Source organism: Myxine glutinosa, chromosome 4 (assembly GCF_964187855.1).
Source record: "Myxine glutinosa chromosome 4, kmMyxGlut1.1, whole genome shotgun sequence".
In the NCBI taxonomy this organism is placed as follows: Eukaryota; Metazoa; Chordata; class Myxini; order Myxiniformes; family Myxinidae; genus Myxine; species Myxine glutinosa.
In genome coordinates this window covers 206892234-207026536 of record NC_136264.1, presented here as the reverse complement: position 1 = coordinate 207026536, position 134303 = coordinate 206892234, and the positions used below count along the sequence as shown (strand labels likewise).

The 134303-nt window shown below is 45.3% G+C and overlaps 2 protein-coding genes across 3 annotated transcripts; both read left to right on the top strand.

Moving 5' to 3' along the window:
* Nucleotides 1-3494: 3494 nt before the first annotated feature.
* On the top strand, nt 3495-33485 carry GPN3 (GPN-loop GTPase 3). The gene is made up of 8 exons (XM_068114311.2): nt 3495-3941; nt 5400-5508; nt 9297-9464; nt 11750-11874; nt 13621-13736; nt 13820-13916; nt 25752-25880; nt 33110-33485. Exons 1-8 carry the CDS (start codon nt 3894-3896, stop codon nt 33161-33163), a joined length of 846 nt encoding a protein of 281 aa, XP_067970412.1. The 5' UTR covers nt 3495-3893; the 3' UTR covers nt 33164-33485.
* A 12509-nt stretch (nt 33486-45994) lies between these two features.
* Nucleotides 45995-127064, top strand: LOC137425665 (scavenger receptor class F member 2). Of its 2 annotated transcripts, none has more exons than XM_068114309.2 (12): nt 45995-46395; nt 53723-53781; nt 62497-62598; nt 72357-72689; nt 77806-78004; nt 78688-78906; nt 117694-117822; nt 117918-118021; nt 118131-118242; nt 118807-119006; nt 124926-125015; nt 125244-127064. In XM_068114309.2, the coding sequence occupies exons 1-12, from the start codon at nt 46223-46225 to the stop codon at nt 125942-125944; spliced, it is 2421 nt and encodes an 806-aa protein (XP_067970410.2). In that variant the 5' UTR covers nt 45995-46222; the 3' UTR covers nt 125945-127064. The 2 variants fall into 2 exon arrangements, with proteins under 2 accessions (XP_067970410.2, XP_067970411.2); XM_068114310.2 differs by having other exon boundaries at nt 46242-46395; nt 53723-53815.
* Nucleotides 127065-134303: the final 7239 nt, after the last annotated feature.

Sequence of the window (134303 nt, the reverse complement as noted above, 5' to 3'; positions counted from 1 at the left end):
TCTCCCTCTTCCAAATCCTGGTGGCGTCTGGTCAAATCTGTTTCTGGTGTTTGTTCCCCCTCCATCCCCTCCCTCACATCAAATGGCCACACGGCTGACTCCGCACCTGAAAAAGCTGAATGCCTCAACTCTGTGTTTGCCTCTAAATCTTGTGTCCCAAACCCATCCCTCTCTGTACCCACCGTACCCAGTCGTACCCAGCTGCTCCTGGACTCTGTGTCCTTTCCTCCTGACAAGGTGGAAAAGTTTCTGTCAACCCTCGACTCTGATTCTGCAACTGGACCTGACGGCATCAGCCCACGGGTCCTAAAATCATGTTCTTCCGCTCTTTCACTCCCTCTTTCTGTTCTCTTCACCCTCTCTTTTGCTCAAGGTCATCTTCCATCTGCTTGGAAATCTGCCAACATCACCGCTTTGCACAAAAAAGGTGAAAAAACAGATCCCAGCAACTACAGACCAATCAGCCTTCTCCCAATTATCAGCAAAGTCATGGAATCCAGCATTGCTTCAGATATGAAATCTTTCCTCTTCTCCAAAGGCTCGATCTCTGATCATCAATTTGGTTTCAGACCTGGACACTTCACTCTGGACATGCTGCTTCTGCTTTCTCAACAATGGATGGAGGTCCTCAATGCCAAACAGGAAATTAGAGCAGTCTCCCTTGACATATCACGTGCCTTCGATACGGTCTGGCACCCCGCTCTGCTCACCAAACTCTCCTCTTTTGGTATCCATGGAAATCTCCACGCATGGCTGGCGGACTTCCTCTCTAGTCGTAGTCAACGTGTGGCCCTGAATGGGTTTCTCTCATCTCCTCTTCCTGTTCAGGCTGGAGTTCCCCAAGGCAGTGTTCTGGGCCCTGTGCTTTTTCTGGTCTTCATCAATGATCTCTCTGACTCTCTTGAAAATCCTCTCTATCTCTTTGCTGACGACTCTACTCTCTGTCGCTCCATTCTTCATCCCTCAGATTGGCAGTCTGCAGCCTCCTCACTCTCTGCAGACCTTGACAAAATCATAGACTGGGCAAACAAGTGGAACATGTCTTTCAATCCTGACAAATCTCACACTCTTACGATGTCTCTCCGAAAAGACCGACTGGACAACCCTCCAATCAACTTTCTGAATAATCCTCTCCAAGAAGTTCTGTCACTCAAGCTTTTGGATCTCACTATCTGCCATGATCTTTCCTGGGAAAACCACATTTCAAATCTGGCCTCCAAAGCCAGTCGCCGACTGGGCATCCTCCGTCGTGCGAAGTCCTTCCTTGGCACACCTGAGCTCCTCACAACATACAAGGCTTTCATCCGCAGCTCAATGGAATACTGCTCTCCCCTCTGGGCTGGTGCTCCTGCCTCACACCTAGCTCGCCTTCACGCTGTTGAACCAAAGCATTCAGAATCATTGGAATCTCCCGCGATGAAGCTAACTCCAAGGGCCTCTCACTCACTCACCGCAGGCAGGTTGGTGGTCTTTCCGTCTTCTACCGACTCCTCTCTGGCCTTGCCCCCCCAGCTCTCTCTGGGCTCTGCCCCGCAAATATTCCTACAGGTCGCACAAGATCTGCCTGCAACCCTCTTATGGTTAAACTGCCAAAATCAAGACTCTCTGCTCACCTTCACTCCTTCATTCCTCTTTTCTCCCGCCTCTGGAACAAACTCCCTCACTCTCTTCAATCCCACTCCACCCTCCAGGTCTTTAAAACAGCTGTTCACCACCATCTCTTATCTTCCCCCATCCAAAACCTTGATCTTTTCTACCCCCGCTAATTTCACCCCAATTCCACTTTTTTGAAATACCAACTTCTGTCCAGGAAGTCCTTGGTGTCCTTGTGTTTTATACTTCTCCCTCCCTCCCCCCCCCCCCCTTCCCATGCCTCCTCCCCCCGGGCCCTCTCCCTTCCACACAAAATCCCTGCTCTCGGATGTTGTGTTTGTGTGCTTCCCCTTCTCTCCCCATCTTGTCTTCCGCTCCCTCTTTTTGGGTATTTTGTTTGTCTGGTTGATTTGTTTGTGAAGTAAATGTTAGCTCTTTCACGAGCCTCGATTCAGTATACAAAAAAAAAAAAAAAAAAAAAAACTCCTCTCCTATAGTTATAGTATGTATAGATTTACTAAAAATCAAACTTTCAACCCTCTACATTGAACCACCATCCGAAGTATCATAAAATTGACGATTCAAGTATTAATTATCGATCTACATCATGATCTACAACATGGCCGCTGATTGGAAACTGCAAAGTTGCTTCAAACGGAATGATTCACTTCAGACAACAACAAACTCATATTTAAAAACTGCTGTTGAACTGGTCTCGATAACACGTTAGCTGCCAGCTGCTGCTGAGCTGCCATTCTTTTAAACTTCTGAAACTAACAATGGCTTGGCCCACCCCGGACCCACATCGGGCCCAGTTCAAAGCCCACTCAAAGTCCAGTTCAGCCCACCTTACCAACGAAATCCCATGTGGGCCCCAGCCAGCTTTGTAAGGTGGAATATGATGTCAAAGAGTGTCGTTCTAGTTGTAGAATGACATCGGCAGCCCAGATGAGACCCATGTGGAACCAAGTTAAAAAACCCACCCAGAACCCAAGCCCACCTTAACCCATCCAAACCACCTATTTCCCAGCTGTACATGCCGGCTGGGTTATTTTCTATTGTTTGGCATTTTCTATGCGCCATGGAATGTCCGTTAGCCTTATTACCCTCGCCTGAGGAGAGGGTATTGCATTTGAGTCCGTTTGTTTGTCTGTTTGTTTGTTTGTTTGTCTGTCTGTCTATTTGTTTGTCCGCACAGAATAAATATGATTTTCTCTGCAACCGTTGGTCCTATTGACAGGAAATTTTCACCATAGGTGCAACTCCACCTGTATAATGTTTTAATGATTATGACGTCATGGGTTACGTGGTAGGGGCGCCATCTTGGAAAAACTTTGCACCTTTACATCTCCGAGAGCGCTGCATCGAAAAAAATTGAGACATGGCTCATTGTAAAGAATTCTCCATGGGGAATAAAATATGTTAATGATGATGGCATAGGTGCCTCCATTATGACGTCATAATCCGACAAGTACAAAACTTCATCTGATCAAGATGAAATTTCTTGAGCATAATTGAGGGATAAATTGGTGGAGAAAAAATTGATGACGTCATCGGTCACGTGGTTCGGCCGCCATATTTGTTTTAACACAAAATTCTTAAAAACCACTGAAAACACGTCCTGGCGAGGGTCTGCAATCTCTGATTGCTCTTTCTTGTTTTCTATAGTTTGCCATATGGCAATACCATACATAAAGGGGCCTTTTCTATGCCCCTGGCATTTTCTAAGAATAAAACGTAAATCTAATTTTATACGGTGTAAACGGTGATCATTTCCCTAGGCGGTGTATTCTTACAAACTCTCAGCGACCGACTTCTCGGTTTATTTATTTATTATTATTCCCGCATGACAATAACATTTAAAATAAACTTGTCATGTAAGCGTTTAGAGAAAAAAATGTAAGTGAAAGTAAAATGTTGGTAATAGGAGGTTTTCCGCTGTCACGTGTGATGTGGATGTGTTCGGCATTTGGAATGTGGTGTAAACGGCGGTGTTGGTGGAACTTCATGAGTAGCTGAGCACCCACGTGACACTGAGACGCGTCACGCGTCCCGATAACGATATCGGACTTTAGAGAAGAGCGGATCTGAATCTGCTCGTTACAGGAAACGGTCTGGTTTGTGCTGTCGCCGTGAAATTTGAACAGAGACGCCGAACTTGTCCTGGGAGTGGGACTTCACCTCGTACTGAGGTCGGGGGTGTGACTTGGTCCCGACTGCGCTGTCCGACTGACTACTGTACTCGTGTGTAACGTCTAACGGAGACATCGAGGAGTTTGTCCTGACGTCGTGGACTTGCGATGCCTCGATACGCACAGTTGGTCATCGGACCAGCGGGGAGTGGGAAGGTTGTTCTGAACACAAGACCTCGCACACATATCGTGCCTCTGTAGTCTGTAGTCCACGAGTGCACGATACTACTCGCCACACTGAAACTTACCACACCCTCCCCCTCCCCCCCTCCCCCACTCCTCGCACTCCCCACTCCTCGCACTCCTCACTCCTGTACTCCCCACTCCTGCACTCTTACACTCCTGCACTCTTACACTCCCCACTCTTACACTCCCCACTCTTACACTCCTCAACTCCCCACCCCTGCACTCCCCACTCCTGCACTCCCCACTCCTGCACTCCCCACTCCTCACACTCCCCACTCCTCACACTCCCCACTCCTCACACTCCCCACTCCTGTACTCCCCACTCCTGTACTCCCCACTCCTGCACTCCCCACTCCTGCACTCAGCACTCCTCGCACTCACCAATCCCTCCACACCCCTCCCCCCCCCACTCCTCGCATTCCCCACTCCTCACATTCCCCACTCCTTGCACTTCACTCCTCACACTCCTCACACCTCGCACTCCCAACTCCTTGCACTCCCCACTACTCCCTCCACCCCCACCACGAGCTCACCCCTCCCTCCCACCCTGAAGCTCACCCCCCCACCCCCACCCTGAAGCTCACCCCCCCACCCCCACCCTGAAGCTCACCCCCCCACCCCCACCCTGAAGCTCACTTCTCCTTCCCTCCCTCCCACCCTGATGCTCACCCCTCCTTCCCACCCTGATGCTCACCCCTCCTTCCCTCCCTCCCACCTTGATGCTCACCCCTCCTTCCCTCCCTCCCACCCTGATGCTCACCCCTCCTTCCCTCCCTCCCACCCTGATGCTCACCCCTCCCTCCCACCCTGATGCTCACCCCTCCCTCCAACCCTGAAGCTCACCCCTCTCTCCCACCCTGAAGCTCACCCCTCCCACCCACCCACAAGCTCACCCCTCCCACCCACCCACAAGCTCACCCCTCTCTCCCACCCAGAAGCTCACCCCTCTCTCCCACCCAGAAGCTCACCCCTCTCTCCCACCCAGAAGCTCACCCATCTCTCCCACCCAGAAGCTCACCCCTCTCTCCCACCCAGAAGCTCACCCCTCTCTCCCACCCAGAAGCTCACCCCTCTCTCCCACCCAGAAGCTCACCCCTCTCTCCCACCCAGAAGCTCACCCCTCTCTCCCACCCAGAAGCTCAACCCTCTCTCCCACCCACAAGCTCACCCCTCTCTCCCACCCACAAGCTCACCCCTCTCTCCCACCCACAAGCTCACCCCTCTCTCCCACACTGAAGTTCACCCCTCCCTCCCCAAAGATCATCCCCCACACTCCACACCCCCCCCCACCCATTCCACCGAGCACATTCACTGCCATTTATATGCATACAACGCACCTATGTACTGTACACATGTCAGATGTCCTGCCTTATGCCTTAAATATTTAGCATGTAACGTTCAACATGCGTGTGCTGATTGGATGTGCAGAGCAGCTATTGCACCACCATGGTGGAACACTTTTCGACCTTGCGCCGTGTGGTTCGTGTGGTGAACCTGGACCCTGCTGCAGAGCGTTTCGAGTATCCCGTTCTGGCCGGTAAGGAAAATGTGGGTTGGATTGGATGCCATATTAATTCTTTTGGAATTTTGTGCGAGGCTTGAGCATTGGGAGTGAATTGGGAGTGAAGGGAGAAGGTGCAGTGGAGTGGAAGGAGGGAGGCCTACTAATAGGGTGAGGGGAAACCCATTAATTTTTTATTTAATCTTCCAAATGGTTAGAACCTAATTCCACTACGAAAGCAAACGAGTAACACCGTGACATAGTTATAAACAGATTTTTATTGAAGATGTACAATAATAGATACAAAATGACACATAATAATTAATAATACTCACCAACGACAAGGCCCTGGGTGAGCAGCGGAGTCAAAGGAAAAGGGGGAAGAAATAAAATTGAATGGGGGTGGATAATGGAGATATCCAAAGCGAGATGAGTCGAGCTTGGTGGAATTTTGCTGAGTGCAGTCGGACACGGGGAGCAATAGCCAATCGGAGTGGAGATTACTTTCAACCATGGCTCCATGCACAGCTGACGAGGTGATTGATGGTCCTTTGATGCAGGTCAGGTGCCCTGGAGGCATTCACAGCACGCAGAGTGGTGAACGGAGCTCGGGCAAAAAAGGCCCTCAAGGTCTTCGAGACGCGGAATGACGCGGTGGTGGTACGATGTCGTCGAAACGCTGAAGAAGTCTTGAGAGAGTGCCAAAGTCGTCGAACGTGAGATGAGAGAGCCTGGGGATCATGAGACGGTGCAGTTGAACCTGTGCAGGTACTGTCTCTGCGGCTGCTGGATTAACAGGACATCAAGATCCGAACAGGACTCCTCTCCATACGACTCTCTCATGTCTCTCTCAAAAGTACTCCTGTGACTCCCTCAGTGCACAATCGTCTCCGGGTCTCCCAATATTTATTTAATTCAACTGCCACTTTACCCATATCTCTCCAACTCTGGCTGCCCCTCTCACCATGTCCCTCAAGCTCTGACTCTCACTCAATAACTGCCGGCTGTCACCGACCCGTCCTTTAAATGGTCTTTTCCTGTGCTCCTCCCGCGGTTTCTGTTCAAACCCACAAACCAAATGGCAACTTCAAGTGTTTGTCCCACCCTCCAGCTGACAGTTGACATAGTAGATGTTTAGGGAGAAAATTTCATAATAAATAATAAAACGAACGACAAAAGGCAATACCACCTGCTTCGCTGTCTAACATTGGCCCTGTGTCACCCAATAATGTCGTATTTACATTATTAATGGCGATATCATCACCAAATGACCTGATAGTGATGGCAAGGTACTGATGAAAAGCCAAGCAGGTGGTATTTGGCATGGTACTGATGAAAAGCCAAGCAGGTGGTATTTGGCATGGTAATGATGAAAACCCAGGCAGGTAGTATTTGGCAAGGTACTGATGAAAAGCCAAGCAGGTGGTATTTGGCTTGGCACTGATGAAAAGCCAAGCAGGTGGTATTTGGCTTGGCACTGATGAAAAGCCAAGCAGGTGGTATTTGGCATGGTACTGATGAAAAGCCAGGCAGGTGGTATTTGGCATGGTATTGATGAAAAGCCAAGCAGGTGGTATTTGGCATGGTACTGATGAAAAGCCAAGCAGGTGGTATTTGGCATGGTACTGATGAAAAGCCAAGCAGGTGGTATTTGGCATGGTACTGATGAAAAGCCAAGTAGGTTGTATTTGGCATGGTACTGATGAAAAGCCAAGCAGGTGGTATTTGGCTTGGCACTGATGAAAAGCCATGCAGGTGGTATTTGGCAAGGTACTGATGAAAAGCCAAGTAGGTGGTATTTGGCATGGTACTGATGAAAAGCCAAGCAGGTGGTATTTGGCTTGGCACTGATGAAAAGCCAAGCAGGTGGTATTTGGCATGGTACTGATGAAAAGCCAAGCAGGTGGTATTTGGCTTGGCACTGATGAAAAGCCAAGCAGGTGGTATTTGGCATGGTACAGATGAAAAGCCAAGCAGGTGGTATTTGGCATGGTACTGATGAAAAGCCAAGCAGGTGGTATTTGGCATGGTACTGATGAAAAGTCAAGCAGGTGGTATTTGGCATGGTACTGATGAAAAGCCAAGCAGGTGGTATTTGGCATGGTACTGATGAAAAGTCAAGCAGGTGGTATTTGGCATGGCACTGATGAAAAGCCAAGCAGGTGGTATTTGGCATGGTACTGATGAAAAGCCAGGCAGGTGGTATTTGGCATGGTACTGATGAAAAGTCAAGCAGGTGGTATTTGGCATGGTACTGATGAAAAGCCAAGCAGGTGGTATTTGGCATGGTACTGATGAAAAGCCAAGCAGGTGGTACTTGGCAAGGCACTGATGAAAAGCCAAGCAGGTGGTATTTGGCATGGTACTGATGAAAAGCCAAGCAGGTGGTATTTGGCATGGTACTGATGAAAAGTCAAGCAGGTGGTATTTGGCTTGGCACTGATGAAAGGTCAAGCAGGTGGTATTTGGCATGGTACTGATGAAAAGCCAAGCAGGTGGTATTTGGCATGGTACTGATGAAAAGCCAAGCAGGTGGTATTTGGCATGGTACTGATGAAAAGCCAGGCAGGTGGTATTTGGCATGGTACTGATGAAAAGTCAAGCAGGTGGTATTTGGCATGGTACTGATGAAAAGCCAAGCGGGTGGTATTTGGCTTGGCACTGATGAAAAGCCAAGCAGGTGGTACTTGGCAAGGCACTGATGAAAAGCCAAACAGGTGGTATTTGGCATGGTACTGATGAAAAGCCAAGCAGGTGGTATTTGGCATGGTAATGATGAAAAGCCAAGCAGGTGGTATTTGGCATGGTACTGATGAAAAGCCAAGCAGGTGGTATTTGGCATGGTACTGATGAAAAGCCAAGCAGGTGGTATTTGGCATGGTACTGATGAAAAGCCAAGTAGGTGGTATTTGGCATGTTACTGATGAAAAGCCAAGCAGGTGGTATTTGGCTTGGCACTGATGAAAAGCCATGCAGGTGGTATTTGGCAAGGTACTGATGAAAAGCCAAGTAGGTGGTATTTGGCATGGTACTGATGAAAAGCCAAGCAGGTGGTATTTGGCATGGTACTGATGAAAAGCCAAGCAGGTGGTATTTGGCATGGTACTGATGTAAAGCCAAGCAGGTGGTATTTGGCAAGGTACTGATGTAAAGCCAAGCAGGTGGTATTTGGCATGGTACTGATGAAAAGCCAAGCAGGTGGTATTTGGCATGGTACTGATGAAAAGCCAAGCAGGTGGTGTTTGGCATGGTACTGATGAAAAGCCAGGCAGGTGGTATTTGGCTTGGTACTGATGAAAAGCCAGGCAGGTGGTATTTGGCTTGGTACTGATGAAAAGTTGATCAGATCTTAAATTCGTGTTCTTGTTGAATCCTTTTACCGAAGGTGGACGAAGGTTATTTTTCAATCCTGTTTGTCTGTCTGTTTGTCTCAGCACGATATCTCAAAATATTTTGAACGAATTTGGACGAAACTTTGTGTGTGTGACAATAAGTCATCGGTTCGATTTTGATGAAGATCCGGATCTGGACAGGAGAGTTTTTAAACATTTGGAAGTGATTCTTCACCATTGAAAGTTAGGGCCAAAATGCTAAATAACATGATATCTCAAAAAGCTGTGGATGAGTTATGACAAAACTAGGAGGATGAGTTTGGTAGGTGACGAGAACAAGCCGATTCGTTTTTGGTTCAAGTCCGTATCCAGATCCGACCTATCAAGGGGATACAAAATGTAAGCTGCTCAGCCTGGCAAAGATATGTATGCAATCTGCCGAGTGCCATTATATTTCCTCCACCCCCCCACCCCCCGCCCCCTGTTACCCAGACGTCCGTGAGTTGATTCAGGTTGAAGATGTGATGGAAGATGATGAATTGGCACTTGGGCCAAATGGTGCTCTCGTTTTCTGCATGGAACATTTAGTTGGAAATCCAAGTTGGCTCCAAGAAGCACTTGGAGAAACTCAGGAAGACTACCTTCTGTTTGACTGTCCCGGTAAGCACCTATAGGGGTTATCCGCATCACTCGTCAGCGATGGAGGGAGGAGGGATGGGTTGATGTTACATATCCAGTGAATAGTTATGGACGGATTCGGACGAAACCAGGTGGACATGGTTGGGTGTGTGACGAATTGGTTCGATTTTGGTGAAGGTCCGTATCTGGATCCGGCCTGTCGATGGGATACAAAACATGCATGATCTGTTCAGCCTGGCAGAGGTATATGCTCTCCCGAGTGCCATTCTACCTGCTGAATCTTCTTCACCCTCTCATGAATCTGGCACCAAAATGGGGTGCACAGTCGAAATGGGAAAACAAAAGATCTTGCAGAGGCATTCGTAAAACAACACAAGTTTGCAATAATTCTATTGATGAACCTTCACTGTTTTATCTTGATATATTTTCAAATGTAACTATCTCTCCAAAACTTACATTTTGACATTTGCCAAAAACATTTTTTTTTTCACTTAGGTATTTTACTTTGTGATGGAAGATGAGTTGTTGAGTTGTTGTTGCCTTATATCAAATTGAGTTGCCTTATACCGTCACGTGAAAAAGTAAGTACACCCCATGTAAAGTTTTGACTTTTTCAACATATTTCAACATACAGATATTTGATCTTCATTTCAACAATATTGATAGATAAAGGTGATATAATATAACAAATATCATAAAACATTTACATTTTGTAGTCCATTGTATAATTTAAATAAACATAAATGCAAATTTCGCATGTGGAAAAAGTAAGTACACCCTTGGCTCTAATAGGTGGTATTGCCCCCTTTGGCAGAAACAAGCTCAAGTAGGTGTTTCTTTTAACTGTCTACCAGTCTGTGACATAGACTGGGAGAAATTTTTGCCCACTCCTCCATGCAGAATTCTTTCAGCTGTGCGATGTTTGAGGGGTTTCTTGCATGCACAGCTCGTTTCAAATCCCCCCCACAACATCTCGATGGGATTTAGATGCGGGCTTTGACTTGGCCATTCCAGAACCCTCCATTTCTTTCTTTTCAGCCATTCCTTGGTGGATTTACTGGTATGTTTAGGGTCATTGTCATGTTGCAAGGTCCACCTTTGGTTGAGCTTCAACTTTCCGACAGATGGCCTCACATTATCCTCAAGCACCCTCTGGTACAATGAAGAATTCATCGTGGATACTATGATGGTGAGCTGCCCAGACCCTGATGCAGCAAAGCTGCCCCAAACCATAATATTTCCACCACCATGCTTTACAGTTGGTATCAGGTTCTTGTGGTCAAATGCTGTCTTTGGTTTTCGCTAAACATGTCTTCTGGTACTGTGGCCAAATAGCTCTACCTTTGACTCATCTGTCCAGAGCACATTGTTCCAGAAGTGCTGGTCTTTGCCTCGGTGTTCATTGGCAAATGTTAGTCTTGCCCTGATGTTCTTTCTGGACAGCAAAGGTTTCCTCCTGGCACACCTCCCATGTAGATCAAATTTGTGCAGCCTCTTTCTAATGGTAGACTCGTGCACTTTGACATCAACAGTGGCAAGAGCTACCTGTAGGTCCCGTGATGACATTCTTCGGTTCTGAGAGACTTCTTTCAGCATCTTGCGGTCTGCTCTCGGGCTGGACTTGCTGGGGCGGCCTGGCCTGAACAAGTTGGCAGTTGTTTGGAATCTTCTCCACTTGTAGATGATCTTCCGGACAGTCGAATGATTGATTTCAAATTGTTTGGAGATCTTTTTAAATCCCCTCCCAGACTCGTAGGCATCTATAACCTTCTTTCTGAAGGCCTCAGAGAGCTCTTTTAGGCATGGTGACGCTGCACACTTCAACAACAAAGAGCAAACCAAACTAAATGTCTGAGGTTTAAATAAGACAGGTTCCTCTAAGGTCCTCTCTAACGATGTTCTACTCATTTGCACCTGAGCTGGTGCCCCTGATTCTAATTTTAGGTATTTGAAGTAGTGATACTGAAGTAGTGAAGTAGTAGATAAGGGTGTACTTACTTTTTCCACATGCGAAATTTGCATTTATGTTTATTTAAATTATACAATGGACTACAAAATGTAAATGTTTCATGATATTTGTTATATTATATCACCTTTATCTATCTATATTGTTGAAATGAAGATCAAATAGCTGTATGTTGAAATATGTTGAAAAAGTCAAAACTTTACATGGGGTGTACTTACTTTTTCACATGACTGTATCTCATCTTGCATCTTTTATGTGCATTGTGAACCTTGTTTTCATTGTTTTCAGGTAAATCTCTAAACAAAAAATTCCTGCTTCTATCCTCCGCCCACACACGTAGGTCAGATGGAGTTGTACACGCATCTACCTGTAATGACACAGCTGATTGGCTGGCTGCAGAACTGGGACTTTCGTATTTGTGTAGTCTTCCTGCTGGACTCCCAGTTTATGGTCGAGTCCTTCAAGGTGCTTTATCCCTCCCCCACGCCCAACTCCCTATCCACACTGTAGTGTCCGTCTCTACCACCCCTTATTTGGCTGCTCCCCGAACCCGGATCTCCTGATTTATGCAAAGCATGACCGAAAACAACTCAAGTATAAATATGCCATTTGTGGTGTACTCAAGAACTTGGCACTATGAATGAATTTCCAATGTGCCTGATTGATGCAATTTTCCATTCATTTGCCATCGCGCGTTAGAGCACCTTGGCAAACAACCAAGTAGTTTCCTAACAATGGTGAGATCTCATCTATAATTCCATCTGTCTACTATATAACGACTGATATTAACTCTCATTAAGAGCCGCCCGACAGATCTCTGAGCGAGTTAACCCTCGGTTCAGCAGGATCGACCATGCCGAAGCTGCTGTTCTATATTCGTCGGTCTGAGTCGTAAATAATTTCACACCATTCTGTAATCCCATCCCCAAACTTTCAGAAACATGTTAATTTTGAAGCTCTGTCGACGTTTTCTCTTCAAAAGCAATGCAACATTGCAATGCAACAACAATCATTTAAAACAGCTGTTCACCACCATCTCTTATCTTCCCCAATCCAAAACCTTGATCTCTTCTACCCCCGTTAATTCACCCCAGATCCACTTTTTTTTGAAATACCGACTGCTTTCTTTCCTGGAAGTTCTAGCAGTGTCCATGTGTTTTATACCTCTCCCACCGCCCTCCCCCTCCAAGCCTTCTCCCTCCCACAGATCTTCCATTGTCCCTGTTCTCTGCTGTTGTACTTGTGTGCTTCCCTCTCTCTCCCCATCTTATCTCCCGCTCCCTTTTTGTATGTTTTGTGTGTCGTTTTTTTTTTTTTTTGTGATTGATGTTAGCTCTTACACGAGCCTCGATCTTATATACAAAACCCCCCCCCCCCCACCCCCCCCCCCCCCCACAAAAAAAAACATTTGAATTCACTTGAATTACGAAGACGCATCAAATAGACCGACATTGGAAAACCTAAATTATTACCTCGATATGATCGAGTGCGTAAGTTGATTCATTCGTTTTGAGGGACGACGCATGTTACCTGCTTCAACGGAATGAATCGGGGTTGCAACAAAAACACTTTTTGGAGATGCAATATTTACATCTCACAAATCGGTAGAAAGCAACCTTTGAAATGTTACCAAATATATGATAGCATGTGTAGTTGTCGAGCTATGAGTAAATACGTTGGGAGTTTTCAGAATTTCTCTGCAAACTCACCTTAACAATTTCCATTTATAATCCTTGTATCTCAGAAAGTTTGGAAACTCATAGACGGTACCTCGTCCTACCTTTCTGCCAAATCTCGTTGGGGGCAAGTAACCCAAATTAGGCTAATTGTCAGGCCCGATAACTATTGGGTGTGGCATTTTTGGCCATTCTTTGCAATTTCTCTAAAATCTGTCATTGATGGTTCAGGCCTGTTTTGTGATGTAATCATGAAATGATCCTCTAAGTTAAAGCTTCTCGCTTCATCCAAAGTGAGGGTTGCAGCGTCAGCTATCACGGGAATTGTCCTTTTGACTGCTTCATCAATTGAAAGGAGGGAGGGTGTCGGGAAACTCATATGTTCAGCAGGATCCGTGTTAACATAATTTTTATTGAGCGATTGGTAACAAAGGTGATTTGAGGCTCATTGGCAGGTGAATTGAAAAATCCATTACCGCTGTCGTTTGGAAATTCTTTGACAGATTGACACAATTGGCAACAATCTCTCCTACAGTTTCTCTCGGGAGTTTTGGCTGCACTTTCCGCCATGGTTTCTTTGGAAGTACCTCAAGTGAACATCATGACCAAGATGGACCTCCTGAGCCCTGCAGCACAAAAGGAGGTTGAGAGGTGAATTCTTTTTGTGAACTTCACGTGTTAAGTTTTGCCAACACTTGTACACGCGAAAGTGACTCTTTGCCTTGTCCCGCCAGGTTTCTGGACCCAGATCTTTATTCCATGATGGAGGATTCCGCCGGAGCATGGAGGAGTCGCAAGTTTCAGGATCTCACGCGTGCTATTTATGAGCTGGTGGGTGGTCGATTAAAATGTCGGACAGATTGATCATGTGAAAAACTAAACCTTCAACATAAAGACATACGAGCAGAAGGAAGTACAAGGAAATCTTGACACAGGAGGCAGATAATAGGCCTATCATGCCTGTGCCACAAATACCCCACCCACTTTCCTTCTCCCACTGCCCTCCCCCTCCCTCTATTTACTGTCGACCTTTCCTTGCTGTTTCTTCCTCTTATTTTCTCTTTTATAATTAATTATTTCATTTAATTATCGATTTTATTTAAATAATTTTAAAATAGGTGGGTGTGTTTATTTAATATTTTTTTTAAACTTGCTTGATTATTATTTAATTCTTTTTATTTAATTAGATATAATTGTTTTTTATATATTTAAATGTAATTTGCCATAGAACTCTCATTTTACTACTACTTGTATATCTAAATATCTCATAAATATCTAAAATATCTAAATTATAATAAAGCTCTTTCTAACCACTCACTCACTCGCTGAAATAAATGTGCCTGTTCTACATTCAGCTTGAACTCGAACTAGTTGCGAGGAAACACTAACATGTGCCTCTTCTTCCTCTTATTAGTCCCCTACCGGTGTACACCGGAGGGGACTATAGGTTTGCACGCCGTCCCTCCGTCTGTCCGTCAGTCTGTCAGTCCGTCACGCAAAGAACAGTTTTCCGTACTTTTTTTCTAAACTCTTAACGCTAATGATTTCAAACTTCGCACATGGTTTCCTCATGATAATTTACAGATCAAGTTCTAACTTCACGACGTTTCGATCATTTTTGACAAAGTTATGGCACTTTGAACTTTGGGAATTCTGATAATTCTGATGATCCTTAACTCAGTGCCATTTTAAGTTTTAATTTCCTTTAAAAAAGATTTTTTCTGCAATAATAGGACCAACTGTGATCAAATTTTCACCGTAGGGGGGACTCGATCTGTAGAATATTTTAATGGTAATTATGACATCACAGGTCACGTGGTTCGGCCGCCATATTGTTTTTCGTGAAAACACGAAAACCCCTTTTTCTCTGCAACGGCTGAACAGATCGAGACCAGACTTTGCAGGCAAAATCGCATACCCATGACGAACAAAAAAGTCAGCAAGCATGACGTCATGCGTGACATTGTTTCAGAGTTATGACGTTTTTAAGCATGAACCTTTAAAACCGAGCCGCTCCCTCATTTTTGATCCAATCGAGGGGAAACTTCACAGATCTGTTCAGCATGTCAGTCTACTAAAATGTCCTTTTGGAATTTGCGATAGGGCACGTGGTTTGGCGGATATCGTTAATTAAACGAAAATATAAAAAAAATGGATATCTCTTGTTTATTCTAGAGTTCTCCTCAAGCCGCACCGCGCGCCCTCAGCCTCGTCTGCGAACGTCAAAAGCACGACACAGCGCGCGCTTTCGGGATGGGCGGAGCCAAGCCGAGCAACATATATATACACATCGATCATTGATCGTGAACCGGAAAATATAATAAATTACTGATATTTAGCGACTCGAAAGGTTCTTTATCAACAACTTTTTTTTGTCGTGCTTCTGCTGACCTGTCTGCAAGGTGTATAAATCGAAGTCCCGAGTGCGAATCACAGGTGAGCCCGTCCTGAGGTAATTAGCGATTGGGAACGATTCAGAACCTGTGGGTAAATAACCCTTGGTAATTTCCCCAACAGTTTTCCGGATGACAGACTGTCGGTAGGGTACATGTATTGCAGCGCAATACTCAGAATGCTTGTTTTATAACATTTGCCAATTGGCATTAAAAATTACTCAGCTGTAAACTTTTAAATAAACTGCTCATTCTAATCACTAATTCTTGAGTTAATTGAGTTATTTCGCTGCTTATTTCATGCAACCACAAACTACTTCAAATAAATAAAGCTTATATCTGTTATGTATGCATGTAGGATGCACGTAGGATGCACTCGAGTAGCTGCTTGCAGTGTGCTAGCATGTTATGTGCAGACACAATACATATTTGAAGCGTTAAATATTTATTAAGTGGTTTGTGAAAGAGCTTTATCTTCAAGATCAATCGGTTAAAATGATATGCAAGCAAGAGACAAACTAAAAGTGTTGCATATTCATAATTGACTTAATCAAACAATGACCAAAAAAATGATGTCATGTGACCCAAAATGTAATATCATTAAATATGCAATATTTCAATTGTGTTATCATTACTATGATTACTTGGTAAGTAACAAATTGCTAATTATTAAAACTGGCATGTTGTTCGTGCCTGCATGGGATTGAAAAAGGTGTAGGAATGGAGTCGGAAAAAATGCAAATTACATCTCCTGTCATGAAGCGGACAAGCTGGGAGCAACAATTCACATTTATCACCACATCGGATGCAATCTAAATGTTCTAATGGTGGCGAGGTGCTCCATTTCAAACTTATTGTTCTGTATATATACAGTAATACCCCGGTCTACGTCATTAATTGGTTCCATAAGCCGTGACTTAACTCGGTTTTTGACCTAAACCGGGCGTAATGCCTTTTAGCTCTTTCACGAGCCTCGATCTTGTATACAAAAAAAAAAAAAATGCCTTGAAATGAAGACAAACACCGTAAAACTAGAGTAAATAACTCGCGAAAGTATATAACTATCGCTAAACCTTAAAGAACACTACAAACACATTTTAGTCATTTTTTAATGAGTAATGAACACAATTAATAAATGAATTTGTAAAGAATAATCAATAAAATTAATAAGATTATGTTATTCACCCCTAAACATGGCGTCTCTTCTGAACACAAACACACATTTTAGCAGTCTTATCCGGCGGCGCTTTTTCAGTGACGTATGCGAGAATACGTTCCCTATCATGAATGATGGTCGATACCGTCAACCGTGGCAGCCCTAAGGCATAGACCTTATCGCGAATCGGTAAATATCAACAGAGGGCGCTCCACCGCAAAGCATGATGGGATCGAAAAGGGGGCAAAGGTAAACACGAATCCAGAAGAGGAAGCGTCTGTCTACGATCGACGCTGTGTTTACGGAAAGGAAGATGGCTAATGTGAAAGAAATTCAGCGTTTTTTGGCATTAAAATCCAGCGATTTAAAGAAATATTTGAGGGAAAGGGGGGTTCCCATTGGAGAAGAGAAACAACCTGCTTATGCAAGAACAGTTCCTGAATGTTGAAACCATACAAATATTGCCCGGCTGGAACTTGTCTACAATTTTCGTCATCTTTACAAATTTTTTTGTCCGACGTGTTTCCTCCTGTAGGTTTGGAAATGTATGAAATTGTTCCGCTAGGTGTAATACCAAGCAATCTGTCAAAGTGACAGCGACCGCCGGCGGTGCTATTGCCCCTTTCCGATCCCATGACGCATTGCGGTTCCGATTCGCGATAAGGTCTATGCGCTATCACCGACACTTTTTCACCTTTTTCATACCTTTTAATCAGATTTAACTTATCTTCCATCGTAACCACATTATGCTTGGAAACACTGGCATTATCCTTCTTAGGACCCATGGCTAACACAGACACAGTAAAGGAATACTTTACGTCACCTCTGTTTTGAATGAGAACCAGCAGTTGCGCGTACGTACAGTATACTGTGCGTACATTTTTATATATTTTTAATGTGCTTTTTATTGTATTTTAAATTGTTTTTTAGCTTCTTTTATTGTTAATTTATGTACTATTTTATTAATTTTAAATATATTTTTAAGGAATTTTTTTTTCTCGCGTCCGTAGGAGTGACGTAAAGTCGCACATAATGACGTTCGCTGAACTGAAATTTACTCTAGAAGAGTGGCGTAAAGTCGGATTTGACGTAGGTCGAAATGGCGTAAAACGGGGTATGACTGTGTGTGTGTGTGTGTGTGTGTGTGTGTGTGTGTGTGTGTGTGTGTGTGTGTGTGTGTGTGTGTGTGTGTGTGTGTGTGTGTGTGTGTGTGTGTGTGTGTGTGTGTGTGTGTGTGTGTGTGTGTATATATATATATATATATATATATATATATACACATATATATATATATATATATATATATATATATATATATATATATATATATATATATATATATATATATATATATACAGTGAAACCTTGACTTACGAGTGCACCAACTTACGAGTTTTCCGAGATACGAGCCGTCGCTCGGGCGGTTTATTGCTTTGAGATGCGAGCCGAGATCTGAGTTACGAGCTTACGCCACCCGCCACCAAGTGGGTTCCGGTCACGTGGTTATCTTGCCGTGCAAGCATCTCTGCCGTATATCGCTGCTGCTTTGTTTTCGCATTTTGGTTATTTTGGAGCTTACGCCACCCGCCACCAGGTGGGTTCCGGTCACGTGGTTATCTTGCCGTGCAGGCATCTCTGCCGTATATCGCTGCTGCTTTGTTTTCGCATTTTGGTTATTTTGGAGCTTACGCCACCCGCCACCAGGTGGGTTCCGGTCACGTGGTTATCTTGCCGTGCAAGCATCTCTGCCGTATATCGCTGCTGCTTTGTTTTCGCATTTTGGTTATTTTGGAGCTTACGCCACCCGCCACCAGGTGGGTTCCGGTCACGTGGTTATCTTGCCGTGCAAGCATCTCTGCCGTATATCGCTGCTGCTTTGTTTTCGCATTTTGGTTATTTTGGAGCTTACGCCACCCGCCACCAGGTGGGTTCCGGTCACGTGGTTATCTTGCCGTGCAAGCATCTCTGCCGTATATCGCTGCTGCTTTGTTTTCGCATTTTGGTTATTTTGGAAAATTTCTTCGTTTTAACCATGGGTCCTAAGAAATTGAGTGCCAAGGGCAGTACTGAGAAGAAGAAGAGGATGATGTGCTTGGATATAAAACACGCAATCGTCGAAAAACATGAGCGAGGTGTGCGTGTTGTCGACTTGGTGAGGCAGTACGATCGTAGTACTTCTACGATATGTACGATTTTGAAGCAGAAGGAGTCGATAAAGGCTATAACGCCAGCCAAGGGCGTTACGATTATTTCAAAGCTCCGGACCTCTATCCATGAAGAGATGGAGAAGTTGTTGTTTGTGTGGTTGACGGAGAAGCAGCTCGCAGGATGCCGAGGAGGACGTATATAACGGCAGAGGAGAAGAGCATGCCAGGCCACAACTTGTTCAGAGTGCCGGCGATAGCTCGCCTTCTCTTTGTGGAAAACACGGTGAGATCCTTAACATCCAACAACTAATGGGACGCAAACGGGGCGCCCAGTTTAGCGGTACACACATTGATGAATCACCGTGCCTGTGATTCACCCATGACAGGTTATAGCTGGGTCGGGATTCAAACCCAGGCTGGACAGTTTAGAGTCAAGTGTGCGTACCTCCAGTCCAGGCCATCCTGCCAACTTGTATGCTGCATTCAGGTGAAATATAAAGCGCGAGATATTTTTATATATACTGTATATTTAAAAAAAAATTGGTGTGGTTTTTGGCGGGCTGGAACGGATTAATAGCATTTCAATATATATATTTCAATATATATATTGTAACGGTTTTGAGAAGTGTAACGGTTTTTGAGAAGTGTAACAATTTTGGAGAAAGTGTAACGAATGTGAAAAGTATGGTTTTGTTGTGTGTAACACCCTCGTAATGTAAATAATGGTCGCAGCCGTCCTCCTAGTTAATTCCATGAAACTTACACACAGGCCACGATATATCTTTTTAAATAGTTTATTTCCTTATTCTATGTAGGCTAAATATGTGTTTCCCACTAGATTGACTCTGCATTGTATCAAACGAAATAAGCGTAGGCCCCTTTCAATTTCCCCAATCATCTCCGCTCTCCAAAGTTCCTTTCAAAAGCGGTGCGAGTGGTGTTCAATACCGCAAGCCGCCATTGCCCATGTGCTCATCTCGGAGAAGAGGGGGGTAGGAGCTGCCAACTCACAGGCGTGGCACGTCGTCATGATCAAAAGAGGAATCGGACAGCCCTAACAGCCAACCAGCACCGCGGTTAGCGACCCGGTAGGCGTGCCCTCGCAGCCGGCGGCTTGATTCCGCCCGGAGTAATAAAAGCGACTGGAAGGGACTGCTTCGGCAGATGACATGAGAGAGGACATGAGAGATGAGCTGTGAGCTGTGAGCTGTGAGATGAGAGACGCTCCAAACCAAAAAGGAGAGATACTTGGAGAGGAAACCAGCTTTGAAGAGACGCGCTGAGAGGAGGGAGACGGCTCCACCAGAAGGAGAGGAGCAGGTGTGACCGAGCCAGCGCGTGACGTCTACAGCATCGGCAGCGTCGACGCGACCGAGGGTTTCCCCGCCAAAAACGCGAAGAATTGAGAGCTGCTACCTCCAGCCCTGCCGGTTGCAGGGACCTGACCCTGCCTCCCTCTCCAGCAACCCACCTCCGCCAATCCTGCCTGCAATTTCCCCCGTGTAAGTGTGAACGTCGTCTGTCTTGAATGTTGTCCTGGGGTTAAGTAAATTGAATAGTATAAGTTAACGATTCACTGTGTGACTGCTTCTTCCATCCATTGCTTGTAAATAATTTTGGTCGCTCCTTCTTTTTGCTTGTGTGTGTATAATAAATCTGTTCTTCCTCCGTACTCTGTCTTCTTCTCTTTTCCTTCTCTTTCGGTCGCTTTAGAGGTTTCCCGATTGAATATCTGTGGTGCGATCTGGTCAACGTTGGGGGAGTCGGGCCAATTGGGGATCCTGTAACGGTCGCGGTTGGACCATCCGCTCGGCCCATCATAACATCAAAACCGCAACCGTAACAATATATATATATATATATATATATATATATATATATATATATATATATATATATATATATATATATATATATATATATATATATATATATATTGTTACGGACACGACTTAAGATGTTGCTTGACCGAGCGGAATGGCCGCCGTGTTCGCACAGTTTACCCGATTCTTCCCCAACTCACCCGATTCCACTCGAACGTTGGCCGAATCGCGCTACGCTAAATCAATGAAGGAAAGGACACAACGGCTGGGATAAATGAAACGACACAAGGGGTACAGTTCTCAAGACCTCCGGAGGAGGATATAATTAGTGGTGGAAAAGAAGGGTAGATTACAAGGTAATGAGGGAAAGACACAGAAAAGATGGGCACTTAGTCACAGTCTTATCTTATCCCCGACAGACCACAGACAAACGGGACAAGACTGACTTACACAGAGATTGATGGCAGGGAAGGACAGGCAGTCGATAGCACAAGGTGCACCTTGGCTCAGGGACAGGATACAGTACGGTCCAGTAGATGCAGGGAGTTGTCACAGCGCTCGGTTGGTGGCGTCTCTCTTCCTTCAAGTCCAGCGCGCATCTGACGTCACCTCCCTCTTCTTGCGCATGCTCAGTGGGGAGTGACACGCCCTCGGCTCGTTGGCTCCGCCCCAGATGGAATCGGTCTGCCGCTTCTATTGGGTGCGGGGGGTTACCGGGCTCCGCCCTTGACGAGGAGCTGACAGCGAGCCCCTACGTGGTAACCCCGTCGGAGCACATGTTCGATGGCGGCTAACCAAGCCGGAGTGAGGACGCGCACCCCCCGCGCCGCCGCCGTTGTTGTTGCTGTTGTTGTTGTTGTTGTTGCCATGAGGAAGAGCTGCGGGGAGATATTGGGAGGTCCTAAACTTCCTAACGGTGCCATACAATCACATTCTGGTGCAACGAAGAGTCAGAATTAATGGAAACGAGTCCTTAACTGACATAGACTAAGAATAACTAGCAAGATGTCCTATAGTTGTCTACGTGAGATGCGGTGGACCTGGATGCGACATTTAATGGGGGAAATAGGGGAAGGTCGGGTCTACAGAGTGTTGTTTACAGAAAATGGGACTAGGGAATGGGGGATTGGGGATAGTTGGGAAGTATTGGGGAAATAGGGGAATATTTACAAGCGGATATGGATGGAGGCCAATCTCATATCCGCAACAATATATATATATATATATATATATATATATATATACATATATATATATATCTTTTGATGCCCATTATCCACAATAAAAATTTGTGTTGGAGTTAAAGCCAGTGACCAATTGCAATAATACTTCTGCTTGGTAATTAGAAATATTTAAGACATCAATAAAATTAAGCACATCGTAGATCAGAGAAACAGACAAAAGAATCACTTGTAATCGTTTCCTTTTTAATGTGTAAAGTGTGCTCTCCTTTGCTTGTTTTAAAAGCCCATTGTGGTTGCATTCTGCAAGCATCTAAAAGGTTCATTGTCGTGGGTCACGTAACCAGCGGTGAGCAGATCGAGGCTGCACCAGCTGACTTCTATTTACGGATATTTTTTGTTTTCGCAAATTTTCTGACCTTGTCATTTTTTTTTTCCACTGGGATATTGGCTTCAGGTTGCATTTATAATGCAACATTTCAGATTTCTACCCCACCTTGAAGGTACCAAACATTTATGTGAGTCAGCGGTTAGAAAGAGCTTTATTTACAACAACAACAAGCATTTTAAGGCCATTTTCCCTGCTAGAGCGGGGGTTAGCCTTGCGGGCTCCAATGACGATCTTCTGCATTTTGCCCTATTTTCTGCATCTCCCCTTCTAAACCCCCTTGCCCGCATTTATTCTTCCATCGCCTTCAGCCAAGTCTTTCTCGGTCTTCCCCGTCCTCTACTTCCTTCTACATTCATTTCCATCACTCTCTCAACCAGTCACTTTCATCCTTCCTCAACACATGACCAAACCATGTCAACCTGTTTCTCTTCACAGCATCCATCACAGGCTCTATTCCCATCATCTTTCGCAATTCATCATTTGTCTTCCTCTCTCTCAACGATACTCCACACATCCACCGAACCATTCGCATTTCCACCCTTCCCAGCCTTCGTTGCTGCTCTACGTTCATTACCCATGTCTCGCTCCCATAAATCATAACACTTCTCACACATGCAGCATACACCTTTCCCTTCAGCTTCAATGACACTCCCCTCCTCGTCGTCAGCACGCCACTCAGTTCCCGAAACTTCTTCCATGCACATCTCACTCCAGCAACCGTTGCCGAGTCTGATCCACCTTCTCCATTCAGCCTGTCTCCTAGGCAGCAAAATGTTTTCAAACCTTCCAGGTTCATGCTGTCTCAAAGATCCAACTCAACATTTCCTCATCTGCAGCTCCCTCTGTGCACCCCTTACACTTGAATGTAGCTGCCACACTGGTTAATGACCCTCTCAAACCACGACATTTTTGATGAACCCACTCAGCGCACATTGGACATGGAATGGAGTTCACTCCGACACCCTTCCTGCACACAGCACAGGGCCACTTCCCAGTTCTTTCCACCTCACCACATGCTTTACAACTTGCCATCACCATCGTCTTGTAGCGACCCATGGGTCCCCCAAGCAAGACCAGCATCAGAATCTCCTTGCTCCAGCCGGTGACGTCACCGGCGGGGATCCGCGGCGTCAGAGTGGCTGCTCACGTGACCACCGAAGCGCGTCGCGCGTGCGGGTATAATCAGCTACACCTGTCGATCACGTGACCACCGAAGCACGCCTCGCTTGAGAGGCGTGGCTTTCGGTTTCGGTTTCGGGTTGTGCTTTATAATGCAGCCCGATAAACGGGCTTTACAGTGTTCCCGAGTTGGTTTTACGAATAAATATCTTCTTGGACGAGTTTGTGCCTTGCCATCCTTTTGTCCGTATTCTGCTGGAGTCCGGACTCCTTCAGTCTTTTCAATATTCACCTTCATATCTTTTGCCTCCATACATTCCTTCCACATGTTCATCTTCTCCTTCAGTCCATCCATACTTTCTGCAATCAACACCAGATCATCTGCATACAAATAACTCCCACGGTAAACCCTCCTTTACATTCCAAGCCAGCACCTCCATCACAGCTACAAATAGTAGTGGACTTAGTACCGACCCCTGATGCACTCCTACCTTCACCTCAAACTCACCACTGTTCCCGTCCTTCGTCCTTACAGCTGTGTGCGCTCTCTCGTGCATTGTCATCACTACTCTGATCAACCATTCCTCCACTCCTAACTTCCTCAATGCCCATGTTACTACTTCGTGTGGAACCCTATTGAATGCTTTCTCCAGATCAACAAACCCAAGAAACAACTTCTTCCTCTTCTCCATGTACTTCTCCTGCAACTGCCTTACCATAAAAAGCACGTCTGTCGTTCATCTTCCTGGCATAAATCCAAACTGCATTTCGTCGATCTTCACTTTCTTCCTTATCCTCCTCTCCAACAACCTTTCCAATACCTTCATTCCATGCTCTAATGACGTTATCGCTCGATATGAGCCACAGTCCAGAGGGTCACCGTTCCCCTTGTATAAAGGGACGAGGGTACTCAGTTCCCAATCCACTGGCATGCGGCCTTCTTTCACCATCAGATTACAGATTTCTGTCATTCTCTTCACACCCTAACTTCCCGATGCCTTCCACATATCTCCCACAACTCCCTTCGGCCCTCCCGCTTTTCCACTCTTCATTGCTTTTATCGCTTCTTCAACTTACTTCTCAGTTATCTTCTCTGCCGTTCCTAAAACTGGGTTACTCTATATGTTGCCATCGCATTCATTTTCTGCATTCAACAGCATTCCCATATATCTCTTCAATCTTCCTTTAATTCCATCTGGGTCCACAACGATTTGTCCCACTTCATCCTTCAAGCAACTCACCCCCATCACATCGCACCTCTCTTTCGCTATCTGCTTTGCAATCCTGAATACCGTTATCTGACCCTCTTCCAAATCCAAGCGTTCTCCGAACATTTTCCTACATGTCTCCTGTGCCTTTGCTACTGCTTTCTTTGCAGCATTCTTGGCTGCCTTATAACTTTCATGCTCTGCCTCTTCTGCCCCCGTACCCTTCGCCTTCTGCCACTTCTTGAACTTCTTCCTCTTCTCGTCAATCCTCTTTCCAACTTCATCATCCCACCCCCATGTTTCGTCAATGGTTGTCGTCGACCCACCTGACGTGTATGTAACAAGCTTATTATTCGCTTTCTGGAACTGAATATTACAAATCAACAAACCAGTTCCATCAGCAAACTCCAAAATCCTTTCACCTTCTCCATTTCTCACACCATATCCGTAACCCCCATGAACTCACTGAAAACCGTCTATACTCCTTCCCACATGTCCATTTAGGTCTCCTCCTACCACAACAACTTCCTCATCTTTCACGTTTTTCATCAGCTTCTCTATCGCACACCAGAAGCTGTCGCTCTCTTCATTGCTCCGACCAACCTGCGGAGCATATCCCGAGATGACATTCACCAAGAGCTTTCCAATCATCATTCTCACCATCATCAACCTTTCACTCACTCCAGTCACACTCACCACACTGTCTACAAACTCCTCAGAAAACATGTCACCAACACCGTGCATGCCTTCCGGGCACCCTCACCACACAAACTTGTATTTCTGTCCCTGCCATTTCACCATTCTCACACCATTTCCCTTCCATATCGAGTTCAAGTGAATGACGAAATGCCGTGACGGTTTCTACTTTCTAAACGTGAATTCGCGGATTGCCATATGCAGATTCGCCATTGACTGGGAATGGAACAAACGTACCCGTTTGTTTGCGAACAGGTACGTTTTTCATGGAAGTCCTTCACGAACTTGCTATCCATGTCTGACGTGCGACTGAAGGTGCTACAGGAATGTGGAATTTATTGGTTTCATGCTTTAGCATTCGCCGTTTCTGCATTGTCTGTTTGATCCTGGCCTGGCACGGGTACCTCACTAGTAATGTACAATTCACAAATTTCAAAATCCTTTTACACTTAACGAAACGGATCCGTGTCTCGATAGCCGCATGACATTTATGAATCGCTGACGGGAATAGTGTTTGTGCCCATGTGCTGGTGGTTTTGTTCTGTTGTGCAGGTCGATGATTACGGGTTGGTTCGGTTCATTCCTCTAAATCGAGATGAGCCCGATACTATCCAGGAGGTGGTTCACCTTATAGATTCAACTCTCCAGATCGGAGATGAAGAAGAATTCAGGGAACCACAGGTATTCTACTTTCATGTTCTTTAATTGCAGCTCGAGACTTGTTTGTAGCCTTTATTTGTTTTCAATAATATTGACAACTTATATTAAATAATTATATATATATATATATATATATATATATATATATATATATATATATAATATATTTTATATATATATATATATATATATATATATATGTATATATATGTATATATTTTATATATTTTTTATATATTTTATATATATATATATATATATGTATATATATGTATATATTTTTTATATATTTTATATATATATATATATATATATATATATATATATATATATATATTTATATATATATATATATATATGTACATATATATATATATTTTATATATTTTATATATATATATATATATATATATGTATATATATGTATATATATGTATATTTTTTATATATTTTTTATATATTTTATATATATATATATATATATATATATATATATATATATATATATATATATATATATATATATGTACATATATATATATATATATATATATATATATATATATATATATATATACTGTATATATATATATATACTGTATATATACGTATATGTATATATACGTATATATATATATACTGTATATATATATATATACTGTATATATATATATATATATATATATATATATATATATATATATATATATATATATATATATATATATACTGTATATATATATATACTGTATATATATATATATATATATATATATATATATATATATATATATATATATATATATATACTGTATATATATATATATATATATATATATATACTGTATATATATATATATATATATATATATATATACTATATATATATATATATACTGTATATATATACAGTGGTACCTCGGCTTACGAGTGCCCCAACGTACGAGTTTTTCGGGATACGAGCCGTCGCTCGGGCGGTTTGTTGCTTTGGGATACGAGCCGAGATCCGATGTACGAGCTCAAAAAATTTATTTTTTTGAATTTTCCGGTTGTGGCTTCCGGTTCCGGTCACGCGGTTATCTTGCCGTGAAAGCATCTCTGCTTGGATATAAAACACGCAATCGTCGAAATACATGAGCGAGGAATCTCCTTGCTCCAGCCGGTGACGTCATCGGCGGGGATCCCCGCCTCCAGAGTGGCTGGTCACGTGACCGCCAAAGCGTGTCGCGCGTGCGGGTATAATGAGCTACACCTGTGGATCACGTGACCACGGAAGCACGCCTCGCTTGAGAGGCATGGCTTTCGGTTTGCGTTTTGCTTTATAAGGCGCGATAAATGGGCTTTTGAGTGTTAGCGGTTCATGGCGTTGACGGTTCATGGCGGTTCATGGCGGTTGACGGTTCATGACGGTTCATGGCGTTGACGGTCAAAAACCCATTACATCAATTTTACCAGGCACTGTACAGTAAGTACAGTGGACACCAAATGCACGGTGGAAGGCTAGAAGTAGAAGATCGTCCAAGACAAGTGAGAATAAGCCATACTTTGGAGGAGATGACGTCATTCGCTGGTCCGATAACCAAAGATGTGGTATAAAAAACCAGGTGAGCTAACAATGCAGCAATGAAGGAATTCGGCCAAGGCACCGGCACACAACGACCTACCTACATCGAAAGACTCAATGCCAATGGTGACAGAAGCCAAGACGGCCGGCTTAAACACCGCCGAAAGACCACGGTGTACCAACTTACGATGCAGAACATCTTGCACTTAATATGATGACAACAGGTGCCATCCTCTGACGTACCATTACAGGTACAGGTACAGTACACGTGAGCACAGAGCAAAAGTTCACTGAAACCGAGATTAAGAAAAAAGAAAAAACACCTCGTGGTCCGTGCTCGATATCCGAGTTTCAATCTTTTCAAACACATGATGCTCTCGGTCACGGTATCTCCTGCGAGCTGCTTCTCCTTCAACCACACAAACAACAACTTCTCCATATCTTCATGGATAGAGGTCCGGAGCTTTGAAATAATCGTAACGCCCTTGGCTGGCGTTATAGCCTTTATGGACTCCTTCTGCTTCAAAATCGTACATATCGTAGAAGGAGTACGATCGTACTGCCTCGCCAAGTCGACAACACGCACACCTCACCTGGCATGCTCTTCTCCTCTGCTTAATAAAACCAGTTTATTTCTTTACATTCTCTTGTATTATGTACAGTATATACGAGGTCGTGCTTGTTTATACATTATTTGTTATTTATAAAGTACATTTTTGTTATTTAAAAGCACCTAACAAAAAAAATTGGTGTTTTTTTTTTGAGGCTGGAACGGATTAATAGCATTTCAATGCATTTGAATGGGAAAATTTGCTTTGACTTACGAGCGATTTGGCTTACGAGCTCCGTCACGGAACGGATTAAACTCGTAAGCCGAGGTACCACTGTATATATACTGTATATATATATATATATATATATATATATATATATATATATATATATATATATATATATATATATATATATATACTGTATATATATATATATACTGTATATATATATATATACTGTATATATATATATATACTGTATATATATATATATACTGTATATATATATATATACTGTATATATATATATATACTGTATATATATATATATACTGTATATATATATATATACTGTATATATATATATATACTGTATATATATATATATACTGTATATATATATATATATACTGTGTATATATATATATATATACTGTATATATATATATATATACTGTATATATATATATATATACTGTATATATATATATATACTGTATATATATATATATACTGTATATATATATATATACTGTATATATATATATATACTGTATATATATATATATACGTATATATATATATATACATACATATATAAATAAAGCTTCCTAAAATTGAGGGTGGTAAGAATAATCGCCACTCAGAACTACCAACCTCTGAATCTGCCACTTATTTGTTCAGATGGTGTGATCATCCAACTCAAACTGGACACCCGTAGCCCCGTTACACTCTGATTGGCTATGCATTGTTGGTGTGTGGTGATTCAGCATTACCCACCAGCTGCTTTGTCCACTTGGATTGGCAATGCTGCCCAGAGTGACACCGCACAAACGATGACAACATGGTGTGTACAGGTTGTCTCAATAAAATGTACGCAGACTTTAATATCGAATACTATACCAACTTGTCGTTCTGCACTGCCTGGTGGGTACCAGTTGACTGATGACGTGCAATCATTCCATCACACGCTATCTCCATGTGGTGGGTATTAGGAACACTTAACGCCACCCCTCTCTCTACTATTTAATTAATTGTTCTGAAATGTCAAAAGTCTGCATACATTTTATTGAGACTCCCTGTATTTGCATACAGTTGTTGTACAAACTAATAGACTAGAAGTCAGAGTTGTATTGAGGTGTTTGGCCTGTTATTCCTGGGTTGCAGCAAAAACCTGTTCTTATGTTCTTTAATACCTAAATATCTTGCCTTTGAAAATGAAGACAGAATCAAACTATAATTTGAGGAGTGTCCATTTGTGTGTTTGTTTGACTCTATGTACTCTGAACCGCAATGTTGGTTGCACTCGGAAGTGTGCACATGAAGGTATATTAATTAGGCAGTAATAAAAAATTAATAGTCCCATGGGTCCAGGATGGGTGGAGGACCCCAATTCTCTCTATGTAAATATGTATGGCCTGTTGCTTCTCCCAGTGGGAGGAGGTATTACAAGTCATAAAATACTGTTGTGTCGCCGGCGATTGAGATCATCGAGGACAGATAGCCGAGATGGTTTTAACTCCGAGGTGACCGGCCCGAAGCACCTGAGTTTATTCTCGAACCAACAACGAATAAACGAACACAACAAATGAAAAATGCCACGCAATGAATTTAATGAAAATAAATCGAAGAATAAAACGAATGCTGAGGTAAAACAAATATTCTCTGCTGTGAGACGTCTCGTCTCCACTCAGTCACAAATACAAACACACAGGGGAAAATGAAATAAAATAAAATGTTTCTTTTAGCCGGCCAGCACTCAGCTTTGGCCTCCACAAGGACTTTTAGTAGCTTGGGGGCCGTTGATACTTGATGCCACCGCACGGGAAGAGCCCCAAGATGGCGACGTCGATCACCGCACGTCGAGGGCACTGCAAGGGTGAAGCTAGCAGATTGGACAGCCTCCTTTCGCTCTACCGTCAAGTGCAATGCGGCCTTCAGCTTCCAAGAGCCCATCAGTCGTCCAAAACCTCCTGCAGAACACTGCCGATGCGGCAAAGAGCTCCTCGCTTCCCAAAACAGTCAGCACCGATCTTCCACAGAACAAAAATAGTGCACGTCTTCGCCAAGCAAAGTACAACTCGGAGAGAGCCAAGAGATGCGCTCTTCTTCCTCCGCTCTCTCCAAAGCGCACAAACTCCACGACCCAACCGAACCAACAATGGCCAGTGTCCTGTTCAAGCACACGAGAGAGCCACTCTTTTTATCAACGGCCCTTTCTCTCCAGAAAATTATCTGCTATGCCGTCCAGCCGACCAATCGCAAGCTCAGGAGCGTGGCCTGCTGGCTTTTCTTGGTGTGAGTGTTCATTCAGGTGTGGCTTACTTGCCGATCGGCAATGTGCGGGTACTGTCGGCAGTTGTGGCAGTTTAATGGAGGTTTTGCATGGCCGGCCTTGTAAATGGAAAAGAAGAGAAAGTGACAAAGAGAATTCACATACTGGGGAAAACTAACCTTGATCCCTAACTAGTTAGCATTAGTTAGCACAGCTTCACCCCTCGTCTGAAGACACATAAACAATCTTAAGCTCAAGTTTCCCTACTTAACCCTTTGAGTACGGGATTTTTTTTCGATAAAAATACCCCCGGTACAGGATTAATTTGGCATTACGGGAATGCCACGTATGACGATCTATTTATAGGTATAGTCGATGACGTGTAGTAACGTCATCTGTACACAAAACTTTTTGCGGGTTGCGGCACTGGATGTCATCCGTACTCAAAGGGTTAAAATACATAGAGATGTCTCCGACGCATCCACGGTCCATGCTATACCTATACAATCCTATCATTACTATGAGATTCCATCATCTGCCCCCACAAACGTAACAATACACCAAATCTGGGGGAATTGACCAATCCGTAATTCTTGGGGGTTTGACTTGTCCATAATTATGGGGGAATTTACCTGTCCATAAGAATAGGCTCTTCTCGAGTATTTGTAATAGAGAGAGAAATTGAGGATAACGGGTGTATACAATGGTTGAACCTCAAGTGCAATGAAAATCAGAAAGGTTTAAGCATGTAGTGGTTTGAAAAGATTAACGGAGGAAGAGGAACAAAAAAACATCACCTCATTGTTTTTGAAATCCTTCCCATTTCAGTACTTTGCTTTAATGTTATGTACAATTACTGAGGGCCTTGTGATTACCTTTATTTACAATGACCGACAGCCACAGGTGCATACATTTAATTACAATGACTGACAGCCACAGTTGCATAGTGGTCCAGCTGCGGTATTTTGATGGTAAAGGTAAGCCAGTGGAATAATAATCGGCATTTTAATAAGAAATCTTCATTGTAGGAAAACAGCACGTCGTTGAAGTCGTCCACGACTGAGATGTCAATTGTGTATACAGTTGTGAGACGTCCAGGTCGTGCGTGATTGTGAGACATTGAGGTCATGCGCGATTGTGAGACGTTGAGGTCGTGCGTGGTTGTGAGACGTTGAGGTCGTGCGCGGTTGTGAGACGTCCAGGTCGTGCGTGGTTGTGAGATGTCGAGGTCGTGCGCGATTATGAGAGGTTGAGGTCGTGCGCGATTGTGAGACGTTGAGGTCGTGTGCGATTGTGAGATGTTGAGGTCGTGTGCGATTGTGAGACGTTGAGGTCGTGTGCGATTTTGAGACGTTGAGGTCGTACGCGATTGTGAGATGTTGAGGTCGTACGCGATTGTGAGACGTTGAGGTCGTGTGCGATTGTGAGACGTTGAGGTCATGTGCGATTGTGAGACGTTGAGGTCGTGTTCGATTGTGAGACGTTGAGGTCGTGTTCGATTGTGAGACGTTGAGGTCGTGTTCGATTGTGAGATGTTGAGGTCCTGTTCGATTGTGAGATGTTGAGGTCCTGTTCGATTGTGAGACATTGAGGTCGTGTGCGATTGTTAGATGTCCAGGTCATGCACGGTTGTGAGGCGTCATTGTCATGGACGGTTGTGAGGCGTTTAGGTCATGCGTGGTTGTGAGATGTCGAGGTTGTGTGCGGTTGTGAGACGTTGATGTCCTGCGCGGTTGTGAGACATCGAGATCGTGCGCAGTTGTAAGGTGTCATTGTCGTGGATGGTTGTGAGGCGTTGAGGTCATGTGTGGTTGTGAGATGTCGGTCATGTGCGGTTGTGAGACGTTGAGGTCATGTGCGGATGTGAGACATCGAGGTCGTCTGTGATTTTGAGCTGTTGAGGTCATGTGCGATTGTGAGGCGTCATTGTCGTGGACGGTTGTGAGGCGTTGAGGTCATGTGTGATTGTGAGACATCAATGTTGTGCGTGGTTTGGAGACATTGAGGTCATGTGCGATTGTGAGACGTTGAGGTCGTGTGCGATTGTGAGACGTTGAGGTCGTGTGCGATTGTGAGACGTTGAGGTCTTGTGCGATTGTGAGATATTGAGGTTGTGTGTGATTGTGAGACATCAATGCCGTGCGTGGTTTTGAGACGTTGAGGTCGTGTGCGATTGTGAGATGTTGAGGACGTGTGCGATTGTGAGATGTTGAGGTCGTGTGTGATTGTGAGACATCAACGCCGTGCGTGGTTTTGAGACTGTGAGGTCGTGTGCGATTGTGAGACGTTGAGGTCGTGTGCGATTGTGAGACGTTGAGGTCGTGTGCGATTGTGAGACGTTGAGGTCGTGTGCGATTGTGAGACGTTGAGGTCGTGTGCGATTGTGAGACGTTGAGGTCGTGTGCGATTGTGAGACGTTGAGGTCGTGTGCGATTGTGAGACATCAATGTCGTGCGTGGTTGTGATTTAACTTGGCAATGGTTTTCTTTTTCGCTCTCCCCTAATTAATTTGCGTATTCGCTGTCTGACACAAACCCACATTCACTTATTTTGTAATTTAATTAATATTTCTTCATGTCTTCTTCTTCTCCTCCTTGTTTATTGACATTTTGTGTTTTGATGATTTCTTTCTCCTCAGGAAGTCGATGATGAAGCAAATCTGGAGGACTTTCTGTCATCGCAAGAAAACTGAATGTGGGAGGAAGGAAGACGGAGAGGTTGGGACAGGTGGGGAGTAAGGGAATAAAAAAGCATAAAACGTATTGAAGAAGTTGAAAAGTGATACAGAAAGGGAGGATTTTTTTTTTTTAAGCGTATCCCGGGATGTGAGATTTTTTTTTTCATATATATTCGTATAACGGGATGGTACATTCATCATCAGATCATGTTTTTGATGATAAAGGGATGTACATTGAGCATCTCTCACTATAACTCCAAAACGAGGTTTCAAAAGATTTTGTTAAAACTCCTAAAATGTAATTTATTTCAATAAAAACGGACTTTACTTCAAAATGCGTTCTTGCACATCTGTGACTTTTTAAACAAAGGACTAAACCGAGAGGTTGAGTTTGAGTGCACAGCTTTATTTTCATTGACTACAGAGGGTTTACAATATGCATTTGTTTACTCTCTACTGTACACTCTGAACCTGTATTTCAATTTGCCCACGTGGATCACCCTTCAGCCAATCACCACCCACATTAAAGCGGTCCCCCCCGCTCTCTTTCTCGCCCTTTCCCTCCTCTTTTCTCCTCTCCCTTTCCTCTCCCCTTCCTCACCCCTCCTCACCCTTTTCTCTTCTCCTCTTTTCTCTTACAGTGCCTTCGGAAAGAATTCTCAACCCTTGACATTTACACATTTTGTTGTGTTCGAGCTTGAATTTAAAATGGATTAAATTTAGATATTTTTTGTCACTGATCTACAAATAATACCCCATGATGTCAAAGTGGAAACTTTTTTTTTTTGTATACAAGATCGAGGCTCGTGTAAGAGCTAACATTAATCACAAAAAAAGACTAGAACGGAACTCGGTGCAGAGCATACCAGGCAGACGCCTGGTTCGCCATATCACTCAATGGTGAAAAATCACTTAATAAAATTAAATAATTCTCATGTCCGAATCCATATTCAGATCTTCACCAAAATCGAATCGATTCTTCCTTGTCACACACACAACCTGTCCAACAAGTTTCGTCCAAATCCGTCCACAATTTTTTGAGATATCCTGCAATGTATAGTTTTTGGCCCTATCTCCCAATGGTGAAGAATCACTTAATAAATTCTCCTAGCCGGATCCGAATCCGGATCTTCACCAAAATCTAATCATTTCGTCTGAGTCACATCAGCTACCTCTCTGCCAAATTTCGTCCGTATCCGTCCACAATTTTTTGAGATATCTTGTCCACAAACAGACAAAAAACAAACAGACAGTGGTGAAAACATAACCTCCATCCACCTTCGGTAGTGGAGGTAACAAACGGACACACACAAAACATATAATAAGAGGGCTTGGGGGGAGGGGCATGGGAAGAGGGGTGGGGGTGGTGGGAGAGGTATAAAACACATGGACACTGCAAGGTTTCGCTGTTTTAAAGACCTGGGGGGGAGGAGTGGGATTGAAGAGAGTGAGGGAGTTTGTTCCAGAGGCTGGAGAAAAGAGGAATGAAAGAGTGAAGGTGAGCAGAGAGTTCCAGAAGATGTTCGAGGAATGAAAGTCTGTCAGATGGTCGAGGAGTGCAAGTATTTCAGATTTTCGAAGAGTGTAAGTATTTCGGGTGTTCGTGGAGTGCAAGCATTTCAGATGTCTGCGGGGTGTAGGCATTTCAGGTGTTCGAGCAGTGTAAGGATATCAGATGTCCGAGGAGTGTAGGTATTTCAGGTGTTCGAGGAGTGTAAGCTTTTCAGGTGTTCGAGGAGTGTAAGCATTTCAGGTGTTTGAGGAGTGTAGGCATTTCAGATGTTTGCGGAGTGGAGGCATTTCAGGTGTTCGAGGAGTGCAAGCATATCAGATTCTCGAGGAGTGTAAGCATATCATGCTCGAGGAGTGTAAGCATATCAGATGCTCGAGGAGTGTAAGCATATCAGATGCTCGAGGAGTTTAAGTATATCAGATGTTCGACCAGTGTCGGTATATCAGATGTTTGAGGAGTGAGTATATCAGATGCTTGAGTGTAAGCATATCAGATGCTCGAGGAGTGAGCATTTCAGATGTTCCAGGAGTGCACGTATATCAGATACCCGAGGAGTGTAAGTATATCAGATGTTTGAGGAGTGTAGGTATGTCAGATGCTCGAGGAGTGTAAGCATTTCAGGTGTTCGAGGAGCGTGAGCATTTCAGATGTTCCAGGAGTGTAAGTATTTCAGGTGTTCGAGGAGTGTAGGTATATCAGATGTTTGAGGAGTGCAAGCATTTCAGGTGTTTGAGGAGTGTAAGCATATCAGATTATTGAGGAGTGTAAGCATATCAGATGCTCGAGGAGTGTAGTTATATCAGATGTTTGAGGAGTGTAAGTATCAGATGTTTGAGGAGTGTAAGTATTTCAGATGTTTGAGGAATGTAAGTATTTCCGATGTTTGAGGAGTGTGAGTAATTCCGATGTTTGAGGAGTGTAAGTATTCCAGATGTTCGAGGAGTGTAAGTGTCACGTTTGAGGAGTGTAAGTATCGGATGTTTGAGGAGTAAGTATTTCAGATGTTTGAGGAGTGTAAGTAATTCAGATGTTCGAGGAGTGTAGTTATATCAGGTGTTTGAGGAGTGTAAGCATTTCAGATGTTCGAGGAGTGTATGTATATCAGATGTTTGAGGAGTGTAAGTATCAGATGTTTGAGTGTAAGTATTTCAGATGTTTGAGGAGTGTATTTCAGATGTTTGAGGAGTGTAAGTATTTCATATGTTTGAGGAGTACGTACCAGATGTTTGAGGAGTGTAAGTAATTCAGATGTTTGAGGAGTGTAAGTATCAGATGTTTGAGGAGTGTACGTATTTCAGATGTTTGAGGAGTGTAAGCATTTCAGATGTTCGAGGAGTGTATGTGTATCAGATGTTTGAGGAGTGTAAGTATCAGATGTTTGAGTGTAAGTATTTCAGATGTTTGAGGAGTGTAAGTATTTCATGTGTTTGAGGAGTGTAAGTAATTCAGATGTTTGAGGAGTGTAAGTAATTCAGATGTTTGAGGAGTGTAAGTATCAGATGTTTGAGGAGTGTAAGTATCAGATGTTTGAGGAGTGTAAGTATTTCAGATGTTTGATGAGTGTAAGTATTTCAGATGTTTGAGGAATGTAAGTATCTCCGATGTTTGAGGAGTGTAAGTAATTCCGATGTTTGAGGAGTGTAAGTATTCCAGATGTCTGAGTGTAAGCATTTCAGATGTTCGAGGAGTGTAAGTGTCATGTTTGAGGAGTGTAAGTATCGGATGTTTGAGGAGTAAGTATTTCAGATGTTTGAGGAGTGTAAGTAATTCAGATGTTCGAGGAGTGTAGTTATATCAGGTGTTTGAGGAGTGTAAGCATTTCAGATGTTCGAGGAGTGTATGTATATCAGATGTTTGAGGAGTGTAAGTATCAGATGTTTGAGTGTAAGTATTTCAGATGTTTGAGGAGTGTATTTCAGATGTTTGAGGAGTGTAAGTATTTCATATTGTTACAGACACGACTTTGATGTTAAGGTGGGCCGAGCGGAATGGCCGTCGTGTCCGCACAAATTACCCGATTGTACTCGAACGTTGACGGAGCCGCGCTACGCTGGATCAATAAGGAAAAAGAAGACACACGGCTGAATTATAATGACAGACACTAATGTTTCGATTCTCAATTATATTCGTACGGAAAAGGTTAGATTACAGGGGCTAGAGGTAAAGCACAGAAAAGATGGGCACTTAGACACAGGCTTATCTTAACCCCGGACAGACGACAGGTAAACGGGACAACGGCTGACTCACACGGGGGTTGATGGCAGGGAAAGGCAGGTATCGGTGGCTCCAGGTGCACCTGGGCTCGGGGCAGAATCAACACGGTTCGGTCCGGTCCAAAGATGCGGGGAGGTCACAGCGCTCGGAGGTAACGTTCTTTCACAGGCGGGTTCTCTTCCTCTCAGCGATCGCAGGCAACGTTCTTTCTCAGGCGGGGCGCATCTGACTCAGCGCTCGCAGGCGCCCCCAGCTGGAGAAAGAGGTACATCTCTCCTCACATCCGGCGCGGGGCCGCGTATATCCGGCGGGGAGTGACACGCCCTCGGCTCGCTAGCGCCGCCCCAGATGGAATCGGTCCGCCCTTCTGATTGGGTGCGGGGGGTTACCAGGCTCCGCCCTTGAGGAGGAGCTGACAGCCAGCCCCTCCGTGGTAACCCCGTGGAGCGCGTGGTCAATGGCGCTAATCGAGCCGGTGTGAGGACGCATCCTCCCCCGCGCCGCCGCCATCTCCTCTGTTGTTGTTGTAATTGTTGGGGAAGAAGATGGAAGGAGGTATGGGAAAGGTCCTAAACTCACTACTGATGCCATATAATCACATTCTGGTGCAACGAAGAGTCATAATTAATGGAAACGAGGCCTTAACTGACATAGACTAAGAATAACTAGCAAGATGTCCGAAAGTTGTCTACGTGTGGTGCGGTGGACCTGGGCACGACATTTAATGGGGGAATAAGGGGAAGGTCGGCTCTACTGATTGTTGTTTACATGCAATGGGACTAGGGAATGGGGGATTAGGGAAAGTTGGGGAGTATTGGAGAAAATAGGGGAATATTTACAAGCGGATATGGAGGCCAAATTCCATATTCGCAACATTGCACCCTTCTCTACCCTCGGGGCGTCCCGACCCGATAAATTTTTACCTAGTTTAGTGTGGCACTCAGATGTAGTCCCTCTACTATTAACTCTACCCTGAGTGCGACAGTTTTACAGATGTTCACAAATGAGTAAATATGTCCCCCTGCGACGTTGCACCCTTCTCCTCACAGAAACACACCCACAGGATAACCGAATCCGGAAAGAATTCTCAAACTACACATACAGCCGGTAGGGAGCATTATTTACAAGATTACGCTGATATCTACACTACGATCCAGGACCTGTCTTTGGAGGAACACATGCAGATGTTATGCATAGAGAGAGCGCGCTTGCCAGCATCGATACACCAACCCACGAGTGCTCTGTGGCCGACGGCCTTTAATAACGTGCAGAGCACCCTTTCCCAGCATCAAAAGCACCACCCCACCACACAGTCAGCACCATCCGGTGCAGTCACCATTGTTCATTGGAATAAAAATAAATTCGACAACCCCTAACCCTGCAGGTGTCTCTTGCTCTTCTTGTGGTGCACTTGGTGTTAACTAAAAGTGGTTCACCTGTATGGCATAGGTGCCACGTTGACCCATAGGTCCATCCCCGGGTGGTGCTTGGCCGCAAACGAACTGCGGTCCATTGTGGGTGGCCACAAACATTGCGGTCCATATGGTGTACCGATCCAGGCAGCGAACAGCGAAAGTGCAGGCCCACAACTGCGTAGCCAGCACCTCTCTCTCCTCTCTCTCTACCCCAAAGCCAGATCCTCGGAGGTGGGAGACAAAAGAAGAAGACAAGTGAGTAAGGTGGTAAGGGCGCAAAAGTGCACGCAATACAAGATGATGCACACTGGGGGCACATGGGAACCAGGTGAGACAGGTACGTTCCTATCGTACGCCCCCCCCCCTTACCCCTTACTGCATCCACAAAACACAACACTACCCATAAACATCTACTTTACAAATCAACAAACATCCCTACTGTCTTCCGCGTTCCTCCCATAAACCAAATTCGTCTTCTCTCCCTCCTAACCACTCAAATTTGCCATTTTCAACTCTCATCAAAATTTGCCATTTTCAACTCAACATCAGTCCCTCCTAGGGAGGGAGAGATGGAATCACCCCAATGTCTCATCCACGTCGTGATGCGTCTCACAAATCCACACAGCAATCTCATTTCCTGCAACAAACAAAGAAAACACAGGTGTGGAGTCATCATCATCACCACCGGTAAGTGGCTGCGTATGGTGCGACAGGTTCATCAATCCTAACTATTTCCTAAATGACTTTACAACTTTACACTACCCGGGGTCTTCCTCCGGCCAAACCATTGGCCCTCTTACACTATGGGTTCTAAAAACCAATTCCCATTGGCCAAACTGTGGTGCTCTTCAATTTGGGGTCTCACTCCCCCGATTCATCTCCCGGTGCCCTCGCACAATTTCTGGGCTGTGGCGTGTACCTCTCCCAGCAGGTCTACCCACCTGCACACCCCCACCACTGCAGTTGCCTCCGAGCTTACCTGCTCCCTGCCCTAACCTAACTACCTGGGGAAGGCCCTCTGGCACTCTCCCCACTCGGTGCCCTCTCTGGCACTGGGCTACCCGGGTCCATCCTCCGGATCCTCGGGCCCCATCCACAACTCTACCGGCTCCCAGAGCCCACCTGCGGCCTCACCTGGCCCACATCCTCACAGTGGTGGAGTGCCCAACCAACTACACACACTAACAGGCTACACGCCCAGCCATTTCCACAACACTAATGCACCCATTCACAACACCATTCTGCAACCGCACCACAAATGCCAATATCCAACCACAATTTACCTGTACCCTCTACCTAACACTTACACTACCCGCCCCGGGTACTCGTGAAAGGGGTCCACTCTTCCCCCATCCACACCTTCGCACCATGCACACCACTCCGTACCACTTACTCCAACTCTCTCCACACACCTGTACCTGCACACCTGTGCTCTCACACCTGGTGCCACCTGCACCCTTCTCTCCCCAAGCGCATTCGCGCTGATCCACAACACTCACTACTCATACACTGCTCCTCACACCTGTCCAGTTGCACACCTGTGCAATCACACCTGTTCAATTCTCACACACACGGCATCATCTCAGCTAACTACTCCCTTCTGAAACTTGCGCTTCCCAGTTGTCCCTTTAAACTATTGCGCTCCCACGTCATTATCATCCACACTAATCTACCTGCGTCCCCACTACAGGTATCAGTCACTAACTAAACTTAACGTTACCTACTGTCATCCTCGCTAGATCCCTACAATATAACCTAACCCACCCGGGCTAGTTTTCACTGCCATACACCCCATAAACTATAGCTCCTTTGCCCCCACATGGGAAGGATGGTGGATTTGCCATCCCACCACATCGGGGGTCTCTCACTACCAATTTTGCACATCAAATTTCAATAAATCAAAAAAATGTGCCAATCACTACCCATCATCTGCCAATCACTACTGCCAATCCCTTGCCAATCATCAAATTTTGTTTTTCTCTAATTTTGGGTCCAAAACACTAACCTCATCACCCAGTCTACTCACTAATACCTCTCGGTGCGCCAATTCCTGTCCAAAGCCCGGCTTCGTAAAGCCAAGCAATGGATGCTGGTTGTTTTGTGCCGGCGGCTGGATGCGTCCGGCACTCGGTGCAGGGACGGGGGCTTACCCGGGCCGAGATCCCACGCATCGCCTCGGCGTGGAGCCATCCAATGTCCCGATCTCGACCTGCCGGCACGTCTCAACAAAACGTGGTCGCCATAACGACCCTTCCTATCGGGCTGCCCGCTCCGCCTAGTGGAGCACGGACGCGGCCGTTCAAAGCGAGGCCCAGCACGCACCGAGGGCCCGATTCGGCTATAAGTCGTTCTAGACTCTACCCCGTCTAACGTCGATGCTTCACCTGCATGCTTACATCCCGCAGCCCGTTCCTTGCTCACACATCCAGCCGTGCCCATGCTCCTCGTACCTTTCCTTACACACCCAGGTACACCCATTCCACTCACAGCCTTGGTCACACACCTGACCACCGAACACCTTAGCACACATTCGTTGGTCGCACACCTCACCAAAACACCTCTTCGCGCCCCCTCCTCTGTCACCTCCTCTGTGACAATCACAGGTGTGCTCTCATTCGCACACCCAACCACGTGCCTCACCACCAACTCCAGCGTGCATTCCCACTCACGCTCTACCATTCCAGGTGTGCATCCTTCCATCCCAGGTGTCCATCCTCGCTCACCTGTCACAACTAACTCACGCTCCATGTCACTCTCACTACTTTCACCTCCATTCCTGACATGCACTCACCTCCATGCACTTTCCTCATGCACTCACCCTTACTCTTGACAGCGCACTCTTTCCCCATGCACCTGTCCGTCACACACCTTTCTCGCGCACACTCTCCCGTCACACCCTCTGTAACACTCACCACAGGTGTGCATTCTTCCTTGCCTTTGACAGCGCACTCTTTCCTCGTGCACCTGTCCGTCACACACCTTTCTCGCGCACACTCTCCCGTTACACCCTCTGTAACACTCACCACAGGTGGACACTCTTCCTTACTTCTGACAGCGCACTCTTTCCTCATGCACCTGTCCGTCACACACCTTTCTCGCGCACACTCTCCCATTACACCCTCTGTAACACTCACCACAGGTGGACACTCTTCCTTACTTCTGACAGCGCACTCTTTCCTCATGCACCTGTCCGTCACACACCTTTCTCGCGCACACTCTCCCATTACACCCTCTGTAACACTCACCACAGGTGGACACTCTTCCTTGCTTCTGACAGCGCACTCTTTCCTCATGCACCTGTCCGTCACACACCTTTCTCGCGCACACTCTCCCGTTACACCCTCTGTAACACTCACCACAGGTGGACACTCTTCCTTACTTCTGACAGCGCACTCTTTCCTCATGCACCTGTCCGTCACACACCTTTCTCGCGCACACTCTCCCATTACACCCTCTGTAACACTCACCACACCGCACTTCCACGTGCTCCCTCGCACACGCGCTACGACCGACTCACTCTCGCCAGCACACTCACTCCTTGGTACACACTTTTTCCTCACACACCCCAGAGTCGGACTTTCTCGCACACCTCCTTTTTCGCACACCAGACCTGTCGCACACTTCACCAACGGCCTCTCACGAACACCCGGGTCTATCTCGACCCCCAAGCTTCTTAAATCCCCTGGCGCATCATACGCACGACCATATTGGTCACCACTTACACCGGGTCCTTTTCCTCTTCGCTTCTCCTCCATCACCTGCGAATCCCTCATCCGGTTAATGAGCACATCATCACGATCCAAACACAGACTTTGGACCAATTCTTTTATCTCCTCTTTTATTTCTTTCTTATCCCCTCTCCGTCGCTTCTTAATTTCGCTCATCCCTTCTTCCACTTCTTCTAGTTTCTGCTTCACCTCTTTCATTCCCCGGTACGTCTCCTCAAGCTCATCCTCTAAGGCTACCTTGACCGTTTCCAGGTGCGTCCTCACCTGCCGGTCCTTCGTCTCCATTACCTCTACCACCTCGTCCAACCTCGTTGTCAGTCCCTCACGTACCATCTGACATTCCCTCTTCGTCGCTATCAAGTCGTTTTTTATGTCGTTTTGTGTCGCTTTTAAACCTAATACCGCAGTGTTCCTTTGAACCTGCTCCACTAACTCCGTTTGTCCCACCGTCAGCTGCTCCACCTCCTGCGTCAGGTCCTCTATGCCCCCTTGTAACTTTACAGTCCCCTTTCTCACCTCCTTCTCCATGTGCTCCTTACAGTGCCTCACCTCCTCGCGCACTCCTCCGACCTCCTCACTCACTCCTCTTCTGATCTCCTCTCCCATCACTTGCATCTCCTGCCCAGATGCCACCCTCATCTGCTCCATTTCCTCCCTGTGAGCATCCAGTTTGGTTTCTACCCCCATTCTGACCCCCTCTATCTGCTGCCCCATTTGGTTAACTTCCCTTTCCGCTTGGTCCCTCATGTCCCTCAATTTGCCTTCCATACTGTTTTCTAACCCCTCTAACCCAGTTTTCACTCCCTCTATCTGATTCTCCTGGGCAGCCATTCTATTTTCTACCCCCTCTAACCCAGTTTTCACTCCCTCTATCTGATTCTCCTGGGCAGCCATTCTATTTTCTACCCCCTCTAACCCCTTTTGCATCCCTTCCATTTGATTCTCTTGAGCGGCCATTCTGTTTTCTACCCCCGTTAACCCCTCCTGTATTTCCCCTAATCTATCGTCTAATTTCCCAAATTTCATGTCTAATCCCTTAAAATTATTGTCTAATCCCTCACTGGTACCCCTCGCTTCGTCCCTCATTACCCCCATTTCGTTTCCCATTACCCCTAATTGGTTACTCTGCAGTTTGAGGGACGCCTGCATTTGCGCCATAAATTGCTCCATGAGGACCTGCATCTGGGCCATCCCTCCCACTTGTGCAGTGGGTGCGGCCGCCGTAGCTATGTGCGAGGCGCCATTTCGCGCGTCTGCTACCCCCGCTGTTTCGCTCTCCTCACGTGTCTCAATTTGGTCCTGGACCGACCCTGCTTCACTCTCCCCTACCGGACCCCAGCCGTCTTGATCCGCCATAGCGCGACTTTCAAAATTCGAGTTTCGTAACACAAATCCAAATTTTGCTGTTATAATTTCGTCGAGCGCAGTAACCGCGGGACCGCGCTCCGGATCGATTTTGTCGAGCGCAGTACGCGCTCCGAATCGATTTTCCCTCCCAAAATTTGGGCCTAACTCATTTAGTCCCGGGTCCGAATCCCACTCCTCGACACCAATTGTTACCGACACGACTTTGATGTTAAGGTGGGCCGAGCGGAATGGCCGTCGTGTCCGCACAAATTACCCGATTGTACTCGAACGTTGACGGAGCCGCGCTACGCTGGATCAATAAGGAAAAAGAAGACACACGGCTGAATTATAATGACAGACACTAATGTTTCGATTCTCAATTATATTCGTACGGAAAAGGTTAGATTACAGGGGCTAGAGGTAAAGCACAGAAAAGATGGGCACTTAGACACAGGCTTATCTTAACCCCGGACAGACGACAGGTAAACGGGACAACGGCTGACTCACACGGGGGTTGATGGCAGGGAAAGGCAGGTATCGGTGGCTCCAGGTGCACCTGGGCTCGGGGCAGAATCAACACGGTTCGGTCCGGTCCAAAGATGCGGGGAGGTCACAGCGCTCGGAGGTAACGTTCTTTCACAGGCGGGTTCTCTTCCTCTCAGCGATCGCAGGCAACGTTCTTTCTCAGGCGGGGCGCATCTGACTCAGCGCTCGCAGGTACCTCTTTCTCCAGCTGGGGGCGCATCTCTCCTCACATCCGGCGCGGGGCCGCGTATATCCGGCGGGGAGTGACACGCCCTCGGCTCGCTAGCGCCGCCCCAGATGGAATCGGTCCGCCCTTCTGATTGGGTGCGGGGGGTTACCAGGCTCCGCCCTTGAGGAGGAGCTGACAGCCAGCCCCTCCGTGGTAACCCCGTGGAGCGCGTGGTCAATGGCGCTAATCGAGCCGGTGTGAGGACGCATCCTCCCCCGCGCCGCCGCCATCTCCTCTGTTGTTGTTGTAATTGTTGGGGAAGAAGATGGAAGGAGGTATGGGAAAGGTCCTAAACTCACTACTGATGCCATATAATCACATTCTGGTGCAACGAAGAGTCATAATTAATGGAAACGAGGCCTTAACTGACATAGACTAAGAATAACTAGCAAGATGTCCGAAAGTTGTCTACGTGTGGTGCGGTGGACCTGGGCACGACATTTAATGGGGGAATAAGGGGAAGGTCGGCTCTACTGATTGTTGTTTACATGCAATGGGACTAGGGAATGGGGGATTAGGGAAAGTTGGGGAGTATTGGAGAAAATAGGGGAATATTTACAAGCGGATATGGAGGCCAAATTCCATATTCGCAACAATATGTTTGAGGAGTACGTACCAGATGTTTGAGGAGTGTAAGTAATTCAGATGTTTGAGGAGTGTAAGTATCAGATGTTTGAGGAGTGTACGTATTTCAGATATTTGAGGAGTGTACGTATTTCAGATGTTTGAGGAGTGTAAGCATTTCAGATGTTCGAGGAGTGTATGTATATCAGATGTTTGAGGAGTGTAAGTATCAGATGTTTGAGTGTAAGTATTTCAGATGTTTGAGGAGTGTAAGTATTTCAGATGTTTGAGGAGTGTAAGTATTTCATATGTTTGAGTACGTATCAGATGTTTGAGGAGTGTAAGTAATTCAGATGTTTGAGGAGTGTAAGTATCAGATGTTTGAGGAGTGTAGGTATATCAGATGTTTGAGGAGTGCAAGCATTTCAGGTGTTTGAGTGTAAGCATATCAGATTATTGATGAGTGTAAGCATATCAGATGCTCAATGAGTGTAAGTATCAGATGTTTGAGGAGTGTAAGTATTTCCGATGTTTGAGGAGTGTAAGTATTCCAGATGTCTGAGTGTAAGCATTTCAGATCTTCGAGGAGTGTAAGTGTCATGTTTGAGGAGTAAGTATTTCAGATGTTTGAGGAGTGTAAGTATTTCATATGTTTGAGGAGTACGTATCAGATGTTTGAGGAGTGTAAGTAATTCAGATGTTTGAGGAGTGTAAGTATCAGATGTTTGAGGAGTGGACGTATTTCAGATGTTTGAGGAGTGTAAGTAATTCAGGCGTTCGAGGAGTGTAGGTATATCAGATGTTTGATGAGTGTAAGCATTTGAGATGTTGAGGAGTGTAGGTATATCAGATGTTTGATGAGTGTAAGCATTTGAGATGTTGAGGAGTGTAGGTATATCAGATGTTTGATGAGTGTAAGCATTTGAGATGTTGAGGAGTGTAGGTATATCAGATGTTTGATGAGTGTAAGCATTTGAGATGTTGAGGAGTGTAGGTATGTCAGATGTTATTTTAAAATCCCATAATATTCATTACACGGTGGGTTAATCCGGTTTAAGTGCGAAAGGAAAGGTCTCGGAGTGTAGATCTGAAATCCAGGTTCGGCATCACGTGACAAACATCCCACAACGATCTGAAATGATCCCTCTCTGATTCCATTCCTTCCCAAATAACAATCTATCTTTACTTCTCATCATATCAAGTCACTCTTCGTCTTCCCAAACCATGTCCCAACTCACCAATTATTCAATTCCTCAACCTACCTGCCCCACTTCCTTTTCCCATTCATACTCTCCTTCCCTTCACCTTAAATATCATATTCCCAGCGCTTGTGTCTCCCAACAATTGTTCTCTTTCCCAAACCCGCCATTCGCACTCCTCCACGTATTTCCTCCGCACTTTGGCCACTCTTCCCCTCCCTTTGCCTTCCATCCGTTCCTCTCCACCACCCCACCCTGCTGCCCCAGCCCCGCCAAACATTTGTTCCTTCTCGACTCGGTCGCCTCTGTTGTTCGATCCCCGAGTCGGAGCGTGACCCCCATGGGTTTGCTGAGCCGAGCGATGCTCACGGTCCACACGGACAAAGACCCGTGTCCGTGCTCCGCTCCGTGGCGGGACTTCGGGCTCCACGTGACCGTCTGGCTGGTGGCGACGCTGGGCGTCGTGGTCGGACACATCTTGTCGACCAGTCCCAATGTCTGTCCCGGACCGAGGTAAAGACGACCTTTGCTTGTCTGTGTTGGTCGACCTTGCCGGTCGTTTGTGCGATGTTGTCCGTGTGATCAAACAACTTGGTGTGCGAAAGTCTCGGGATGCAGGTCGTGTATCCTCTCTGGATCAGAGGATGGGGCTGCCTCATTTCGGGGTCTTTACGCGTAAAACTCTTAATTCCTCCTCGTACAAACACAATCATCTCGCTTTTTTAACCACAAAATTATATCCCATAATATAATTATTCCATTCTGTTCTCGATCTGAGTTGTGCTGCATCTACATTGTACGTACTACATACCATTTTTAAACAACTTCAATGGCTTCTGCGGCCACAATGTGAAAAATCTCAGAATCGATATTACACTGATTTACATCTGGTTTACATCACACTGGTTTACATCACACTGATTTACATCTGGTTTACATCACACTGATTTACATCTGGTTTACATTACACTGATTTACATCTGGTTTACATCACACTGGTTTACATCTGGTTTACATTACACTGATTTACATCTGGTTTACATCACACTGATTTACATCACACTGGTTTACATCACACTGGCTTACATCACACTGGTTTACATCACACTGGTTAACATCATACTCGTTTACATCATACTCGTTTACATCACACTCGTTTACATCACACTGGTTTACATCACACTGGTTTACATCACACTGATTTACATCACACTGGTTTACATCACACGGGTTTGCATCACACTGATTTACATCACACTGGTTTACATCACATTGGTTTACATCACACTGGTTTACATCACACTGGTTTACATCACACTGCAATGGTGAATCGATTACACTGAGTTACATCTGGTTTCCATCACACTGGTTTACATCACACTGGTTTACATCACACTCATTTACATCACACTGGTTTACATCACATTGATGTACATCACACTGCAATGGTGAATCGAATTCATTTATTTACATAACACTGTTTCACATCACACTGATTTACATCACACTGCTTTACATCACACTGGTTTACATCACATTGGTTTACATCACACTGGTTTACATCACACTGCAATGGTGAATCGATTGCACTGAGTTACATCTGGTTTACATCACACTGGTTTACATCACACTGGTTTACATCACACTGGTTTACATCACACTGGTTTACATCACACTGGTTTACATCACACTCATTTACATCACACTGATTTACATCACACTGATTTACATCACACTGCAATGGTGAGTCGATTACACTGAGTTACATCTGGTTTACATCACACTTGTTTACATCACACTGATTTACATCACACTGAATTACATCACACTTGTTTGCATCACAATCACACTGGTTTGCAACACACTGGTTTGCATCACACTGATTTACATCACACTGATTTACATCACACTGATTTACATCACACTGAATTACATCACACTTGTTTGCATCACAATCACAGTGGTTTGCATCACACTGGTTTGCATCACACTGGTTTGCATCACACTGGTTTGCATCACACTGGTTTACATCACACTGATTTACATCACATCTGGTCTTCATCACACTGTAATGGTGAATCGATTACACTGGTTTCCATCACACTGGTTTACATCACACTGATTTACATCACACTGATTTACATCACATCTGGTCTTCATCACACTGCAATGGTGAATCGATTACACTGGTTTACATACACCATTTTGAATGGTCATATCTTGGGAACCGATTTACCAAGAGCACTAAAACTTTGAATGGAAGTGTTTCAACCAGAATCGGTAGTGAAATGGTTGGAGCGTTCACTCCAGGTCTGGGAGGTTTGTGGTTCAAGCCCCGGCCAAGTCATAACAAAGACTAAAATTGGTGCGTGCTGCTTCCTTGCTTTGCACTCCACATTTCAAAAAGATAGAACACGCACAAACAACCATAGGTTGGCAACCATAGCGCATGCTTGAAGAGCCCAAATGGCCACCTCTCGAATTTAAGTTCCATGTAAGGGAACATTTCACTATTGCTTCCCGAAAATCGAAGATTTTTCAAGTAGTGTGTATTGGTTGGTCTTGTGCGTTATTACCTCCGCAACCAAAGGTGGATGGAGGTTATGTTTTCACTCCTGTCTGTCTGTCTGTCTGTCTGTCCGTTTGTGAACACAATATCTCAAGAATTTGTGGACGGATTCGGACGAAATTTGGCAGAGATGTAGCGTATGTAACAAGGACGAAATGATTAGATTTTGGTGAAGATCCGGATTTGGATTCAGCTACTAGAATTTTAAAGCGATTCTTCACCATTGGGAGATCGGACCAAAAACGATACATAGCAGGATCTCTCAAAAAGTTGTGGACGGATTTGGACGAAACTTGGTGGACCGGTTGTGTGTATGACAAGGAAGAATCGATTCAATTCTGGGAAAGATCTGAATATGGATTCGGACATGAGAATTATGTAATTATTTAAGTGATTCTTCACCATTGGGAGATAGGGCCAAAAACTATACATAGCAGGATTTCTCAAAACGTTGTGGACGGATTTGGACGAAACTTGGTGGACCGGTTGTGTGTATGACAAGGAAGAATCGATTCAATTCTGGGAAGTATCTGAATATGGATTCGGACATGGGAATTATTAAATTTTTTAGGTGATTCTTCACCATTGGGAGATGGGGCCAAAAACGATGCATAGCAGGATCTCTCAAAAAGTTGTGGACGGTTTTGGACGAAACTTGGTGGACCGGTTGTGTGTATGACAACGAAGAATCGATTCAATTTTAGGGAAGATCTGAATATGGATTCGGACATGGGAATTATTTAATTATTTAAGTGATTCTTCACCATTGGGAGATAGGGCCAAAAACTATACATAGCAGGATCTCTCAAAAAGTTGTGGACGGATTTGGACGAAACTTGGTGGACCGGTTGTGTGTATGACAAGGAAGAATCGATTCAATTCTGGGAGATATCTGAATATGGATTCGGACATGGGAATTATTTAATTATTTAAGTGATTCTTCACCATTGGGAGATAGGGCCAAAAACTATACATAGCAGGATCTCTCAAAAAGTTGTGGACGGATTTGGACGAAACTTGGTGCTCCAGTTGTGTCTGACAAGGACTATTCGATTCAATTTTGGTGAAGATCTGAATGTTGATTGGGATATGCGGATTATTTAATTTTTAAAGTGATTCTTCACCATTGGAATTTCGGGCCAAAAACGATACGAAGCGGAATATCTCAAAACATTATGGACGGATTTGGACGAAACTTGTTGGACAAGTTGTGTGTTTGACAAGAAAGAAACGATTCAATCTTGGAGAAGAAAGTTTCGACATTATATAAATTCTGTATTGTGATTTTCTGGTCTACTCTGAGATACAAAACATAAACTGTTCACCAGGCAGAGGTATGCTCTCTACTGATTCTGTCTGTTTGTCTGTCTGTTCGGTCTGTTTTTTTGTTTTTTTTTTGTTTTTTTGTATACAAGATCGAGGCTCGTGAAAGAGCGAACATTAATCACACAGAAAGACAAACAGACACATAAAACAAATAACATCGGGAGCGGTAGACAAGATGGGGAGAGAGGGGGAAGGACACAAACACAACATTTGAGAGCAGGGACCGAGAGACATGGAGACATCGAGAGATCTGTGGGAGGGAGAGGGCTTTGGGGGGGAGGCATGTGAAGGGGGGGAGGCATGTGAAGGGGGGGGGGGGATTGGAGATGTATAAACATATGGACACTGCCAGGATTTCCAGGAAAGAAGTTGGAATTTCAAACAAGGTGGATCTGGGGTGAATTAGTGGGGGTAGAAAAGATCAAGGTTATGGATGGGGGAAGATAAGAGATGGTGGTGAACAGCTGTTTTAAAGACCTGGAGGGAGGAGAGGGATTGAAGGGAGTGTGGGAGTTTTATCCACAGGCGGGAGAAAAGAGGAATGAAAGAGTGAAGGTGAGCAGAGAGCCGAGATTTCGGCAGTTTAACCATCAGAGGGTTGCTGGCAGATCTTGTGCGACCTGTAGGAATATTTGGGGGACAGAGCACAGAGAGAGCTGGGGGAGCAAGGCCGGAGAGGAGTCGGTAGAAGACAGAAAGGCCACCTACCTGCCTGCGGTGAGTGAGTGAAAGGCCCTCAGAAATAGCTTCATCGCGGGAGATTCCAATGATTTTGAAAGCTTTGGATTCAACAGCGTGAAGCCGAGCCAGGTGTGAGGCAGGAGCACCAGCCCATAGGGGAGAACAGTATTCCATTGAGCTGCGGATGAAAGCCTTGTATGTGGTGAGGAGCTCAGGTGTGCCGAGGAAGGACTTCGCACGACGGAGGATGCCCAGTCGGCGACTGGCTTTGGAGGCCAGCTTGGAAATGTGGTTTTCCCAAGAAAGATCATGGCAGATAGTGAGACCCAAAAGCTTGAGTGACAGAACTTCTTGGAGAGGATTGTTGAGAAAGTAGATGGGAGGGTTGTCCAGTCGATCTTTTCGGAGAGACATAGTAAGAGAGTGAGATTTGTCAGGATTGAAAGACATGTTCCACTTGTTTGACCAGTCTGTGATTTTGTCCAGGTCTTCAGAGAGTGAGGAGGCTGCAGACTGCCGATCTGAGGGAAGAGGAATGGAGCGGCAGAGAGTGGAGTCATCAGCAAAGAGATAGAGAGGATTTTCCAGAGAGTCAGAGAGATCATTGATAAAGACCAGAAAAAGCACAGGGCCCAGCACACTTCCTTGGGGAACTCCAGCCTGAACAGGAAGGGGAGATGAGAGAAATCCATTCAGGGCCACACGTTGACTACGACCAGAGAGGAAGTCCGCAAGCCATGCATGGAGATTTCCATGGATACCATAGGAGGAGAGTTTGGTGAGCAGAGCTGGGTGCCAGACCGTATCAAAGGCCCTTGATATGTCAAGGGAGACAGCTCTGATTTCCTGTTTGGCATTGAGGACCTCCATCCATTGTTGAGACAGCAGAAGCAGCATGTCCAGAGTAGAGTGACCTGGTCTGAAACCAAATTGATGATCAGAGATCAAGCCATTGGAGAAGAGGAAAGATTTCATATCCGAAGCAATGATGGATTCCATGACTTTGCTGATAATTGGGAGCAGGCTGATTGGTCTGTAGTTGCAAGGATCTGTTTTTGCACCTTTTTTGTGTAAAGCGGTAATGTTAGCTGATTTCCAGGATGCTGGCAGATGACCTTGAGCAAAAGATAGGGTGAAAAGAACAGAGAGAGGGTGAGATAGAGCGGCAGAGCAGGATTTTAGGACCCGTGGGCTGATGCCGTCTGGTCCAGTTGCAGAATCAGAGTCGAGGTTTGACAAAAACTCCTCCACCTTGTCAGGAGAGAAGGACACAGAGTCCAGGAGCAGTTGGGTTCGACTGGGAAAGGTGGGAACAGAGAGAGATGGGTTTGGGACTAAGGATTTTGAGGCGAACACAGAGTTGAGGCATTCGGCTTTGTCACGTGCGATGTCAACTGTGTGGCCATTTGAGGTAAGGGAGGGGATGGAGGGGGAACAAACACCAGAAACGGATTTGACCAGACGCCACCAGGATTTGGAGGAAAGAGACAGGTTTGAGAGTTCATTCTTGAGTGAGGACAGATAGTGCTTCCTGGCACTCCTGAGGGTAGACACACACTTGTTCCGAGCTTGGTGGAAGGAACTGAGATTTCCTTCAGTTGGATTAGCCTTCCAAGAGGCAAAGGCAAGTTGTTTCAGGGCAACTGCCTCACCACAAGATTCAGTGTACCATGGACGGGAGGAAGGGTAAGACAATTGAAGGCGAGATGGGATAAATCTGTGCATGAGAGAGATCAGTTTGCTTTGGAAGATTTCCCAGGAAGAATTGATGTCAGAGGCAGTGGAGATGGGAGACCAATCCAGACGATTGATGGCTGCTTGAAGACCGTCCCAGTCGGCCTGAGTGAAATGCCAGACTCGTCGACGCTGAGGAGGCTCTTTGAGAATGGCCAGAGAGATGTCCACTTTGACAAGCACATGATCAGAAGAACCGATTGGAGCAGAAGAAGAGCAGCAGACATTAGCAGGGAAGTTAGTCATAACCAAGTCTAGAAGAGAAGATACTCCATTGGCTGAGATCCGGGTCGGGAAATTGACAGATTGTGTCAATCCCAGTGAGTCACAGAAGTCCTTTGCTGAGGTGCCATGACTAGTGAGAGAGGAACCCACACCCAACCAGGTGGCATGATGACAGTTGAAGTCACCACATATGAGGAAGAGAGAGTTGGGATGAGTGGATAGAAGTTGGTCCATGTTGTCAGACATTGAAATGTAGATGGAGTCATCACTGTTTGCCAATTGCTTACAGGTCATAATTTTAAACCAATCTTTACGAAACTTCACCAAATGATAGAGATTGTCATAAGGAAAAAGCTTATTAATTTTGATGTGAAAAGGTCAACATAGGCCAAAGGTCACCAACTTTGTAAAATTTCTAATATTGTCAATTTTCGTCTGATTGACTTGAAATTTGAAGAGGATTTGCACACTTGATAATTGAATTCAACCACCAATAATTTTTCAGGTCAACATATGTCAAAAGGTCAACATAGGCCAAAGGTCAACAACTCAGGTGAAATTTCTAAAATCCTCAATTTTCATCCGATTGACTTGAAATTTTAAGATGATTTGCATATCAGATCACTGAATTCAACCACCAATTGTTATTTAGGTCAACATAGGCCAAAGGTCACCAACTTTGTAAAATTTCTAATATTGTCAATTTTCATGATTGACTTGAAATTTGAAGAGGATTTGCACACTTGATAATTGAATTCAACCACCAATAATTTTTCAGGTCAACATATGTCAAAAGGTCAACATAGGCCAAAGGTCAACAACTTAGGTGAAATTTCTAAAATCCTCAATTTTCACCCGATTGACTTGAAATTTTAAGATGATTTGCATATCAGATCACTGAATTCAACCACCAATTGTTATTTAGGTCAACATCGGCCATAGGTCAACAACTAATTTTAGGGATTTTGCAAGTATCACGCTATGCATGACATATTCCTTATTATTTATTTATTATGCTGTGTTGAAATCGTAAGGTGGATGGAAGAGGCAATTTTTATATTTTTGTACCTCCCTAATCTTGTCTATATGGCCCAATGCCTTTAAAGAACGGACCTAACAACAAAAACTCCATCGTGAGCAAGCGACCCGGGCTCATACCTTCACAACACTTCTCCTATTTTAGGCAATGTGCGAAGCGATTTCATCCATTTTTTTGAAGTAAGAACAATTGCCATTTCTCTTTGGTGTTGAAATTATCTCCTTACCCTCTCAATACATCTAACGTGTCTGCACCTGTTCTTCCAGGGTGGGAGAGTTGCACTGCTGTGCTGGCTGGGAAGAGCTTGACGGAAAATGCTCCGTCCGTACGTAACTTCAACATACCTTCTTCACATCAGGGTGATGGGAGGGTTGGGCTGGGTTGAGTGAACATGAAAACAATGGCATTATTTTCATAAATCTTCCACTAAATTTTTTACTCAAATGCATTTTAACCCTGATGCTCAGAATTAAGTTTTCTTTTCTTTTTTCTTCAACTTTTGTTTTGGGACAAATGTTTGAATTTCCTGATTGTTTCATTTATGAGTGTTTCGAAGCCTTGATCCATTTCTGTTTCACCAAATACAGTTTGTATGTATTACTGAAGACAGATATGACACCCTTTCAACAAAGAATGCTCCCCCTCAAGATTGCATTTTGTGAGGAAGTACACATCAAAAGTTGGGAAAAGAGAGGAAGAGTACTTAAGCTTTCTTCACAACAACAGTACAAGCAAGAAGAAAACACATTATAATTACTGTTAACAAGGTTGAGGCTCGTGGAAGAGCTAGAAAACAGAATGGACCAGGACACCGACAGCAGGGTGGAGGGACAAAACAGAGGGAGACCTGGAGGAAGGGGAAAATATGAGAAAAAATGAGAGCTAGGGAAGTGGATGGAAATGGGTGGATGAACAAGCTAGACATGGGCACAAATTGGTGGATAAACAAGCTTGTTATGGGCACAAATGGGGGGATGAACAAGCTATATATGGGCACAAATGGATGGATGAACAAGCGAGATATGGGCACAAATGGGTGGATGAACAGGCTAGATATGGGCACAAATGGGTGGATGAACAGGCTAGATATGGGCACAAATGGGTGGATGAGCAAGCTAAATATGGGCACAAATGGATGGATGAACAAGCGAGATATGGGCACAAATGGGTGGATGAACAAGCTAGATATGGGCACAAAAGGGTTGATGAGCAAGCTAGATATGGGCACAAATGGGTGGATGAACAGGCTAGATATGGGCACAAATGGGTGGATGAACAGGCTAGATATGGGCACCAAAGGGTGGATGAGCAAGCTAAATATGGGCACAAATGGGTGGATGAACAGGCCAGATATGGGCACAAATGGATGGATGAACAAGCTAGATATGGGCACAAATGGGTGGATGAGCAAGCTAGATATGGCCACATATGGGTGGATGAACAAGCTAGATATGGCCAGATATGGGTGGATGAGCAAGCTAGATATGTGCACAAATGGGTGGATGAACAAGCTAGATATGGGCACAAATGGGTGGATGAACAAGCTAGATATGGGCACAAATGGGTGGATGAACAGGCTAGATATGGGCACAAATGGGTTGATGAGCAAGCTAGATATGGGCACAAATGGGTGGATGAACAGGCTAGATATGGGCACAAATGGGTGGATGAACAAGCTAGATATGGGCACAAATGGGTGGATGAACAAGCTAGATATGGGCACAAATGGGTGGATGAACAAGCTAGATATGGGCACCAAAGGGTGGATGAGCAAGCTAGATATGGGCACAAATGGGTGGATAAGCAAGCTTGATATGGGCACAAATGGGTGGATGAACAAGCTAGATATGGCCACATATGGGTGGATGAACAGGCTAGATATGGGCACCAAAGGGTGGATGAGCAAGCTAGATATGGGCACAAATGGGTGGATGAACAGGCTAGATATGGGCACCAAAGGGTGGATGAACAGGCTAGATATGGGCACCAAAGGGTGGATGAGCAAGCTAGATATGGGCACAAATGGGTGGATGAACAGGCTAGATATGGGCACAAATGGATGGATGAACAAGCTAGATATGGGCACAAATGGGTGGATGAACAAGCTAGATATGGGCACAAATGGATGGATGGACAAGCTAGATATGGGCACCAAAGGGTGGATGAGCAAGCTAGATATGGGCACAAATGGGTGGATAAGCAAGCTTGATATGGGCACAAATGGGTGGATGAACAAGCTAGATATGGAAACAAAAGGGTGGATGAACAAGCTAGATATGGACACAAAAGGGTGGATGAGCAAGCTAGATATGGGCACAAATAGGTGGATGAACAAGCTAGATATGGGCACAAATGGATGGATGAACAAGCTAGATATGGGCACAAAAGGGTGGATGAGCAAGCTAGATATGGGCACAAAAGGGTGGATGAGCAAGCTAGATATGGGCACCAAAGGGTGGATGAACAAGCTAGATATGGGCACAAATGGGTGGATGAACAAGCTAGATATGGGCACCAAAGGGTGGATGAACAAGCTAGATATGGGCACAAATGGGTGGTGAACAAGCTAGATATGGGCACAAATGGGAGGATGAACAAGCTAGATATGGGCACAAATGGGTGGATGAACAAGCTAGATATGGGCACAAATGGGTGGATGAACAAGCTAGATATGGGCACAAATGGGTGGATGAACAAGCTAGATATGGGCACAAATGGGTGGATGAACAAGCTAGATATGGGCACAAATGGGTGGATGAACAAGCTAGATATGGGTGGATGAACAAGCTAGATGTGGGCACAAATGGGTGGATGAACAAGCTAGATATGGGCACAAAAGGGTTGATGAGCAAGCTAGATATGGGCACAAAAGGGTGGATGAGCAAGCTAGATAGGGGCACAAAAGGGTGGATGAGCAAGCTAGATATGGGCACAAATGGGTGGATGAACAAGCTATATATGGGCACAAATGGGTGGATGAACAGGCTAGATATGAGCACCAAAGGGTGGATGACCAAGCTAGATATGGACACAAAAGGGTGGATGAGCAAGCTAGATATGGGCAGAAATGGGTGGATGAACAAGCTAGATATGTGCACAAATGGTTGGATGAACAAGCTAGATATGGGCACAAATTGATGGATGAACAGGCTAGATATGAGCACCAAAGGGTGGATGACCAAGCTAGATATGGACACAAAAGGGTGGATGAGCAAGCTAGATATGGGCAGAAATGGGTGGATGAACAAGCTAGATATGTGCACAAATGGTTGGATGAACAAGCTAGATATGGGCACAAATTGATGGATGAACAAGCTAGATATGGGCACAAATGGGTGGATGAACAAGCTAGATATGGGCACAAATGGATTGATGAACAAGCTAGATATGGGCACAAATGGGTGGATGAACAGGCTAGATATGAGCACCAAAGGGTGGATGACCAAGCTAGATATGGACACAAAAGGGTGGATGAGCAAGCTAGATATGGGCAGAAATGGTTGGATGAACAAGCTAGATATGGGCACAAATGGGTGGATGAACAGGCTAGATATGAGCACCAAAGGGTGGATGACCAAGCTAGATATGGACACAAAAGGGTGGATGAGCAAGCTAGATATGGGCAGAAATGGGTGGATGAACAAGCTAGATATGTGCACAAATGGTTGGATGAACAAGCTAGATATGGGCACAAATTGATGGATGAACAAGCTAGATATGGGCACAAATGGGTGGATGAACAAGCTAGATATGGGCACAAATGGATGGATGAACAAGCTAGATATGGGCACAAATTGATGGATGAACAAGCTAGATATGGGCACAAATGGGTGGATGAACAAGCTAGATATGGGCACAAATGGGTGGATGAACAAGCTAGATATGGGCACAAATGGGTGGATGAACAAGCTAGATATGGGTGGATGAACAAGCTAGATGTGGGCACAAATGGGTGGATGAACAAGCTAGATATGGGCACAAAAGGGTTGATGAGCAAGCTAGATATGGGCACAAAAGGGTGGATGAGCAAGCTAGATATGGGCACAAAAGGGTGGATGAGCAAGCTAGATATGGGCACAAATGGGTGGATGAACAAGCTAGATATGGGCACAAATGGATGGATGAACAAGCTAGATATGGGCACAAATTGATGGATGAACAAGGTAGATATGGGCACAAATGGATGGATGAACAAGCTAGATATGGGCACAAATTGATGGATGAACAAGCTAGATATGGGCACAAATGGGTGGATGAACAAGCTAGATATGGGCAGAAATGGGTGGATGAACAAGCTAGATATGTGCACAAATGGTTGGATGAACAAGCTAGATATGGGCACAAATTGATGGATGAACAAGGTAGATATGGGCACAAATGGATGGATGAACAAGCTAGATATGGGCACAAATTGATGGATGAACAAGCTAGATATGGGCACAAATGGGTGGATGAACAAGCTAGATATGGGCACAAATGGGTGGATGAACAAGCTAGATATGGGTGGATGAACAAGCTAGATGTGGGCACAAATGGGTGGATGAACAAGCTAGATATGGGCACAAAAGGGTTGATGAGCAAGCTAGATATGGGCACAAAAGGGTGGATGAACAAGCTAGATGTGGGCACAAATGGGTGGATGAACAAGCTAGATATGGGCACAAAAGGGTTGATGAGCAAGCTAGATATGGGCACAAAAGGGTGGATGAGCAAGCTAGGTATGGGCACAAAAGGGTGGATGAGCAAGCTAGATATGAGCACCAAAGGGTGGATGACCAAGCTAGATATGGACACAAAAGGGTGGATGAGCAAGCTAGATATGGGCACAAATGGGTGGATGAACAAGCTAGATATGGGCAGAAATGGGTGGATGAACAAGCTAGATATGTGCACAAATGGTTGGATGAACAAGCTAGATATGGGCACAAATGGGTGGATGAACAGGCTAGATATGGGCACAAAAGGGTGGATGAGCAAGCTAGATATGGGCACAAATGGGTGGATGAACAAGCTAGATATGGGCACAAATGGATGGATGAACAAGCTAGATATGGGCACAAATTGATGGATGAACAAGGTAGATATGGGCACAAATGGATGGATGAACAAGCTAGATATGGGCACAAATTGATGGATGAACAAGCTAGATATGGGCACAAATGGGTGGATGAACAAGCTAGATATGGGCAGAAATGGGTGGATGAACAAGCTAGATATGTGCACAAATGGTTGGATGAACAAGCTAGATATGGGCACAAATGGGTGGATGAACAAGCTAGATATGAGCACCAAAGGGTGGATGACCAAGCTAGATATGGACACAAAAGGGTGGATGAGCAAGCTAGATATGGGCAGAAATGGGTGGATGAACAGGCTAGATATGAGCACCAAAGGGTGGATGACCAAGCTAGATATGGACACAAAAGGGTGGATGAGCAAGCTAGATATGGGCACCAAAGTGTGGATGAACAAGCTAGATATGGACACAAAATGGTGGATGAGCAAGCTATATATGGGCACCAAAGGGTGGATGAACAAGCTAGATATGGGCACAAATGTATGGATGAACAAGCTCGATATGGGCACAAATGAATGGATGAACAAGCTAGATATGGGCACAAATGGGTGGATGAACAAGCTAGATATGGGCACGAAAGGGTGGATGAGCAAGCTAGATATGGGCACAAATGGGTGGATGAGCAAGCTAGATATGGGCACCAAAGGGTGGATGAGCAAGCTAGATATGGGCACCAAAGGGTGGATGAACAAGCTAGATATGTGTACAAAAGGGTGGATGAACAAGCTAGATATGAGCACAAATGGGTGGATGAACAAGCTAGATATGGGCACAAATGGGTGGATGAACAAGCTAGATATGGGCACAAATGGGTGGATGAACAAGCTAGATATGGGCACAAATGGGTGGATGAACAAGCTAGATATGGGCACCAAAGGGTTGATGAGCAAGCTAGATATGGGCACAAATGGGTGGATGAGCAACCTTGATATGGGCACAAATGGGTGGATGAACAAGCTAGAAATGGGCACAAAAGGGTGGATGAACAAGCTAGATATGGGCACAAATGGGTGGATGAACAAGCTAGATATGAGCACAAATGGGTGGATGAACAAGCTAGATATGGGCACCAAAGGGTGGATGAGCAAGCTTGATATGGGCACCAAAGGGTTGATGAGCAAGCTAGATATGGGCACAAATGGGTGGATGAACAAGCTAGATATGGGCACAAATGGGTGGATGAGCAACCTTGATATGGGCACAAATGGGTGGATGAGCAACCTTGATATGGGCACAAATGGGTGGATGAACAAGCTAGATATGGGCACAAATGGATGGATGAACAAGCTAGATATGGGCACAAATGGATGGATGAACAAGCTAGATATGGGCACAAATGGGTGGATGAACAAGCTAGATATGGGCACAAATGGGTGGATGAACAAGCTAGATATGGGCACCAAAGGGTTGATGAGCAAGCTAGATATGGGCACAAATGGGTGGATGAACAAGCTAGATATGGGCACAAATGGGTGGATGAGCAACCTTAATATGGGCACAAATGGGCGGATGAACAAGCTAGATATGGACACAAATGGATGGATGAACAAGCTAGATACAGCCTTTGTGCATAGCACAGTCTAAGTGCTCACCCATATGTGATGGTGTCAGTGGTCTTCATCTCTCTTCGGGTTGCTGTCGAAGTCAAACCTCTCAACATCAGTGGCATCTCTTGCTAACAAACTAGATGGTATTCATAGAATACTTACCCTGCGCAGTCAACTTGTTGTGAGCCAACTCTTCTGTTTTTGAAGGTTTTTTTTTGCTTTGATCCAATATGGCTGCCAGACCACGTGAGCGATGACATCTTAAATTTATATTCTCTAATATAATTGTTGCGTAGATTATGCTCAATAAATTTCAAACTGATCAGACGTGCTTGTCGCTGTCGAATTATGACATCATAATTAAGGCACAAATGACGTCATCGTTAACACTGACTCCCCATGTGAAGTTCTTTAGAATGAGCCACGTTTCAATTTTTCCCATGGAGCGGTTTCGGAGACATAGATGTGCAACGTTTTACGGTTTTTCCAACATGTCGCCTGTACCACGTGACCTATGACATCATTGAAATTTTCTACAGGAGAAGGCGCTCCTATGGGGAAACTTTCGTGTCCATCAGACCAACAGTTGCAGAGAAAAAAAAAATTCTTATACTGATTGCATGAAGTGTTATACTTGTTCAATTATGACGTCATTATGAAGGCACCAATGACATCATCATTAATATATCTTATTCCCCATGGGGAGTACTTGACAATGAGCCATGTTTCAATGTTTTTTCCCATGGAGTCGTTTCAGAGATATAGAGATGTAACGTTTTTCCAAGATGGCATCGGCATCATGTGATTTATTACGTCATAATTATGAATAAAAAATTCCACATGCGGAGGCACCCATATGGTAAAATTTCATGTCAATTGGACCAACGGTTGCTGAAAAAATGAAAAATGCAGACACGCACGTAGTCTGCCACACATACACAACCGATGGCCTAACCCTGCTTTTCGCTTTGCTAGCGCAGGTAACAAACTGAAGCACAAGGCCTGATATTCTCAGTTATCTCATCATGGACAGGTTTGTGGCCTCCATTTTGTTTTACTGCATCTTCCCCAGTCTAGCTTCCTGTGCTCTTTACACCTTCAATCCTTCTCCAGTTCCACAATCATTCTCACACAAACCTCTCCTCGTTAAACTCCCAATTGAAATCCAGACTTGCTGTTCACACCCTCTCCTTCCTTCCTCTTTCCTTCCGCTTGTGGACCGACATTCCCGAGTGCGTACAATCCACCTCTTCCCTCTGGAGCTCCAATATGGCGGTCCACCACCATCTCATGTCATTCTCCCTCTTTACCAGTGATTATATTTTCTACCTCCTTTAACTCTGCCCTACCAAAGTTATCTTAGTTATAGCTTACTCTGTTCTTACACCTTCTCCTCTCTGTCCTTCTTTCCTTCCGCTTGTGGACCGACATTCCCGAGTGCGTACAATCCACCTCTTCCCTCTGGAGCTCCAATATGGCGGTCCACCACCATCTCATGTCATTCTCCCTCTTTACCAGTGATTATATTTTCTACCTCCTTTAACTCTGCCCTACCAAAGTTATCTTAGTTATAGCTTACTCTGTTCTTACACCTTCTCCTCTCTGTCCTTCTTTCCTTCCGCTTGTGGACCGACATTCCCGAGTGCGTACAATCCACCTCTTCCCTCTGGAGCTCCAATATGGCGGTCCACCACCATCTCATGTCATTCTCCCTCTTTACCAGTGATTATATTTTCTACCTCCTTTAACTCTGCCCTACCAAAGTTATCTTAGTAAGAGCTTACTCTGTTCTCACACCTTCTCCTCTCTGTCCTTCTTTCCTGCCGCTTGTGGACCGACATTCCCGAGTGTGTACAATCCACCTCTTCCCTCTGGAGCTCCAATATGGCGGTCCACCACCATCTCATGTCATTCTCCCTCTTTACCAGTGATTATATTTTCTACCTCCTTTAACTCTGCCCTACCAAAGTTATCTTAGTAAGAGCTTACTCTGTTCTCACACCTTCTCCTCTCTGTCCTTCTTTCCTCAATTATTCCTTCCCTTGCTTGTTGTCCAAATTGTCTTTCTTTCTGCTGTCACGTTACACCTTCTTGCTCTTTCATGAGCCTAACCCTTTGTATAAAAATGGAAGAATTCAGAAAGGATCTTCAGCAAATGAGAGCTTTTCAAAGTATAACATTGAATGAGGTTTTCATTGTGAGACAGATTTTGAATCGTATTCTAAGTTCCAATGGTGCCCACCTTGTTATGTATCATTACATGTTTTTAACATGTAGTTCTGTAGACATTTAACATGTAGAACATTTAAACAAGCATCCTGCATATATAATGATTGCAACACTATGATAAAACGTTTTTGTTTGAAAAACTCCATTTGTGGTTATGTTAATGTATGATGTTTTGTTTTTCCTGTAGCTGTGTGTGCAGGAGAACAGAAATGCTCCATATTACAGTCTTGTGTGCGCCCTGGGGAGTGCCGCTGTCGCCATGGTTACTATGGAACCAACTGTGACGTAGGTTAGTCTGACATTTGGATTTATGTTGTTTAATAGAGGCCTACACAAAAATGTGACTCTTTAGGGGTGTGGAGGATGTTTCCCAGAGTATCACAGGTGGGAGAGGAGGGTGTCAGAGCCAATCACATGACACCACCTTCATCTCCATGGGCGCAGCCATCTTGAATTCCCCTTCTCCATTGCAGGACATGTCCATTTAAAACGACCTTGCTTTCAGTTGAATTCGTCCAAAAATGGCAGAGATTCTGTTTGAATTATTAATCCGTAGCAAGGAGAGGGTATTTCCAATAATACTAAAAATACTAACAGCAGCTATTAGAGAGGCAATACCAACTCATTTGCTCAGCTATCGGATGCCACCAATTTATATATATATATATTTTTTTTTTTTATATATTTATATATTTATATTTATATATATATTTATATATTTATATATTTATATATTTATATATATATTTTTATATATTTATATATTTATATATATATTTATTTATATTTATATTTATATAATTATATTTATATTTTTATTTTTAGATTTATATATTTATATTTATATATATATTTATATATATATTTATATATTTATATTTATATTTATTTATATATTTATATTTATATATATATTTATATATATATTTATATATTTATATTTATATTTATTTATATATTTATATATTTATATATATATTTATTTTTATATTTATATTTATTTATATATTTATATATTTATTTATATATTTATTTATATATTTATATATTTATATATTTATATATTTATATTTATATATATTTATATATTTATATTTATATATATATATTTATATATATATTATTTATTATTATTATTTATTTTTTTAAATTATTATTATTTATTTTTTTTAATTATTATTCTTTTTATTTATTATTATTATTATTATTATTATTTTTAATTTTTATCTCTCTATAGAAAGCACATCTGTGCCTAGCTTAACATGTTTACATTTTGTATCCACTGATAGGTCGGATCTGGATCCAGACCTGAAGCAAAATCGAATCGGCTTGTTCTTGTCACTTACCCAACTTATCCACATCGTTTTGTTATAATCCATCCACAACTTTTTGAGATATCATGTTATGTATCGTTTTGGCCCCATCTCTCAATGGTGAAGAATCCCTTCAAAATCAAAAAAACATTTTCATATCCGTATCTGGATCTTCAACAGAATCGAATCAATCTGTCCTTGTTACATACCCAACCTGTCCATCAAGTTTTACCTGAATCTGTCCATAACGTTTTGAGACAAACTTGCTCACAGACAGACAGACAGGGGTGAAAACATAACCTGATCCGTCCACCTTTGGTGGTGGAGGTAAAAAAACAACAATAGTTTTAGATAGAATAGAACCTGATCAAAAATTTTATAAGACGACATTGCTCTCATTCAGTCACAAATTGTGTTTGGGTCACCGAGCGTCACAAGGGGGTGGAAAGTGTCCAAAAACGGCCAAAAAAGAGTCGCTTAATTTGTAGACAACACTTGGCCTACACTGCCACATCGCACCATGCTTCATTAGTAAGGAGAGAAAGATGTAGTTTATGACGTCACTGTTCGAGCTCTGATGGATGTTTGTATTTCCGTTCCGGAACATCCCATTCCCTTCCCGGATAGAGAAGCAACGTTGCTTATAATCGATTGTCAAGCGGCCACAATTCCTCAGTAATGTGTACCTCACCTGCACTTCTCACCTGGAACCTCTCTGTACTATAACACGGTTGAGGCAGAACTCTAACTCTTTGGCTCTACAAGTAAAGGCATAAAGCTCGATATAGATATATTAATGTTGTATCATATATTAATGTTGCATCATATATTAATGTATCCATCGTCAATTTGTACTTCCAACACCAAAGGTTGACGGCGGATATGTTTTCACCCCTGTCTGTCTTTGTCTGTGAGCAGTGTTACGTGCTCCTCCCCAAACCCCGGTCACGGTGTACCTCCGAGCCCCGAGAGGAGTCACGGCAGAAAGATGTGTTATTCTGTGTGTCAAAGATCAATGGTGAAACCACACCAATTGTTACCAACAAACAAGTATTGTATTAAGGTCACACAAGTATAACAGTACAATAACAATATTAATCAATTGTACAACCAATATATCATTCCTATGATGGTACCATCAGTTTTGTACAATGTAACTCACTGTGCTCCAAGTGAGCGAAAAGAACATTCCCAATGTCTCTATCCCGGCATCAAGCCAAAGGCGATCCATGCTCCAGTGATCGTCAGAACGATGTCGTATCGAGACCAGAATCCCGTTCGGTTGACAGTCACACTGCCAAAGATAGGCAAAGGTACCCTCAAAAGGCGACTGGGAAATCACACCTTCGGGTATGGACATTCAACGGCTCACAAACGACGAACCGCAAATTCCCACTCAAAATCCACGTTACACACACAAACCAGGTTAACATCTGGATGCGGTGAAATGGTTGAAGTGAGGTGAAGAGCCGAGAGTGATGCGAAATCGGGCGCGAGGCAAAATGGCCAACGGGCCCGTACTCGAGACGTAACAGCACTCCAATGATTCTCTTCGGAATCGACCGCAAAATCCTGTCACGCACGTTTATCTGTCACAGCGATAACAACTCTGTCGCAGGAATCCCTTTCCGAGGAAACCCAAAGTTCACTCGTGACCCCCGTTCGCCAGTGTTTGCTCAAGACCTCAAAGCAGCTCGGCTCTTTCTCGACCTCACTGGAACAGCCTCTTCTTCCTCTTCTTCTTCTTCGTCCGGTGCCCGATCCGGTTTCCGGTTTCTTTCAAAACACTAACTTTTTCACCTTTTGAAAACAGTTATCTCTATATCACTTAAACGATAACAATAATAGTACATGGAACCAAAAATGTTTACAGTGGATGAAAACCACAACAATGGAAGTGACGAATCTGTAACAGCAGGTTTGTCTCAAAAGGTTATTGACGGACTCAGAGTAAATTTGGTGCATAGGTTGCGTGTATGACAAGGACGAATTGATCCGATTTTGGTGAAGATTTGAATCCGGATATGGATCAGGGAATTTTAAAAGTGATTCTTCACCATCGACAAATGGGACCAGAAACGATACTTCAAAAAGTTGAGGATGACTTATGACAAAACTTGGTGGATGAGTTGGGTAAATGAAAAGAACAAGCCGATTCGATATTGGTCCAGGTCCAGATCCAGATCTGGCCTATCGGTGGGATACAAAAGGTAAACTGTGCAGCCTGGCGGAGGTGTGCGCTCCACCAAGTGCTGTTCTAGTTACTCATGCTCTCCCTGGTCTTTTTCTTAGTCTCCACCGAATGCCATGAAATTGTCCCCTTTATCAACATCAGTCTTCCCTTAAATATTTTGCGACCCGTGTATGTCATGTGTTTATTTATTTATTTATTTATTTATTTATTTTACATGTGATTGACATGATCCACCATTCCTTTGGTGTCCTGTTATCATTTGTCTGCATTCCGTCTGACTCCCAAGCTGTCTGCTCACAGTCACATGCCATTTGGCTTTTCCCTCCGTCCGATTCTTCTGCATTCGTCCACATTCGCTTGCGATTTGTTCTATTCGAGTATCACGTTGTGACCGTCAGGCATTTCCATCGGTTCTCAATTTATCGATGGTCTCGTGAAACACGTCATTCAGCTCTTCTTTCATTTCACTCAAATCAGTTTTTGATGTACTGTAAAGTGGGGGTGAAATTGAACACTTTGTCCCCCGAACCAAATTGAACACCTCAATTTGGTGATCATCAGATTTGGGGTGGGATGGTTCTTTTTTTTAATTTTTTTTTTTTTTTTTTTTTGATATTCAGGCCTTCACAGTCACCTCTTGCTTGGGGGCGTGTTTTAACATCTACCGATTCACCAGGTTTGAACACAGACCAAATGATGATATTCAAAGTCTTACCCTAATTAGGAGGGGGAGGGGGGGTTGAACTGTTTAGTAGTTGGAGGTTTTTAAAAAAATGGTTACATACAACTCTTTTCTGCGAAAAAGAAAATCATCCGAATGAACATTGTAACAAGTGGTAGAGTCACCCCGGTGTTCTAGGTCACTCCACGTTATGGTAATCAATTTACTCTCCATTTCACATTCAACTTGTTCATGTTCATTTTAACATTGAACCAGTCCACCAATCAGTCGGCTGGCTCGAGTAACGGTTTGAAGCAGCCATAGGGCACTTCCTGCAAAATGCAGCATTAAATGTTCTGTCCTATCCCAGACCAATAGTTGTTGTTGTTGTTGTTGTTGTTGTTGTATAGCCTTGGACAGATCTCTCGAGCAAGCCCGCGGTATAGAGACAGCCGATCAATCTCGCAGGAGCGACCCAGAGATCCCCCACATCCAAGATGGTGTACCCACGCCTTCACAAAGTCAAGGCCATGACAGAGTTAGAGAGAGAGAAAGAGAGATAGAGAGAATGAAAGAGAGACAGAGAGAATGAAAGAGTAAAGAGAAAATGAAAGAGAGACAGAGAGAATGAAAGAGACAGAGAGAATGAAAGAGACAGAGAGAATGAAAGAGAGAGACAGAGATAGAGAGATGCAGAGATAGAAAGATAGATAGAGAGACACAGAGATAAAGAGACACAGAGACAGAGAGATAGAGAGACAGAGAGATCGAGAGACAGAGAAAGAAAGAGAGATAGAGAGACAGAGAGATAGAGAGACGCAGAGACAGAGAGACAGAGAGACAGAGAGACAGAGACAGAGAGACAGAGAGATAGAAAGAGAGACAGAGAGATAGAAAGAGAGATAGAGAGACAGAGAGATAGAGAGACGCAGAGACAGAGAGACAGAGAGACAGAGAGACAGAGAGACAGAGAGATAGAAAGAGAGACAGAGATAGATAGAGAGATGGAGAGATAGAAAGCAAGGGAGATAGAGAGAAAGAAAAGGGACAGAGAGAAAGACAGACAGAGACAAGAGAGAAAGGGCCGGCCCATGAGGACCGATCGACACTGACCGTGACCAAGCTGTCCTAACCAATCTGGGCAGCAGGGAAGATTTAGCCCCCGGATTGCGTTGTGAGGTACAACCACCAAGAAGAAGCATCCCCGATAGCTGCACAGACCAACAGTTGGTGTCGGTGGTGGAGAAAAGTCTGGAATACATTCATGATGAACCCACAACATGCTGGTTAATATGTAAAACACTTCAGGTGAAATAACTCAGATTCACATTTGAGATCATGGGACTCAAGACGGGAATGAAGGACCCGGTCGAGTTTATTTCCAAATCTTCTTGATCTTATGGAGCAAACATGGATATCACCGAAACTCCAAAATTCACATTTACCAGTTATTGGGCCTACGTGGAGGTTTCAAACGCAGTCCTACCTCTAATTCTAACCCCAATACTGGCCTTGAGTGGCCACCCGGGGCCAGCAGACGAGCACGAACTCCGACCAGCTCAGATGAACTAAGCTACTCCCACCCGAGGGCGATGAAATGTTTCTAATTACCTCCGCTCTGCTGGTACCAACCTCCTGACCCCCTCCATCCGGACCAAATTCAGATCCTGGGGGGACAGGGCCTTCTCCATCGCTGCTCCCACCCTCTGGAACTCACTACCTCACACCATCAGAGACTCCTCCTCACTCACCACATTCAAAACATCACTAAAGACCCACCTGTTCAACACTGCATTCAACATTCAACCCACAGCATTTAACCCCTGACTGTCACTTCTCCTTTTCCCTCCTTTTGCTTTAAATATTTCCCTATTGATTCTTGTCTTTTTGCAATTGTTGTTTTCATGTATTGTTATGCATTATGTTTTCCACTCTGTCAAAGCGCCTTTGGGCTTCTGGAAAAGCGCTATACAAAATAAATGAATTATTATTATTATTATAGATAATTACTCTTCGTTAAACCCAACAAACCCAACAAACCCATCGGATTGCTGTCAGGTTGAGTGGTCAGATGATTCGATGTTCGTTCTATTAACGTTAAAGTGTGACGACCATTAAAATGAAGATGTATTTTACCAATTGAAGAATTATACTTTGGAAAGCAAGAAGGAAAACCTGGGCAGGGACCGCAGGAACCATCCCTGCCGACTGTTTGGTAAACGTTTTATTTTGAGTAAAAGTTTGTTGTCCTATTTCCATTTTCAACGATGAGTGGGGCTCGTGGGAATCGGAAACTATGTCTGTTAACCACGAAGCAAAACTCGGCACAGATGTTTGTCTTCCCACATTTCTTTCAGCTCCGGGTAGGTTTCTAGATACCAATGGAGGGCAAGTCGTATTTTCGGCCTTGAAATATTTCTCAGGTCAAACATGATCACTCACCTCCACCTCCACCACCCAAACTCGTATAATTACCTTGTGGACATGCTAGTCTGTCTGTTTGTCTGTCTGTGAGCAGGCTATCTCAAAACGTTATGGACATATTTCGGACAAAACTTGCCTGAAAGGTTGGGTGTGTGACGAGCACGAATTGATTCGATTTTGGTGAAGATCCGGATCCCGGATCCAGATATGAGGATTTTTTAGCCCATGCCCCACACAGCGGGAGGCCGTGGTTTTGCAATCGCTTCTGTGTGTGTCTGTGTGTCTGTCCGGGTCATAACGTTTTTACCATTTGTTTTGTCATCAAATTTTCAACAAAACTTTATTATGACAACATGGAAAAGACAAATGAAATAAATTGGTCAAAAGGTCAAAGTTCAGCGTCGCATAAAATCATCAATTTTCACCCAATTGACCTGAAATTTAAATTTACCATTTGAGTTTTGTCATCAAATTTTCAACAAAACTTTATTATGAGAATATGGAGAAGACAAATGAAAGAAATTGGTCAAAAGGTCAAAGTTCAGCATCACATATCGTCAATTTTCATCCAATTGGCCTGAAAGTTGAAGGATTTTCATATTGGGTCCACTGAAATGGTTCACCAATCAAAAGCTAGAAGCCGCTTGTTTTGGGGTTGTTTTTTTTAGATCAAGGGGTCAAAGGTTAAGGTCGCATAAAATCGTCAATTTTCATCCAATTGGCCTGAAAGTTTAAGAATTTTCATATTGGGTCCACTCAATTGGTTCACCAATCAAAACTAGAATCCGCTTATTTTGGGTTGTTTTTTTTAGATCAAGGGGTCAAAGGTCAAGGTCGCATAAAATCGTCAATTTTCATCCAATTGGCCTGAAAGTTTAAATTTACCATTTGAGTTTTGTCATCAAATTTTCAACACAACTTTATTATGAGAATATGGAGAAGACAAATGAAAGAAATTGGTCAAAAGGTCAAAGTTCAGCATCACATAAAATCGTCAATTTTCATCCAATTGGCCTGAAAGTTTAAGAATTTTCATATTGGGTCCAATGAATTGGTTCACCAATCAAAATCTAGAAGCTGCTTGTTTTGGGCCTCTTTTTTTTTTTAGATCAAGGGGTCAAAGGTCAAGGTCGCATAAAATCATACATTTTCATCCAATTGGCCTGAAAGTTTAAGAATTTTCATATTGGGTCCAATGAATTGGTTCAGCAATCAAAATCTAGAAGCCGCTTGTTTTGGGCTTCTTTTTTTTTTAGATCAAGGGGTCAAAGGTCAAGGTCGCATAAAATCATAAATTTTCATCCAATTGGCCTGAAAGTTTAAGAATTTTCATATTGGGTCCAATGAATTGGTTCAGCAATCAAAATCTAGAAGCCGCTTGTTTTGGGCTTCTTTTTTTTTTAGATCAAGGGGTCAAAGGTCAAGGTCGCATAAAATCATAAATTTTCATCCAATTGGCCTGAAAGTTTAAGAATTTTCATGTTGGGTCCACTGAATTGGTTCACCAATCAAAAGCTAGAATCCACTTATTTTGGTTTTTTTTTTAGATCAAGGGGTCAAAGGTCAAGGTCGCATAAAATCATAAATTTTCATCCAATTGGCCTGAAAGTTTAAGAATTTTCATGTTGGGTCCACTGAATTGGTTCACCAATCAAAAGCTAGAATCCACTTATTTTGGGGTTTTTTTTAGATCAAGGGGTCAAAGGTCAAGGTCGCATAAAATCGTCAATTTTCATCCAATTAGCCTGAAAGTTTAAGAATTTTCATATTGGGTCCACTCAATTGGTTCAGCAATCAAAATCTAGAAGCCGCTGGTTTTGGGCTTCTTTTTTTTTAGATCAAGGGGTCAAAGGTCAAGGTCGCATAAAATCATAAATTTTCATCCAATTGGCCTGAAAGTTTAAGAATTTTCATGTTGGGTCCACTGAATTGGTTCATCAATCAAAAGCTAGAATCCACTTATTTTGGGGGTTTTTTTAGATCAAGGGGTCAAAGGTCAAGGTCGCATAAAATCGTCAATTTTCATCCAATTAGCCTGAAAGTTTAAGAATTTTCATATTGGGTCCACTCAATTGGTTCACCAATCAAAAGCTAGAAGCTGCTTGTTTTTGTTTTTTTGGGGGTTTTTTAAAGATCAAGACGTCAAAGGTGAAGGTTGCATGAAATCGTCAATTTCCATCCGATTGACTTGAAATTTGAGCATGGTCTGCACATTGGGTCAATGAAGCCGATTGTTTTTGAGGTCAAAAGATCAAGGTCGCCTAAAATCGTCAATTTTTTGGTATTTTCTTTTAGCTGTTTTTGTCATGTTTAGCATTCAGAATAAGAAGTCTGAATACAAAGTGGACGAGGACGGGCTTTGCTTTTTCAGATGCTTTCTAGTTTATTATTGTCTTCGTGATTCTTCACTATTGAGAGATAGGGCTTAAAACGATATATATATCACAATATCTCAAAAATGTTTGGAGAGATTATGATGAAACTTGGTTTAAGAGTTAGTTAGGCGACGAGAACAAGCCGATTCGATTTTGGTTCAGGTCCGGATCCAGATCCAGCCTATCAGTGGGATATACAAAACGTAAACTGTTTAGTCTGGTGGAGTTATGCACTCCACCGAGTGACTTTCTCGTTTATGATGAGAGAATAGAAGGTTTTCCAACTTTTCCATATGTCTTAAATCTATCTATAATTCCAGTAATCTCTGTGTGTATGTATGTATGTATGTATGTATGTATGTATGTATGTTTGTCTGTGACCGCTGTTTCTCGACAACTACCGGTCCGATATACTTGAAACTTGCCAGGTATATTGCTGGGGACCCGAGGATGTGCCTTTTCAAGGTTTCATATTAATCGGAGAAGTAGTTACCGAGCTATGTCCAAAAAACGATTCAACCAATCAGAGAGCAGCGAGCTATCACGTGTGCCGAACGTGGCGAACAGACTCTGCCTCGGACGGCACATTTGAGAGCGTATTCATTTATTTCACGTTGGCAAACTATGTTGGCGTTCAACTATGTTTTAAAACTAATTAAAACTAATTTGCGATTCATCGTAACTGCGATATGCGACCTTCCGGACAGTGAAGACTGCACTTCCGGCAGCCAATCACAGAACGCGTTGTTGCGTAGGCGTGGCCGATGTGAGAGCGAGCCGAGCCGAGCGCGTGCGCCATTACGGTTCGTAATTCGATTTCTTCCGGAGAAAATAATAATTTCTCGATTTCTTATGCGCATTATTTCTCCCAATTCAGTCAGAGCGAAGGGCGGAAGCGAAGAGCGTTGTTTTTTTTGTTTACGGGCGTACGGGCGTACGGGCGGGGTAGAGCGTACGGGTAGCGTTGTTTTTTTTTTTTTGGCAAGGAACGGGCACCCACGTACGGGCATGCCCTAGTGTCTTAAATGGAGATTAAAAAGGATTGAATCATCATGGTAATGACCTTTCCTTTTTCTCTAGAATGTCCTCCCAAATATTGGGGTCGAGAATGCCGGCTTGTCTGCTTGTGCCACCCATATGGGCGCTGCCACCAAACCACTGGACGCTGCACTTGCCTCGAAGGTCGCTGGGGTCCGGCTTGTGAGAATCGCTGCCCCTGCCACTCGGGCTCCTCGACTTGTGATCCTCAAACTGGAAAATGCCATTGTCTGCCCGGATGGTGGGGCAACCGTTGCGGCAATCGATGTGTTTGCGGGGCCGGTGCCCGCCGCTGCCATCCTGACACGGGGCGGTGCGAATGCGAGGTCGGATGGTGGGGAAAGCGCTGTGAATCACGGTGCACTTGCAGAAGTGGTGAGCTATCCCTCGGCTCTCTGGTTCAATTGGCCTTAACTATGGCCTCCATCTTGCAAAGACTGTCCAATATTTTGTGTCTGGGAGTTTTCTCATGTTTATTTTTATTCGCTAAGAAAATAAGAGACGTGGAAAAGCCTGAGTTTCAGAGGTCATTAATGTCAAATATTCTGGCTTTCATTGCTCCCACAAGTCATCTACTTTCCTAAATCCAAGCCTTTTGACCGGCTCCACTATTTTATTCCTTCTATTTTCAGGCCATTCTCTCACTCTATGATTTTCCTTCATTTCAGTCCTTCAAGATCATTGCTTAGTACTGTCTCAATGCCCAATTTTAAGGTCTCTAACCCAGTTTGTATTACATGCATGAGAATGGAAAGCTCGTCTGTGAACTCGTCGGATGTTGGACGGAATCCATGGAACACTGATCGAAATATGCTAACCACCATCGGAAGCAAGGAATGACTGACATTTTGGGTGTTAACCCTTTGGAGCAAAATAGGAAGATGAGATTGGGGTGAAGGTAGCATAAGGTGGGAGTGCGTAGAGGTGTGTGCGTCATTTGCGTTAGAGTCAGGATACACGTGGGTTTGGAATAACTCATTTTGATGCCTCACAAAAGAGAGGGTGATGGCTCAGGACTTCAGTCTGTTCAGTCCCATTCTTCTCTCCATCCTGGCGCCAAGAGAGCCGTTTAATCAGGTCATTCCCCATCCATATGCATGGTCTTCTCTACCCCCAACATTACCCCATTCCCGAGCACTGCCCTTTTCCAGGCCATTGCGATTTTCCGCCTCTCCGTTACCCCTTTTTGTTTATTGGTTGGTGGTTGGTTTGTTCCTTTTCTGTTTCATTCTCTGTTTCCCCTTCCTCCTCTTTTTGTGTTTCATTCAGTTTGTGTGCAGTTTGTTCACCGTTTCCATACATAATATCCTCCTCCCTACCGACCTCGCCCCTTGATCTTGCTCTCACCTTTACTCTGCTGTTGGTGTTTCCCCTTTCCATTTTGTTCCATTGCATTCTGCTCCAGCTCTTCCACTAGCTTTGACCATTTATACAAAAAGGACAATTTCTCTTGGACCTCCCAACAGGACCACTTAGGCGTCTTCCTCGTCGCTGCTACACCTGCTCTTTCATCAAGACAACGACTTTGATCTCAGGACCCAAAAGCAGTGTTAAAGTCACGGAGCACTTGCCCTGCACCTCAGTGCATGCATGTGATGTATGGAATCATGTGCACTCTCTGCAAGAACATTTGTATTGGTGAGACTGGGTGTCCACTACCGTGAAGATGTGATTAATGTCCGTAGCAACAGCACAGATCTCTCCAATCCAGTTGCTCGACACCGATCTTCCTGGATGCTCATTCGCTCACGTTGCCGTCCCCAGTAGTTATCTCCATTTCAGCATTACGGACAGTCAGGTTTGAAGGTTTGAAGACCAAAGTTTAATTTTCAGGATTGACCCCTTGACCCCCCACAAGATTAACAAGCGCCTTTCATTCACTTAGACACTTCTTCTTTACAAGTTCCAATCTTTTTCCAATTCTGTTGTTCCCCTTTTTTCTGTCTTGCCTCCTTCCTCTTTCCTTTTCCTCTTCTCTTTTTCTGTCCTCTTCCATTTTTCTCACTTTTTCTTTTTTCTTTTTCTAGTTGCTTTTGTATATTTATTTATTTATTTATTATTTATCTTCTCTCTCCCTCTTCCTATTTCTTTCCCTATGATTCCCCCTTTTTCCCCAGTCCCAATCCCCTTGATATTTAAAAACGTTATGTATACATGGACGAGGATCGATGAAGAGCTAGAGCAGAATTGCAAGGGAACAAAATGGAAAGGAGAAAACACCAACAGCAGAGTATAAGAGTGAGAGTGAGATCAAGGGGGGGGGGAGGAGAGAGAGGAAGAAGGACACATGGGGGTGAACAAGCTTGAAAGGGGAAAATGGAAGGGGAAAATGGGGATGAAACAGAAAAGGAACAAACCAACCGGAAAATAATGAACGAAAGGAGCTGAGGAGAGGGAGAATCATAACCATAACCAAGAGGGGAAAATGATAACCAGGAAAAGAGGAGTTCTTGGGAATGGAGTCATTTGGGGTAGAAAGGATCTGGAGTATGGATGTGGGATGACCTGAAGGTCTTGTAGGTTTTCAAAAGTTCACACTGGCCAAGTTGACCTTGCAAAACAGAGGATGCCCAGTCGGCGACTGGCTTTGGAGGCCATCTTGGAAATATGGTCTGCCCAAGAGAGATGATGGCTGATGGTGAAGCCCAAATGTTTGAGTGACTTAACCTGTTGAAGTGTTTTTTATTATCAAGTAGGCAGGTGGCTTTAGCCAGGGAAATTCGCACATTTCTGTCCCACTTGAAAGAGATGAGAGGTTATTGAGGGGAAATCGAGGCAGTTTCTAGATCGTTCTGTCACAGTTTGATGTTCCTCTAGATGATGTTCTTGACTGGAATGTTCATATGATGGGAGGTCAATGTGAATGGAATCTTTTCTTCAGTTTTATTCTCAAAACGTTGAAAAGCTGTCTGTGTCTGTCTGTCTGTCGGTGTCGTGGACATGCTCCATTCAATTTGAACCACAATACAAGTAGGAAAGACATGCTCGGCAAAGAACTTGCACAACTCGTTGCATTGAGATTTGAAGTAGGAATTGTCGCTGCACGGACAAGCGGAGCCCGAAGGAACTGGGAATATGTAATCAAACTTTTGATGCGGAGGGGGGGGGGGGGGGGGGACATCTTTGTAACGGCAAAATAATTATTGTGTGGCACTGTCAAGCTCGTTGAAAATTTGTTTATCACTATAACTAACAAAAAGATTTGCCCAGCCAGGACTGTTGTGAATATTTAGCTCTTCTTGTTATTCCCTTCTTCATTAAACCATCCCCCATCCAAATCCATGATCTTTTCTTCCACTGTTATCCCTTCACAAGCCCACTTCTTTCCAAGTTTCCAGTTTCCTTTTCCTGAAAGCATGCGGCTGTATCCATCTTGGAAACCCCGTGTGTCCTCCCTGAGCCCGCATTCTTCCCCACATCTCTTATTTATCCAAGTCTCCCTCTTTGGTCCCTCAAATATCCTGTTGACGTGTTTTTCCCATCTCTTTCTGATACACCCTCCACCAAAGTTGGGCGGAGGTTATGTTTTCACCCCTTGTCTATTTGTGTTTGTCTGTCTGTGAGCAGGATATCTCAAAGTTATGGATAAATTCGGAAGAAACTTGGTGGAAGGGTTGGGTTTGTGACGAGGACAAATCAATTCGATTTTGGTAAAGGTGCAGATCCGGATCCCATGATTTTAAATTTTTTAGTGATTTTTCACCATTGAGTAATGGGGCCAATAGCGATATATAGCATGATATTTCAAAAAGTTGTGGACGACTTGTGACAAAACTTGGTGGATGAGTTACGTAAGTGACAAGAACAAGCTGATTCGATTTTAGTTCAGGTCTGGATCCAGATCATCTTATCAGTGGATAGAAAATGTAAACTATTCAGCCTGGCGGAGGTATACTGTCTACTGAATGCCCTTCTAGTTCTTTTTCTGTTACATGCTCATTCTGTTCTACGTTCTCGCTCCTCCATGAGCCTCAACTTTGTATACCCCAAAAAACAACATCTTGGAACTGGAAGGCCAATCTTTATTGGAAAACTAATCTCGGATTTTTTTTTGTTGTATGTATGCAAGATCGAGGCTCGTGTAAGAGCTAACATTGATCACAAAAAGACAAACTGACACATAAAACATAACACATGATAAAGGGAGCGGGAGAACAAGATGGACATCGGGAGATCTGTGGGAGGGAGAGAACTTGGGAGGAGGAGGCATGGGAATGGCGGGGGGATTGGGAGAGGTAAAAAATACACATGGACACTGCTTGGACTTCCAGGAAAGAAGTCGGTATTTCAAATAAATAGCACCGCAAAGCTGGCGTAACCCCTCAGCCCATGCATGGTGGAAACCAATTTCAAGATGGCTGCCGTGGCGGCCATATTGAAAATCGCAGCGCGCCCATTTTCGAAAGGAACCTCCCTCTACTCAACCCCAACACACACTACAAAAATGGATTTAATCGGACAAGCCGTTCTGCTCGAAATTGACGGAAACCAAAAGTTGACGGACGCCTGGACGCCCGGACGACGCCCGTGACGACAATACCCCTTTAGCTCAATTTGGGCTGAGGGGTGAAAAGTAGAACTGGGGTGAATTAACGGGGGTAGAAAAGATCAAGGTTTTGCATGGGGGAAGATAAGAGATGGTGGTGAACAGCTGTTTTAAAGACCTGGAGGGAGGAGTGGGATTGAAGAGAGTGAGGGAGTTTGTTCCAGAGGCGGGAGAAAAGAGGAATGAAGGAGTGAAGGTGAGCAGAGAGTCTTGATTTTGGCAGTTTAACCATCAGAGGGTGGCAGGCAGATCTTGTGCGACCTGAAGGAATATTGGGGGGACAGAGCACAGAGAGAGCTGGGGGAGCAAGGCCGGAGAGGAGTCGGTAGAAGACAGAAAGACCACCAACCTGCCTGCGGTGAGTGAGTGAAAGGCCCTCGGAGTTAGATTCATTGCAGGAGATTCCAATGATTCAAGCAATCACATTTAAAAGTAGAACAGCGCTCTGTGGAGCGCATACCTCCACCAGGTTGAATAGTTTACGTTTTGTATCCCACTGATAGGACGATCTGGATCCAGATCTGAAGTAAAATCGAATCAGCTTGTTCTTGTCACTTACATCCACCTAGTTTTGTCCCAATCCGTCCACATTGTTTTGAGATATCCTGCTATATATCGTTTTTGGCACCGTCTCTCAATGGTGAAGAATCACATAAAACATTATAGTATCCGGATCTTCATCAAAATATAATCATTTCGTTCTTGTCACACACACAACTTGTCCACCAAGTTTCATTCAAATCCTTCCACAACTCTTTGAGATATCGTGCTCATATACAGACAGACAAACAGACAAACAGACAGGGGGGAAACATAACATCCGTCCACCTTCAGTGGCGGAAGTAACAACAATTGGAGCCGAATTGTGACAGTAATTTAAATTACAAGTTCAATGACACCCAGGACAGAAATATCTAAACGGTTATTTTTGTTGTCGTTGTGAAGTTCTAGGTTGTGAACAGCTTACTGGCCGCTGCTTGTGCGGACAACGCCGCTGGGGCCGACTTTGCCAGTTCCGTTGTTTGTGCGAGGAAGGTCGATGTGATACGACAACTGGGGTCTGCGTTTGTCCACCTGGTTACCGAGGACGCTTTTGTAAAAGTACTTGCCCTGCAGGGCTCTATGGTCCTAAATGTAGCCTTAGGTGAGTATTGTCTCTTCCGGTTATTTTATTTAGCCTGGTGTTAGCTTAGCGGTTTGGGTGCTGGTTTGGGATCCTAGGATCATGGGTTCGAATCCCGGTCGATCGATGAATTAACACCAGGGGGGTTGACTCAGCCTGAACCATCCATTCCGCGGTCCGCAAATTGAGTACCTGTTCACTGGTAATTCCCTGTGTGTCGCAAGAGGCGACTAACAGGGTTGGCGGCAGGAAGGGCATCCGGCCGTAAAACATTGCTTCAAAAAGGGGGAAAGGTGCCCAAAAAAGGACCAACCTCTGCTCTGCGGGGAAAAATGGCCTCCAAAGGCGGTTCTTTCACAATTATTTTATGATGCGTTTCCTGTTCACTGTAAACTAGACTATTCCAGCCCACTGCAGGAACAAGGCCTCACTCAAATAGTGTTAAGGGGATATTTGGCAATACTTATCGCGCCTGCCAACTTTATGGTGGCACGAGTGTGAAACCATGGGATTTGAACCCACCACGGCCAATGGAGGAAGAAATGTCTTTAACTCCTCAACCGAACAACCTGGTCATGTGGCGCATCAGATGCAGAAATGAAAATTGATGATCACATTGATAAATGAACTGTGCAGGGAGTCCCAGTGATGAAATTGTGTGCTGTATTTTCTTGTTCGTGAACCCTTCACCCTTGTTTACTTAGGTGTGGTTGGTGTCAGGAAGGAAAGGCCTGTGAAACTACAAGTGGCCTTTGTGAATCCTGTGCTCCAGGATGGAACGGTTCTCGTTGTGACGTTCCCTGCCCCGACGGATGGCACGGGACCGGTTGCTTGCAGGCCTGCCCCACGTGCCGAGGAAATGCCAGCTGCCGGGCACATGACGGAACGTGTGCCCACTGTCCGTCGGGCCAAAGCGGCGCCCGGTGAGTCGAGAACCCTGTCGTGCTGTGGCTAATGAGACCACCCGGGTGTGGGACAGGAGTGCTTGAGTTGTAAATATGAAAACGATGTGAAACGTCTCTCCATTCATCTCGAGCCAATATGGCTGTGTTGTGGAATGTACCGTGACATTCATGTGCAGAGCTGGAATCTTTCTGGATAAATCCACAACGGTGTCCCAGTTCTTTGAAAAGACTCCTTGTGTGGTCCAACGTAGGGTTTTTTATTTTGTATACCAGATCGAGGCTCGTGAAAGAGCGAACATTAATCACACAAAAAGTCAAACCGACACATAAAACACAAAATAAGGGGAGCAGTAGACAAGATGGGGAGAGAGGGGGAAGGACACAAACACAACATTTGAGAGCAGGGACATCGGGAGATCTGTGGGAGGGAGAGGGCTTGGGGGGGCGGTGGGAAAGGTGTAAAACATATGGACACTGCAAGGACTTCCAGGAAAGAAGTTGGAATTTCAAAAAAAGTGTATCTGGGGTGAATTAACAGGGGTAGAAAAGATCAAGGTTTTGAATGGGGGAAGATAAGAGATGGTGGTGAACAGCTGTTTTAAAGACCTGGAGGGAGGGGAGGGATTGAAGGGAGTGGGGGAGTTTGTTCCAGAGGTGGGAGAAAAGGGGAATGAAAGAGTGAAGGTGAGTGAGAGTGAGTAGAGAGAGAAGAGGTGAGTAGAGGCTCTTGATTTTGGCAGTTTAACCATAAGAGGGTTGCAGGCAGATCTTGTGCGACCTGTAGGAATATTTGGGAGACAGAGCACAGAGAGAGCTGGGGGAGCAAGGCCGGAGAGGAGTTTGCAGAAGACAGAAAGACCACCAACCTGCCTGCGGTGAGTGAGTGAAAGGCCCTCGGAGATAGCTTCATCGCGGGAGATTCCAATGATTCTGAAAGCTTTTGTTTCAACAGCGTGAAGCCGAGCTAGGTGTGAGGCAGGAGCACCAGCCCAGAGGGGAGAGCAGTACTCCATTGAGCTGCGGATGAAAGCCTTGTATGTGGTGAGGAGCTCAGGTGTGCCAAGGAAGGACTTCGCACGACGGAGGATGCCCAGTCGGCGACTGGCTTTGGAGGCCAGCTTGGAAATGTGGTTTTCCCAGGAAAGATCATGGCAGATAGTGAGACCCAAAAGCTTGAGCGACAGAACTTCTTGGAGAGGATTGTTGAGAAAGTAGATGGGAGGGTTGTCCAGTCGGTCTTTTTGGAGAGACATAGTAAGAGTGTGAGATTTGTCAGGTTAGAAAGACATGTTCCACTTGTTTGACCAGTCTGTGATTTTGTCCAGGTCTGCAGAGAGTGAGGAGGCTGCAGACTGCAGATCTGAGGGATGAGGAATGGAGCGGCAGATAGTGGAGTCATCATCAAAGAGATAGAGAGGATTTTCCAGAGAGTCGGAGAGATCATTAATGAAGACCAAAAATAGCACAGGGCCCAGAACACTACCTTGGGGAACTCCAGCCAGAACAGGAAGGGGAGATGAGAGAAATCCATTCAGGGCCACACGTTGATTACGACCAGAGAGGAAGTCCGCAAGCCATGAGTGGAGATTTCCATGGTTCTCCGGTCGAGAACTCGGTCTCGAGAACTCGGGTTACCAAAAGGATGCTCCATGTTCGCTGAATAATCAAAGTGTGGATTTCTGTCCATGATTTTAGCATCATATCAATTTACATTTAAATTTACATTTTCAAAATTTGGCAAACTCTTTTCTTTTCAACCCATAAACCATCATTTTCATCCACGCGACTTTTCACATACATTACACAAACATCAAGATGTTCTAGTTAAGAAATGAGTCACCGACGACATAGGATTTGATTTCCCTGCCAAGGATTTATAAATGCTGGGCCGTGCAGATCATAATTGATGTATTCCTGGGTAGGTCACACAGGTAGTCGTTCTGATCTATACTAGGTTACCTTACACAGGTCACACGTCACCCTAAAATGGATCTTGACTAGTTTGGATGCATGGATCACCCAAAAATGGATCTTGACTAGTTTGGATGCATGGATCACCCAAAAATGGATCTTGACTAGTTTGGATGCATGGATCACCCAAAAATGGATCTTGCCTAGTTTGGATGCATGGATCATCCTAAAATGGATCTTGACTAGTTTGGATGTATGGATCATCCTGAAATGGATCTTGACTAGTTTGGATGCATGGATCACCCAAAAATGGATCTTGACTAGTTTGGATGCATGGATCATCCTAAAATGGATCTTGACTAGTTTGGATGCATGGATCATCCTCAAATGGATATTGACTAGTTTGGATGCACGGATCATCCTAAAATGGATCTTGCCTAGTTTGGATGCATGGATCATCCTAAAATGGATCTTGACTAGTTTGGATGAATGGATCATCCTAAAATGGATCTTGACTAGTTTGGATGCACGGATCATTCTAAAATGGATCTTGACTAGTTTGGATGCATGGATCATCCTAAAATGGATATTGACTAGTTTTGATGCATGGTTCATCCTAAAATGGATCTTGCCTAGTTTGGATGCATGGATCATCCTAAAATGGATCTTGACTAGTTTGGATGCACGGATCATCCGAAAATGGATCTTGACTAGTTTGGATGCACGGATCATTCTAAAATGGATCTTGACTAGTTTGGATGAATGGATCATCCTGAAATGGATCTTGCCTAGTTTGGATGCATGGATCATCCTGAAATGGATCTTGACTAGTTTGGATGAACGGACCATCCTAAAATGGATCTTGACTAGTTTGGATGCATGGATCATTCTAAAATGGATCTTGACTAGTTTGGATGAATGGATCATCCTGAAATGGATCTTGCCTAGTTTGGATGCATGGATCATCCTCAAATGGATATTGACTAGTTTGGATGCATGGATCATCCTAAAATGGATCTTGACTAGTTTGGATGAATGGATCATCCTGAAATGGATCTTGCCTAGTTTGGATGCATGGATCATCCTCAAATGGATATTGACTAGTTTGGATGCATGGATCATCCTAAAATGGATATTGACTAGTTTGGATGAATGGATCATCCTGAAATGGATATTGACTAGTTTGGATGCATGGATCATCCTGAAATGGATCTTGACTAGTTTGGATGCATGGATCATTCTAAAATGGATCTTGACTAGTTTGGATGAATGGATCATCCTGAAATGGATCTTGCCTAGTTTGGATGCATGGATCATCCGGAAATGGATCTTGAGTAGTTTGGATGCACGGATCATCCTAAAATGGATCTTGACTCGTTTGGATGCACGGATCATTCTAAAATGGATCTTGACTAGTTTGGATGCGTTGATTATCCTAAAATGGATCTTGACTAGTTTGGATGCATGGATCATCCTAAAATGGATCTTGACTAGTTTGGATGCATGGATCATCCTAAAATGGATCTTGACTAGTTTGGATGAATGGATCATCCTAAAATGGATCTTGACTAGTTTGGATGGATGGATCATTCTAAAATGGATCTTGACTAGTTTGGATGAATGGATCATCCTAAAATGGATCTTGACTAGTTTGGATGTATGGATCATCCTAAAATGGATCTTGACTAGTTTGGATGTATGGATCATCCTGAAATGGATCTTGACTAGTTTGGATGCACGGATCATTCTAAAATGGATCTTGACTAGTTTGGATGAATGGATCATCCTGAAATGGATCTTGCCTAGTTTGGATGCATGGATCATCCTAAAATGGATCTTGACTAGTTTGGATGAATGGATCATCCTAAAATGGATCTTGACTAGTTTGGATGCATGGATCGTCCTAAAATGGATCTTGACTAGTTTGGATGCATGGATCGTCCAAAAATGGATCTTGCCTAGTTTGGATGCATGGATCATCCTAAAATGGATCTTGACTAGTTTGGATGCATAGATCATCCAAAAATGGATCTTGACTAGTTTGGATGCATGGATCATCCTAAAATGGATCCTGACTAGTTTGGATGCATGGATCATCCTAAAATGGATCCTGACTAGTTTGGATGCATGGATCATCCTAAAATGGATCTTGCCTAGTTTGGATGCATGGATCATCCTGAAATGGATCTTGACTAGTTTGGATGCATGGATCATCCTAAAATGGATCTTGCCTAGTTTGGATGAATGGATCATCCTAAAATGGATCTTGCCTAGTTTGGATGAATGGATCATCCTAAAATGGATCTTGACTAGTTTGGATGCATGGATCATCCTAAAATGGATCTTGACTAGTTTGGATGAATGGATCATTCGAAAATGGATCTTGACTAGTTTGGATGCATGGATCATCCTAAAATGGATCTTGACTAGTTTGGATGCATGGATCATCCTAAAATGGATCTTGACTAGTTTGGATGCATGGATCATCCTGAAATGGATCTTGACTAGTTTGGATGCATGGATCATCCTAAAATGGATCTTGACTAGTTTGGATGCATGGATCATCCTAAAATGGATCTTGACTCGTTTGGATGCATGGATCATCCTGAAATGGATATTGACTAGTTTGGATGCATGGATCATCCTAAAATGGATCTTGACTAGTTTGGATGCATGGATCATCCTAAAATGGATCTTGACTAGTTTGGATGCATGGATCATCCTAAAATGGATCTTGACTAGTTTGGATGAATGGATCATCCTAAAATGGATCTTGACTAGTTTGGATGAATGGATCACCCTAAAATGGATCTTGACTAGTTTGGATGAATGGATCACCCTAAAATGGATCTTGACTAGTTTGGATGAATGAATCACCCTAAAATGGATATTGACTAGTTTGGATGCGTGAATCATCCTGAAATGGATCTTGACTAGTTTGGATGCATGGATCACCCTAAAATGGATCTTGACTAGTTTGGATGAATGAATCATCCTAAAATGGATCTTGACTAGTTTGGATGAATGGATCACCCTAAAATGGATCTTGACTAGTTTGGATGAATGAATCATCCTGAAATGGATCTTGACTAGTTTGGATGCATGGATCACCCTAAAATGGATCTTGACTAGTTTGGATGCACGGATCACCCTAAAATGGATCTTGACTAGTTTGGATGAATGGATCATCCTAAAATGGATCTTGACTAGTTTGGATGAATGGATCATCCTAAAATGGATCTTGACTAGTTTGGATGCGTGGATCATCCTAAAATGGATCTTGACTAGTTTGGATGAATGGATCATCCTGAAATGGATCTTCACTAGTTTGGATGAATGGATCATCCTAAAATGGATCTTGACTAGTTTGGATGAATGGATCATCCTGAAATGGATCTTGACTAGTTTGGATGCATGGATCATTCTAAAATGGATCTTGACTAGTTTGGATGCATGGATCATCCTAAAATGGATCTTGACTAGTTTGGATGTATGGATCATCCTAAAATGGATCTTGACTAGTTTGGATGAATGGATCATTCTAAAATGGATCTTGACTAGTTTGGATGCATGGATCATCCTAAAATGGATCTTGACTAGTTTGGATGAATGGATCATCCTAAAATTGATCTTGACTAGTTTGGATGAATGGATCATTATAAAATGGATCTTGACTAGTTTGGATGAATGGATCATCCTGAAATGGATCTTGACTAGTTTGGATGAATGGATCATCCTAAAATGGATCTTGACTAGTTTGGATGCATGGATCATCCTAAAATGGATCTTGACTAGTTTGGATGAATGGATCATTCTAAAATGGATCTTGCCTAGTTTGGATGTGTGGATCATCCTGAAATGGATCTTGACTAGTTTGGATGAATGGATCATTCTAAAATGGATCTTGACTAGTTTGGATGCGTGGATCATCCTGAAATGGATCTTGACTAGTTTGGATGCATGGATCATCCTAAAATTGATCTTGACTAGTTTGGATGAATGGATCATTATAAAATGGATCTTGACTAGTTTGGATGAATGGATCATCCTGAAATGGATCTTGACTAGTTTGGATGAATGGATCATTCTAAAATGGATCTTGACTAGTTTGGATGAATGGATCATTCTAAAATGGATCTTGACTAGTTTGGATGAATGGATCATTCTAAAATGGATCTTGACTAGTTTGGATGCACGGATCATCCTAAAATGGATCTTGACTAGTTTGGATGAATGGATCATTATAAAATGGATCTTGACTAGTTTGGATGAATGGATCATCCTAAAATGGATCTTGACTAGTTTGGATGCGTGGATCATCCTAAAATTGATCTTGACTAGTTTGGATGAATGGATCATTATAAAATGGATCTTGACTAGTTTGGATGAATGGATCATCCTGAAATGGATCTTGACTAGTTTGGATGAATGGATCATCCTAAAATGGATCTTGACTAGTTTGGATGCATGGATCATCCTAAAATGGATCTTGACTAGTTTGGATGAATGGATCATTCTAAAATGGATCTTGCCTAGTTTGGATGCGTGGATCATCCTGAAATGGATCTTGACTAGTTTGGATGAATGGATCATTCTAAAATGGATCTTGACTAGTTTGGATGCGTGGATCATCCTGAAATGGATCTTGACTAGTTTGGATGAATGGATCATTCTAAAATGGATCTTGAGTAGTTTGGATGCGTGGATCATCCTGAAATGGATCTTGACTAGTTTGGATGCATGGATCATCCTAAAATGGATCTTGACTAGTTTGGATGAATGGATCATTCTAAAATGGATCTTGACTAGTTTGGATGAATGGATCATCCTGAAATGGATCTTGACTAGTTTGGATGCGTGGATCATCCTAAAATGGATCTTGACTAGTTTGGATGAATGGATCATTCTAAAATGGATCTTGACTAGTTTGGATGCGTGGATCATCCTAAAATGGATCTTGACTAGTTTGGATGAATGGATCATTCTAAAATGGATCTTGACTAGTTTGGATGCGTGGATCATCCTAAAATGGATCTTGACTAGTTTGGATGAATGGATCATCCTGAAATGGATCTTGACTAGTTTGGATGCACGGATCATCCTAAAATGGATCTTGACTAGTTTGGATGCACGGATCATCCTGAAATGGATCTTGACTAGTTTGGATGCATGGATCATCCTAAAATGGATATCACTCTCGGTTTATTGACTAGTCAGGTTCACTATGTTAACAAATATAATTTCGTTCAAAATTTTGGGAGATTAGCAAACCTGTACATTTTTGGAATCACCAGAGCATGGAGAATCTGAAAATCAATGTTGGCATTTGCATAGACACCTGCATGGCCGCCATTTTGGATTTTCAAAATGGCCGCCATAAAATACATATTTTGCGCGATCTCGGCTTCTAGTCAACCTAGAAACTTGATTAAATATGCTAATCCTATGTTTTCTGGGTCAAGGAATCCAATAAAGGCCTCAAAATAGTGCTCAGGATTATAGAAAAGCAACAAACAAAGGTAATTGAAAACCATTGTGTTTATATTTGTGATATAACTGTATTACATAATACATGATATTGCAAGTCCTTTGAAGTGATAGGTTTGGGTTTATAAAGCAAGAAATCAGCCTTGTTAGTATCAGATTGAACTATAAGTCCTATACACAGGATCTAGTGGGTCTATACCGTTCAGGAATATGCTTTTACAGATCTTCATCACTGTCCTGAGTTTCATCTGGAAAGTCCTAAAAATGAAGCAAGTGTTAGGATTAGAAGTCTAATGATCCCACCAATGGTTTTCTTGACCCAGAAAACAGGATTAGCATATTTAAATAAGATTCTAGGTTGACTAGAAGCCGAGATAGCGCAAATTACGTATTTTATGGTGGCCATTTTGAAAATCCAAAATGGCGGCCATGCAGGTGTCTGCGTAAATGCCAACATTAATTTTTGGATTCCTCATGCGCTGAATATTCCAAAAATGTATAGTTTTGCTAATCTCCAAAAAATTTCAACGAAAAAACATAGTGAACCTGACTAGACCGTTTTATTTCCGCAATGTTCCGTTAATCCCTTTTACCTCAGCTACAGCAGGTGGACCTTGTTTGTTTTTCTGTCTGTGTGCACGATATCTCAAAAAGTTATGGATGGATTCGGACGAATTGCTTGGATTTTGGTTCAGGTCCAAATCCAGATCCGGCCTATCCGAGGGATACAAAACGTAAACTGTTCAGCCTGGCGGAGGTGTGCGCTCTCCCAAGTACCATTCTAGTTTCCCAATTTTTTTTTTCCGACATCACCTTCTCCCTCCCATACCCTTTATCATCTTCGTCGTTCTCCTTTCTACCTTCCTCTCCCTCCTTTCCCTTTCTCTTCCTGTCTCTCTTTTGTCTTGCCGATGAAGCCTGAATGCAGAAACGCAGGCCCAAGACAAGACTGATACTTAAAATACTCTTCTCTGGAGGGGCTTGGGATGGGTTATGTGTGGTTGTTGTCAGGACTTCTCTCCATCCATCTCCAGCGATTCTCTGTGTTGTTGCTTTTAGTTATTTGGAAATTTCTCTGTTGCTGGCAAAGCCATTTATATAGAAACATTGCTGTCTGGGTTTATATTATATTATACTAGCAGAAGTACCCGGCATTGCCGGGAGGGGGAGGGGAGGGGGAGGGGGAGGGGAGGGGAACGGAACGGGGGGAGAGCGAGCCCCTTGGTAAAGCAAGCGATTTTTTTTTTCATAGCGTCATAGCGTTCATAGCGTTTCATAGCGTCATAGCGTCATAGCGTCATAGCGTTCATAGCGTTTCATAGCGTCATAGCGATTTTTTTTTTCATAGCGTCATAGCGGTCATAGCGTTCATAGCGTCATAGCGATTTTTTTTTTCATAGCGTCATAGCGTTCATAGCGTTTCATAGCGTCATAGCGTCATAGCGTCATAGCGTTCATAGCGTTTCATAGCGTCATAGCGATTTTTTTTTTCATAGCGTCATAGCGTCATAGCGTTCATAGCGTCATAGCGTTCATATCGTTCATAGCGTCATAGCGATTATTTTTTTTCATAGCGTTTCATAGCGTCATAGCGATTTTTTTTTTCATAGCGTCATAGCGGTCATAGCGTTCATAGCGTCATAGCGATTTTTTTTTTCATAGCGTCATAGCGTTCATAGCGTCATATCGTTCATAGCGTCATAGCGTCATAGCGTTCATAGCGTTTCATAGCATCATAGCGTCATAGCGATTTTTTTTTTCATAGCGTTCATAGCGTCATAGCGTCATAGCGTTCATAGCGATTTTTTTTTTCATAGCGTCATAGCGGTCATAGCGTTCATAGCGTCATAGCGTCATAGCGTCATAGCGTTCATATCGTTCATAGCGTCATAGCGTCATAGCGTCATATCGTTCATAGCGTCATAGCGTCATAGCGTTCATAGCGTCATAGCGTCATCACGTGATCGCTCTGAGCGAATCAGCGCCCACCTGCTCTGATGCCGTTGATTCCGTGCGCTGAAATGTGCTGAGGTAAATATGAATAAAAAATATGGATCGTCAAATATTTTGAGTTCGGCCATGTTCGTCCCAGGCTCAATGGCCATGTCTATGTCAAATATCAAGCACGTAAGCCTCTCCGTTTAGGAGTCTATCGGTAACATTACACACACACACACACACACACACACACACACACACACACACACACACACACACACACACACACACACACAACTGTGTTTTATATATATATAGATTATATATATATATATATATATATATATATATATATATATATATATATATATGTATTTATATAGGATTGTAAAGCTCCCCATGACCAATGCACAGTTTCCTTTTTGGTTTGTGGTCAATGCTAATCCTATGTGTAAATCTTTCCATGAATTGATGATTCATTATTCATTTTTTGTGAGTAAAGCAAAATATAATTGGTTGTACTATTGGGAAGATCCTGGTTAAATACTGAAGACACCAACTAGTAAATGTGCCCAGCAGGTAAGGATGAGGTTGGACGTTTTGACCATGGGACATGAGAGCTTAACCACTCATAAATCAATAAATAAGATTTCTCTAACAAGGAAGATCAATGCAGGTTGGCCGTTTGTCCACACCGCTTTTTAATTCTTGATTTTATTGCCAATAATAGCGAAAAATACCGCTCTCACAAAATAATGTCCCATGGAAGTTATTGATAGATTTTCATGCTGTGACGAGGTTTCTGGCGGCTTTCGGGAAGTTTTCCTCGATGCTGCGTACAAAAAATAATAATCCGTAATCTCTTTGCATTTGAGTGGCGACAGTTTACTATTCAATGTTCACCGCAGAAAATGGCAACGACTGTTCCATATACAAGGTCGTTATTGAACCGCGAAACGTAGGATGTTTCTCATTGGTTGACTGGCATGATGCCATTCAGAGCCAAACATTGTACCAATGAGAACTGCGCCTGCGCTGCATTGGCCGGACGCATTCGGCGCATGCACAATACGTACATCTTAGTCCTGGGTCCCCAACATAAGGTAATTGCAGTTTATCTACCTAAAGTCTGTATTGTGTGTGTGTGTGTGTGTGTGTGTGTGTGTGTGTGTGTGTGTGTGTGTGTGTGTGTGTGTGTGTGTGTGTGTGTGTGACCCATTCCCCGTGTGTGTGTGTGTGTGTGTGTGTGTGTGTGTGTGTGACCCATTCCCCGTGTGTGTGTGTGTGTGTGCGCGTGTGTGTGACCCATTCCCTGTGTGTGTGTGTGTGTGTGTGTGTGTGTGTGTGTGTGTGTGTGACCCACGCCCCCCCATGTGTGTGTATGTGAGTGTGCGTGTGTGTTCCACCCCCCACCCCCGCCCCCCTGTGTGTGTGTATGTGTGTGTAACCCACCCCCCCCCCCCCGTGTGTGTGTGTGTGTGTGTGTGTGTGTGTGTGTTTGTCCAATCAATGCAAAACTTTAAACATAGGAGGGACACCCCTATTGGAGAATATTTTATTGATAACTTTGATGTCATAGGTCACATGGTATGGCAGCCACATTGGATTAAAGGGAAAAAAATTCGACATCTCTGAAATGGCTCAACGGAAAAAATTTAAACTTGGCATATATCGTCCACCCCCCATGGGGAAATGGTGTACCCATCAAAATTGGTTGTATCGAAATCCTTATCTGAAAGATTTGAAACTTCATATGATCTACAACCCAATGTGTGAGAATGAAATTTGTGACATCATTGATCACATGATCTGACGGCCATATTGGATTGAAAATAAAAACGTCAAAAATCTTCTCGAGAAACACTTAACAAATTTTATTTTATTTTCAAAGAAGGAATAATTTTATTTTTATGGCGTAGCTCATGGGGCAAAGCCGTCTTGAACAGTGTTTGTCTGTCCGTATGTATGTATGTATGTATGTATGTCCCCTCAAATGTCCACCAATCAGAGCTGACGATATGGTCAGTTGACAGGGGTGATGTGATGTGATTACGTCTGTGATGTCATTACGGCGGTACGACGGCTGACTCCCCAGACCGCCATTTTGATTCCTATGACGTTCAGGCCGGACTATTCTGTATGTACCGTACCATTGAACCTGTCATGTATCACAATCTGCATGCTCTACCATTATGCTTCTCATTCAGTGTGAAACACAAAGAAACAGGTGAAACACATGAAGTGAAAATAAGGATCTTTTATAACACTCGATTGTTGTCGTGGCTGTGGTTGTTGTTGTTTGTGTGCTCCTTCTGTGTAGTTTTATATATTTAGCTCACCTGGAACGAAGTTCAGGGGAGCTTATGCGATTGCGCGTCGTCAGTCCATCAGTCTGTCAGTCAGTCCGTCAGTCCGTCAGTCTGTCCGTCCGTCCGTAAACACTTGCAACTTCTTCTCCGAAACAGCCAATGGGATTGTGACCAAACTTGGCACAAATGATATTTGTTGTGTTGTGACTAAAGTTTGTTCACGGCATTAAAAACATCGGGATCTAAGGGGGTTTACCAGGGGTCACAGTGTATCCAGGTTAGACCCCCCAAAATAGGAATTTGCTTTTTCCTCAGAAACTACACACGATATTTCGATGAAACTTGACCACAACCTTTACCACCCGTGATGTACCAAAGATTGTTCAAGGCATTCGAAAAATTGGGGTCTTAGGAGGTATACGGGGTTGGGGGGAGGAGGGGCGGTTGCCCCCCAAAATAAGTATTTTTTTGTTTTCTTTTGTTTAAAATCGTATGATTGTGTTAGTATGATTCGACCTGCTGCCCTGTCTTCTCGCAACCATTGAAATTGGCTTAAAATACCTTTAGTCAGTGCAGTATACTGTATATTCTACCAGGTGAGCACCAGGTGTATTGCCCCTATATTTTTATTTTGCTTCGCAAAATATCACTACTGTATGTATAATATTGCATTGAAGCATGGTGCTATGCGCGCTACTTGTTAGCAAGGAGGAAGCGGACAACGCGGTAAGTTGAAAGAGTCTTTATTACAAGAGCTCCACTGTAGCACTGGAGCGCTCTGGGCTGCGCGCCCGGTGTATATCCCGAGACCACGCCTACCCCTCGGGCGTGGCCGCACCCCACTTGGTGCGCGGAATGATGCCATCACGCCAGTGAGCTTTCGTGTCCGCCACACGCGCCCCCCCAGAATTCCCGCGCACCTGGAGGGCCAGTTTGCGGAGCAAACGGATGACCCGGCTGAAGCGCCCTCTGGCGACTGGCGGCGTCCGGGGTGCAGGGATGCCAGCTGGGATGCCTCCGGCTGTACCCGGGATGGGTGCCGGACTGGGGGGCGGCGTGCCGGCGGGGCTGGGCGGTGCCAGGGGTCCACCCGCAGGGGGGCGGCCTCGACGTGGGGGCCGAGCCACCGGCGGTGGGTGGTCCACGTCGAGGTGGGCCGGCTTGACGCGATCCACTGAGACGCGGTCGGGAGTACCGCCGATGTCCAAGGTGAAATGTTTCACCCTGGTCTCCAGCACGCGGAAAGGGCCGTCGTACGGGGGCCGCAGTGGTGTCCGGTGGGCGTCGTGCCGGACGAAGACGTACTCCGCGGTGCGAAGCTCCGGGGCGACGTGCGTAGGTGGGTGCCCGTGGTGCGCCGTCGGCACCGGGGCGAACCTCCGGGCGGTCTCCTGCAGCGCGGAGCGCTCCTGCGCCGTGGACCATGGTGCCGTGGGGTCGGGGAGGAACTCGCCCGGCACCCGCAGCGGTTGTCCGAAGACCAACTCCACCACGGATGCGTGCAGGTCGTCCTTGGGCGCCGTCCGGAGGCCCAGCAGGACCCAGGGGAACCTGTCGACCCAGCCGCTGTCGCGGAGGGTGGCCCGGAGCGCGGCCTTCAACGAGCGGTGGAACTGCTCGCACAGGCCGTTGGCCTGGGGGTGGTAGGCCGTGGTTCGGTGCAGCTGGACCCCAAGCCCCCACGCGACCGCCCCCCAGAGCTCCGAGGTGAACTGGGGGCCGCGGTCGGACGAGATGTCCGAGCGGGCGCCGAACCGGGCGACCCAGGTGGCGATGAACGCCTGCGCGACGTCCGCCGCCGTTATCGCCGCCAAAGGCACGGCCTCCGGCCACCGGGTGGTGCAGTCCACCATGGTGAGGACATGGGTGAAACCCCGCGAGGGGGGCAGAGGTTCCACCAGGTCCACGTGAACATGGTCGATCCTACGTTCCGGCACCGTAAACGGGGCCAATGGGGCCTGGGTGTGTTGGTGCACCTTCGCGCGCTGGCACGCGAGGCACGTCCTGGTCCAGCCGCGGACGGCCTTCCGGAGGCCATGCCAGACAAACTTGTCGGCGACCAACCTCTGGGAGGCCTTCGTTCCCGGGTGGGACAGGCCGTGGATGGCGTCAAAAACCTGGCGCTGCCAGCCCGCGGGCACGATGGGGCGAGGCCGCCCGAGGGAGACGTCGCACAAGAGGGCCGTGCCCGTGCCGTCGAACGGCACCTCGGTGATGCGGAGGCCCGTGACGGCGGTCCGCAAGGCCTGGACGCCAGGGTCGGCGGCCTGGTCCGCCACCATCCGGGCATAGTTGATGCCAAGGTGGACTGCGTGGGCGACGGACCGGGAAAGGCAATCCGCCACCGGGTTGTCCTTCCCCGCGACATGCCGGATGTCCGTCGTATATTCGGACACGGCCGAGAGGTGACGCTGCTGCCGGCCGACCACGGCTCGGCGACCTTGCCCATCGCGAAGACCAGTGGCTTGTGGTCGATGAAGGCTGTGAACGCACGGCCCTCGAACAGATGGCGGAAGTGCCTGCCCACCAGGTGAAGCCCGAGCCACTCGCGGTCGAAGGTACTATAACGGCGTTCGGGCGGGTGAAGCTGCCGGCTGAAGAACGCCAGCGGTTGCCAGGCACCACGCACCCATTGCTCGTGCACCGCGCCCACCGCGTAGTCCGAGGCGTCGGTGGTGAGGGCGATCGGTGCATTGGGCGCCGGGTGCGCGAGCATGGTGGCGTTAGCCAAGGCAAGCTTCGCGCCCGCGAACGCCGCGTCCATCTGCTCGGTCCAGGTAACGTCACCTTTGCCCGGCTTCCCTCGGAGGGCCTCGTGCAAGGGGCGCAGGAGCTGGGCGATGCGGGGCAGGAACCGATGGTAAAAGTGTACCATGCCCAGGAACTCCTGGATCCCCTTGATCGTGCGGGGGCGCGGAAACCCCTTCACCGCCTCCACCTTGGCCGGTAGGGGGACGGCCCCGTGCCTGGTGACGCGGTGCCCCAAAAAGTCGATGTCGGCGACGCCGAACCGGCACTTGGCGGGGTTCACGATGAGGCCATGCTGGCCCAGGCGTTCGAAAAGCATGCGGAGATGGTGAAGGTGCTCTTCGCGGGACGCGCTGGCGACGAGGATGTCGTCCAGGTAGACGTACAGAAAATCCAAGTCGCGCAAGACGCTGTCCATTAGTCGCTGGAACGCCTGAGCCGCATTCTTCAAACCGAAGGGCATCCGAAGAAATTCGAAAAGTCCGAATGGCGTGATGACCGCCGTCTTCGGGATGTCCTCCGGCCTGATGGGGACCTGATGGTAGCCGCGTATGAGGTCCACCTTTGAAAAGAAGGACATGCCCGCCAACCGGGCGGAGAAGTCCTGAATGTGGGGGACGGGGTAGCGGTCGGGGGTGGTGGCGTCGTTGAGGCGCCGGTAGTCCCCGCACGGTCGCCATCCCCCGCCGGGCTTTGGCACGATGTGGAGCGGCGACGCCCAAGCACTCTCGGAGCACTGCACGATGCCGAGCCGCTCCAGCGTAGCGAACTCCGCTTTAGCTACCGCGAGCTTCGTCGGCTCGAGGCGGCGTGCCCGGGCGTAGACCGGTGGCCCGGCGGTGGGGATGTGGTGTTCCACCCCGTGCTTGACGGCCCCCGCCGAGAAGGTGGGCCGCATGAGGGCCGGGAAGCCGGCGAGGAGGCGGGTGAATGCGTCCGCTGCCGGAAGCGTACAGACCAACCTGGCCGGAACCGAACTGCTCAGCAAGCCGCTCGATGAGCCGCTCCGGGAGCTGCTCAACGATGCGGGCAACGCGCCAGCGAGCGAGCTGAACGTCTCGGCCTGGACAAGCCTTCTGTGCTTTACGTCCACCAACAGGCCATTGGCACAGAGGAAGTCCGCGCCAAGCAGTGCCATAGGCACGTCGGCAGTGACGAATGACCACCGGAAAACCTGCCCTCCGAACCGCAGAGAAAGGCAGCGTTTTCCGTATGTGCGAATGGACGTACCATTGGCAGCAAGAAGCGCGGGGCCCCGGCCCGCGGTCTGATTGTTGGACGTACCGGCGGGAACGACACTCACCTGCGCTCCCATGTCGCACAGGTAACGGCACCCGGATAAGGTGTCCGTGATGAACAGTAGGCTGTTTGAACGGCCGACACTCAGTGCCACTACCGAGGGCCGGCCCGGGCGTTTCCCGACCTGCCGAATGAGCACGGCGGGCGACATTGCCGAGCCTTGTGGCCGAACTGGGCGTGGAAAAAACACCAGGTTGGCGGCGGAGGCGGCGGAGGCCGCGGTTTTCTCCGCAGCAGCGGCGGTGGTGGGCGGGGCGTGGCGGCGGCCGCGAGGTGTGCATCAGCATCAGCCACGAGGTGTGCATCAGCCTCGGGATGCGCGACGGCCATGCCAAAACTCGCCTGCGTGTCCAAAGCCGTGAAGAACTTGTCGGCCTCGGCAGCGAGAGCTCGGGGTTCCGTCGTCGCGGAACCGGCCAACGCGAGGCGTACTCGTGCCGGCAGCTGGCGTCGAAATAACGCCCGGAATAGAGCGTTCGGGGTTTCGTTGCCCATCAGCGACAGCATATGGTCCATGCGGACCGACAGTCACGTGTCACCGAGCTCGGGGAGGTCCAGGAGGCGGTCGGCCCGTGCGTCCACCGTGAGGCCGAACGTGGCGAGGATGAGACGCTTGATCGCCTCGTACCTGCCGTCGGCCGGTGGGTTCCTCAGGACCGACATGACGCGGGCGGCCGTGCCCGGCCCGAGGGAGGCGACCACGTGGCAGTACATGGTCTCGTCCACCGTGATGCCTCGAAGTCGGAACTGGGCTTTTGCCTGCAGGAACCAAACTTCAGATTGAGCCTCCCAGAACTCGGGGAGTTTGATTGTGACCGCGTTGGTTGCCATTGCTGTGGCGGGTTCGGGTGGTCAGCGACGGCTGACCAGAATGTCGGAGGGTCACCAATGAAGCGCGGTGCTATGCGCGCTACTTGTTAGCAAGGAGGAAGCGGACAACGCGGTAAGTTGAAAGAGTCTTTATTACAAGAGCTCCACTGTAGCACTGGAGCGCTTCGGGCTGCGCGCCCGGTGTATATCCCGAGGCCACGCCTACCCCTCGGGTGTGGCCGCTGCCCATTTGGTGCGCGGAATGATGCCATTGTGGCGGACACAAAAGCCCACTGGCGTGGTGACATCATTCCGCGCACTAAGTGGGCGGTGGCCACGCCCGAGGGGTAGGCGTGGCCTCATGATATACACCGTGTGCGCAGCCCGGAGCGCGCCAGTGTTAGTGAGCTCCTGAAATAAAGACGTTTATAAGTTACCGCTTGTCCGCTTCCTCCTTGCTCGCAAGCAGCGCGCGTAACGCCGCGCTTTACTGGTGACCCCCTCGACGTTGGATCTGCCGGAGCGATCCTTCCACACGCGATGCCATTGCCATGGCCAACTTCATCAAACTTCCCGAATTTTGGGAGGCTCAGGCCGAAGTCTGGTTCGTCCAGGCCGAAGCCCAATTTCAGCTTCGGCGCCTCACCGGCGATGACACGCGCTATTGCCACGTCGTCGCCTCCCTCGGGCCCGGCACGGCCGCTCGAGTTGTGTCCGTCCTTCGCCACCCACCGGACGGCCACAAGTACGAGGCACTCAAGCGGCTACTCCTAGCCACGTTCGGCCTCACGGACGACGCACGGGCCGACCGCCTCCTGGATCTCCCCGAGCTCGGTGACACGCGCCCGTCGGTCCGAATGGACCATATGCTGTCACTGTTGGGCGACGAAGCCCCCGGTTCTCTATTCCGGGCGCTTTTCCGTCGCCAACTTCCAGCGCAGGTTCGCCTCGCGTTGGCCGGGACCGGGCTAACGGAACCCCGAGCATTGGCAGCCGAGGCGGACAAGTACTTCGCCGCTTCGGACACGCGGGCGAGAGTCGGCGTGGCCGTCACGGCCCTCGTGGCTGATGCTGCTGATGCTGCTGCTGATGCTGCTGATCCACAGCATCAGCTTATACAGCATACGCAGCATGCTGATACGCACCTCGTGACCGCCGCCACGCCCCGCCCACCGCCGCGGCGAAAACCGTCACCGCGGGGAAACCCGCCAACTCCACCGGCCTGGCGGAGCCTGCCGCGCTCCTCCAGCTCCACCACCTGGTGCTGGTTCCACGCCAAGTTCGGCCACGAAGCTCGGCAGTGTCATCCGCCATGCTCCTTCAACAGGTCGGGAAATGCCTAGGCCGGCGCTCAATAGTGGCGATGAGCGCCGGCCGTTCGAGCAGCCTGCTGTTCATAACGGACACCTTCTCCGGGCGCCGTTACCTGTGCGACACGGGAGCGCAGGTGAGTGTCGTTCCCGCCGGCACGTCAGACAAGCATGCCGCGGGTGGGGGCCCCGCGCTGCTTGCCGCGAACGGGACGCCCATCCGTACGTACGGAAAACGCTGCCTCTCTCTGCGGTTCGGAGGGCAGGTTTTCCGATGGATGTTCGTCACCGCCGACGTGCCCATGGCACTGCTTGGCGCGGACTTCCTGTGCGCTAATGGGCTCCTGGTCGACGTCAAGCACAGACGTCTTGTCCAGGCCGAGACGTTCAGCTCGCTCGCTTGTGCGTTGCCCAGCTCAACGAGCGGCTTGCCAAGCGGCTTGCCGAACGGTTCGGATCTGGCCACGTTGGTCTGTACGCTTCCGGCAGCGGACGCATTCACCCGCCTCCTCGCCGGCTTCCCGGCCCTCACGCGGCCCACCTTCTCGGCGGGGGCCGTCAAGCACGGGGTGGCCCATCACATCCCCACCGTCGGGCCACCGGTCTACGCCCGGGCACGCCGCCTCGAGCCGACGAAGCTGGCGGTGGCAAAAGCGGGGTTCGCTACGCTGGAGAGACTCGGCATCGTTCGGCGCTCAGAGAGCGCTTGGGCGTCGCCGCTGCACATCGTGCCGAAGCCCGGCGGGGGATGGCGACCGTGCGGGGACTATCGCCATCTCAATGACGCCACGACTCCCGACCGCTACCCCGTCCCCCACATTCAGGACTTTTCCGCCCGTTTGGCGGGCATGTCCTTCTTCTCGAAGGTGGACCTCATACGCGGCTACCATCAGGTCCCCGTCAGGCCGGAAGACGTCCCGAAGATGGCGGTCATCACGCCATTCGGACTCTTCGAGTTCCTGCGCATGCCCTTCGGTCTGAAGAATGCGGCTCAGGCGTTCCAGCGACTGAAGGACAGCGTCCTGCGTGACTTGGATTTTGTCTACGTCTACCTGGACGATATCCTCGTCGCCAGCGCGTCCCGCGAAGAGCACCTACGCCACCTCCGCACGCTCTTCGAACGCCTGGGCCAGCATGGCCTGATTGTGAACCCCGCAAAGTGCCGGTTCGGCGCCACCATAATCGATTTTCTGGGGCACCATGTCACCAGGCACGGAGCCGTCCCCCTGCCGGCCAAGGTGGAGGCGGTGAAGGGGTTTCCGCGCCCCCGCACGATCAGAGGGCTGCAGGAGTTCCTGGGCATGGTGAACTTTTACCATCGGTTCCTGCCCCGTATCGCCCAGCTCCTGCGCCCCCTGCACGAAGCTCTCCCAGGTAAGCCGGGCAAAGGCGACGTTACCTGGACCGAGCAGATGGACACGGCGTTCACGGGCGCGAAGCTCGCCTTGGCTAACGCCACCATGCTCGCGCACCCGGCGCCCGATGCACCGATCGCCCTCACCACCGATGCCTCGGACTACGCGGTGGGCGCGGTGCACGAGCAATGGGTGCGTGGAGCTTGGCAACCGCTGGCGTTCTTTAGCTGGCAGCTTCGCCCGCCCGAACGCCGTTACAGTACCTTCGACCGCGAGTTGCTCGGGCTTCACTTGGCGGTCAGGCACTTCCGCCATCTGCTCGAGGGCCGTGCGTTCACTGCCTTCGTTGACCACAAGCCGCTGATCTTCGCGATGGGCAAGGTCACCGAGCCGTGGTCGGCCCGGCAGCAGCGTCACCTCTCGGCCGTGTCCGAGTACACGACGGACATCCAGCACGTCGCGGGGAAGGTCAACCCGGTGGCGGATTGCCTTTCCCGGGCCGTCGCCCACGCAGTCCACCTCGGCATCGACTATGCTCGGATGGCAGCGGACCAGGCCACTGACCCCGACGTCCAGGCCTTGCGGACCGCCGTCACGGGCCTCCGCGTCACCGAGGTGGCGTTCGACGGCGCGGGCGCGGCCCTCTTGTGCGACGTCTCCCTCGGGCGTCCTCGCCCCATCGTGCCCGCGGGCTGGCAGCGCCAGGTGTTTGACGCCATCCACGGCCTGTCCCACCCGGGCGCGAGGGCCTCCCAAAGGCTGATCGCCGACAAGTTCGTCTGGCATGGCCTCCGGAAGGCCGTCCGCGGCTGGGGCAGGACGTGCCTCGCGTGCCAGCGCGCCAAGGTGCACCGGCACACCCAGGCCCCGTTGGCCCCGTTCACGGTGCCGGAACGCCGGTTTGACCACGTCCACGTGGACCTGGTGGGACCTCTGCCCCCCTCGCAGGGTTTCACCTACGTCCTCACCATGGTGGACCGCACCACCCGGTGGCCGGAGGCCGTTCCCTTGGCGTCGACAACGGCGGCCGATGTCGCGCAGGCTTTCATCGCCACCTGGGTCGCCCGGTTCGGCGCCCCCTCAGACATCTCGTCCGACCGCGGCCCCCAGTTCACCTCGGAGCTCTGGGGGGCGGTCGCGCAGGGGCTCGGGGTCCGGCTGCACCGAACCACGGCCTACCACCCCCAGGCTAACGGCCTGTGTGAGCGATTTCACCGCTCATTGAAGGCCGCGCTCCGGGCCACCCTCCGCGACGGCGGCTGGGTCGACAGGCTCCCCTGGGTCCTGCTGGGCCTCCGGACGGCGCCCAAGGAGGACTTGCGCGCATCCGCGGCGGAGTTGGTCTTCGGGCAACCGCTGCGGGTGCCGGGCGAGTTCCTCCCCGACTCCACGGCACCATGGTCCGCGGCACAGCAGCGCTCCGCTCTGCAAGAGACCGCCCAGAGGTTCGCCCCGGTGCCAACGGCATGCCACGGGCACCCACCGACGCACGTCGCCCCGGAGCTTCGCACGGCGGAGTACGTCTTCGTCCGCCACGATGCCCACCGGACACCACTGCGGCCCCCGTACGACGGGCCTTTCCGCGTGCTGGAGACCGGGGCGAAGCACTTCACCCTGGACATCGGCGGTACTCCTGACCGCGTTTAGGTAGACCGCCTCAAGCCGGCCCACCTCGACGTGGACCATCCACCGCCAGTGGCCCGACCCCCACGTCGGGGCCGCCCCCCTGCGGGCGGACCCCCGGCACCGCCCAGCCCCGCCGCCACGCCGCCCCCCGGTCCTGCACCCATCCCAGGGGCAGCCAGGGGCATCCCACCTGGCATCTCTGCACCCCGGACGCCGCCGATCGCCAGGGGGCGCTTCGGCCGGGTCATTCGTCTGCCCCGCAAACTGGCCCTCCAGGTGCGCGGGAATTCTGGGGGGGCGCGTGTGGCGGACACAAAAGCCCACTGGCGTGGTGACATCATTCCGCGCACCAAGTGGGCGGTGGCCACGCCCGAGGGGTAGGCGTGGCCTCATGATATACACCGGGCGCGCAGCCCGGAGCGGCGGAGCGCGCCAGTGTTACAGTGAGCTCCTGAAATAAAGACGCTTATAAGTTACCGCTTGTCCGCTTCCTCCTTGCTCGCAAGCAGCGCGCGTAACGCCGCGCTTTACCATCACGCCAGTGAGCTTTCGTGTCCGCCACAGTATGCTCGTTCCGTGTCCTTCTTTTGGGTTTCTACTGTCGTAGAATAATAAATGTTTCCGTTCAAACTGCTGTGTGAATAAACCATAATTTAGCGCCTCTTCCTCTTCTTCTGCCTCGCAAAGAGGCTTTTATAACTGGCAGATTCGTGATTAAACAAACGATTTTTTACGGCGTCGATGTTTGGTTCCTGTGTTTACAGCGTTTGTCTCTCCGTATGTATGTATGTATACGTATGTATGTATGTATATCCTACATGTTGGGTGAGTTTTATCGCCACAATTACGCTCCTGAAAGGTAGAATGTAATGCGCCATTTGGCTTTGCCAGTTATGTTTCTTTCAACACCCTTTAGGGAACGTTCATATATTACGTCATACATCTGGTTGGGGCAAATATTCACACTTGATGATTGGGGGGAACTGAAATTATGACAACAGGGTGATGATATATGACAAGGTGGGGGTGGGGCGTGCAGCATGACCCCATGCCCCCCAGATCATACTCGTATATTGCTAAAACTTTGATGAAGGGCTCTTCAAACATTGAAGCATTTCTTCTAACTGCCTCCAACCACCCGAAGCCTGGTGTTGGTTTAACTGTTAGGGTGGAGGGCTTGGGATCCTACGGGTCTGGGTTCGAATCCCGTTCAGCTGTTGAATGAATACCAGGTGGGGTTGACTCAGCCTGGTCATCCTTCCGAGGTCGGCAAAATGAGTACCAACTCACTGGGTCCTCTCTCAAGGAGGTTGGTGGCTGGATTTTCACTCCGGCCGCCGTAAAACACCTCACTCCGTAACACACACAGTGGTGTATGTCGGGATTGTGCTGAGGTCACTTTGATAGTGTTGACTAACTGATCAACATGTAGAATAAACCATATGGTGTCTCAATGCAATCTGTTCACTTCCATGGTGACAGATAACTTAGAGACTTCGAGTACTTCAAAATAATTTAATACTTACATTATTTGCTATCTGGTATCTCCACAGCCAGGTCACACGATCCTCTTCAACTAAAGTATCAAACAAGTCCGGCTACGCCACTGTTGGAGTTTCGGTCTTGTTTTCATATTACAGAACATTTTTTTTTTTTTTTTAGAGCCTATTTTAAAGAAGGGTGATCATTCAAACCCTTCCAACTACCGTCCTATTGCTCTGACCTCTGCTGTTTCCAAAGTCTTTGAATGTCTTTTCAATAACCATTTCCTCAAGCATCTTGAATCCCACAGTCTTCTATCTGACCATCAATATGGCTTTCGCAAGGCAAGATCTACCGGTGATATCCTTTCTTACATTGATTACAAATATCTGGGTTTCTTCTCAGAGAGACTTTGGGGAATATGTTGTAGGCCTTGATATCTCAAAAGCCTTTGACAGAGTTTGGCATCGGAGTCTGATGTGCAAACTTCCCTCTTTCGGCTTTCCCTACTTCACTCTGCTCTCTCACATCGAGCTTTCTCCCCGACCGCTCTATCTCTGTAATTGTTGATGGCTCAACATCTCCCTCTTTTACTATCAACGGCGGTGTCCCTCAGGGCTCTGTCCTGTCTCCAAAACTCTTCCTTCTTTTTATCAATGACCTTCTTTCTTCTACAAATAACCAAATGCACTCGCATGCTGATCACTAGACATTACATTCCGCCATGTTTTTTTCCCATCTGCCCCATATTCCCTCATTCGACCTACATCTCATTTGATCACAGCCGCCTCTTTAAATTCAGATTTGGACAAGATTTCCCAGCGGGGCAAATGTAAATATAAACCAGAAGGTGAAGTTTCATGCTTATAAATCTCAATTTCTTCCCATCTCTCTCTCTAAAACTCCTCTCAACTCTCCAATCTCCTTTGAAAGCTCCACAGTTACACCATGTGATACAATAAACCTACTAGGTATTACCCTAACTTCAAATTTATCCTGGACTCCACACATTACACAAATAGCTATGTCTGCTTTGAAGAAACTATGAGTCCTGTTCAGATGTCGAAGATTCTTCTCCTCTCAACAATTTATTTAAATTCGTCCGTGTATAGAGTACTGCTCTCACATCTGGGGCGGTTCTAGCTCCACATACGTACTGGACAGAATTGAATCCAAAGTAATCCGACTGATCAACTCTCCCAATTTGACCTTAAAACTCGACCCGCTCGAATTATGGCCCAAAGTTGGCTCTCTTTCTCTTTTCTACAGATATTACTTCGGTTTCTGCTCCCAAGAACTCGCTGCTTGTGCACCTCCGCCATTAGCGAGACCAAGCAATACTCGACAAGCCACAACATCTCATGATTACTGTGTGGCCATTGGCAACTCAAGGGTGGGCCGTTATTTTGTTTTTCTTCCCCACAACTACCAAACTCTGGAACTCTTTAACTTCCCATGTCTTTCCAAACACTTACCGACCTTCCCCTTTTCAAAAAGCAGATTTTTTTTACTTCCTTAAAAACTCAGACTATTCTCTCTTTCTACACTTTACTATCAATGCAGCTCTTTTATTTAAGGCCTGGCCTCGATGAGGACTACATAGCTGAGGACTACAAGACTGGAACCTTCAACATAGAAAAAAAAAAAGAAAAAAAATGGACAATGCGAAATTCATACCTTTGATCGAGTCGCCATGGGGAATATAGTTCATATTCTTCCTCATTAACACAATTTAGTGTTAATTGCACAGTTTTTGATGTGCACAAAAATGGTCGTTAAATATCCTAATACTGTAATCATATAAACAAATCAATAATGCTACGGATAATGGCAATGTATGTGATGTAACAAGGTGCATGGATGATACAGGTATATGCGCCATAATCCCAGCGTGTTCAGTTAACGATGCTGTTTTTGTTCAGAATGAGCGTGCGAGGGGAGACTACGAACTCTATCTTCCGAATGCCGTTCGAGTTGTTAGAAAAGGAGGGATGTTATGAAAACCAGACACGAGATTAATATTTATTTTTTGTAAAATGGGTTTTATTTTTAATTTTTAATTAATTTTTAATTAATTTGTTAATTTTTTATTATTATTTAATTTACTTCTTTATTTTAATTTATTTATTTTATTCATTTATTTTAATTTATTTATTTATTTTTTAATTAAATAATTATTTAATTTATTACTTTAATTAATTTTTAATTAATTTTTAATTATTTATTACCCTCGCCAGAGGAGAGGGTATTGCATTTGAGTCAGTTTGTTTGTTGCTTGCCGGAAAAAAAAATCCGGCAAGTATGTTGGTTGGTTGGTTTGTCTGTCTGTCTGTCTGTCTGTCTGTTTGTGCGCAGTACTACGTCTACATCGTTGCACATAGCATCACCATACTTTACACACATATTTGCCTTGCCCTGGAATAGACTGTGCCCAATTTTTATCTCTCTAGGCCCAAGGCCTCCATTATGACGTCATAATTCGACAAGTACAAAACTTCATATAATCAAGATGCAATTTCTTGAGCACCATGTTGGCATAAACTGGTGGAGAAAAAAATAAATATGATGACGTTATCGGTCACGTGATTCGGCCGCCATCTTGGAAAAACCGAAAAACGTTGCACCTCTATATCTCCGAAAGTGCTGAATAGAATAGTGCCGTGATGGCGGGGAGTGGTTGGCAAATCAAACAAAAAGAAGTACATTCCGGCAAGTCCTCGGTCTTTGACCAATTTCTAGTCTGTTTGTCTGTTTGTTTGTCCGCATTGAATAAATATGATTTTCTCTGCAACCATTGGTCCGATTGACAGGAAATTTTCACCATAGGTTCAACTCCCCCTGTATAAATTTTTTTTTTATGATAATGATGACGTCATAGGTCACATGGTTCGGCCGCAGTCTTGGAAAAATCGAAAAACTTTGCACCTCTATATCTTGGAAAGCGCTGAATAGAAAAAATTGATACATGGCTCATTGTAAAGAACTCAATGGGGAATAAAATATGCTAATGATGATGTCATAGGTGCCTCCATTATGACATCATAATTCGACAAGTACAAAACTTCATCCGATCAAGATGAAATTTATTGAGCATAATCTAGGAATAAATTAGTTTAGAAAAAAAAATGACGTCATCGGTCACGTGGTTCGGCCGCCAGATTTGTTTTAACACAAAAGCCTTAAAAACCACTCAAAATGCATCTTGGCGAGGGGTTGCAATCTCAGATTGCTCTTTTTCTTGTTTTAATTTTGTAAAATGTTTTTTTTTTAAATGGTTTGTACAATATGATACAGTAGCCAATTCCATAATACAAAACGTTTCGGGGGTTTGTTTTGACAAGTCGATGAAGGGCCTTGCGTAAGTATTATGTAAACGTTTTGTTTCGCCAATGGAGCCATGAAGGCAGAAATATCAGCTCTTGGTCTGACCGGGCCTCTTGGTTCAGGAGGCAGAGTATTAGATTTTTGAGCAACTTTACACCTGCTTTGCTTTACTGTGTGCTTTCATATCCAGGATGAAGTGCCTATTATTCGGACATTATGATTCAGTACGTGTGTTCGGCTCACAATGTTTTGATCATTTTACTTTTTTTTTGTACAATTTTTTTTCTCAATTTACAGATGGAGATGTCTTAAGACTGGTGTCAAAAGTAAACTTGTGATAATCGCACGTAAACGCTGCACTCGATACTTACTCCTTTTGGGTCGTGATTCTCGGTAATGCTCTGATGGGATCCTTTCTTCTCTCTGCACTTTGCCCCCCATCACACCCCCACTCTTTGACCCTCACTCTTCCCCACCCCTCTCATGTTCCAAGAACATTGAGAGGATAAAATGCTTTCCAGATGTAACGGAAACTCGTTGAGGATGCAGTTTTGGGGAACAGGAAAGGGGGAGGTCAGTGCGAGGAATGCTTGGAGTGTGCAACTTGCTTTTCACCAATTGTTTCGTCTCCTTTTCTCAACGTCATGTTTTGTGTGTTCAATTTTAATATTTCAGATTAACAAACTTGGGCTTCACCAATGGCTTCCTCTGCATAACAGCGATGGCTTCTATCTTGCACTTGGTGTCCTGATTCTGATGCAGCAAACGCTGTTACGGAGCATCGGAAATGCCAATGCAGTTTGGTGGCAAGGGTTATACTGGGTGGTTTGCCATTGCCTTCCCAGCAGTAGTTAGGGCAGGAATTAGTAAATTGTTCAGGGTGCCGGCGACAGCTCACATTCTCTTTGCGAAAGACACCGTGGGATTTTTAACGTCCACCAACTGATATACCAGCAGACTGGATTCCTGTTTAACTCCCATCCGAAGGACGACACACACGTTGATGAATCCCCTGCCTGTGAAACACCAGAATGACAGTTTATAGCTGGGTCGGGATTCAAACGCAGGCTAGACAGCTTAGATGTGAGTACGCGTACCTCCAGGCCATGATAATTATGACGTCACAGGTCACGTGGTTCGGCCGAAAAATGTGTGTGTGTGTGTGTGTGTGTGTGTGTGTGTGTGTGTGTGTGTGTGTGTGTGTGTGTGTGTGTGTGTGTGTGTGTGTGCCAGCCACACGCCTGCAAGTACCCTACGACATCATTACCCTCACCAAAGGACAGGGTCAGTTTGTTTGTCTGTCCGCACACCACATGAGTATGCTTTTCTCTGCAACCATTGGTCTGATTGACACAACATTTTCACCATCGGAGCGCCTCTTCTTGTAGAATTTTAAATGATAATTATGACGTCATTGGTTAAGTGGTATTGGCGCCATCTTTGAAAAAACCGAAAAACGTTACACCTCTATATCTCAAACGGCTCCATGGGAAAAAAATGGAAACATGGCTCTGTCAAGTACTCCCCATGGGGAACAAGATTATATATCCATGATGATGTCATCGGTGCCTTCATTATGACGTCGTAAACGAGTATAACGCTTGATCTGATCATTTGAAATTTCTAGACTAGAGCATGATCTGAACAAAAATTGTATGGGATAATTAAATTGATGACGTAATCGGTCATGTAGTTCGGCAGCCATATTGGATTGAACATAAATCTACGTCGTCAATAAACCACACAAACACAGCAGCTAAAAAACACAGGACAAAATACACCACACAAACACGTCCTGGCGAGTGTCTGCAATCTCTGATCGCTCTTTCTTGTTAGCCCGTTGTGTGTGTGTGTGTGTGTGTGTGTGTGTGTGTGTGTGTGTGTGTGTGTGTGTGTGTGTGTGTGTGTGTGTATGTGTGTATGTGTGTCCAGGCCATACCTTCTTTGACCATTTGAGCTAATGTCATCAAATTTTCACCAAAATAGATTATGCTAATGTGGAGAAGGCAAATTAACAATTTGGTCAAAAGGTCAAAAGTCAGTATCGCATCGTCAATTTTCATCCGATTGACCTGAAATGTAAAGAATTTGCATATTGGGTCACTGAATTTGTTCAACAATGAAAAGCTCGAAGCCGATCGTTTTTTTTAGATCAAAAGGTCAAAGGTCAAGATTGACCAATTTACACCCGATTGACCTGAAATTTAAATAATTTGCATATTGGGTCACTGAATTGTTTCAACAATCAAAAGCTCGAAGCCGATTGCTTTTTTTATATCAAAAGGTCAAAGGTCAAGGTTGACCAATTTACACCCGATTGACCTGAAATGTAAAGAATTTGCATATTGGGTCACTGAATTGGTTCACAAATCAAAATTTACAAGCCGATTGCTTTTTTTTTTAGATCAAAAGGTCAAAGGCCAAGGTTGACCAATTCACACCAGATTGACCTGAAATTTAAAGAATTTGCATATTGGGTCACTGAATTGGTTCAACAATCAAAAGCTCGAAGCCGATTGCTTTTTTTAGATCAAAAGGTCAAAGGTCAAGGTTGACCAATTCACACCCGATTGATCTGAAATTTAAAGAATTTGCATATTGGGTCACTGAATTGGTTCAACGAACAAAAGCTTGAAGCCGATTGTTTTTTTAGATCAAAAGGTCAAAGGTCAAGATTGACCAATTTACACCCGATTGACCTGAAATTTAAAGTATTTGCATATTGGGTCACTGAATTGGTTCAACAATCAAAAGCTCGAAGCCAATTGCTTTTTTTTTAGATCAAAAGGTCAAAGGTCAAGGTTGACCCATTTACACCCGATTGACCTGAAATTTAAAGAACTTGCATATTGGGTCATTGAATTGGTTCAACAATCAAAAGCTCGAAGCCGATTTATATTTTTATCAAAAGGTCAAAGGTCAAGGCTGAAATTTTATTTTGTATTTTTTTTAACTGTTTTTGTTATTTTACGGAAGAAGAAGAAGATGACGACTGAATACAAACAAACTAGGACAGGCTTTGCATTTTCAGATGCTTTCTAGTATATTGTATTTTCTTTCTTTCATTTTTTTTTTGCTGTTATTATTACATTATTTGTTGCCTCCGCCATCTGTGATGGACGGAGATTGTTTTACACCGCTGTCTTTTTGTATGCAGGATATTTCAAAAAGTTTGTGGAGGGATTAGGATGAGATTTGGTGGGTTTGGTTGGGTGTGTGACAAGGAGGACTTTATTCGATTTTGGTGAAGATCCGGATTTGGATGAGATTTGGTGGGTTTGGTTGGGTGTGTGATAAGGAGGACTTTATTCGATTTTGGTGAAGATCCGGATTTGGATGAGATTTGGTGGGTTTGGTTGGGTATGTGACGAGGAGGACTTTATTCGATTTTGGTGAAGATCCGGATTTGGATGAGATTTGGTGGGTTTGGTTGGGTGTGTGATAAGGAGGACTTTATTCGATTTTGGTGAAGATCCGGATTTGGATGAGATTTGGTGGGTTTGGTTGGGTGTGTGATAAGGAGGACTTTATTCGATTTTGGTGAAGATCCGGATTTGGATGAGATTTGGTGGGTTTGGTTGGGTGTGTGATAAGGAGGACTTTATTCGATTTTGGTGAAGATCCGGATTTGGATGAGATTTGGTGGGTTTGGTTGGGTATGTGACGAGGAGGACTTTATTCGATTTTGGTGAAGATCCGGATTTGGATGCGGATTCTAGAATTTTTAAAGTGATTCTTCACCATTGAGAGATGGGACTAAAATCGATATACAGCATGATGTTTCAAAAAGTTGGGGATGGGTTATGACAAACTTGGTAGACGAGTTTGTTGGACGACAAGAACAAGCCGATTAGATTTTGGTTCAGGTCCGAATCCCGATCTGTCCTATCAGTGGGATATACAAAAGATAAACTGTTCAGCCTGGCAGAGGAATGCGCAACTACTTAAATGAGAGAACGCAGTCCGCAAAACATTGGAATTTAGAATTCCTCTTGAAAGTAAAAGCAGTAAAGTGAGTAGTATGAGTGACGTAGTACTGCGCCCAATCCCATCTTTGAAGATAATTCTGGAAGCTCTCCCAGGCAAAAACAGCATCCCTCTACTTGAGTAATTCTCTGCAGACTACTGTAATTAGAACTTTTTAGTTACCTTACTGCAGTGCATGAACCCCAATAGCCTAACTTACAGTAATTCAAAAGTTAACTTAAACTGCCTGGAAGTACATAAGGGTACATACCATATCATATTTGCCTGGGGCAACCCCAAACCTGACTACCAACTCATGGGAGACCAACACTACTGGGTGTGGTAACCTTCTGGTTGGCAGGATATTTGAGTGAGTGTGCGTGCATCTGACCAGTGTTAGCAGGAGAATTGAGTGTGCGTATCTTCGAGCGGTGTTAGCAGGAGAGTCGAGTGTGTGTATCTTCGAGCGGTGTTAGCAGGAGAATTGAGTGTGCGTATCTTCGAGCGGTGTTAGCAGGAGAGTCGAGTGTGTGTATCTTCGAGCGGTGTTGGCAGGAGAGTTGAGTGAGTTTGCGTGCATTTGACTACTGTTGGTAAGATAATTGAGTGTGCGTATCTTCGAGCGGTGTTAGCAGGAGAGTTGAGTGAGTGTGCGTGCATTTGACTACTGTTGGTAAGATAATTGAGTGTGCGTATCCTTGAGCGGTGTTGGCAGGAGATTTGAGTGTGAGTGCGTTTGACCAGTGTTTGCAGGAGAATTGAGTGTGCGTATCTTTGAGCGGTGTTGGCAGGAGATTTGAGTGTGTGTGCCTTTGAGTGGTGTTGGCAGGAGAAGTGAGTGTGCGTATCTTTGAGTGGTGTTGGCAGAAGAGTTGAGTGTGCATGCCTTTGAGTGATGTTGGCAGGAGAGTCGAGTGGTGTTGGCAGGAGAGTTGAGTGATGTTGGCAGGAGAGTTGAGTGTGCATGCCTTTGAGCTGTGTTGGCAGGAGAGTTGAGTGGTGTTGGCAGAAGAGTTGAGTGTGCATGCCTTTGAGCTGTGTTGGCAGGAGAGTTGAGTGGTGTTGGCAGGAGAGTTGAGTGTGCATGCCTTTGAGCAATGTTGGCAGGAGAGTTGAGTGGTGTTGGCAGGAGAGTTGAGTGGTGTTGGCAGGAGAGTTGAGTGGTGTTGGGAGGAGAGTTGAGTGGTGTTGGGAGGAGAGTTGAGTGGTGTTGGCAGGAGAGTTGAGTGATGTTGGCAGTAGAGTTGAGTCGTGTTGGCAGGAGAGTTGAGTGGTGTTGGCAGGAGAGTTTAGTGGTGTTGGCAGGAGAGTTGAGTGGTGTTGGCAGGAGAGTTGAGTGGTGTTGGCAGGAGAGTTGAGTGGTGTTGGCAGGAGAGTTGAGTGTGCATGCCTTTGAGCAGTGTTGGCAGGAGAGTTGAGTGGTATTGGCAGGAGAGTTGAGTGGTGTTGGCAGGAGAGTTGAGTGATGTTGGCAGGAGAGTTGAGTGATGTTGGCAGGAGAGTTGAGTGGTGTTGGCAGGAGAGTTGAGTGGTGTTGGCAGGAGAGTTGAGTGGTGTTGGCAGTAGAGTTGAGTGGTGTTGGCAGGAGAGTTGAGTGGTGTTGGCAGGAGAGTTGAGTGGTGTTGGCAGGAGAGTTGAGTGGTGTTGGCAGGAGAGTTGAGTGGTGTTGGCAGGAGAGTTGAGTGGTGTTGGCAGGAGAGTTGAGTGGTGTTGGCAGGAGAGTTGAGTGTGCATGTTTTGAGTGTGCATGTTTTGAGTGTTGTTGGTCCTGATTCCCCCTGTCTCCTAACAGACTTGAATCCAATTAAAACTGCCCGTCTGATTTAGTGGCAGCAGGGGTGCTGCTTCTTGGAGCATGCTGTACCTTCTTTGGGGATGTTTCACTGGTTATCTAGTCCACATGGGCTGTGAACAGTAATGATCTAATGTTTTAACAGCATTAAGCATCATGAAAGGGCTTGTGCAGAAATAATTACATGCATGGTAGGGACATTAGAAGACAACAGATACTTTTACATGAATGTCAGAATGGACACCAAATACATCAAAATGGCAGCACAATAGCTTTGACATTTCATGTGGCTCCAAGCTCAACAGCTCTAACATTACAGCTCCGCTTCCTTGACAGGTTGATTGAATGCGTAATTCGGTTTACCAGGAAGTCGTCCGTACCCTTTCGGTATTCTTAACTGGAAGGGATGTAGATGGCAAAAATACACATGGCATCTGAACCACAAATCACATTTATCACCACATCTGATGCAATACAGTGCATTCAGAAAGTATTCAGACCCCTTCACTTTTTTCACATTTTGTTATGTTGCAGCCTTCTGCTGAAATCGTTTAAATTCATTTTTTCCCTCATCAATCTACACTCAATACCCCATAATGACAAAGAGAAAACAGGATTTTAGAAAGTTTTGCAAATTTATTAAAAAGAAAAAACTGAAATATCACATTGACATAAGTATTCAGACCCTTTGCTATGACAATTGAAATTTAGCTCAGGTGCCTCCCATTTCTCTTGATCATCTTTGAGATGTTTCTACACCTTGATTGGAGTCCACCTGTGGTAAATTCAATTTATTGGACATGATTTGGAAAGGCACACACCTGTCTATATAAGGTCTCACAACTGACAATGCAAATCAGAGCAAAAACCAAGCCATGAGGTCGAAGGAACTACCTGCAGAGCTCAGAGACAGGATTGTGTCGAGGCACAGATCTGGGGAAGCCTACAAAAAAATTTCTGCTGCATTGAAGGTTCCCAAGAGCACAGTGGCGTCCATAATTCTTAAATGGAAGAACTTTGGAACAACCAGGACTCTTCCTAGAGCTGGCCGCCCGGACAAACTGAGCAATCGGGGGAGAAGGGCCTTGGTAAGAGAGGTGACCAAGAACCCGATGGTCACTCTGGCTGAGCTCCAATGATCCTGTTTGGAGATGGGAGAAACTTCCAGAAGGACAACCATCACTGCAACACTCCACCGATCTGGGCTTTATGGCAGAATGGCCAGACGGAAGCCTCTCCTCAGTGAAAGACACATGAAAGCCCGCTTGGAGTTTGCGAAAAAGCACCTAAAGGACTCTCAGACTGTGAGAAACAAGATTCTGTGGTCTGATGAAACCAAGATTGAACTGTTTGGCTTCCATCTGGCTACTCTGCCATAAAGCCCAGATCGGTGTCGTGTTGCAGTGATGGTTGTCCTTCTGGAAGGTTCTCCCATCTCCACACAGGATCTCTGGCGCTTAGCCAGAGTGACCATCGGGTTCTTGTTTACCTCTCTTACCAAGGCCCTTCTCCCCCGATTGCTCAGTTTGGCCGGGCGGCCAGCTCGAGGAAGAGTCCTGGTTGTTCCAAACTTCTTCCATTTAAGAATTATGAGGCCACTTGGTTTTTGCTCTGATATGCATTGCATAGCGGATGCCGCTTCCGGTCCCTCGAGCGACGGGGCTTGCTTTGATCTCTCCACGGCATCAAAGTTTGAGTGTTTTCCCGTTCGTTTCTTTGTCAAATTTCCGCTGCGTATTTTGTTGTGTATGTGTTATTGTGTGTTTCTATTTGGTTTTGGTTTTGTAGTTGTTGCAAATTTGTGTGTAATTAGTCGTTTCTTTGTCCGCGCCTCGTGCGGCCTGGTGTCTCGTGCGGCCTCCTCGTCTCGACTTGTACCCCGCCCCCTATATCTCGTTTGTTCTTTCACCTCTGCTCCTGCTTTCTCAAATCCACGTTCTCACTTGGAGACTTTTCCCAGATTGTTTTCATGGTTTTGTTTAAATATTTATTTAAATATGTTTAAACCGCAGCGGTGATCCCCCCCCCCCCCCCCCCCCCAGGATTTCCATGTTTCCCAGTGTGTACCCTGGATAAGAATAGGCACGCCGTATCCCTGCGTGTCGTAGGAGGCGACTAAGAGGGTTGGCGTCAGGAAGGGCATCCGGCCATAAAGAACATTGCATCAAAAAGAGAACCATGACAATTACAACTACATGTGGGCAGGGTACAGCCCGAAGTGGAGATCGGTTTCTGAGGTTTGGGACATGGAATGTAGGGACAATGACAGGGAGATCAGGAGAAGTGGTGGAAGTATTGGTCAGAAGAAGAGTGGACATATGTTGTGTGCAAGAGACGAGATGGAAGGGGAAGTGGTGTGAGAATGGTGAAGGGTAGGCAGGGACAGAAATACAAGTTTGTGTGGCAAGGGTGCCTGGAGGGTGTGAATGGTGTTGGTGTCCTGTTTTCTGAGGAGTTTGTAGACAGTGTGGTGAGTGTGACTAGAGTGAGTGATAGGTTGATGATGGTGAAAATGATGATTGGAAAGCTCTTGGTGAACGTCATCTCGGGATATGCTCCGCAGGTTGGTCGGAGTGATGAAGAGAAGGACAAGTTCTGGTGTGCGATAGACAAGCTGATGGAAAACGTGAAAGATGAGGAAGTTGTTGTGGTAGGAGGAGACCTAAATGGACATGTGGGAAGGAGTATGGATGGTTCTGACGGAGTTCATGGGGGTTACGGATATGGTGTAAGAAATGGAGAAGGTGAAAGGATTTTGGAGTTTGCTGATGGAGCTGATTTGTTGATTTGTAATACTCAGTTCCAGAAAGAGGATAATAAGCTTGTTACATACACGTCAGGTGGGTCGACGACAACCGTTGACTACCTGATGGTGCATAGGCGAGATAGGGGGCACCTCCGAGACACAAAGGTGATCCCGGGGGAGGAGGCTGTTTCACAGCACCACTTGGTTGTCTGCGACGTAAGGGTGAAAGGTGCGAGGAGAGCTCGGCAGGTGAAGTACCAACCGAGAATGAAGGTGTGGAGGTTGGAAGAGGTGACAGTAAGGGAGGCATTAAAAGAGAGGCTGAGTAGGGTCGAGGATGATGTGGTTGAGCTTGAAAGTGGTTGGATGTCAATGAAAGCTAGTCTGTTGGGAGCCTTTGGTGAGGTATGTGGATGGACAAAAGGACCACCGAGGCACTCGGAAACATGGTGGTGGGATGATGAAGTTGGAAAGAGGATTGACGAGAAGAGGAAGAAGTTCAGGGACTGGCAGAAGGCGAAGGGTACGGGAGCAGAAACAGCAGAGCATGAAAGTTATAAGGCACCTAGGAAGGCTGCAAAGAAAGAGGTAGCAAAGGCGCAGGAGGCATGTAGGAAAATGTTCGGAGAACGCTTGGATTCGGAAGAGGGTCAGAAAGCAGTATTCAGGATTGCAAAGCAGATAGCGAAAGAGAGGTGTGATGTGATGGGGGTGAGCTGCTTGAAGGATGAAGTGGCACAAATCGTTGTGGACCCAGATGGAATTAAAGGAAGATGGAAAAGATATATGGAAATGCTGTTGAATGCAGAGAATGAATGGGATGGCAACATAAAGAGTAACCCAGTTTTAGGACCGGTAGAGAAGATAACTGAGAAGGAAGTTGAGGAAGCGATAAAAGCAATGAAGGGTAGAAAAGCGGGAGGGCCGACGGGAGTTGTGGGAGATATGTTGAAGGCAGCAGGAAGTTGGGGTGTGAAGAGAATGACAGAGATCTGTAATCTGGTGGTGAAAGAAGGCCGCATTCCAGTGTATTGGGAACTGAGTACCCTCGTCCCTCTATACAAGGGGAAAGGTGACCCTCTGGAGTGTGGCTCGTACCGAGCGATAAAGTTATTGGAGCATGGAATGAAGGTATTGGAAAGGGTGTTGGAGAGGAGGATAAGGAAGAAAGTGAAGATCGACGAAATGCAGTTTGGATTTATGCCAGGAAGAGGAACGACAGACGCGCTTTTCATTGTGAGGCAGTTGCAGGAGAAGTACATGGAGAAGAGGAAGAAGTTGTTTCTTGGGTTTGTTGATCTGGAGAAAGCATTCGATCGGGTTCCACGCAAAGTATTGACATGGGCATTGAGGAAGTTAGGAGTGGAGGAATGGTTGATCAGAGTAGTGATGGCAATGTACAAAAGAGCACGCACAGCTGTAAGGACGAAGGCCGGGAACAGTGGTGAGTTTGAGGTGAAGGTGGGAGTGCATCAGGGGTCGGTACTAAGTCCACTACTATTTGTAGCTGTGATGGAGGTGCTGGCTCAGAACGTAAAGGAGGGTTTACCGTGGGAGTTGTTGTATGCAGATGATCTGGTGTTGATTGCGGAAAGTATGGATGGACTGAAGGAAAAGATGAACACGTGGAAGGAATGTATGGAGACAAAAGGTCTGAAGGTGAATATCGGAAAGACGAAGGTGATGGCATGTGGGAAAGCATGTGGTGAGGTGGAAAGAACTGGGAAGTGGCCCTGTGCTGTGTGTAGGAAGGGTGTCGGAGTGAACTCCATTCAGTGTACAATGTGTGCTGAGTGGGTTCATCAAAAATGTAGTGGTCTGAGAGGGTCATTAACCAGTGTGGCAGCTACATTCAAATGTAAGGTGTGCACAGAGGGAGCTGCAGATGGAGGAAATGTTGAGTTGGATCTTGGAGACGGCGTGAAGCTGGAAGGTGTGAAAACATTTTGCTACCTCGGAGACATGCTGAATGGAGAAGGTGGATCAGACTCGGCAACGGTTGCTCGAGTGAGATGTGCATGGAAGAAGTTTCGGGAATTGAGTGGCGTGCTGATGATGAGGGGAGTGTCGTTGAAGCTGAAGGGAAAGGTGTATGCTGCATGTGTGAAAAGTGTTATGATTTATGGGAGCGAGACATGGGTAATGAACGTAGAGCAGCAACGAAGGTTGGAAAGGGTGGAAATGCGAATGGTTCGACGGATGTGCGGAGTATCGTTAAGAGAGAGGAAGACAAATGATGAATTGCGAAAGATGATGGGAATAGAGCCTGTGATTGATGCTGTGAAGAGGAACAGGTTGAGATGGTTTGGTCATGTGTTGAGGAAGGATGAAAGTGACTGGTTGAGAAGAGTGATGGAAATGAATGTAGAAGGAAGTAGAAGACGGGGAAGACCGAGAAAGACTTGGCTAAAGATGGTGGAAGAAGAAATGCGGGCAAGGGGGTTAACAAGGAGAGATGCAGAAAATAGGGCAAAATGGAGAAGATTGTCATGGGGACCGCAAGGCTAACCCCCGCTCTATCAGGGAAAATGGCCTTTAAAATGCATGTTGTATGCATTGTCAGCTGTGAGACCTTATATAGACAGGTGTGTGCCTTTCCAAATCATGTCCAATAAATTGAATTTACCACAGGTGGACTCCAATCAAGGTGTAGAAACATCTCAAAGATGATCTAGAGATATGGGAGGCACCTGAGCTAAATTTCAAGTGTCATAGCAAAGGGTCTGAATACTTACAGTGGGGAGAACAAGTATTTGATACACTGCCGATTTTGCAGGTTTTCCCACTTACAAAGCACGTCAAGGTCTGTAATTTTTATCATAGGTACACTTCAACTGTGGAAGACGGAATCTAAAACAAAAATCCTGAAAATCACATTGTATGATTTTTAAGTAATTAATTTGCATTTTATTGCATGAAATAAGTATTTGATACATCAGAAATACAGAACTTAATATTTGGTACAGAAACCTTTGTTTGCAATTACAGAGATCAGACGTTTCCTGTAGTTCTTAACCAGGTTTGCACACACTGCAGCAGGGATTTTGGCCCACTCCTCCATACAGATCTTCACCAGATCCTTCAGGTTTCGGGGCTGTCGCTGCGCAACACAGACTTTCAGCTCCCTCCAAAGATTTTCTATTGGGTTCAGGTCTGGAGACTGGCTAGGCCACTCCAGGACCTTGAGATGCTTCGTACGGAGCCACTCCTTAGTTGCCCTGGCTGTGTGTTTCGGGTCGTTGTCATGCTGGAAGACCCAGCCACGCCCCATCTTCAATGCTCTTATTGAGGGAAGGAGATTGTTGGCCAATATCTCGCGATACATGGCCCCATCCATCCTCCCCTCAATACGGTGCAGTCGTCCTGTCCCCTTTGCAGAAAAGCATCCCCAAAGAATGATGTTTCCACCTCCATGCTTCACGGTTGGGATGGTGTTCTTGGGGTTGTACTCATCCTTCTTCTTCCTCCAAACACGGCGAGTGGAGTTTAAACCAAAAAGCTCTATTTTGGTCTCATCAGACCACATGACCTTCTCCCATTCCTCCTCTGGATCATCCAGATGGTCATTGGCAAACTTCAGACGGGCCTGGACATGCGCTGGCCTGAGCAGAGGGACCTTGCGTGCGCTGCAGGATTTTAATCCATGACAGCGTAGTGTGTTACTTATGGTTTTCTTTGATACTGTGGTCCCAGCTCTCTTCAGGTCATTGACCAGGTCCTGCCGTGTAGTTCTGGGCTGATCCCTCACCTTTCTCATGATCATTGAGGCTCCACGAGGTGAGATCTTGCATGGAGCCCCAGACCGAGGGAGATTGACTGTCATCTTGAACTTCTTCCATTTTCTAATAATTGCGCCAACAGTTGTTGCCTTCTCACCAAGCTGCTTGCCTATTGTCCTGTAGCCCATCCGAGCCTTGTGCAAGTCTACAAATTTGTCCCTGATGTCCTTAGACAGCTCTCTGGTCTTGCCCATTGTGGAGAGGTTGGAGTCTGATTGATTGAGTGTGGACAGGTCTGGAGACGGCTTTGCGGTCGGTCTTTGCGGTCTTTGTGGTCGGAGACGGTCTAGAGACGTCTTTTATGCAGATAACGAGTTCAAACAGGTGCAGTTAATACAGGTAATGAGTGGAGAATGGGAGGGCTTCTTAAAGAAAAAACTAACAGGTCTGTGAGAGCCGGAATTCTTACTGGTTGGTAGGTGATCAAATACTTATTTCATGCAATAAAATGCACATTAATTACTTAAAAATCATACAATGTGATTTTCAGGATTTTTGTTTTAGATTCCGTCTTCCACAGTTGAAGTGTACCTATGATAAAAATTACAGACCTTTACGTGCTTTGTAAGTGGGAAAACCTGCAAAATCGGCAGTGTATCAAATACTTGTTCTCCCCACTGTATGTCAATGTGATATTTCAGTTTTTTTCTTTTTAATAAATTTGCAAAACTTTCTAAAATCCTGTTTTCTCTTTGTCATTATGGGGTATTGAGTGTAGATTGATGAGGGAAAAAATGAATTTAAACGATTTCAGCATAAGGTTGCAACATAACAAAATGTGAAAAAAGTGAAGGGGTCTGAATACTTTCTGAATGCACTGTATGTGCAGGTTTTTGATGCCTATGGTCCGGAATAAAAAATTATATTCATGTGATATCTGGTGACCAATTGCAAATTAATACAAGGAATCTCTATCCCTCTAGGTGTGAACTAGCCTGCCCGACCGGGCGTTGGGGTGAAGGCTGTGCCACTGTATGCCCACCCTGCCACAATGGGACGTGCGACCTTCTTACCGGAGGTTGCCACTGCCTCTCTGGATATTGGGGCACAAGGTTAGCCCATGTGCTTTTGTGTACTAAAAAACAATTTAAAAACATTGATTTAATTTCGTATTTATTTATACATGACTCTTAACCCACAACACCAGCTGTAACGAGACGTGCCCCCCTGAACGCTGGGGGGTCGGCTGTGAAGGTGTATGTTATTGTGGGGATGTCCGTTGTGACCCCTCCACCGGCACCTGTCTACTCAGTAAGTACCTATCCTCTTTCTAACAACCTAAACCATTACTTAACAAATACATAACCAATGGACATGTAATAAATTTCTCATTTTTTATTCTTTTCATCTCAAACCACAGGGCAACATGAAAGGATGGGTCTGATAGGAGTCGGCATCCTGGCATTTCTCCTTCTCACTGCTCTCATCATCACCCTGGCACTGCCCTTCAGCTTCCATGGATGTCAACATTGGTATTGTACAACACACCTTATGCCAGGCCACAGCACACCTTGCAATGGGTCATAAGCAATGAACATCTAGTCAACATCACCAAGTGTGTGTCAATGTTTCCCACAGTATATGAATGAATGAATGAAATGTGTAGGATACAACATTGTGTAGGATACAATTGTGTAGGATACAATTTATACAGTGTAGGATACAATTGTGTAGGATACAATTGTGTAGGATACAATTTATACAGTGTAGGATACAATTGTGTAGGATACAATTGTGTAGGATACAATTGTGTAGGATACAATTTATACAGTGTAGGATACAATTGTGTAGGATACAATTGTGTAGGATACAATTTATACAGTGTAGGATACAATTGTGTAGGATACAATTGTGTAGGATACAATTGTGTAGGATACAATTTATACAGTGTAGGATACAATTGTGTAGGATACAATTGTGTAGGATACAATTGTTACAGTGTAGGATACAATTGTTACCTACAGTGTAGGATACAATATTGTTAAACCAATGGCTGCCATTCACTACGTTCCTCCCTGATTCCCCTACACTGTCAGGATTCAGGAACAAGTCCAGGGAGCAATGGATAATGGCAGGAATACACGGGCACAAAGCGCAAGTGGAAGGAGCTGGAATCCGAGGGTGCGAGTACAAGGGCCATTCTCTCAGCTTAACTGTAAACTACATCGGCCACCTGTTACGCAGGCATCTCGCTCTAGTTACCCTCCTGCTGCTACCTTGAACACTCCCAGTGCAGGTTTGTACATGGACAGTTGTTGTTTTTCATGCTCAAACTATGTATACGTAGGAGGAGAGTGACGGAGGAAGGCATTGGAAGTGGTGCTGCTGTATTGGTCCAAAAAAGTGCCAATGTCTTTCTAAAAAATTATTTTCACTTTTAATAAATGCTTGAACGTTATTCCTACTGAAGGAGGAATACACCTCATTAATTAATGAAGTACTGTTTTTCAAATGTATTTTGCAAATTTTGTCCACCGTCTCCTACTGTCCTTGTAAGTTATGTCAAAGTATACTCATGTCTCCTGTCCTGTATGTTCATATCTGTCAAGCTCCCCCGTGAGCTGGGAAATGACGTCATTAGAACCAAAAAAACCCAAAAAACCCAAAAACCCAAAAACACCCATCACTATTAGTCTTGTACAGCAAACTTTTACAACTGAGCTACCCCTAGTGTTGTTCGGATGAGGACGAGTGAAGCGAGGTCGAAGCTGTTTATCCCTGATATGTGAAACACCCTGCAACCCATGCCTACAGAAAACAGACTTTTTGGAACACCGGCCGCATTCTCCATCTAATCCTGGTGTGATTTTGTTGAAACATTCTGTATGGGTAGTAGATCCATTGTTGAAAAATTTGTGACGATCGCTCAAGTGTTTGCGGAAAAAAACAAATTTAACAGTGCATAAAGGTGAAAAAAAAATGCTTGGGGTTGGCTTAGTGGTTAGGGTGCGGCTTGGGATCCTAAGATCCTGAGTTCGAATCCCGGCCGCTGAATTAACGCCAGGGGGGTTGACTCAGCCTGTCATCCTTCCGAGGTCGGCAATTTGAGTACCAGTTCACTGGTAAATCCGTGTTTGTCGCAAGGGGCGACTAACAGGGTTGGCGGCAGGAAGTGCATCCGGTCGTAAAACATTGCTTCAAAAAGGGTACCACGTTGCCCGAAAAAGGCCAACCCCTGCTCTGCGGGAGGAAAATGGCCTCTAAAGGTGGTTCTTCTTCTTCTTCTTCAACGAAGGTGAAGAAATGAGGGTGGAAGAAAAAAAAAGTGAGGACCTTATCATACCATGGTCAAGGCTGGTTGTGGACGCCCGTTCCTAGTTAAATGTTAATCTGTTGTTTGAGATACAGATAATATACAGGAAACCAATTAAACATTGATTCAGAAATATCAACTCCAACCACCAGTAACTATATGTACAACAAAATAGCACCAGCTTGTGCATTGTGTGGATAAGAGAGAAAAACGATGGTACAAGAAGACTTGTATGCATGCGTGCACGCTGTGTGGTGCTTTGTACATATATAGTGGTGTTCGAATAAGAAAAGTTAGCAATTAAGAATGGATTTGAAACTCTGGAATGGATGTGGTGGAACTTTGGGATGGATGTGGAACTTTGGGATGGATGTGGAACTTTGGGATGGATGTGGACCTATGGGATGGACATACACTACCGGTCAAAAGTTTTAGAACACCTCAGTTTTTCCAGTCTTTATTGAAATTTACGCAGTTTAATGTCTCAATGTACTCTGAAATTAAGCATAGAACAAATAAACAATTGGAGATAAAAAAGAAATCATAGAATCATTTTGTTTAACAAAACTTAATTTAAATTTTTGACTCGGAAAAGAAGCCACCTTTTGCAGATATAACCACTGAACACACTCGTGGCATTCTTTCCTCAATGGAAATCAAATATTGTCCGGGAAGTTCTTCCCAACACTGTTGCAGAAGTTCCCACAAATGTGTTGCACTTGCAGGTTGCTTTGCTTTTCACCCTTCTGTCCAGTTCATCCCAAACCAGCTCGATGGGGTTTAAGTCTGGAGACTGTGCTGGCCATTCCATGATTTGAAGCCTACCGTCTTGTTCTTTTCCTCGAAGGTAGTTTTGACATAGCCTGGAGGTGTGTTTAGGGTCATTATCTTGCTGTAGGACGAACCCCTGAACAACTAGGCGTATACCAGAGGGTATTACATGACGCTGCAAAATGCTGTGGTAACCCTTTTGGTTCAGGGTGCCAGTCACTCTGTGCAAGTCGCTGACTCTGGATCCAGCAAAAGAGCCCCAGACCATCACGCTTCCTCCTCCATGTTTGACAGTTGGTGTCACACACTGAGGAACCATCCTTTCGTCTATTCGACGGTGTACAAAAACCCTGCATGATGAACCAAAGATTTCAAATTTTGATTCATCGGTCCATAAGACCTTCTGCCAGTCTTCAGTAGTCCACTGGCGGTGCTTCATGGCCCAGGCAAGCCTCTTTTTCTTATTTTGCCATCTTAGCAATGGCTTTCTTACTGCCACTCGACCTGTCAAACCTGCAGCTCGAAGTCTTCTCTTCACAGTTGAAACTGAGACTTGCTTACTTCGATCAGTGTTACGCTGTGCTTGAAGCTGTTGTCCTGTGAGCCGCCTATCACGCAAGCTGTTGACTTTCAGAAACTTCGCTTCTGATTCTGTTGTGGCTTTGGGTCTGCCAGACCTCTTCCTGTCAGAGTTTCCTCCAGTTTCCAATAAACTACTTCCTGCAGTGCAATACTGTCCAAATAATGCTTCAGAGGGTGTAATAACAGTCTGTTCCAATACTGCTTTTATTCAGACAGGGGGTTTGTAATCAAGTAATCAGCAGAGGTTGGGACACCTGTAGGAATTGTTTGCATCAACTTTCAAGGCTTAATTTACTTACATTGCTGCAGAACAGCTGTAAGTTGTTAACCCATTACTTGTTCCCTGAAGAAGGCCTTTTTTTTTTTTTACAATATAACCGTGCAATTTACATTATTTTCCCGTTTTTGCTAACCCAAACTTTTTTTTTTTAACCTCGATCAGTTTACTGCTTACCTTGGTACCATTTCAGGTTATTCACTGGACACGAATTGCTTAAATTTCAATAAAAACTGGAAAAATTGAGGTGTTCTAAAACTTTTGACCGGTCGTGTAGAACAGGAGGGCTGCGATCGGAGAGTGCTGATGGTTCCCATGTTACAACCTGCACGGAGCAACATTCTGAATAGTTTGACCACAGTGGTGAAGAATTGAAAATCGGTGGGTGAACATAAACTATACGCTGTGAAGCAGCTGAACATTAAGGCTAAGCTGTAGCGGCGCGTTCGTAAGTTGCTCCTGCAGGCTCTGTTGGCTTTTGCCAGATGCTGAGGGCCAGTTTATCATGATCTACGAACTCGATACAGATGCTGTGAACCAATACAGCAATTTTTGGCAAACAGGATGACTAATTGGTCTGTCAGCAAAGCGACAGGTGGGCTCGGCTAGTATTCTCGTAATATAAATGAATTACTTGAGGACTCGCTCTGAGCTTGGCTCACATGGGCGTGGCTTCAAATCAACAGGTAACTCACCCAGTAAGTGTCGGTACAGCGTCATGTTTCAGCAATTTCCGAGGCTTGTTTCCCAGGTGGTGAGCCTGTTGATCAAATACGAAGGCTGACGGCTCAAAGTGGTCCACTCAAACAACACGATATTTTGAATTCACATACGTTTGGATGTTGATTTTGGGTATTCCTAGGTTTTTCAACTACAAAGCACACAATCGATCGTTGGTGATCTTTTTATCGGTCAGGGATGCAAAAAAAGATTTCTAAATTCTGTGGACAAATTTCTTGACGCTTGACACATCGACATCTCGAACACTCGAATAACTTGTGATGAAGCGCAGACGTCATTGATTTGTGTGTCCGTGACATTGCGTGCGAATCGACAGAAGTAGCTCATTTGCATAACGGAAGTGAAAATAGTCTGATTATTAGTATGAACACGATTACCCGGTTTATTATCCTCCCCAAAAGTTTATTTTTGTGCTAATGGGTCATGGATAGCATCCTCCAAAACATATCTATCTCTTCAAAAAATTTAATGATGGTGTCCATTTAATGCCTCCCTCTGGAAACCATAATAATTGAAAATCTGAGAAAAGAAAAAAAAACCCGAAAATTAAATACATTAAAGTTGGGGAATATTAAATAATTGAAAATTGAAAAAAATAAAAAATGCAAAAGTAAATAATTTTTTTAATTAAATTTAATTTGAGAAAGAAAATTGAGAATATTTTTTATTGAATAATTAATTAACTAAATAAAAGATTAAATCAATTAACGGAAAAGTTATTCTTCAAAAAAACGGGACACCACAGATACCAAACAACAACAACAACAGGCATTTTAAAGGCCATTTTCCCTGTTAGAGCGGGGGTTAGCCTTGCGGTCCCCATGACAATCTTCTCCATTTTGCCCTATTTTCTGCATCTCTCCTTGTTAACCCCCTTGCCCGCATTTCTTCTTCCACCATCTTTAGCCAAGTCTTTCTCGGTCTTCCCCGTCCTCTACTTCCTTCCACATTCATTTCCATCACTCTTCTCAACCAGTCACTTTCATCCTTCCTCAACACATGACCAAACCATCTCAAACTGTTTCTCTTCACAGCATCAATCACAGGCTCTATTCCCATCATCTTTCACAATTCATCATTTGTCTTCCTCTCTCTCAACGATACTCCGCACATCCACCGAACCATTCGCATTTCCACCCTTTCCAGCCTTCGTTGCTGCTCTACGTTCATTACCCATGTCTCACTCCCATAAATCATAACACTTCTCACACATGCAGCATACACCTTTCCCTTCAGCTTCAACGACACTCCCCTCATCATCAGCACGCCACTCAATTCCCGAAACTTCTTCCATGCACATCTCACTCGAGCAACCGTTGCCGAGTCTGATCCACCTTCTCCATTCAGCATGTCTCCTCGGTAACAAAATGTTTTCACACCTTCCAGCTTCACGCCGTCTCCAAGATCCACAGATACCAAACAAAACACTTAATTCTTCCCTTCAGGAACCATAACTATGGGATGTGTTACGTGGTCCCCTCGGTGACTACCTGGTCTCGGTGACCCCCGGACCGTGAGAGGAACGTCGCCAGAAAGTTGTATTATATATGCGCTTTCGCAACGCAATCCCTATGAATTCCACCCAAGAGAAAACTGATTTTCAATGATATATTTCAAGGGTAAGGATACCATACAATTTCAATGATACAATCAAGGATATTTTCCCCGAGCAATCAACAACAAACAACCATCAACAATTCACAATCCACAATCAATTCCCTAGATGATTAAGATGGCCATCTTATATATGTGTGTCCCCTTTTGTACTCACGACCCCCTTTTGGTCTCTGTCCCTCACAATGTCTCTGGGCCCCTCCTGACCAAGATGATGGTCGGCGTCGCCGCACTCGGGCGGTTGAACGAACCCCGGGTGGACGTGTTTCCACCGGGCATGTATCGTACCGGGAACCACGACTGCAGCCCCCTCGTGGCCACGCGAAGCGGGTACGGTAAAGCAAGCAAAAGCCCCACGCCGCTTGCAACGCGTGTTAGGCCCCAACGTGCGACCCGTACGCGTCTTTGTAGACGGTGCCGCGAACGGTGCCAGACGCTGGGTCGGTGCACGGCCCCACGGCAACTTGACGTCTCCACCGGGTAGGTACACGTCACGGTAACTCCTCTCGCCAGGCGGGCTTGGGAACGCCGCTTTTCCACGCGGCGCAAGATCGATCCCACCTTTCGTCGGAGCGGGGCGAGGAAGAAGAATACTCGTCGCTTCTTCCGACCTCGTGTCTCTCTTCTTCCGTTTCCGGTCTCTTTTCCCAGAAGGGCTCCTGACCCTCCAACCACAACAACCCGTAATCGACTACACATTGATAAGCAACCCTGAATCGTAATTCACATACATTCCCATAAATATGTAACAGATGGATTTGGAGCTGGAACTATTATGGAATGGATGTGAAGAGGAGAATTGAGCAACTTGGATTAAAATGAGTCTTGTGATGAAATGATATTCTAACCCAAAGAGAGCGTGAGAAAGTTGTGCTTGTTTTTTGTGGTGCCATATTTGATCATTTGTGTTTTTATAGATGCAGCACCACCGACTTATTCTTGGACATCGGTTGATTCTTTCTCTTCCTTTGATACTGATGATGGACCTGTATACTGCATACCAGAGGGTAAGGACGTATTACAGGTGGTTTACATTTCCCAGCAAGTACTTGGCCCTCAAGTAGATACCATTGCAATGAATCCGATGTTACTTTCTTTAGTAAATTTTTTTTGTCCTGTAAGAGGCCAAACTATCTAAGTTGGTTAATTTTTGCACAGACCATTTGATAAGGTTTGTAAATGGGTTTACATGATTCATTTTTAACAACACTTCATTTTTATTTTCCTTGCAACAGGGGGTTTGCTGGAAATTCAACAACCGAATCCAGATGAAACTTCTCCAGGTGCCGCCACCTATACCTGCCTCATGGAGTCCACCATGCAGCAACCCAGCACCGTTTCAGCGGGGTCTCAACAATGCAGCAGCTATCAGACTCCAGTTCCGGGATACTCTGAGCCTGTCCTTGAAGTCCTGAAATCGAATCCGGAATCGAGTGTTCTCGATCAAGATCCACAACCAAGCAATTCCACTTTGTTTGTTGCTGAACCGATTGCAAGTCCAAATGAGGGTACACGACCCAAGCCACGGCCTCCGGACCCTGCCACAAAACCCAAGCGGTCTTTGCCGCAAGGAGAACAGGATGGAGTTGGGAGCAAAAAAGACATTCCACCGGTATCCATGGGCAATGGAGGGCACTCGACAAACCCTAGTCACTCTTTTGCAAAGCACTCACAGAAGAGGAACTCATCTCAGAAAGTTGGACGCGTGAAGCCCCCTCGTTACTTCAATCGCCCCTTTGGCCATTTGCCTTCCGAAAAGCCAACAGATCCACGAAACCCCTCCTTACCCAAGTCTTCAAATCTGCAGAAACTTTTGCCCTCACCCCTTCCTGAGAAGGAAGTTATAGAATCTGGGAAAGATCAGAGTGACATTGAGAGCAAGTCACCAGCCCGAGTTGCCCTCATGCCCGTCCATATGAGGTCTGAACCACAATGACCATGCTTTTGTGGAGATTGTTTTGGTTTTTTTTTCATTTGGCTTTGACACAATACAAATTTTTATTACGGATCCTGGGCATCAAAAAGCTACGTATATCAAACAGAGTTTCAAATGGGGCACCTCGCCACCATTAGAGCATTTATATCAGATGTGGCGATAAATGCGAATTACTCCCAGCTTGCAGACTCAATGACAGAAGATGCCATTATTTGTGTTTTTGCCATCTACATCCTCACCCCGTTTAGAATCCCGTGCAGGCACGGGCAACTTGGTAGGTAGAAATCATATTTTAACATATCGTACAATCTTGAAATTACATGTTACGGTTTCCCATGATATACTGAATGTCGGACTGTGTGTGAGCTCGCCAAGGTAACGGAAACCCGCCAAGGTAACGGACATCGTGCTAGTATTTGATAGGAAAGCAAACACAGGTATCTGATTGAAATTGTTGTTCAAAAAGTATTAAGTCAAATGGGAGTAACAATGCATGTTCCACCCGCTCAGTGACACGTTAGGACAACCACTCAGCGAATGAAATGTTTTTATGTTGCATTTCATACATGTCAAGATCTAAGCACTTAACTTTTTTTAAATTTTGTAAATTGTTGTGTTTTGTTCACATTGTGTTGTCAAGTTCCATGCAGGAAGTGCAGCCGTTACTCACATTCAGGTAAAGATCGGAGGTTCGCTCAGAAGAAGCTAGCCTATCTAACACAAAAACGTTGGGGCAACGTCAGCTCCGTTGTTGGGCCAACGTCAAAAAACAACGTTGTGCCGACGTGGGAAAATAGATGTCAGCCAAAATTACAACCAAAATTGCCAGCCCAGGTTGTGTTTGATCAATGCTCAAAAAGAGACTTTGTTCACCTCTTGCAACACCTTTTATCCATAGACCTCACCCCCTCTCACCTGGCTCTTGCACAAGCCTCTTCGCAACTAAAGTATACACTTAAATATACCTTTTCCCAAGCAACCTCTCCATAAAAAGCTGCTATTTTGGGAAGAGGTTGGTGTCAAAGCTGTAGATCACAACACATAAAATGGCCCCCTGAATGAGGTCCAAAATTGCTTGTCAATTATTTTTCTTTTCTCCACAATAAAGAACAGGCTTGTATCTCCTTGATTGTTAAAAGTATAAGTGACGTCACAATAACCCCACCTCAGCCAGTGACAACCCCATTCAAAATGACCCCAACCTCTTTCTGGGCTGGTGCTCGAATCCATAGATAGACCTGGTCTGGATCGGATGTGGTCCTATGGAAAAGGAGCAGTATCAAGGTTAAAAGGTCACCACATGCACATGGAATCGAGTTTAAATTTCTAGCACCAAGAATAGATTACTTACACGAGCATCATCAAGGTGGTAATAAACTACCCGAAGGACTGTGGTTATTTTTATACAGAGACGAGCGAAAGTACCCTTCGCTTCACTGACGGATTTAACCAAAAGATGGCATGTTGTACTTCACAAACATTCTGCTCTATTCACCCGAAATCATCTGCCCGAAGTCATCCTCCATTTGCTTGGAAGTCAGATTGATAAGACCCTGTAATACCACTAAAACCTCTTAAGACCTTTAATTTTAGACCCCTAAAACTCCTTGGGCCCCTAGGATCCTCTTAGACCCTGAATACCCTTTAGACTGCTAAGACACTTTTAGACCCCTAATTCCCATTAAGACCCTTCACACCCTTTAGAACCCCAACACCCTTTAAGACCCCAACGGCCATTAAGACCTTCTAGACCCCCTAAGACTCTTTAATACCCTTTAGACCACTAAACCCATTAGATCCCATAGACCCTCAAGACTGACCCCTAAGACCCTTTAGAACCCTAAGACCCTATATACCCTTGCATGATAAATGGTGTAATTTAAGGTCTAAAGATCAAAGATCCTCTTTTACCCTTTAGAACCCTGAAGACCCTGAGACTCCTTTCTACACTTTAGACCTTCACATCTTTCAGAGCGTTTAATACCCTGTATACCCTTTTATACATTTTTGGACCCTTTAGACCCCTTCAGACAATTCCAACCATTTAGACCTTAAATTACACCATTTAAATCCCTTCGACCTTTTAAGACCCTTTTGACACTTTAGACCATTTCGAGTTTGACCCATTTGGACCTTTTCAGACATCTCCACCTTTCAACCCTTAAGACCTTCAGACCATTTTACCTTCACAACTTTTCAGACCTTTGACCTTTACAGATTTTCAACGAGACTATTGAAACCTTTCATATGCAATAATCGACCTTGCATTTAGTACATCCTTCCATTTATTTTCCACACAAAATACACTACAAAACTGGAAAGAGCAATCAGAGATTGCAGACTCGAATAAAGTGGTATTCGGGTGGTTCCGGTATTTGGGACCGCAGGGACGGAAAGTGCAGGTACGGGGTGCCAGTCACTCCCCAGCCGGCCCGCTCTGAAGGTTCGGATCGGGACACCGGGATTCATTCCGGTCGCCCGGTCGGCCCGGAGGTGCCCGGTCGGCCCCGGTCGGCCCCGGTCGGCCACTCCCCCCCCCTTCCCATGCCTCCTCCCCCCGGGCCCTCTCCCTTCCACACATCTCCCTGCTCTCGGATGTTGTGTTTGTGTGCTTCCCCTTTTCTCCCCATCTTGTCTTCCGCTCCCTCTTTTTGTGTATTTTGTTTGTCTGGTCGATTTGTTTGTGAAGTAAATGTTAGCTCTTTCACGAGCCTCGATTCAGTATACAAAAAAAACAAAAAAAAAACAACTCTCGCCAGGACGTGTTTTCAGTGTTTTTTTTTTGAAGGCTTTTGTGTAAAAACAAATATGGCGGCCGAACCACGTGAACGATTGCGTCATCAATTTTTTTTTTCTCCACCAATTTATCCCGAGATGATGCTCACGAAATTTCATCTTGATCGGATGAAGTTTTGTACTTGTCTAATTATGACGTCATAATGGAGGAACATATGACATCATCATTCACAGATGTTATTCCACATGCAGAGTTCTTTACAATGAGCCATGTCTCATATTTTGTTTCTATGCAGCGCATTCGGAGATATAGAGGTGCAATGTTTTTCGGTTTTTCCAAGATGCCGGCCATACCACGTGACTTATGGCGTCATAATTATCATTAAAAAAATTATACAGGTGGATTTGGACCTATGGTGAAAATTTCCTGTCAATCGGACCACCGGTTGCAGACAAAATCGTATTTATTCTGTGCGGACAAACAAACAAACAAGAAGACGTCATGATCCATCAAATTGCCCATTTCATCCAGATGAAAATTGACGATTTCTATCAAAGCTCAGGTTAATAGGATGAAAAGTGACGATTTTTCAAATGAAAATGGATGATTTTAAAAGTTTCACCTTGTTGACCTTTGACCTTAAAAATAGTTGGTTTCCCAATTCAGTGAGGCACTATGCAAATGCTGTTAAATTTTCAAGTCGATCGGATGAAAATTGATGATTTTTGAAGTTTGACCTTGAGTTGACCTTTGACCTTTTGACCTCAAAAATACTTGGTTTCCCAATTTAGTGACTCAATGTGCAAATGCTGTTCAATTTTCAAGTCAATCGAATGAAAATTGGTGGTTTTTCAGATGAAAATTGATGATTTTGGAAGTTTGACCTTGAGTTGACCTTTGACCTTTTGACCTCAGATAGTTTCCCAATTTAGTGACTCAATGTGCAAATGCTGATCAATTTTCAAGTAAATCGGATTTAAAATGGCGATTTTAGAAATTTGACCTCCAGATGACCTTTGACTGTTGACCTCAAAATCAATAGGCTTCTTAGATGTGACGACCTCTACAACTTGGTGAGGGTTCGTGACGATCGGTTTATAATTGTGACCTGTAGGCCGGTGACAAACAAACAAACAGACAGACAGACAGACAGAATAACAAACGAAACCGACCAATATACTTGAAAAATCTTCGATTTTGCAAGTAACAAACAGACAGTCCAACAAACGGGCTCAAATGCAATATCCTCTCCTCAGGCGATGGTAACAAGTCCTGGCGATGGTAACAAGTCCTGGCGAGGGTAACAAGTCCTGGCGAGGGTAACAAGTCCTGGCGAGAGTCTGCCATCTCTGATAGCTCTTCCTTGTTGCTAGATGTCTTTGCTGATTTAGAAAAAACACAACATACATTATTTAGAGGGGGGAAGCATATGCTACAGTAAATTCAATAACCAGGCCTCAGAGTTGTGTCCTTAAATTGATAATCAGGTCTTTTGTGTCCAATATATCCATGGATGTTTTTTTTACAGGAGGGATCTTGATAAGACAAATCTTGGAAAAGGGAGTTCCACATGGTAGTGTGTACTGAGTCTGAAATTTTTTCATATTTGTGATTGTTATAATGACATTATCATCTTGTGCAAAACACGTCTCAGGATACATCTATTTCCAACAAGTTGTGGCCGAATTCTGATGACAATCATGATCGATTTCTCCAAAATCCCTATCCTGCACCGCTTCCCGAAGGTCTGGCAAGACCAATTTCTCACTTTTTCACAGAATTTTAACAAATCTGTCTTTACCGAACCATCCAATTCTGTCTCTACCGAACCATCCAATTCTGTCTCCACCGAACCATCCAATTCTGTCTCTACCGAACCATCCAATTCTGTCCCTACCGAACCATCTAATTCTGTCTCTATTGAACCATCCAATTCTGTCTACCGAACCATCCAATTCTGTCCCTACCGAACCATCCAATTATGTCTCTACCGAACCATCCAATTCTGTCTCTAACGAACCATCCAATTCTGTTTCTACCGAACCAGCCAATTCTGTCTCTCCCAGATCATCCAATTCTGTCTCGACTGAACCATCCAATTCTCCCTACTGAACCATTTAATTTTGTTGTTGACGAACCATCCAATTCTCTCACGACCGAATCGTCCAATTTTGTCTCTACCAAACCATCAAATTATGTCGTGACCGAACCATCCAATTCTGTCTCTAACGAACCATCAAATTCTCTTTACGAAACCATCCAATTATGTCTTTGCTGAACCATCTAATTTTGCCTACTGAACCATCTAATTCTGTCGCTACTGAACCATCCAATTCTGTCTCTACTGAACCAGCCAATTCTGTCGCTACCGAACCATCCAATTCTGTCTACCGAACCATCCAATTCTGTCCCTACCGAACCATCCAATTCTGTCTCTACCGAACCATCCAATTCTGTCCCTACCGAACCATCCAATTCTGTCTCTACCGAACCATCCAATTCTGTCTCTCCCGGATCATCCAATTCTGTCTCTACTGAACCATCCAATTCTCCCTATTGAACCATTTAATTTTGTTGTTAACGAACCATCCAATTCTCACTACTGAACCATCCAATTCTCTCACGACCGAATCATCCAATTTTGTCTCTACCAAACCATCCAATTATGTCGTAACCGAACCATCCAATTCTGTCTCTGACGAACCATCAAATTCTCGCTACGAAACCATCCAATTCTGTCTTTGCTGAACCATCTAATTTTGCCTACTGAACCATCTAATTCTGTCTCTACTGAACCATCCAATTCTGTCGCTACCGAACCATCCAATTCTGTCGCTACCGAACCATTCAATTCTCACTACCAAACCATCCAATTCTCTCTACCGAACCATCCAATTCTGTCTATACTGAACCATCCAATTCTGTCTATAATGAACCATGCAATTCTCTCTACCGAACCATCCAATTCTGTCTCTACTGAACCATCTAATTCTGTCTCTGCCGAACCATCCAATTCGGTATCGATTGAACCATCCAATTCTGTCTCTACCAAACCATCCAATTCTCACTACCAAACCATCCAATTCTCCCTAATGAACCATCTAATTATGTCTCTACCGAACCATCCAATGCTCCCAACCAAACCATCCAATTCTCTCCACCAAACCATCCAATTCTGTCGCAACCGAACCATCCAATTCTCTCTACCAAACCATCCAATTCTCTCTCCTGAACCATCCAATTCTGTCTCTATTAAACCATCAAATTCTGTCTCTACTGAACCATCCAATTCTGTCTCTACCAAACCATCCAATTCTCTCTCACAAACCATCCAATTCTCTCAACCAAACCATCCAATTCTCTTTACTGAAGCATCCAATTCTGTCTCCACGAAACCATTCAATTCTCTCTGCCAAACCCTCCAATTCTGTCTCTACTGAACCATCTAATTCTGTCACTACTGAACCATCCAATTCTGTCTCTACCAAACCATCCAATTCTGTCTCTACCAAACCATCCAATTCTGTCACTACCAAACCATCCAATTCTCCCTACTAAACCACCCAATTCTGTCTCTACCAAATCATCCAATTCTGTCTCTACCAAACCATCCAATTCTCCCTACTAAACCATACAATTCTGTCTCTACCAAATCATCCAATTCTGTCTCTACCAAACCATCCAATTCTCGCTACCAAACCATCCAATTCTCGCTACCAAATCATCCAATTCTGACTTGTGTCTAACGAACCATCTAATTCTGTCTCTAACGAACCATCCAATTCTGTCTCTACTGAACCATCCAATTCTGTCTCTACCAAACCATCCAATTCTGTCTACGGAACCATCCAATTCTGTCTATGGAACCATCTAATTCTGTCTCTACCGAACCATCCAATTCTGTCTCTACTGAACCATGCAATTCTGTCTCTACCGAACCATCCAATTCTGTCTCCACCAAACCATCCAATTCTGTCTACGGAACCATCCAATTCTGTCTACGGAACCATTCAATTCTCACTACCAAACCATCCAATTCTCTCTACCAAACCATCCAATTCTGTCGCTACTGAACCATCCAATTCAGTCTCTACCAAACCATCCAATTCTGTCTACTGAACCATCCAATTCTGTCTACGGAACCATCCAATTCTGTCTACGGAACCATCCAATTCTGTCTCTACCGAACCATCCAATTCTGTCTCTACCGAACCATCCAATTCTGTCTCTACCGAACCATCCAATTCTGTCTCTACCGAACCATCCAATTCTGTCTACTGAACCATCCAATTCTGTCTACGGAACCATCCAATTCTGTCTACGGAACCATCCAATTCTGTCTACGGAACCATCCAATTCTGTTTCTACCGAACCATCCAATTCTGTCTCTACCGAACCATCCAATTCTGTCTCTACCGAACCATCCAATTCTGTCTCTACCGAACCATCCAATTCTGTCTCTACCAAACCATCCAATTCTGTCTACTGAACCATCCAATTCTGTCTACGGAACCATCCAATTCTGTCTACGGAACCATCCAATTCTGTCTCTACCGAACCATCCAATTCTGTCTCTACGGAACCATCCAATTCTGTCTCCACCAAACCATCCAATTCTGTCTGCAGAACCATCCAATTCTGTCTCCACCAAACCAGCCAATTCTGTCTACTGAACCATCCAATTCTGTTTCTACCGAACCATCCAATTCTGTCTACTGAACCACCCAATTCTGTCTCTACCGAACCATCCAATTCTGTCTCTACTGAACCATCCAATTCTGTCTGCGGAACCATCCAATTCTGTCTGCAGAACCATCCAATTCTGTCTCCACCAAACCAGCCAATTCTGTCTACTGAACCATCCAATTCTGTCCCTACCGAACCATCCAATTCTGTCTACTGAACCATCCAATTCTGTCTCTACCGAACCATCCAATTCTGTCTCTACCGAACCAACCAATTCTGTCTCCACCAAACCATCCAATTCTGTCTACTGAACCATCCAATTCTGTCTGCGGAACCATCCAATTCTGTCTGCAGAACCATCCAATTCTGTCTCCACCAAACCAGCCAATTCTGTCTACTGAACCATCCAATTCTGTCTCTACCGAACCATCCAATTCTGTCTACTGAACCATCCAATTCTGTCTCTACCGAACCATCCAATTCTGTCTCTACCGAACCATCCAATTCTGTCTCCACCAAACCATCCAATTCTGTCTACTGAACCATCCAATTCTGTCTGCGGAACCATCCAATTCTGTCTCTAACGAAGCATCCAATTCCTAACCGTTCTGTGCAATACGGATTCTACTGAACGGCTAAATGTCCCCGTGTTTTGGTTCTGTCCCATGAGGACCTTATTGACAGTATATCGGAATTTGTCCATTGTTTACGTCACGGCTTCTCTCTGTACAAACGAAACGGGATCGTGTGCAAGGCCAGGATTTGTGAATCTGTGCCGTGCTTTGTGTTCAAGCCCGTCTGCCACTCTCCATTTCCTGTGTGAGGAAGTTTCCTTGCGGTTGCTCCAACATGGCTCCAACCCAAAAATGTTGGCCAAGATTTATATAAACGTCACTGCAGGACAGCAGCTGCCTTCATGAAACCCTCTCTGTTCGA

Bases quoted from the DNA above. Each gene is read 5' to 3' on its own strand.
- LOC137425665 (XM_068114309.2), top strand. From the start codon at position 46,223: ATGGGTTTGCTGAGCCGAGCGATGCTCACGGTCCACACGGACAAAGAC. The intron at 72,690-77,805 runs GTGAGCTATCCC...GTCGTTGTGAAG, and splicing joins ACGGTGCACTTGCAGAAGTG to TTCTAGGTTGTGAACAGCTT. The intron at 78,005-78,687 runs GTGAGTATTGTC...TTGTTTACTTAG, and splicing joins GGTCCTAAATGTAGCCTTAG to GTGTGGTTGGTGTCAGGAAG.
- GPN3 (XM_068114311.2), top strand. From the start codon at position 3,894: ATGCCTCGATACGCACAGTTGGTCATCGGACCAGCGGGGAGTGGGAAG. The intron at 5,509-9,296 runs GTAAGGAAAATG...CCTGTTACCCAG, and splicing joins CGAGTATCCCGTTCTGGCCG to ACGTCCGTGAGTTGATTCAG. The intron at 9,465-11,749 runs GTAAGCACCTAT...CCACACACGTAG, and splicing joins CCTTCTGTTTGACTGTCCCG to GTCAGATGGAGTTGTACACG.